The sequence below is a fragment of the Chiroxiphia lanceolata genome, chromosome 5 (genome assembly GCF_009829145.1).
Source record: "Chiroxiphia lanceolata isolate bChiLan1 chromosome 5, bChiLan1.pri, whole genome shotgun sequence".
NCBI lineage: Eukaryota > Metazoa > Chordata > Aves > Passeriformes > Pipridae > Chiroxiphia > Chiroxiphia lanceolata.
In genome coordinates, this window is record NC_045641.1 from 51887099 (window position 1) to 52024531 (window position 137433).

Genomic DNA, 137433 nt, shown 5'->3' on the forward strand with positions numbered 1-137433 from the left:
CTCATCACTGAGAAATGTCAGCACCAAGGCTGGCTGTGCAACTGCCCTTAAATGTCCTCATGCATATGAATTATGGTTGAGTTTTTAATTATGTGGCTAAAGATTTATTTTCCACGGGACACCTGCAGCACACAGGTTAGATGGTGCTCTGGATGAGTCTGGGCTATGTCATGAAAAAGGCTCTTTGCAGGGACTCAGCATAATTTGGGTTTTTGTTGTTTTTTTGTTGTTGTTGGGTTTTTTCCCCCAAAAAGTGTGAAGAAAAAGGAGTGACTCATTGTTGAGCCAGTTGTGTGTTGGCTTGGATCCCTGCCCCTGCTGCGGATTTCCTACCTGATGCTGAGCGAGTCACTCACAGCAATCTTTTCAGAGGTAGCTATTAGCTATGTTTTATTTATTTTGGCATTTTGCTTTGATTTTAGCCTTGTGCTATCCTAGGATCCTGATGTCTCATTTGCAGGAGTATTTATTTCTCCCTCCTTCAATGGGGACCTGCACTTGACTCTAGAAAAGGCTTTAAAATGCAGAGCGTTCTGGCAAAGCACTCAGATCAGCATCCCCACCTTGCAGGCTGCATTTGACCTTCCCTCCAGGAGTTCTAGGTCTTCTCTAAAATGCTACTCTCTTGCTTGGTATGAGTATTGAAAAGACAAATCTATTATTATTTGGAAAGTACTGAGAAACTAGTGTATATTGTGTGAAGAAGACCCTATGTACATCAATAATTTTTTTTTGAGTGGGGGGCTGCATATTCTGAATGAACTGTGTTAATGCTTTGAAGAACTCTGTCAGCCCTGTTGGATGCGTCAAGTCACAGGTACCTGCCTCCTCAGGTACCTTTGCTCTTGAATTGCAGGTGGCAATGCATTTGTTCTCACTTCTCATCTTTTCTTGCTTTCACTGGCCTTGCAGAAGTAGAACTTCAGCACAGTGTCAAAGTTTTCTCTGCTCTTTCCCTGATTACTCACACTTCCCTAGCACAGGCAAGTCTCTCTGTGGCAAAGTGACTTTGGTCTTCAGAGCAGTATGTCCTTCTCCAGATAGTGGGTGAAATGGGATTCTGCTCACTGTGGATCAGGTAGAGCTGCCAAATGCGACCTGGCAGTTAGCTGAGGTCTGCTAGGTCACTGAAGCTCAGCTTTCCCACGAGTTTTACTAGGTACTATGAATATCACCACCGTGATTCTGGAAGGCCACCCAGCCATAACACTGTGAATAAACAGAGCAACTTTAGTCTTTCTTTTCCTTTCCTACCTGAGGAACGACATGGTGGGCAGTGGTGAGGCTGGCTGGGTGCACAGCGAGGTACAGCCCCCCTGGACACACCAGCCCACAAGACTCAGCTCAAGACACGTTGCCATGGGTTCCGTCTACAGTGCTGCAGCTTGACTGCTGGGGACAGCTTAAGGACCTTCCCCTGTTCCATGTGAATAGGACAGCAGCCAAATGTAGCCCCATATAGCCCATCTTCGGCTTGCCTGCCTTCGGAAGCAGCACTCCCTGTATCATCTAGGGATGCTTTGACCATGTCTGAACCCTGGGAAAGGTAGGCATGAGGTGTCCCAGGTGCAGGTCCCCCAGTTGCTGAGCTAAGGGGCTTGGACTCTCTTCCATGCTCTTACAAAGATCCATTCCAGGCAAACCAGGGAGACAGGATGAGGTAAGGCCTACAGGGTTTTCATCCTGGGACAGGGTTCTGACTGCAGCTGTGTCTCACTGCTGGGTCTGGGAGGTTAGACAGCCTTCCACGTGCTGCTGTTCAAACAGAGTCTTAATGTAAATCGGTTGTTGTATTGTGGTGCTTCATTAGGGCTAAACCTGAGGGGGTGTTCATCTTTGGAGAAGTGCACAGAGGAGAAAAGATGCATGTGACTGCAGCTGCACACCAGTTTAATTACTGGAGAGGAACAGAGATGACCCAGCACAGATTGTGAGCATGGATTCTGCTTGTCCCACAAATTTCTTCCCTCTCCAACAGAACCCCAACCTCTCTCTAGTTGCGGTCCTGCTGCTTGTGTTGTATATAACACTTCCCTTTTTCAGACACTGGGGCAGGAGTTACCTGTTGCATCACTGGAGCACTGACATCCCTGACCCAGACAGGGTCCCCACAGTACTGGCTGCTACACACATTGCCAAATCAGCAGCACCTGGACCGGGCTCCCTAATAAAAATTACTCTATAAGAAGAGGTGTAACTAGGCAATACTTGAAGAAAGGTGGGTGTTATTAGATCGTGTGGTTAGCCAGCACTAAAAACTTGATTACAATTCAATTAAGGGAATGTTTCTAATTAAAGAGTTCTTATTTTAAGCTGTAAATGATTAAAATAAAGGTAACTGAAGTGTCCATGTGCACACTCCAATTTCATCTCTCAGGACTGTATCTACATTTGGGATTCTTTCAAATTCCCTCCCACTGCCTCAGCCAGCAAGAGGGGGAGAGCTGGCATGGCCATTGTCCTCACAGACATTACACTTGCCTGCCAGTCAGTATCACCCCAAACTCTGCTCCCACCATCCATACTGAGAGCTGCCTCTCCTGGATTCTAATTCAGAGCTATCCTTCCAGGCTCTCTGTCAGAGCTCACCTCGCTCAGTACCTGCATGAGCCTGCCACTCACAGCAAAATCGTGAGTGATGCTGTGCTCCAGCAAATCCCCTCTCGACTGATGTGCACCCACCCAGGGAAGGAGGGTAACCCAACCCTTGGCTGGATCTGGCAGCGGCTCATACTTTATTACCTACCTTCCCATCTGCTCACTGTTACATAAGCTGTGAAACGACAGAGGTTCAATGGAGCATGTGTAAGGAAATGTCATTACTACAAAAACTCAATTAAATTTTAACTTCTCCAAGTGGAGGAAAAGTTCTGTGATAAAACTGGCCCAGCAGTGAGAGGGAAACACCACTGGTTCCCAAAGGCTTGCATAAGTGAGGAACTACTCCCAGGTCTCAATGGCCCAACAACTCAGTGTGGGCACAAACTGGCAGAGAGATATAGGTCGTTGAAGTCCACCATTTCGGTATGGCTTGAAGCAGAGACTGCTTTCTGTAGTGCAAGGTGCCAGCATGGCTGCAGCTTGGGCCTCTCGGTGCCAATAGCCTGTGCTTATGTTGTGTATTTGGAAGTTGACATTGGGGTCCTGGCTTAGATGCACCCAAGGGCTGTACTGGTATGGAGGCTCCTGAGCTCTTCCCTATCACGCTTATCTCCTCCTTCAGGAATCGTGGTTCTTGACTTTGGGATGACTGTGCTGAAGCATCTCCTGCACCCTGATGAGGCATCCCTACCTGTGAAGTTGGGCATCATCTGGCTCTAGCTGCAGGTCCTACTGCTGTTCCCTTTCCGCTCACCCTACACCGACCTCCAGTCTCTCCTACAGTCCCGCTCCCAGAGCTCACAACAGCACTTCCATCCTCCTTTGTCCATCCAGCCCCAACCTCCCAGGAGCCTGCAAATACTTCCCTGTCCTGGGGTCTGCTCCTACACCACCATACAGGTCTGATGTATGGCTGCTCCCCTAAATCAGCTGGCTTTCAGAGATGCTCTGGGGCTTGCTGTGGCCACCTGGCCTCCAAACACCCTAGGGGCTGTGGGGTACCCCCAGCTTTGCACCTATCTGCTGGTGGGTGCCCCATGGACCTTGTCCATCCAGGTTAGGCTTTATATGTGTGCTTCGTCATTCGCGTGGATTTGCAAGTGCTCCACCCAAGGTGTGTTCCTGCTCCTGACGGGTGTGGGCTGAGGAGCCCTGACCCTCTCTGTGGGGTTAGGGTGGTTCTGATGCCTCACTGGCCTTCCTGGTGGACCTCCGCTTGGCATCCGCCGTCAATACGATGGCACCCAGCACCCAGGTTTGATCATCCCCATGTGGGGCTACCCTGCTGTTGCCCCAAGGAGGAGAAACCTTCAGCGGGGTCGCGCCCCCTAAAGCCCAGCGTGTGCGCACGTGTGTGTGCGTGTGTGTGTGTGTGCGCGCGCGCGTGTGTGTGTATGTGTGCGTGTGTGTGTATGTGTGTATGTGTGCGCGCGTGTGTGCGTGTGTGCACGCGTGTGTGCGTGTGTGTGCGTGTGTATGTGTGTGTGTATGTGTGCGTGTGTGTGTGTATGTGTGCGTGTGTGTGTGTGTATGTGTGTGTGTGTGTGTGTGTGTGTGTATGTGTGCGTATGTGTGTGTGTGTGCGCGCGTGTGTGCGTGTGTGTGTGTATGTGTGTGTGTGTGTATGTGTGTGTGCGTGTGCGTGCGTGTGTGTGTGTATGTGTGTGTGCGTGTGTGTGCGTGTGTGTGCATGTGTGTGTGCATGTGTGTGTGCATGTGTGTGTGCGTGTGTGTGTGCATGTGTGTGTGCGTGTGTGTGTGCGTGTGTGTGTGCGTGTGTGTGTGTGCGTGTGTGTGTGTGCGTGTGTGTGCGTGTGTGTGTGCGTGTGTGTGTGTGTGTGTGTGTGTGCGTGTGTGTGCTCCCCTCGCCGAAGCCGAGGGCGGCGGGCGGGAAGGCGGCGGGAGCGGCGGCGGTTGCGCCTTTAACGGCGGGCGGAGGAGGAGGCGGAGGAGGAGGAGGGCCGGGGCTGCGCTGGGTGACATCAGTGGGTTTGGCTCCGGGGCTCAATGGAAACTGGGTGAGCGCCGGGCTGTGCCGAGCACACGCCGGCTGGAGGGGACGGCGAGCGGGCGGGAGGCGGCAGGCAGCGCCGCGCCGCGCCGAGCCGAGCGAAGGAGGGACGCGCCGGGCACGGCCGCCACCAGCCCTCCCCAATCCTCCGTCATCCTCCCCGCCTCGGCCGCCTGGCCCCCTGACAGCCGGCGGAGCAGCATCCCCACACGGCCCCCTTCCCGTCAGGGTGGGTATGGGGGGCGCCCGCCCGCATCTTGGGGCGCAAACCCCGGGGGAAAGGCGGCCCCTCCGGCTCTTTGTGTGCGCGGAGGGAGGGGGATGGGGCGGGGGAGGGGAGGGCAGGGCGCGATGCGCCGGGCCGGGGGGGCGGCGGGGGACAAAAGCCCCTTTGTGGGGGCGCGGGGAGGGGGTCGCCCCCTCCGCCACTGGCAGACTGGGGGGGGGGGGAAGGCTCCCCCCTCTTCCCTTTCTCCGCCTGCCGGGGCCCTGCCTTGCTGCCGGCGGGGCCGATCGGGGAGGGGGGTGCCGTGTGTTCTCGGCGGGGGACTGCGGGGGTCCCGGCGGGGGGCCTCCCCCCGGATCATTTAAACCCCCCACCCCTTCCGTTCACTGATGCTCCTTGTCTTCCTCCCCAGCCCCCGTCTTTGCTTGTTTCGGGGGAGAAGGGGTGTCTGCGTTTGGGGGGAGGTTGTAGGGGTCGGCGTTTCATCTTGTGGGGGCTCGGTACGGGCGGGGGTCGATGGCCGCGGCCAGGGCCGAGGTGGGGGGGATAAGGAGAAGTTCAGCGCCGTTCCCGGGGGTGGCAGCTTTTTGTTACCTACCCGGAAAAATAACAGCCCGGGTACGACTGTCTTCGCGTAGTGTTTTGCCTGTAGGGGGTGGGGGTGTAAGGGACATATTTTTTTTTGTGTGTGTCCCCCTCCCTCCCTGTTTTCCTGTTGCGGCTCTTTCTTCCTCAGATGTAGTCCAAATGCTCTGTGCATGGCGTTTCTTTTCTCCCCCCACCTTATTTGCTGCTCTCCTTATTGTAAGAGTGAAAGGGTCTGGAGGGGTTTGATATTTTGCATTTCAATCAAAACGGTGTTTTTTTTCTTTTTTACATCCCATTTTTAAGCCAGTTCAAATTACTGTTTTGCCAGTCTCTTCCTTTATTTCCTTCATATACCCAGCCCCCCCGCCAAAAAAAAAAAAAAGGCCGTGTAAAGCCTCCATGGTCTATGAGCAAACCAGCCCCCACTCCCCACACTTCCACTGAAAGCCGGAGCCGTGCTGGGATCGGCAGCCTCCATTATGGAACCGTGGGTTTGGGTTTGCGTGGCCTTTGCTAGACAGGGCATCTTCTCATTCCTGACCCCCTCGGGTGGGACAGAGGTGGCCCTCCTGTTCCCCAGCCCCCTCCCCCCGCCCAAGATGTTGCCTGCATCTTTGGTCGCCATCGTATCTGGCACAGCAGTGTGGTATCAACTCTTATCGTGTGTTTATATAATGGTCTTTGTGCCTGTACGTGGGTATTTTATATTATATAAAAGGGGCTGGTGCAAAATGGTGTGTGTGTGTAAGCACCGCTGACGGCTGGATAGTATTATTATTTTTCTGAAGCTGTGTAGTATTGGATATTCACGTATGCAAACGCTCATGCAGAGCACACACTCGCTTTGAGGTTGTATGTGTGTTAATCCCTTATGGAAAACTAAATGGTTTAACTAAATGATTGCCTTGCAGCCCCTGGGAATGCTGCCTTGGCTGTAGAGTGCAGGAAGGGTGGCAGGGCTGGGGGGGTTAAGCCTGCTGGGGGGATGGGTAGGAGGGATGTTTTAGATTTTACACATATAAATAATATATAGGAAGTAATATAAATGTCACATATAAGAATATATATTTTATATGTAAAATTTTCTTTATAACAGTAGACCTTAAGATCAGATTATAGGAGGGGAAGCTGTAGATGGTGGGGGTACGTGTGTGAAGTAGAAGCAAATATGATAGGTGTTTGAACTCCTGGAGCAGCTGTTGAGGGGGTGGGATGTGTGTCCTGCCCCATGACCACGAATCCAGGCTGTTGCTCCCTGGCTATCCTCCACCCAGGTTTTCTACGCACACTTGTATGTGTGTGCTGGGGGGGAGATAAGGCAAAATGACAGCTGTGCGAGACCATGATTTTTTTACTCCATTATCCTGCTTCCCGCTTCCACCCCCGCGCCCCAGAGCATTTTTTAGATTCCCCTTTGGAGCCTGTTGCTTAATCAGCTAGAAGGGCTGCTGCCTCCATGTGTGAGAAACTCTTCTTAACCTGGCTCCTGTCTGTCCCAGAAGGGTGGGACTGAATTTAGGCTTGGGGCTGTGGTGTTGCAGAGCAGTATCCACTGTGCCCTGGTGCAGAGGAGACCCCGCAGAGACCTATTGCCCAGTCTCTGCCGTGTGCTCGGTTGTGCTCACTCCAGCTGGGAGTTGGACTCAAGTGGAAGTGTTCAGGGTTCACAGGCCTGGGTAAACACACCATGAAGGAAGGAGGTTCGAGGGCTGTCTTCTTGACAGTGGTGTGACAGGTTCCCGGGGACACAGACCTTTGATCGTTTATTGGAGTAGGAGTGTAAGCAAGTCTGATGTATGTTAATGTGGTTATACAGAACAGCAGGCAGCGGATAAAAATCATGTCTGTTTGCTGTGCCCTTGCCCAGGTCCTCCTGCCTCCTGGTTTGGTTCCCAAGGCTCTGCCTACATTCCTTGTAGTAAGAAAGTCAGAAATAGCCACAGGGTTTTGTAGACTTTAGATGCACAGAAACCCACATGCATAAGTAAATACTAGGTGAGGAGACTCCACCTCTAAGTGTTTTGTGTGTGGTTTCTGATGACTGGAGCTCTGCTTTCAGGGTTCACAATGTCCCCTGAATGCCTTGATAGGATTATTTCCCTGTACATCTCTACAGTCCGTCCATTCTTCTTTCTGTAATCCCATCTCCTGGGGCAGGAGAAGCAGCTCTGGGTTTATAGTATGCCCAGAATCCTGTAGCTGGGATTATTTTTTTTTGTACTTCTGTCTCACAAGGCCGTTCCTCCCTTCTTTCCTTCAGTGATGCTTCCTTCCCACCAAGCTCCAGCAAGGGAAAGTTCCTCTCACCCACTTGTGAAAACATGAATCATTCCTCACCTTTCCTGTCCCCAACAGGCTCTGTGTCTGCATTTTGTATGCTAATAATGTGGCATTGCATAAATTAGGACTGTGGCAAATCCCTCTAAAAGAAGACGCATTGACTGTCTTAGGAAGAGATGTCGTTCCTAGAATAAGTTGGTGGCCATAAGAAGGGGCGAGGGAAAGTGGTCTGCTAAGGGTGAACTGCTGGAACTGTGTTTGGCAGAGGTGTTTAGCAGCAGAAGTTGAGGTTGGCAGGGAGAACAATCTCTGGCTGTGGTCCTTCCACCTAGTTGATTTTCTGTGGAAGGTGAGGAGGCTAAGCCTGGGCATGTTGATGGGGTATATCAGGTCAAAGGGTTAGCTAATCACCTCAGGTAAAGGGATGAGGAAAGGCCCAAGCTGCTAAAAACAAACAGCCAGCACACCTAGGTAGGTAGCAGAGATGGAAAGGCTCACGTAGACCAAAGGAGGCTGTGATCCCATCAGCAGAAGCCTGTGGAGATAAGCAAGTGCTGTTCCGAGTCAGTGCCTCGAAGGGTTCAGTTCAGCAAGATGTCTCCTCCCTGTCCCTTGTGCCAGCCTCTGCCTACGAGTGATACAGTCCGTCTGTGTCTTGCAGCTCTTGAGTCCTGTGCTTCACCACCACTGAGTGGTGGTTGGACTTGGGCTGGGCCAGAGAGCAACTTCTTCTCATAGGGTTTGTTATGCCTGTCCTTTTTGGTGTCTCATGAGGTTACTTCTGTCCTGGTGCCAGGTACTGTAGGGTACAAGGAGCAGTACCTCTTTACAGTGGTGTGGCATGATCACCCACTGAAACCTTCTTAGGGGAGATTTCCTGATCCCTTCCACAGTCTCTGAACAAAATGATGGGGAAGAGATTGAATTCTTCTTTCTAATAATGGGAACATGGAAAACGTGCTTGAGAGAGTTGTGTTCCTGCAGCATTTCTAGCTCATGCTGTCCCTGGATGTTCAGGAGATAGGAGGGGTGATAGAAGCCATGTAGAAAGTGATGTATTTCAAGACTTAAAACTCTACTCAGCCTCTGGGTGAAGTGGGGAGGTCTCTTCTGGAGTGTTACATGATTCACTTCCTGTTTCTGCTCTGACACTGTTCTTTCTGTGCTTCTTATTCTCAGCACGACTGAACCATGGAGCTTCGAGTAGGGAACAAATACCGGCTGGGCAGAAAGATTGGCAGCGGTTCGTTTGGAGACATTTACCTAGGTGAGTGTGAGAGTCTGTCCTTCTACCTGCCAGGTTGTTTTTCTCAATTGCATCATTGTTTCGGGGTTGTTTTTCTTGCCTGTTGGTATTTGTGGGCACCATGTAAGGTTGGAGGGGGTGGAGAAGAGAAGAAGATCTTCAAGGAATACTGCTAGTTGCTGCCAGTCTTCTGATGGCAAAGAAAGTGGGATGAGCTCAGCTTTGCCTTGCAGATGCTGGAGACACGGTGGTAGTTGATTAGACTGATTTAGATTTGTACTGTTTGGGACATATTTGACATATATGCTGCTCCAGCATTCTCACTTCCTTTTCTTGGTCTTGGGTGTGTGTGGGTATTAACTCTGTAAAGAGTGGGTGGTGGAAAGGGAGGGCATAGCTGTCCCTTCAAGGGTATAAGGAATAAAGTTTTGGGAAGATTAGTAGTGGAAAAAGTGATCTGGACCTTTAAGAAAGAGGTCAGAGACCAGGAGCTGTAAAACAGGTCGGAGAGCCTGGTGTGGTTGAACTCCTGGGCTTTAGATCTGTTAGATCTGTAATGGGATTTAGAGTTAATGTCTGGAATGACCTGAGCTGAGAGCTCTGTGGACGGAGCCCATGAGGCGCTGGGTTTCCTGTTACTGCAGCAGGTTACCTGGGTAGAAGTTCTTCCAAGCCAGTGTGGTGATGTGTGCTAATGTTCCCTGATGCTTTGCCTGCTCATGTTTTTATTGGCTCAAACCATGTGGGGCCAGAGTGGCGAGACTACCCAGTAGCCTGATCGATCCCTCCATGAGAGTTGGTGTGGCTTTACCTGTCATCTGGTTCTCCCCACTACCTTTTTAGTTGTAGTCCTGCAGGCCAGCAGAACAACTGCCCTCTCCCTTGGTGTCTGCAAACTTTGGGGACTTACGGGCGTGTCATGTGCTTCTTGACTGTTAATTTGCTTGGTTGAATTGTATTTTGCTTCCCAGTACATCCACCACTCCTCACTTTTGCTGCTCCTTCAGTTTTTCCTAGTTTGTCCATCTGCTGAGCAGCTTGGAGCCAACATTGCATTTGATGTGTGGCATTTCCAGTGCCTGGCAATGAAGGACTACCCTCGAGTGATCTGTAATGTGATACCTCTGCATAGGCTTCTTTGGGTCTCCTTGGCTTCCCCCATCACCAGCACTATCAGGTTGCAGAATTGGCCTTAACACCCTGTCAGCTATATTGTAGAAGATGTCTTCTAGGATCTCTAACATCTTCCCATCCCTCCCTGAGTCCCTTTTGTTGAATACCTCTAGTTCAGATTACTTTTTCCTGTGCTTGTAAATCACCGTCTGTTTTCAACCTCTGGCTTTTACCTCCAGTTCCCTCTTGCTTTATTATTCTCTCTTGATTGGTGTTGGCAGCCTCTCTTGATTAAGTGTCCTGTGGGAATCATCAGTAACAGGCTTTGTTGCCACCTTTATCCAGAGCATGAACAAAGATGATAAATAATGGATCTGGGATCCCAATTCCACTGTGTGCTGCCTTACTGCTGCCTACTCCTGTATGCCACTCCTCTGTGACCTTCCAGCCAGTTAGTGTCTGATAGCCCAGACACAGCATTTTCCACCTATGAATGGAAAGGCCTGATCCTGTGTTCCTCTGCACCACGTAACAGGTCATCCACCTGTGCAGAGCAGGCGTGGAAAACAGGCTCTGGTGAGGGGATTGTACCTGCCTTGCCCGTAACCAAACAACATGAGAGGCAGAGGAAGCCCCAGTGCCCTAGTGTGGTGAGCACAGAGGGATTCAACCAAGTTACTTGAATGCAGTATCAAAGCCAATGATGTTCATTGAGGTGCAAGCCAGCATGTTTTGAAGCAGTGATAGCGAGACTTCTTGGAGCCTGGGTGACTCCCCAGCCTGGAGGGATCGGGCATGTACTCTCTGATGGTGCGTCTGGAGGACGCTTGTGCTCGTGCTGTACTCTCACAGCCTGCTCTGCAGACAGAAGGACTCATTCACGAGGACTTCTCTCCTGCACTAAATTCACCTCACAGTTCTCTGTCTTGATAATGGTGTGGAGACAGAACAAGGACAGACAAACCTTGTTTATCTCTGGGGATGAACAGGGGCTGTACGGTTTATCCTCAGCTTCTCTCTTTCAGGATGTTACTGCCTTCACCTGCTCTGTAACCAGTGGGCGCTGCGTGCTGTGCTCTTTGGGATTTGTTTTTGGTTTTTTTTCTATCAGAAGGAAACTTGGATTTCTACATGGGTAGACACAAAGGATGGACTGTATCAGCTCAGCTGAGGCTTAAAGCACAATGCCTTCCTTCCATGCATACTTTGGGGGATAGATATGCTGCGGGGATATTCTCCCTACATTGATTTGGGAGGGTGGGAAATGAGATCATACTGCCGAGGGGTCTTGGCTAACCCATTTACCTCTGAAATTGCTCATTCAGAAGAGCAAAATCAGTTTGCAGAGGAATTGCCAATACTTTTAGGCTGTCGGAGGGAGGTGCTTTGTCAGAGGTGTTGGCCAAGAGGCAGGGCAGGGTAGCTGGACCTGGTAGGAATCGTCTGGCCGGGATGCACACTGATGGTGGAGAGGAGCTGGGCAGACAAAGCATGCTGGGACCTGCGCTGGCTGGGGACAGTTCCTGGTGGCAGGCTCCTCCCTTGCTGGGAGGGGAGTGCCTTCCCTTTGTTTCCTGGCCTGTTAACTCTCTCTCGCCCTATCTGCCTTCTTCCATCTGTTCCCAGCCCTCCATTCTTCCCTCGAGAGGCTGTCAAGAGGGGAGCGGGTGGTGGGGAGAGTGGGGGCCCCGGCCTGTTGCCACTGTGCACAAGGAGGGCGGTGTTTATTGTATCAAACATGCAGTCAGGTTTCCACTCTGAAAAGATCCTGTTCAGCCGGTGACATCCTCTGTCCCCGGGGCCCCGTTTCAAAGAGCTCATGATGAATGAGTTGAATTTGTGCAGCCCCCACAGCGGAGCGAGACTGGGGGTGGATGTTAGGAATTATCCCCGATCCTACATACGTCTCTCAAGTGGCTGAAGCTTGCAGACTCTGCTGCATTTGTCTGAAACACGGTGCTTTCCAGTCTAGAAAGAGAGCAGAGAACTGTTGCTTTTGTACTTGTATCCTTAAGAAAAGATGGTGGTTAAAGCATGGAACAAAGGACCAGAGAGATTCCTGCCCTTGGATTCCCTCCTCACTTGTGGTGGTCTCAATCTGGGTGGATCTCTAGCAAAGAAATGGTAGAGGGAGCAACCTGTAGACACAGCGGGGTTTGGGGATGGAGCAAGCCTAAAGTGTTCAGTCAAAGAATAGCTCCTCAGTAGGTCTGATTGGTCCAGAGAAGGACCATGAAAATGGTTAGAAGGATGGAGCATGTCTCCTATGAGGAAAGGCTGAGAGAATTTGGATTGTTCAGCCTGAGAAGAGAAGGCTTCAAGGTGACGTAACTTTGTCCTTCCAGTACCTGAAGGGAGCCTACAAGAAAGATGAGGAGAGACTTTTTGCAAGACCATTTAGTGACAAGACAAGAGGGAATGGGTTTAAACTGAAAGAGAGCAGGTTTAGATTAGATACCAGGAAGAAATTCTTTTCTGTGAGGGTGGTGTTGCAGTGGAACAGGTTGCCCAGAGAAGTTGTAGATGACCCTTCCCTGGAAGTGTTCAATGCCAGTTTGGATGGGGCTCTGAGCAGTCTGGTCTAATGAAAAGTGTCCTTGCTTATGGCAGGGGGTTGGAACTAAATGACCCTTCAAACCCAAACCAGCCTATGATTCCACCTTTGCTTTTCTAGGCCACAGGGTTGTCTCCTCTTTTTTGTTTGTTTGTTTGGTTGGTTGGTTTTTTGGTTTGTTTGTTTTTTGTTTGTTTGTTTTTTTTTAAGTTTGGGCTATGGAGAGTGTGGGGCTGAGGGCCATCTGAGCACATATAAGTGGCATGTTCACATTTTGAAGAATCTAAGTCTTCTTGATGCCTACCCCTGCTTTCCCTTTTCGAGCTTTATGTGCCCACAGATAACACTCCCCACCTGCAGACAACCTAGTAGATGGATGCATCATCATCTTCCTAAACACCTATGGTAATGTAGAGATGAGAACTCATTCATGTTTCCACTGTTCAACTTCTGGGGTAGCATTCATTCAAAATGGTAACGCTGCCAAAAGTCAGAAAGACTCACCAATATTTGTGTGTCAGCAAATGGATTAGGAGAGGGAAAAATTTCCCCTGGGAAATGGACAAGGGAGCTGCTTCAGAGGATTTGGAGGAAAGTCTTCACAAAAGCAGGGGAAAGAGAAAGGAATGAGGGAAGGAAGCACTCTTACCTTTTTTGGGTGTCCTGGGTGTTTCCATGCTGACTGAGGGCCAGTGATTGAACACTAATTTAAAAGACAGATACTAGTCCCTTTTCCTGCTTTTTTCCTCCTTGCACTCCTGATGCTTATAAGAAGGGTCTTGTGGTGCAGTGAAGGAAATGTACAGACTTGTTTTTCTGGCCAGGAGTTTTTAAGTGGAAAATGGCAGCATCTTTTCAAAAGTAACCATTGGCTCTACCTCTGAGGATGGCTTTTTGGCTTTCCCTTCTGCTGAATCCTGTGTTAAAATCCTTATTAAATTAATCCCATTGCTCCTCCTTCCTCTCCCTTATAGCACCCTAAATAATTCCTCTCCCTCCTTAGTGTTTACAGCCTTCAAATATTTGCAGACTGTTGTCATGTCCCATTCTTCCTCCCCACCCTTCTTGGTTGTATCTCTTGTCTATGTTACATATTTAGCTCTTTTAATCTTTCTTAGTAAATCAATCCCTCTAGACCCCAAACAGTTTTGTTGCTCTCTTACAAATTCCTAGCAGCTTGTCTGTCTCGACCCAGCACTGTAGCATCTAGATTATGTCTTTTTGCTAGCAGGCAGCTCTTGGCTAAGTTTGTGTACAAGCCAGAACTCTTCAACAGGAGATCCTTAGGATCCAGGGGGAGAAGGGATCCAGTTGTGTGAACAATTCCTTTTTTTTCTTTTGGTCCCTGGCTCTGGAGGAGGTGTGGGAAAGAGGATAAATGGAGAGATTTATCTGCAGCTGTCCTTGTGGACTCTTAAAGTCTTATCACAGGGTTCAGGAGGCACAAATTAGCCAGACCTACTAAAACTAGCTATGGGATATCTACAAAACGTCACCTTTGACTCCAGCTCATGTTTGGCATGCGTGTTCTGGAGTAGTTTATTTTATGACAGTGTTCACAAGCTGCTCATGATCAGAGCAGCTCTCTGATTTGTGTTTGAGTGCAACTTCTAATAGTTCCAGATACGAGGAAGGGCTTGTCTGTGTGTGTGTGTGAGGCCGGCATGGCGGGAGGGGGAGAGAAGCAAAACTTGAGTGTCATTCCCGTGACCTGTGTACAGATATTCATTCTTTCCATTTTAGGATGATGTGAAACATCTGGAATCCTTTCAGCTATTATGAGGGAGAGAGCAGCCTGTTCCTTCTTTGACAGTGCACTTTGGGACCAGAGTGCTGGCTTTCACAGCTGGCAGCTCGGTTGTTTTTAGAGAGAAGTGTGTGGGGTGGTGGTTTAGTGTCGTCACAAAGTATCTAGCAATCCCTTCAACAGAGGTGTCTGGGCAGCTTAATTCAGGACTGGATTCAGTTTATTTCTTCACGCTTCTAATTTAGGATATAGCAAATGTTTCTGTGTTGGCAAAAGATAAAGGTATTATTGAAGCCCTCAGGAGAGGGAGAAGCTGGGGACTTAGAAATTGTCTGTATTGAGCAGGTCAGGGCTGTGGAGAAAACAGATAGCTGGGAATGTTAGTAATGTCTCCTCCTGAACTAATTGGCTCTGTTGAAATGCTGTAACTGAGGTAACTAGTAATTTTGCTAGGGAAGAGATACTCTGTATCACTGCCTGGGGGTGACTTGCATTCAGGGTCTGGGTATATGATCAGAGGCAGCTACAACTTCCACTTAGCTTAGGTACTGTTGATACGTACAGATTGACCTCCCAAAGTCTGGTACTTTTTGAGATAACAAAGCAGTTAACATGTTGCAAGATTGTTGTTCTAGCCTGGGTTGCAGGGTCAGACTTGGTTTCCTATTCACGTGCCTTTCTCTGGCCTTGAGTTTGCAAATGGCAGCGCTGGAAACTCTCTATGAAGTGGCTGAATCTCATTTCTGTCACAGAGAATAAATTTCAGGGCAAATCTTAAGGTTTTGGCATTTTTACAGGCCTTGTTAAAAGTGTTTAACTTCAGTGGAAGCTTGCGCAATCTTCATTTCACTTCTCATTTCTATGCAGGAGCCAATATTGCAACTGGTGAAGAGGTGGCCATCAAACTGGAATGTGTCAAAACCAAGCATCCCCAGCTCCACATTGAAAGCAAGTTCTACAAGATGATGCAGGGAGGAGGTGAGATGGGGAGGAGAAGATGGGGCCGGGGGAGTGGTTGAAGAAGGAAATTATTCTGGAGGGCCTTAGGAAAGAAATGATGTGGTGTTACATATGATCTTCTCAGCAGGGGATGCAGCATCTAGTCTCTGTTCCGAGGGCTTAATCTTTCTCTTTCCCCAGTGGGTATCCCCTCCATTAAGTGGTGTGGAGCAGAGGGGGACTATAACGTGATGGTGATGGAGCTCTTGGGGCCCAGCCTGGAAGATCTCTTCAACTTCTGTTCCCGCAAATTTAGTCTCAAGACAGTTCTGCTCCTGGCAGACCAGATGGTGAGTTTCCTCTGAAGCATTTGTGCCTACTCTCCTTTTCCATGCCTTTTTTTTTTTTTTCCCTCCCATCTCCTCTGCTTAAGAACTGCTATATCCCAAGCTTTCTTCATTTAGTGACAAGTGGCTGCCAGCTTTCTATTTCTTGAGGAAGTTGGGGGCCTGGAACCTAGACACTGATGACTTTTCCTGATCTCCATCTCTCTTTCCTTCTCCTGCTGCTCACCCTGTGTTAGTGTTGCACACATAGATACTTTTGCCTGCATGATGAGTGATTGGCATCACTACCTATCTCAATTCAACTGCCCATGCCCTGTGTTTAAGACCCTTAGCTCTTGTGGATGGACCCCCTACCTTCCCAGCCTGTCTAAGTTTGAAAGCTGACAGCTGTCAATGCTGAAGCTCAAAGTTTTAGTTCATGCAGATTTGCTTCCCACCTTTCCTTGTGGTGTTAATGGTGACCTCCCCAGAGTGAGGACTGGGTGCAGGGTTGAATTCCATCTACAGATCCTGCAGCCTCCAAAGGGTGTCTTTTCCTTGGCTGTCATCTCTGATATTCTCTGTGAAATGTCTTTTTCCCTACTCTGACAGGTCAGTGTCCTGGACAGGGTACTGTTTTTAGCAGATGCAGTTAAGGTAGGTTTTTTTCTTGCTTGTCTCACTATTTATTTATTTATCCCCCACTCCAGATCAGCCGTATTGAGTACATTCATTCCAAGAACTTCATCCATCGGGATGTAAAGCCAGACAACTTCCTTATGGGCCTCGGCAAAAAAGGCAACCTAGTATACATCATTGATTTTGGTTTGGCCAAGAAGTACCGAGATGCCCGGACCCACCAGCACATCCCTTACCGGGAAAACAAGAATCTGACTGGCACAGCCCGTTATGCCTCTATCAACACCCACCTGGGAATTGGTGAGCCTGCTGTTTCCCCTTGGTGGGGCTTTCTAGGGGAGGTAGTGTGTCCCCAGAAGGAGGGAGTTGGGTTCTGTGCCTGATTCTGGTACTGACCTGCCTTGAGGTGGTGGGCAGGTAACTTAAATGCTACACCTGTGTTACCTGTCCTGCCTTTGGTGGCACTTCGAGCTTCTGAAGACAGAAATTGTTTTACCAGTATGTGTTTGTGCACTCACCGCTTAGTGCAGTGGGGCCCTGTTGAGCGTCAAGGCTGTGACCTCTGTGACTCCGCGGCTACTGAATCTGCCTTGCACAATTTTTGCAGGCTGATTAGATGTGTAAAGGAGACATTCACAGGCACTGAGCCTTTAGGAATGTGTGCAATTGAACCTTTCTTGTTGACTCCCAAGCACCTTCATCAGTGATTATTCTGTAGCTGTCAGAGCTGCTGCAGTATGGTCCACCACTGAAGGTGGGGCCAGCCATTTGCTGAAAGTGTGCAGGAAGCTGGAATGAGGGAAGGCTTCCAGCTGGCTGGACATCCAGGTTTTGTGATTGAGAACTGGCTGTCATGGTTCTTCAAAATACCTGTGTGTCTGTGAACCACACTACCCTGTTCACCACTGAGGCAGCTTTAGGGAGGTAGGGCTCTGCCCTCAGTGTCTATGGTTAGCACTGTGGGAATGAAAGTAGGCTGGGAAAGCATGCTGAGAGCTCAGCCAGGTCTTACACTGGTGCTGACCATCATCCCAGGTTTTGTAAAAACCTTGACCAGGTTAGTGCCCATCGTGCTCAAACCTCCTGAAGTCACCCAAATTCTTGTCCTGGGAATCAGCCCCTGGTGGCTGTGAGGAACATAGTTGAAAACCTCTTGCAGTTTTCTTTTCTGTTTTCTGACCAAAAGCTTCTTTCCAGTGTTTGACCTCCTTCCTCTGCTAAATTTTTGCTAAACTTTGTTCTCAGTATGAGGCTTCCTTAGTTACCATACGGTCTGTTCTGAGCAGGCTGACTTGGTCCTGCTATTAACTGGCAACTCTGAGGAGCAGAAACACTGAAGGTGTCTTGCCTGTGAACCCAGGAAAATAGCTACTGTCTTTGCAGCTCAGTTTGTGTCTCTGGGAGACCTTCTTCTGAAATGTATAACCTGAGAATTTGAAAGTCAGAGCAAGGAACTCAAACCTTTTAAACTAGCAGCTTCCACAGGATTCCATGACCTCATTTTTCCTGCACTCTCCCCTCTTGCAGATATTTCTCAGATATCTGGAGTCAATACTTGACCTGCAGAAAATAAAGTGGTTTCCCACTGTCTTCTTTGTTTAATACTATAGCTGTAGATGGAAAATGCTTTATTTATATAAAAATGGGGAATGTTGTGTGTTGAGAGTGGGCTGTGATCTCCTGACCTCCTCCACACTGTAAAAATACTTCTTATAGAGCTTTCCAAGTTGGCCTTCTGTATTTTGGCTTGACCTGCATATATATAACTGACTCTCCATTGAATTCTCAGTCAAGATTTCTACAGCCATGGAAACTGCCACAAGGAGACATGCACAAAATAATTATCACTACTCTGTCTGTCGATTCTTATGTGTGTGCCTGCTCTGCCTGAACTGATCACGAGAGGCTAAATGTCTGGTTGTGGTTTTCAAATGACTTCATTATTCATCCCACCCCAACTTAGCCCTTTACTACTGGTGCTTGGCTTGTGTGTCAGGACGAACAAACAATGTCTAAACAGTAATCCTAGGGCAAATTGCATATGCCATGAGTCTGAGCACAGCCACCGCTCCCTTCATGCCCTTTGCTTCGGGAAAGTCTGGGTGTGAGTTACTTGGCACAACAGGTCTCAGATGTATTATCTCCACGTTGCAGATAGTTCCCCTGAACGGCATAAAGGTTACATGACTTGCCTGGAGGAAAGGGGATGAAGGTGCTGAGGTTTCAGCTAGAGTTCCTGTTTCTCAAGACCTCGCCACAGGGTATATGACAGACACATTTGTGAGTTAGCAGCATTGCCATGGGAACCATGACTCTGAAGTTTTTGACTTTTCAGAGACTAAACTCTCTGTCTTAATGTTACATTAATGCGCTCTAGGGAGAGGGAAGGAACCAGGTGCTGGTGTATTCGTGTGACAGGAATAGCAAATGAATAAATGCCTTTATTTGAATGTGCAAGCTAAGGGTTGGACATTCCAATGTCTGGAAGAAACACATTCTTTTCCCAGTGACTGGGGAAAAAAGTAGGAGGCGAGATTGGGGAGGGTTTCCACAGCTGGAGACTTGCCGTTGGGGGAGTCACTGGTCTGTGCAGGCTTTAGTTCACACATTCCAGTCAATTTTCGCATACTCTAGGGATGAGAGTCCCCTGCACCCACTGTAGCTTGTAAAGTCTGAAATAGATGCCCGGGGTGCCCAGGAGACAGTCTTGGAAGAAGCCTGGTGGACTCTGTCTGGGTAACAGGAGGTGGGAGGCAGGGGACAGTGCCTTCCCAAGTGCGTGTCCTAGATGGCATCAGTGTAGGCTGTGCAGATCATAAAGTCCTCCTGCTCATCCTGCCCTCTGTCACCCATTCCAGATCTCTGTGTGTGTTTTTAAAGGCTGTTGCCATGCAGTGGGGAGAGAAAGGGGAACTGTACTGCAACTTGTGCAAGATCAGATCTGAGTATGTAGTGAGAAAAGCATTGCTTGATTAAGCCTGCTTGCAGAGCTGGACTGGCTCCAGGGAAAGCTAATTTCTAGAGAGTCCTGTATGGGAGCAGCATCACTTTGAACAGAATCAGAGTGGAGGGAAACACTCTCCGGACAGAGGGACCAGAAGGCAGTTTAGGTTGCAAAGAAACATGTTTTGTCAGGAACTTTGTGTCCAAGACAACCAGTCCTCAGTCTTCCGTCTTTGCCCAAGCATGTCTTTTCCTGTCCTGTTACTCACCCCTGATTTGGCTTTTGAGGACCCTGCTTTGTGAAGGGAGTGAGGGTGTGGGCTGGCTCGGATCCTCACTGGGAGTGGGAGGAGGGAACTGGCCGGAGATTGCTTGCAGAGTGAGAGGTTGGGTTTGAGGGGTTGTGCTGGCTTGTGTGGGAAGATGACCTTGTGTTTCTATTGGAAGAGGTTTTGGGAGGGAGGAGGGAAAGGATGAGTGTCTTATGAAAAATACATTTTAATAAAATTGTCTTTCAAACCTTCCCCCCCCCCCCCCCCCCCCCCCCGTTGTAGGAAAACTGAGAAGCTGAAATAAAATGGAGAGAGGAAGTATCATAGGTCATGATTGTAATCCAGCTTCTGGACGAACTTGCTCTGAGCATGCGTTCACGTTACTTGTATTTCTCTTTCTCTTTTCAAACTGCAAAGTGAGATTTTTTTCTTCCTGCATCCCAGGGATGGTGTTAGTGTTAGTCACTGGTTGTCAGACTTCTAAAGGTGGAAAGTAGTGATACTAAATAACATTTCTTTGGTGCGTTGAGGTAAAGTTTTATTTCTAACTCTTTGCTATCTGATGTTATCTAGTATCCTGGGAATGTTGGTATATGAGGCCAGGGAAAAGAAATAATTAAACTTGGGAGCTGTGTAACTGAAGATGAAACAGGAAACGGGATGTAGGAATTGTTGAAATGTAGGAATGAAGATGAAACAAAGCGACGGGATGTAGGAATTGTTGTCCTTCACAATCATCCAAGATTTAAATCAGGATCTTGTAGTTAGGGTTACAGATGAAAGACTGCTACAATGTTTTGAGGTAGCTGCACATCTGTGACCCATCGTGTTGGTACTTCAGGCCTATCATAGATTTGAATCTCAGTGAAATTGTTTAAGTGGGCTGCAATTGCCACAGTACGTGAGGTACTAAACATTGGGGCTGCAATGCAGTCAAACACTTATTCATTTGGAATTTTAATAATTAGGTGTTTTGCTTGCAGTTGTTTTTCCTTGATCATGTTGCTGTGTTAAGGCACAGTTAAGGTGTGTTTGCATGCATGTAATGGATACTAGTTAGCTTCCCAGTTTGGTTTTGTAACCCCTCTCATCGCCTTTACTAAGGCCTTGTAACATCTCCCAATGACTTCAGGCTCCCTAATCTCAAGTCTTTAATTCAGGCCTTCCCCAAATCACTAGGACTGTGCCCAGGCATATGTTCACAGAACATATCCTGTTCTAGATAGGGTTGGTGACTGTGCTCAAAACTGCTGTGCTTCACACAAGTAGAGGTGTGTTGTTCAGCCTGCCCTAAACAGTTTGGAGTTCAAACAAGATTTTGGAGGCAAGATCCTGATTTATTCCTGAAAGGCTGATTTGCTTGTTCAGTAGGTTTCTCTGGTCCCTGCCCTGCCTTTCCTTACTCCTCTTGTCTAGAGCACGGTAGACGCTTTAAAGCTACAGTATGGATAAGTCAAGAGCTGCCAGATTGCAGGACTGAGATTACCCTTGTCTCCTGTACTTTCAGGCCCTGGGTGTGCCTTCTGACTCCACATGCCTCCTGTCTAAGGATGTAGGTCATTACCAAATATTGTTCAGTTTTGTTTATTTGATATGCATGATGAGTAATTGCAGCCCTCTAAGAGTACACATATCCCAACCTGAGGCCAAATGCAAACTCAGTTTCTTTTCTCTGCTCCCTCCATAGCATCTAAGCATCTCCCAGACAATCACGTAATTATCCTTGGCAGTAGCCTGATAAGATAAGGATGTATTAGCCCCTTTAAAGTGGGCAACTTGAGGCAGTACGTTAGTGAGGTCAAAAAATGCTGTTATTTCTGCATGCTCAAAGTAAAACACTTTGGGGATCTGCAGAAAGAAGAAAGAGCTGTGTTGACCCTGAGGAGCTGGACATCTGTATCTGTGACCTGCTACAAGCTACTCTTTTGTCAGGGTTTAGCTCAGCTAACAGAATAAGGGGTAGCTGTAATGATCTACTGGCCTTTGAATGGGGCAGGTGGTAGCATGTAACTGATACTGACAGTTAACCCACAGACCAACACATAATCTGCAGCATTTTCCAGGATGTAGCACTGAATCCAGCAAAATGTGTTGTAGTAGCGAATTAATCTAATAGGTGATTCTCTTTAGTCTTTCCTCTATCCCTGTGCTCTCCCTCAAGCCATATTTTGCCTGCCTGTTATCTGTGTCAGTGGTTGTTCTACTCAAGCTGTAAAGTACTTTTTCCAAAATGTTTGTTTTATCTGGGAGGAAAACAAGGGCAAGAGCTTCTTGGCAAGATTTATAGATGAATTTGCAAGCATGTTGGAGGAGCTGGGAGGAGTTTCACAAGTTAACCAGTCAACATTTGCAGTTGTTGAGATTCTGCATCAAATCCATCTTGAGCTAGCTTGAAACTTAAAATGGCTTGGCCATTCCAGAGAACAAGTTCAATGTGAAAGGGTTTTTTTTTGTGAGGCAATTTTTTTTGTTCCATAAGTAAGCATCAAAAAGCGAGCCCTTGCAATAGCATATTAAGGGCAACCCTTGCTCTTAGTAGAGTTGGTAGTGCTGCCATTTACACAGTCATTTCCTATTTGGAGGGGAACCTTTTGTTCAAGGTATGCCCCTTTCCTCCACAGCTTGAAAAATGCCACCAAGCTGGAAAGACATCTTTGCACAGTATTACATGTTAGACTCCTCTAAACAATTAACAAAGTTGTTTACTACTAGAAGGGGTCCCTAGTTCCTTGTTTCTGTCCTGCCTAAAGAGTATCAGCAGTTTAATTAAAGATGTGTTTGAAAGGGTTGTGTTGGGCTTACCTCTGTTAGACTTGTCTTTCTGTGACTACCTCTGTCATGACTAATCCCTGGGTTGAAGAATCATTCTGGGTGGAGAAATGTAGGTGCCCTTCCTCTGAGACTGGGAAGAGCAAAGTAGGCAGTGTTGCTGCAGCACTTCTTGAGCTGTTAAATTCTTGTGTGAATTAAGGCTTGTCCAAGTGAGGAGGTAGTCAGAGTCATTAGTTATGAAGTGGGTGGGGCCATATGGGAAGAGGAGCACTTTAACTCTTGTAATATGACCGTCCTCACAGAAATTTGCTCTGGAATGTCTTCTTCAAGTTTGTCTATCCATAGAAATGTACCAAAGAAGAGAGAGGAGTGATTGTTCTGTTCTGTGTTTAGCACCAAAGCTATGTGATTGCCAGAGTACTTTTGACTGCTGCTCACTCCTTGCCCCTTTGTAACATTCTCACAGAACAAAGTCGCCGTGATGACCTGGAGAGCCTGGGTTATGTGCTCATGTATTTCAACCTGGGCTCGCTGCCCTGGCAGGGCCTCAAGGCTGCCACCAAGCGCCAAAAGTACGAGAGGATCAGCGAGAAAAAGATGTCAACACCCATCGAGGTGCTCTGCAAAGGGTACCCTTGTAAGTGCTCTCATCTTGATGGCTGTCTTGTCTGCTGCTTGGCTTGTTCACCTGCTGAAACCCCATGGAATCTTGAATCCTAAAGGGCAGTGCCCGGTACCCCAGACCAGGATGTGCTGTTGACACCAGTGACAAGAAGGATAACAGGTGGTACAGTTCTGGTTCAGAAGTGGGAAATGTGTTTTTGTGGAAAGTGAAACCTTATGTTAGTAAGGGCGTGAGAGTCCTGAAGGGGATAGAGGGATCTTTAGGACCTCAGTAGCAGTTTGGAAGCAGGATGGACAATGAGCTGAGAAGGTACGCTGGTGATCCTGAGTTTTTACTGGTTAATGAAGAGTCCCAGAAATAGCCAGGCAATGAAGTGGCAATTGGAGTTCTTTGTAGGTAAACATGGGTAATGTATGTGAGAACAGAGAGAAGTCTTGGTCCTCACATCATTTGCACAATAGTAGACTCCGACTGACCAGTCCCACTCATCAATGAGCTGTTGCAATTACAATGGGTGATTTCTGTGAAAACAGAAATTTTGTGCATGGCAATTTTGTGCAAACAGCGTGCGTAAGCCCATGGCCTATTTGCACTTTGTGTGCTCTGTATAGCTCTAGTCCATCCCGGATGTGGTAGAACTGGAAACCGGTCCAGGAAAGGGCCAAAAGGGTAACTGAGGTGAGGTGATTTCTGCACAAGTAACAAGTTTGCTGGAACCTGGAAAAGAGGTGATTAGAGAGATGATAGAAATCTATGCACTCGCTATGCCTGCAGAAGTCTGGGTGGGAGACAATTATTTGGTGGCCCCAGGTTTTGTATTGGAAGAGAAACAAAGCTTGTTTCTGCTAGCTTCAAAACAAAATGATGCAGTTCTTCACACAGCCAGTAGTAGAATGTAATAGTAGTAGTGGAACTCATTCCCAGAAGTTGGTGTGGGTACTTAAAGCTTACTGGAGTTCAAGGAGAGATGGGACAAGTACATGGAAGAGAGACTCATGGAGGGTTACTAAATAGTCAGAAACCACATCCAGATCAAGAAGTTCCTGGAGCTGAAAGTAGGTGGGAGCTGGACTAATGTCAATAGAAGTGTCAGACATGCTTGCCTCACGCTTTCTCCTCTGTAGCTGTCTGCTTCTGGCTACTGCTTAAGATAGACTGCTGAACTAGGAGGACTTCTGATTTGAGCTGAAATTCCCAAAACTCACCTCCACCTCTTCTTTAGGCCTGCATTCTTACTGTCCTTCAGCAGGCTCTGCAGGACTTGCTAAGTCTTGCTTGGAGAAACCGACAAAGAGAGATGCATGAGCATTTTCTGTGGTAAAAATAGGGATGGGGTTTTCTTAGTGGCCAAAGCACTGCAACCAAACCAGCAGGCTCAGTTTTTGTTATACAGCTCTGTGTGTGTGCTGTCCTGGTCCAGCAAGCCACTGCTGAAATGCTGCAGTGGCTCCATGGCAGGGCATGGGAGGTTGGATGGTGTTCAACAGCCAGCTGTTCTCTGCTCTCTCCAGCTGAGTTCTCAACATACCTCAACTTCTGCCGTTCGCTGAGGTTTGATGATAAACCTGACTACTCGTACCTGCGGCAACTCTTCCGCAACCTCTTCCACCGCCAAGGCTTCTCCTACGACTACGTCTTTGACTGGAACATGCTTAAATTTGTGAGTGTGTGTGTGGCAAAAGGGCTGGAGAGGAGTTGGTTTTTATCATGGGGAGGGGAAGGAAAGTTGGAAACTACCTGCTGTTTGTACTTAGCCCTGGTGAACAGCTTGACAGAGGGGACGGGTAGAGTGAAGAGAGGCAGAGTTACTTGGTGCAAACTGGGGGTATAGCTACTGTTGTATTAGTGAGTATGTCTGATCTGTAGCTATAGGTAGGTAGAGATAATTTTTCAGGAGAGGACTATAATTGGAGGTGGGACAGTGGATTCCAGTAACAGCTGTAGTACCATATGCTTCCTTCCCTGTTTCTTCATGGAACAGAATGAGGTCCTCTCTTGGTGCAGTGGAAGATAGTGGGGGGAGACCATGTTTTGGGGATGGAGCTCCACTTCCTTGGCACGATGGAGTACCATGTGTTTTCTGTCCGGGGCTGCTACTGTCTCTCCTGCCTGACAGCCATGTGTGGTGTGGGGGTTTCTCTCCTCAGGGAGCAGCCCGGAACCCTGAGGATATGGATCGGGAGCGGCGAGAGCATGAACGAGAGGAGAGGATGGGGCAACTCCGAGGGTCAGCCACACGAGCACTGCCCCCTGGCCCACCTGCTGGAGCCACTGCCAACCGTCTTCGCAATGTCACTGAGCCCATGGCCTCCACCCCCACCTCCCGAATCCAGCAGTCCGGTGAGTGGGATGGGAGAGCTTGGGGAGGGTTCCACCCCTGCTGTTGGCTAGAAACCAAAGTCATTGACTGATATTCTTGTCTCGATGGTTCTCTGCCCTGACAGGCAACACGTCCCCCAGAGCAATCTCAAGAGTGGACAGGGAGCGGAAGGTCAGCATGAGGTTACACCGAGGAGCTCCTGCCAATGTCTCCTCATCTGACCTCACAGGGCGGCAAGAAGTGTCACGGATTTCAGCATCACAGGTGAGTCCCTGCTGCCATGTTCATGGCCTTGGACTGGATATTCCAGAAGTACTATGGGCCCCAGAGTAGTTTTGAAACTTCTAGTGTGGTGAGGGGAGTTGTACCAAGTTACACCTTCACTCTTCAGTTACATATTTTCTAAAGGCCATGCTCGGTACTGTCATCTTAGCTCTGCTTTGCTTGGAGTAAGACTTTGTCTGGTTCTCTTCCAGACCACAGTGGTTTGGAGGAGTAGAATAGTAAACTCTTGGGAGGGAGGATGTCCTGAAAAAAACGTGCAGCCTCTCTGTTTTGGTGTCTTCTTTTTCCTCTCCAACCTTAGCAACTCTTTTTCTTTTGTAGACAAGTGTGCCATTTGATCACCTTGGGAAGTGAGGAGCAATTGCCACTGGACCAGTGTTTGCTTAGGTGAGCCTGTCCTCATGCCTGGGAACCCCCAAGGGTGGAATTGCTGGGAAAAAAAAGCCTTAGGTTAAGACTTTGCTGATGTTGTGGGGGATTGGTACGTTTCCTTTCCTTTCATCTTACTTTGAGATGTTTTTGGCTTCAGAGGGAAGAGTAAGGTTGGCTGCCAAAACCTTGAGGGGATGGATTGTCTTTAAGTGTGAAGGTAGCTTCCATTTCTCCGGGACGGTAGGCAGGGTGGATAAGGTGCTGGGCTGGGGAGCCATTTTGTTAGTTCCTCATGAGTGCTTTTCTGGCAGTGTGACAGTGTTGGGGAGGAGGGTGCTGTGTGTAATCAAGTGTGTGAGACTTTGCACAGCTAGTGAGTGCCTCTTGTAGAGGAAATGACAGTAGCTGGGCAAGGTAACTCCAAGGGGAGGCAGGAGTGTAGAAGAAAGGGCCGATATGATTTGTGATGCTCCAGCTGGCATTGGAAGTGCTGGGAAGAATCTTTTCTCCTAATGTCTCTTCTCTCTTTTGAATTCTCTTTCTAGTGTCTTCACTGTATTTTTCTTTTAAAAAACAAAAAACCCAAAAAACAAATAAAAACTAAAAAAAAAAAAAAAGACAAAAAAAAAGAAAACACCAAACAAAAAAACCCAACAGAATTTCTTTTTGCCAACGATGAGGAGTCGAGCTGTGCCCCCGCGCTGGTGTGAGCCGTTTCCGAGAGGGCCACCTGCGTCCCCCAGCGCGACGCCTCCGAGGAGCTGACAACGCGGGAGCCGTGCGGGATCACCTCCGCTGCCCCCCCAGCCCTGACCGCCGCCCCCACGGGCTACCCCCAGTTCCTTCTCCTGACTCTCTGCTCCTGGTTTTGATTTCTCTATTTTTTTTTTTTTTTCTTCTTGGGTATCTTCCCCTGCTTTTTTTTTTTTGTTTTGTTAAATGTTATTTTGAAATCGTATGGTTTCTAGCCATATAAATTTTAACTTTGCTCTCCTTTTTATCTGAGGGCAAGGGATGGTGCAGGGTGGGGGGTGAGTTTTTTGTTTGTGGGTTTTTTTTGGTTGTTTTTTTTTTTTTGGTTTTGTTCTTTTCAGGAGCCTTGTGGGCCAGGAGCGAATCAGATTCCAGCCACACGTGATGGTACAAGTCTGATTTTTATTATTATAACAGAATTTATTTTCTTGAGCATTAAACGAATTTTAAGCTGTGAGGGGAATTGTGGCAACAGCCTAATCATTGACTCGGGCTTCCTTTCCTTGGGTGGCTTCTCTGCGGTTTCTTTCTTGGATGTTGGGAGAAGTGCCAGCCTTCCCTGAACCGAGCAGTCCTCACACACGGAGGGATCTCTATGGAGAGGCACCTGGTGCCATGGAGGATGGGATCGTTGGAGCTGGAATACAGGGAGAAATATACTTCTCATCCCTGCAGCGGGGTCTTTTTTTCGTCTGGCTGTGCGTGTTTTTCTATTTTTATTTTTTAATTAAAACTTGTTTTAATTCCTGCGGAGAGAGTGTGGGACTTGAGGAGAAGAGAGGGGCGCACAGAAACGGGAGTTTGGAGTTCTGTCAGAGTGATGGCTCTTGCTCTCTCCTTCCCTCATGCAACCCCAAGTAAGATCCACCAATACATGCACAATCCCTTCCTGCCCTCTCCCATCCGTCTCCCCCCCTTTCCCCCCCACTTTAGTTGTTTTTAAATATAATTTAGGAATACTCAAGCTGCTTTGTGGCACTTGGGGCTTTGAAACACAATGATCACCACTGCGACCTATGGCCTGTAGCAGACACACTGTCACTGTAGTGTGGAGCCGATGGGTTGTTGGCAGGGCGGGGAGGGTGGGGTTAGTCTTTGTTTTGTTTGTTTTTACCCTTTCTATTTAACACTTCATTTTTCCTCCCTGTTTTTTTCCTAATTTATTTACCCCTCTTACTGTCTCTCTCTTTTTTTTAATTAAAGAGCAAAACTTTTTATTACTTTGTAATTTAAAAAAAAAAAAAAACCTGAAGAACTTTGGGGGGGATTTTGTACTTTTTTCCTGTGTAAATATTGGACTTTTTTGAGCTTTATCGTGGTTGTTAATTTGAAGTAATAAAGTAGAAAATGATAAAGTGACGCCAGCATCTGTCATTTCTTCCTTCACTGGCCCTGGTATCTTTGCTGGGAGTCACATCTTACATGCAGGAAGCACTGTCTTGCGGCTGAACCTGTTTTTGAGTTCCAGGAACAAGTTTGATCAGAATTACTGGAAAAAAGGCACAGGACTGGAGCACCTAAAAATAAACCTGAGCTGATCTCTGCAGTTACAGCCTTGGAACAGGCAAGAGTTATGTGAAATCTGATTCAGGATCTCTTGGTTCCTGGATTTGAGCCTCTGGCGTCCCGTGCATCTGGCCTTCAGCAGGAGAGGGATGGGACTGTCTGCGCCGTTGGCTTTGGGTGTGCACTGACTTCAACAGAGGTGGACTCTGGATTATGTGTTTTCTTGCTTTCTTCTGTCTTCTAACTTAAATCCTGAAGGAATGGGAAGAGGAGGGGGCCGGGTATCAGCCCTGAGCACCTAACACCACCACCACTGTGCCTGATGAAAACAGGCTGAACTCCCTGTGAAGTGGCACCTGCTGCTTTGGTGTTTCTGGCAGTATGGTTTGTTTGGGTTTCCCTCCTTGGTTGTCTGACCTGTCTGACAGTAAATTACTAAATTTTAATACTGATTTACTTCTAAATCTCTGCTCCTGTAGTTATGCGTCCCTGCATTATCCAGATGAGAGGCCTGTTACTGCCAGGCTCTCTAAAACTCTTGAAACTGATTTTCAGAAACACCTGCTGGGAATAAATGGACGGATCTTGGTGACTTCGGAAATTCCTTCCAAGCCTGTTCTCTGCCAGCTGAGCAGGAAGAGCTGCTTCTTCATTTCCCTGCTGTGTGAGGCTTCCAGCTTCTGGGATGAGAGAAGAGCAGGAGGGTAGGGAAGAAGAGGGTAGTTCAGGAGTATTGTACTGCTGCCTCTAAACTGCATTTGTCCTGCCTCCATTTTGACTGTGGTTGTGATGGATCAGAATGAAACTGGACTTTTTTCCTTTGTAAACCCTGTTTTCAGTGAGAAAGAGGAACATTGCCTGTGTGGAAGACAACACCCCCATCACTGCAGTGTGGTGCAGGCAGCAGAGCCATGATCTGGCTGGATTCAGGAGTGATTGCTGGGTTCCGGGTAGGAGTACTGTCCTGTGACAGAGGGGAAACATGCTGCCATTTTAGGAGGTGTGAGGTAGCAGCTCCACGGGTACACCTGTGTTTTGAGAGGACAAGTGTCCTAAAGCAGTAGGAGAAAAGGAGAAAGTCATCAGGCATATCTCAGGCAGGATGTCACCTCCTCTTGCTCATGCAGCCCTCTGTGCAGGCACTTTGTGGGCTTATTAAAGGTTTTAGGGCTTGGTTCGGGGTTTTTAATTTTTAATTTTTTTATTTTTTTAGATTGAAAATGCCTTGTTTTGGCTCGAATAGAGGCACCACTTTGGTTTCCAACCCCCATACCTATATGCATGTTTTTTTCCTTGGGGAGTTTGGGGGACGTTCCCAACAGCTCTATGTTTGATTTTTTTTTTTTTTCCCTCGGAGTGTGGGCGAAAACAGCGCTGAGATAGAGGTGGAAATATTCCTCGGGGGGGAATCTTTCTCAGGGCAGTGCTGTCCTTAGCCGGCCTGGTGGGGGGAGAGCGCTGCCGGAGCGCCCATCTCCGGGAAGCTCATCCCTCCTCCCGGCGCTGCGGCAAACCCCGAGTCACCCTCCCGGGCGGCCCCCGCCCCTTTAAGAGCGGGGCGGTGACGTCACCCTGCCCCCCCTGAGCGCGAGCGGTGGGCGGGGCGCGCGGGGCCGTGCGCAGGCGCGGAGGGAGGGCAGGGCCGGGCCGGGCCCGGCGTCGCCATGGGCTCCTGAGGCCTCCGCGCCCCCGCGCCGGTGCCGGCGCCGCCCGCGGGGCAGCGGGGCAGGGCTCGACCCGACCCCTCCTCGCCCCACCGGGCTGGGCCGCGCCCGCCCGCCCGCTGCAGGGTAAGACGTGGCGGGGGCAGGGTGGCCGCCGAGCCGGGGCGCGGGGGCGGCTGCGGGCGGGCAGGAGGAGCCGCGCTGGTGGGGAGGTGGCTCGGTGCGGCCCCCACGAACTCGCTCGCATCGTCCCGGTGTGGACGCGATCTCACTCCCGCCCCGATCTCTCGTCTCGCTCCCCGGCGTCGCCCCCGCGATCCCCGCCGTGCGCTCCCTCCAGCCCTCTGCCCGGTTCCCCCCGGCGTGCCCCCCCCTTCGTCCCAGGGTCGCCCCCGCCGTTCCCCCTCCGCGCACATTCCTCCCGCACGGTCTCCGTGCCGACAGACACGCGCGTCTCCCCACAAGCTCCCAGTGCAGCCCGCACAGCCTTCTCCGGGTAGTACACCCCTGAGGGGATAGTCCGCCTCCCCCGGTGCAGCCCACTCAGTTCCTTCCCCCGCCCGCCACATGTCCTTGCTTCAGCCCACCCGCCCACTCCCCCTGCACACACACGTACTGCCACAGCTCCCGCGGTCCCCGGTGCTGCCGCGATCCTGGGTGGCATTGGGACGATGTCACTGTCCTGGCGCTGGGTGGGCTGGGAGCACAGTAGCCCACAGCAGGGTTGTGGGCAACAGGTTTGTGTTTGCTGTGCCTCCTGTGGTTCAGGCTGAACCGACTGACAGACACCGTATGCGTGTGCTGGTGTGGTAGGTGTGTGTGAGCAGACTGTTGCTGTGCCTGCGTTCTCTTGCGTCTCAGGTGAGTTACAGTGGGTCTTGTTTGGATGCTCGTGGTGTTTTGAAATTTCAGTTGCTCCATGAGACCTAACTCAGCCTTGACAGCTGCGGTGTGTAGTGGAAGGAGGGCTTTGGAGGAATGTGTGCGTGACTGGGTTCTGATGAATTGTGGAAAGGGACTAGAGTGGTTTCAGGCACAGCTTTATGAAAGCTGCGTGGAGCACTGTGAAGCTGTCAAAAGTGGGAGGACAGGAGGAGTGGGAAATCTAGAGGAAATACTGAAGATGGTTCCTGCTTACAGAAAGTTTGAAACTGTTCTTGCCATGTAGGGAGCTTGAACAGGAATAATTATTGAAGACATAAAGACAGGTTTCCCCAGAGAGAAGACTGTTTACCTCTGTCAAAGATAAAAATAGAAAGTATTGATCAATAATGGAGCGAAGGCTAATAGGATGAATAGAAATGTCTTTCTTATCCTGCAAGAAAAAGAAAACAATCGATGAAAACGTAATAAAGTATACATCCCACTAACAAAGACTCGCCTCTTTTAACACAGCAGTTAACTGTACCTTTGAACTTGTGTTGCTGGATGTTACCCTTGAGTCTAAGAGCTTAGCAGCCTCCTTTAAAGGGGAACACAGATTTCTCTAGAAATGTTCATGTCATTCAGGTTTCTAGTGCTAAAGGTTTGTATTTGTGTGGTACTGTTGAAAAAAGTAAACTCTCATGCTTTTAGGATGTTGGCTAAGTGCTAAACAATAGGGCTTTAGGGAGAGCTTTTCTTATGGTGGGTGCGGGTATTCTCCAAAGGCCTACTTCAGGCTTTTTTGCACCTTAGCCCCCAAGAAAATGGGCTTCAAATCTGCTCTGGTCTAGTGGAGCACGTTTTTAGGTCCTTGATACCATCATTGTTATGGTTGTGCTGTAAACCCTAAGTGGTATGTATGCGGCAGGTGGGTACCTCTGCATCTGGAGCAGGAGTGATGTGGTCTTGCTGTAAAATGATCGGGAAAGCTTTACTACTGAAGTCAGTGCTTCTAACCAGCTCGGGGGTGTGGGCAGATGTTTTCCTTTGTATTCTGTGCAGGTTTCTACAATCAATTCAGAGCGTTGGACAGGTGGTGTTTTGGAAGTGTGGGGCAAGGGGAAGAGCACCTTCCAGCCGCTCAGACAGCTTTTGTACTTTTGCTTGTCTGTCTCCTTGGGACGCGTGGCAGTTAAAAGAGGAAAGTTCTTAGATATGCACAAGCCGGTCAGAATATGAAGTTCAGTGTGACTGGCTGGTTTGGCAAAACGAAAGCATTCTGAGCTGCCTAGTCTCTAACTATTTGACAGAATCCAACTAGAAATATGCCTTATTCTCTGTCAGCTTGTTTGCCTGTTTGCTGGTAGCAGGCTGGGAGGTGAGCTTTTGCGGTTTACAGTTGTGGGATTAGGGTTCTTCTCATGGATAAAGGAAGGGTGTGGTGGTTTCTTTTCCAGTTCAAATTAACTTTTAAACACTATCCCTCTCCCAAAAAAATAAAAAGGTAGTCCCTAAAACTAAAACATCTAATAATCATATTTTGATGTAGATGACAAACCTTTCATTTCCATGTGACCCTTCACTCCCTCTCCCCTCCTGTTTTTAGTTCACGTTTAATTGGCTTATGTTTGCCGTGATGGAGATAAACTCTTACCTGCTCCTTCTAGCAGAAGTGCCTATTTCATTTTCCAGCAGCTCAAAGGATATTCTTTGAGCTCTTGCAGCAGTGGGTGGTGGGTGCAGTGAATTCCTCAGGCGATGTTTATTGTTTGGTCCTAGCCGCTTCAAGAGCCCGGTATTGTATTGTTCAGGGTACTGAAGGTTGAGGTGAAATACGAAGTTTCAAATCAGACTTGTTGATTCTGAAGAGCCACTTCTATGACTAGTTTTCTCGGTGTTTTCAGCCTAAAATCAAGGAAACCAAGGAAAGCAGCAGTGAATGTACAGGGTGGCTTTTCTACAAAATGATGAGGATAGTGCAGCCTCAGAGAGAAATTGCGCTTATCCTTTGTACAGTCGAGCTTTTCTAGTCCAGGACTGCTGCTGGCTCTCTGTGTAACAAAGCAGCTGTGTATTATTGAACGGCCAGGGCTGGGGGCAGAAGCTTTTTGCTGTTTTAGTGGTTGTGATTGATTGTGCTCGCCGAGGCCCTGGAAATTTAAGGTGCTGTAGAGAGCAGCATTGTGTTTGAGTTTTGAGCGCTGACTTGCCCAGCTGTTTGCTTGGAGCAGTGTGTGTGTTGTGTGCTGTTCTCAAACTCTTCTTCCCAAACTCTTTGGGGTTTGCTTTCTTGTGGTGGAAGAGCGGTTTCCTGCCGAGACATTACACCCTACCAGAACACCTGAGACTCTGAAAGCAGTTTGACACTGATAAAATGGATTAAAACACTTAGCTAAAATAACTGTAAAATATTGTTGTGAATGGACTGAAAACACCCTTATGGAAAGGGTTTTGATGGTGGGGGTTTTTTTATGGACTACTTTTGCAGAGAGCAGCTGGACATGCTCTCAGAGCAGCAATTCCCCAGGATGGTTTTGGAAGGGAAATTCTGCCAGCTAAAGCAGTGAGTTGCAGCCACCCTCAAGGAATCTCACCTCAGAGTCTCCCTCCTCTAGGGAGAGACAGGGCACTGGAGTACTTGCTCATAGCCAGGTTCTGTCTACTCTAAAAGTCAGCTCAACTTCCATCGGGTTTTTGTGATTGTGTAAGTAACATGTCTTGAAAAGCAACAGAGCAAGCTGTCTCCAGGGAAAGTGCAGTGAGTAGGCAAGCTGTTCAGGAACTGTGCTGTATCTGTGTTTGACCAGGTCTTTATGGCCTCTGAGGGGCATAATTGACAGGAAACTTGAAAAGGGAAGTAACTGACATGCTCTCCTTGCAGCATTAACCCACAGAGTACCTGGATATTTGTCTCACCACTATCACGTGTGTCTCTGCATTGAAAGGATGGGAATATTGCTATTATTATCTTATAGTCACAGTGCCTGGGAGTATGATGATGCTGAAAGGATCAGCCATTTGAGGATGTTGTATAATGGAGGGTGACCAAGAGCATAGAGAGATGGTGTCATGGCCTCAAATTTTTTGTGTCTAACTGGAAAGTGTTCCTCTGTGCCCAGGTATGATGTACATGTGGCCCCTGATCAACTCTGTGGCAAAAAAGTAAAAAAAGGTCCTGATTCAGCAAAGAAAATTACTGCAACGTGTTATGTAGTGCAGCATGAGGCTTCAAGAAGATGAGATGAAATAATACCTTAAAAGCTGACCTTGCCAAGCCAGTGTTCCCTCCCCAGGCTGCAGAACATGTCATGGATGCGATTGGAGGCTGCTGAGCTGATTGCTGGGAGCCTGCAGCTGCCTGGTCATCTCCAGCACGGATACAGCCTAGGCAGCAGTACTGAGCATAGCTGTGCCTCTGTCCAAGTTGCTTAAAATGAACCTGGACAAGTCAATCACCTGAAGAGGCAGATTGGAAGAGTGAATTTCTCTTCATGGCTCACCACACCTTGTCTCCTTGCCAGTTTTGCTAGGAAGGGCTGGTTAGTGGTGGGTGAAGCTATTTGCAGCTAATTGTCCCATGGGAGCTGGGAGTGACCTCACTCCTTCTCCAGACTCTCCTTACGACTTCCTTCCCCCCTCCCAATGACTTTGTGATGGTGCTGATTTTACAAGAGTCTTAAGATAGAAATTATTTATATAAATTCCCATTTAGGCAACTTCCTGCAATTGGGTAATTTAATATTTCAGTGTCTGGAAACATTGGGTTGAAGTTTCATTTTTTTATAAGCGCACCCTCTCAGATGTGTGGAGTATTTCTGTATAGAGAAAATGCCTTGCTGTTGGCTTTTGGGATAGAGAGGGCAGATGTTGGAATCACCTCAAACTGTGTTTTAGTAGCTGTTGGCATCTGTCAGCTTCTAACAGTACCGGTGACTTCTCTGCAAAGCTCTGTGGTCAGCTTTGGTGCTGAGTCAGGAAAGGGGGAGCAGCTCCTAGCTACTCCTGTGCTGTAAGTAGCCTTTGGAAGACAATGCTGGGCAAGGTTTCCCCCTCTGATGCTGCCTCTTCTTCCTGTGCTTTAGGCATCAAGGGTGAGAATGGTTTCTTCCTCCAGGCATTGCCTGTGAACTTCCAGAGGTAATCTTTCTGTAAGAGAAATGCTGTATCTGGGCTTATTCTTCTACTAGCAAAGCTGTAATGCTGATATATCTAGGACTTGGCATTTTTGTGTGGGGAGGAACTCTCCCATGAATCCAGGAATACAAAGTTCCAATCCTGCTTTCAGAAGTTTGCCTCTGTAGGATTTTTATTTTTCTCGAGGGAGTAGTAGGACAGGAGAGAATGGAGGGGGTAATGTCAGACAGGAACCATGAGATTATGAGTCCGTGATTTTTGGGAATTAAGAAGGATATATGTGCCAAATGGTCAGAGTTAAAAAAAAAAGAAAAGCAACAACCCATAAACAAAAATAAGCCAACCAGTTGTTATTTTAGCAATAACAGAATGGCTTCCTAGTGAGCCGCCTTGGATGCTTTGTTGAGAATCACTGTTTTTACAACACTGCTCCATGTCTGCGTCAGAGAATGATTGTTAGGGAAGTCAGATGTGCCTCTGCCCTCAGTGCACTGCTGCACAGTTGCCTGGGCCTGTGATGTCTGGGTTCTTCCAGCACATTTACTTGGTACATTGAAGTATTGATCTAATCTGAAAGAATATGTTATATTCTGTGTGGAAAAGTATACTCCAGTATATTAAAAAAACTCCCTTTGCATGTAACTTTCACATGTTTAATACCTTTCCATGCTGCTGTAGAGTTTGACTTCTGATTCTTCTTAGAGTAACTGTATACCCTGTGGCAAATTCAAAACTGTTCCCTCCTCTGTCTTGGCATGCAGAGGTGGAGAACAATGAATGCAACTGGTGGTGGAATAAGTTCTGATTTGACTTTGTTCTTGAGAATGTTCTTGGAAAATGAAAAAACAACTTCCTCTGTCATGCTGGACACAACTGTTTACAACACATCCTTTTCCTCGTTTTCTCTTTCCCCTCTGCCAGTTGCAGAATATCTTTGTAGGCTTACTGTGTTTCTCCCCTGGGAACAGGGGGCTTGACTAGTTTGTGTGGAGCGAGGCTGCTGGGAGTATGGGAAAGGGATGCAGTGCACTACCTAGGTGTGTTTGCTCCTGTTCTCAAAGGAGCGATTGGAAGGTCGGGGAACATGCCTTCTCCTCATCTCCCTCCCCCTTTCTCTCTTTTTCCTGTCCCCTTCCAAAAAAGGGATTGGATGTTGGATGTTGACCCATCACAATGTTGGTCAGTCCACAAAAAAAAAAAAAAAAAAGAGGAGGAGGAGGATGGGGAGAGGAGGGCTGTGCTAATACAGTGAGACAACAGAAATTAATAGAGCAGAAAAAAACTCTGGAAAGAAGAGTGCATGGCTCAGGGTAAAAGGTTTTATTGTTGATTCTGGGTTTTTAAATGGGCACATGGGGAGGGGAAGCTGCTCTCTCTTCGGATGACTACAGCTTAGCAAAATGGGTGGGGGCTGTGTGAGCTGCAAGTGGAGAAGATTTTTGTGGTATTCTCAGATATTTATTTCCTCAAAATGAGAAAAGAAGTGGTATGACCTTGCTGAAGGTTAGATTGTTTATGTGTGGGATGTGCTTTTATGTGCACTGGATCATCTCTTGAGTATGGCTTAGTGGGTGTGTACCTTGCCCTGGAGTTTGGTCTCCCTAGTGGACTGACTCCTCTACCTTCTGCTTCTGAGGCTAATGTTTCTGCACGTGGTGATGCTACTGGTTTTATGTCCCAGTGACTCTTTTCTCTTGTTTCACTGACTGTACCAACAGCTGTGAAAATTGTGACTGGGACATCTCTTCAGCGTTCAGACTGCTCACTCCTCTATAGAAATAACATTGACAAGAACTGCATTTGGATCAGAATTTGCTGTGCAGACAGAGCACGCCATGAAGTGCAGTAGATTCAATCACTTCGTATGTTTGTAAGTCTTGCCTGTCTTCTGGCCGAGCGCAGCACAGCTCACATGCGTTCGGAGTTACCTACGTGTGCCTTTGTATGAAGTGTGTGTTGTGGGGTGACTTTCACTGCCTTGGCGTTAAGGAAGCTTTGCCCAGCGTGAGTAGTAAAATGTAAATGAGTTGTACTAGTTAAAATTGCATACCAGGTCACATACTTAACTCAGATTGTTTGGGGAGTGCTACTGGAGAGCTTAAAAATGCACTGTTGGGACCTTTTCATGTCTCATAGCTAAGTAAACTAGATGCCACCCCAGAGAGCAAAAGCAATTTAAGAAGTAATAAATGTAGAAGCATTTGATTTTTCTTGGATTGCTATCACTGACTTGAGCTGTGCCAGTGATTCTCTTACTGTATAGAGTTATTTTGTCCTCTTCTCCTTTTCTACCTTTTGCCATATCAGCTGGTGATGCCATACCTTTGGGTGTTGAAAAGACCATAAATCAGTTATCTATCAATTACAGAATTTATCATGTATGCCTAGCACAATGGAAAGAGTTGATCCCAGTTGGCAATTCTAGGCATTTTTATAATTAAAATAGTCTAAAATAAACCTTGAACCATTTTATCCTGTGTTTTTTTATTCCTTGTGAGTCTAGGGCACATTCTGAAAAAACATTAAGCTCCTGCTTTCACTAATATAAAGCTCTTGCTTGTATCCTAATAGATGCAGAAAGTTTGGACACTGATTAAGCTACTGCATGGAACTTCTGTATTGGTCTTTTTGGATCCAGAATAAGGATAATTTAGTGGAGAAACTCTTGCAGGAATAAGGATAGTTTAATGGAGAAACTCTTGGAGGACTAAGAACTTAAGAGGGGAGTGGAAAATGGTTTTGTGGTATCTTAACAGAAACAAAGGTCATCATGGTGGATATTTAAAGCTAGGGTAAGTGTGGAGTAGGTTTTAAGGAGGAACATTTTCTTATCTCATAGCTCTTCAGGAGAACCTTGCAGCCAGGCTGTGTGTTTTAGTGTATTGTACAGCAGAAGGAGGCTTAGCTGTTAAGACTCTTTCGTGGGATAGCTTTGTGTATCATTCTTTGCTCTCTCAGCAGTTTAGAAATTAAATACTTTCAGCCTTGGATGAGATGATCTATTTTAAAAGCGCAGATTGTGTTTGCAGATGGGACAGAACGGCTTCAGAGTCATGTTGTTTGGGGTTCTTTTGCTACCTGCACCACAGTAGGTCTTGCTCAGAGCAGCCAGCCACCTCCTGCTTTACTAGACTGTGGTTGAATATGTGTTCAGAAATACTCCACGGAACTGAAGGACCAAGCTGGAATCTTTCTTCCCTCCTCTTACACCACTTTTGTTGCGTCAGAAATGAGGTTTCCGTATTTATGTTTGTTTATGTAGAAATAGCTCCTCCTCAGTGGTAACATTTTCCATGCCTTTATGCAAGCCAGAAATGAAGTTTTTTGTTTTCACTTGTGCCACATCCTGTCTGTTTACTGTTCTGAGTTTATTTTCAGTGGAAGAAGCTGCCATGTTAATGTTGAAGACAGAAGGTCTCTATTTCTGAAAGATACAGGACTGGCAATCTGCTCCTGGTGGAGAATTAGTGCGCTGTTGTTCTCCTGTGGATGCAGGCCATGTGGACACATCCCTGCTGGCTTTATGTCGGTTTGCTATTCTCTAACAGAATCGGTCCCCATGCAGTTTAGAGCCTCTTCTCTATCAAGAATCCTAATAACAGTGTTTTTCATCTCTAGGTTTTTATCAGGATAGTTATCTTGATAGAAATAGCACATGCTTTGTTTTGTTTTCTTTTCCCCTTTTTGCATTGAGAGCAGCCCCTAATACTCCTAAAGTGCTTTCAGTGCTGTTAGATAAGTTTAAGCTGGTACTAAGGTTGATGTTTAAGCTAATACCCTGGCAGTACAAGGTCCTATCTTGCTCTAATGTGCATAACTTGTAATGACTCCTGGGCAGGAACAGGTAACAGCTTGTAGGGGATGGGAGTGTGATCTCTGCCTTCCACGTTCGAGGTTTTTGGGTATAGACCTCACACAGACCTAGGCACTGCCTGAAGCTCATGTAACCCACGTAGAAGAATCGTACAGCTCTGATCCAAGTTTCCTGTGGCCATCCTGAAATACACCTAAGCCTGCGTCTGAAAGCCCTGGGAGTGCCTAGATGTACTTTTACGTGTGCATGTTTCCAGTTTCCAGAAGTTTGTCACTTTTCCTGGCTCTCTGTTCTCCTGGTCCTGTTATATTTCAGGTTACCTCCGGGGGGAGCAAGGTAGTCAGTTGGAGATGGGGAAAGCTCCAAGAGTGAAATTTAGAAGTGTTGAAATATTTTCCTTTGATATATTTAGGAGCGTTCTCCAGAGAGGGAGAATAAGTGTGCAAGTAACTTTATTCTCCCTTGAACTGGAAGCAATGAGGTAGAGATGAAAGAGTGGGCAGAGAAGACAGGATATGGCAGAAGAGTAAGGAACTCTCCAAAATCTATTATGCATTAGATTGGTTTGTATTGCATTGGTAATTCATGTTTCTAAATGCCCCTGATTTGACATATGGTAATGTCAAGCGCCTTCCTCATGATTTAGTACCTTGCAGTGCTGGGAACTGTATGGGGCAGAGAACAAAAAGGCAGTTGTCCCAGGGAGCTTAAAATGCGCAAGAAACAACAGAGGGATACAGCCAGCTGGGAGAAGCACTGGAAAGAGATCACAGCCAGGAGCCTGACTGATGTCAGGTCATTGCACAACTGGAGTAGCAAAGTGGAAGAGTGGAGAAGATGGAGGTGAATAGGGAATAGCTTTGTGGCTGTTGGGAAGTGTCTTTTTACCCAGGTGTGAGAGGAAGCAGGAAGGTATATTGTGGCACTGATTTGGGCTGTGATGGAGGTAGGTGTCCAAGAAACAAGTGCCAAAACACGTTCACAGTGTCGGGTAAGAGGGAAGCTGTTTATGCCAAGGTGCTTGTCAAGACAGCATGTTTGCTGTGATGTGCTCGCAGGCACCACCTCTATTGGAAACCTGTTCTAATGGTTTGCTAGACTTGTGTCCTCTTGCACAGGGGAAGAGGCCTCTCAGAAGAAAAGCCTGTTAAGTGAGTTAACAGCCCACCCTCGTGATGTTCTTTTTAACAAAGCAAAAGAGGAGCTCCAAGGCTGAACTGGTGGTAGTGAATGAGCTGAAATCCACTCACCTGGTTAAGGCTCTAATCGTCTGTGCTATTAGCTGTTTTTCTTAAGTATAGACCAGATTTACTCTCACAGCTTCAGCTTCTTGCGTACGGTAGTCTTTTGTAACAGCTTTGTGCACTGCTTATACCTGTCACTGTAGCTATGATGTGTGGGACTTGAGAAGATTAGAAGGGATAATTTGGAAGGTGTATGTTAATTTTGCAGATTTGGGAGTACAGCATTCCATCATATTTCACTAGCAAGGAGAATGAACTGCCAACTGATGCACAGAACCAATAAAAAGTATCAAGTGAATAAAAAGCTGTCCTCAGGGGCAACCCTGAGGGGCAGGGGGGGTGAGGTGAATTGGGTTTTGACGTAGGAGGAGTGTAACCCTAGTTTGTAAGAAAGTTTGTATGTTTTCTTTCAGAACACAGTGCTGGAAAGAGTTATTAATTTCAACGACTCTGTCAGTTAAAGCGGTTAGATTAAGAATGATAGACGATCATGTAATTAATGGTGGTTGATGTATAATCACAAGGGGGCAGTGTTAATGTTACATACACAACTTGAACTTGTAAGTGACCCTGCTTCTGAATACATAACCCTTGTCATGTCAAAATGCTTGTTGATCACTTTTTGCTATTTCCACTTCTTTTAAAATGAGTGCAGAGACGCAAAAGAATTCCCTTTCAGATCTTCACTTCTGCTGATCTTACTGATGCTGCATTTGGCTCTATGCTATTGATGTGGTTTGATTAGCTGGAGTGTGGATGTCCAGGTCCTGTTCCTCCTGCCACTTGTGGTCTGATGTACAGATCCTCTCCCCCATGAACTTTAGGAAGGGCTTAGCAGCTTCCCCTCTTGCATATCTCCCAAAGTGCACTAGGATGTGCAAAGTTGCAGCTGGCTGGACTTTATTTAGACCTAGGTTAACCTCAGATGCATCTACTCTGATTTCATTCTAGATGTGCCCCTTATGAGCTTAGTGGAAGCACTCTCTCAGCACTGTGAGTGTTCAGTTGCTACCTTGTGACATCCTCATCCGGCCTTCATCTCTCCAAATTTTTAGATATAGTATAGGTAATGAAGTGTGTGTGTGTGTGTGTATGTATGTTTTGAAGCTCAAAACTGAACAGTTGTATTTCCTGTACTGATCAGGACTGGAAAGGAATTACCCTGCTGTACATGTGGTTATGGAAAGTTGTAACTCAGAGCAGAGCTATTTTGGAAAAACAACAACTGGAAAGAACGAAGAAAAGCCAAGTTTGACAATTAGTTTGTAAATTAAACTACAGCAGTTGTGCAGGTCCATGTATAGTAAGATAATATCTGCTTAAAAAAGTCTGGGTATTTCCCTGGATTTTTCTCTTTCCCCTGTGGAAGAAAACAGAAACGAGGTAGACTGTGGCACAAGTAATATCAGAGTGCTGCACACCATTAATGCAAGTGTGTGTTTTGTAAAAGCCTGTGCTGGAGGGGCCATTTGCACACCTTAGTGTGCATGTGGAAAGGACTTGCTACTGACCCTCTGCTTTTACTGGGTACCTGTTCCCCAGTTTGTGCTGTGGCTTCAGGTGAAGCAGAGCTGGGGCAGTTCATCTGCAAGTGTATGCTCTTGTTTGTGTTCTGTAATGACCTGTCAGTAAATGACAGATGTGTCCTTCCCTGCTGCAGCTGCAAACTGTGGTGATGGATCCTTGGCCTTTCTAAAACCCTTTCCATCTACCGATCATAAAGGCCTGTGTAAGAGCTATGTCTTGTGCTTTTACAGAAAGGGCATTCCAAAAAGTATTAGGAGGTTATCAGGAGGAGGCAACATTATGCTGTTCCCCTCTACTGCAATCACATCAGAAGCAGCTCTTCTAATGGGTAGAACCAATGGCTGCCTGCTTGTGATCTTGGTTTAAGTGGATTATCGTCCTGCAATCCAGAGGTCACACTAGAGCCTGCTTACAACCAAATTGAAAATAATAGCTACTTTAGATCTTAGACCTTCAAGAATTTGTTCCATTGAAAGAAGATAGCTTTTTATCCAGGAAATGGCCAAGGGTCATGCTGCTTTGAGATCTTGCATGTTCTGGGTGTTTTCATGGGTCAACTGGCTTTTAAAAGCCAATCAGGTTAAATTCACATTGTGCAGAAAATAATGCTAAGTTAGTAGAATTACTAACAGGCTGACTAACTATACCATGCCATACAATGTTTGGTAGAAGCATGACTTCCATGCTCTCAAAGCAAGGAAAGCTTTCAGTACATATCCTTCCAATGAGGGTGCTTTGCACTGAGTGTGTTTTTCAACATGGCAGTAGGAGGGGGGGATTGCTTGCTGAAGGAATAAGGATACTCTTCCCCTTGCCCCCTTTGCTGCATAGTGACACTGTGGCACATGTTGTTGTTGCCTGTTGCTGCTTGGCAGGCTAACCATAACACTAAGACACAGCAGAATAGCCCATACTTTTATGGAAAGCAGAGTTGTTAACTTAGTTGTGCCTGTCATCTTCCAGTATGGATGATTTAGATACCTCCTTCTGATCTTTTTACAAGGGCGTGCAGTGATAAGACAAGGGGGAATGGTTTTAAACTAAAAGAGAGTAGGTTAAATTAGATGTTAGGAAGAAATTCTTTACTGTGAGGGTGGCGAGGCACTGGAACAGGTTGCCCAGAGAAGTTGTGGATGCCCCATCCCTGGAAGTGTTCAAGGCCAGGTTGGATGGGGCTCTGAGCAACCTGGTCGAGTGGAAGGTATCCCTGACTATGGCAGGGGGGGTGGAATGAGATGATCTTTAAGGTCTCTTCCAACCCAAACCATTTTATGATTCTGTGATCTCAGGTAAATTCATCTTGTGCTGAAATTATTGCAGTAGGGAGGTGACAATAGCGGTGGCAGCGTTTCAGGATGTCAGGGAGGATGTGAAAGGTTCCTGAACACCACATGATTTGTTGTGTCACGAGGGGTGGCACTGGCAGACTTATCTAGGTCCTGTTCCTATAACATGTGAGCAGCCTGGTGAAAGGCATGTGAGAGATGCAAAGCACTGTTACTGTTATGCTCCTGACTCCTTTCAGCTGGGTTCAAATGCTTTTTGGTCCTCTTCCTTGGCAGGTCTTGGCTCGTGGGCAGCTCTTCAGCAATCCCATCTGGAACCTCACACCAAAAGGCACCATGATAATGATGACTGATGTCACTGCAGCCCCCAGATTGGGGTCAACTGCCACCACTCCAGCTGTGGCTCCTAACTTCTCCTGGATGCCAGAGGATGGCAGCCCCACGGCTGTGGAGCAGCCAATATTCCTCATGACCACTGCTGCTCAGGCTATCTCAGGTTTCTTTGTATGGACAGCTTTGCTCATCACCTGCCATCAGGTAAAACCCCGTCACTCGTACTTCTCATCCTTTCCTTTTCCCCACATGGAGGAACAGACCATTTCCACAGTATGAATGGAGAAGAAGCACACTCTGTAAAACATTTGACCATCTCTTGAATGTTTGCAGTAAGGTGTGTTATCTCAGGCCATCCTTTCACAGGTCTTGTATCTGAATCCAGCCATTTTGTTATTGTGTCAGCTGTTGGCTAAAAGATTGTAGTCACCTGTTGTTTGACATTCTTCCTTTGATCTCCTGTGCCAGTGAATTCCAAAGGCTGAACTCCACTGTGGAAAGGAGTAGCAGGAAATGTTTTATTTTAATTTTTCCTCTTCTCCCCGCTTTCTGGGCCAGTTGTCCTGGGAGCCAGAACAAGTCAAACCCTGCATCCTGTTCTGTACCTCCCTTTCATGCAGTTGTCATGTGAACTAAAAAACACAGTAGGGAAACAGGAGCCCTGTTATTTATCAACCTGTGTTTTGTACCTGTTGGATCATAGATTCCAGAGTGATGACTGGAATCTAGAAAACTACAGCCTATTGATGGAGTACAGGGGCTAGTGAAGTTAAAACATGGATTAGTCACAGATGAATAAGAGTAACACCTGCAGTTTCACCAGCTTGGGTAACAATTGCAAGTGCCGTGGATCCTGCTGTCAAATTGATTGCCTACTGAAGGTAGGAAGAAATTTTCCTCCGCAGTATAGCATTACACAGTTAGGCATTAATGTCCTTCTCCAAAGAAACTGATGGAGGTCAGTGCCACAGAGACACTGTTGATTGAAATGTGCTGTTGTCCTCTCACACGGCAGCGGCTCCTGTGCTCTCGTAGGCGCATGGATCACAGGGCTCTTTTGACATCCCAAGGGCAAAGCTTAGAGTCATCTGAACTCCGGTATCAGCTGTCCCTGTGCTGGGTGAGATGTGTCACTGGGATTGTCAAAGGGCAAAAATATCCCTAAGGTTTGTTAGTTTATTTTCAACCTGTTCTCCCCAGGAAATGAGGTTTTTGTGAGCTCCTCATGGGTTAGGGAGAGGAAATGGAAGCATTTTTGAGCCCTTCAGTCGATTTTGACCAGATCTGACCAAGAGGCAGGGAAGGATAAGCAACAGACTGCTGGGGAGAGAGAGACAAGCCCCTCTCCCTTATGAGGGAAAGGTGAGATCATCAGCGTATGTTTTGTTAGATCCTGCAGAATCCTCACAACATCCCCAAATGCAGGGTGAAGCTTCAAACAAACACTTGTGCCTCTTCAGGCAGCAGAATCAGTCAGTCATGAGGCACGTATGTAATAAACTAGCTGTTACTAATTCCAGCAGCTGGGGCAGCAGCTCGATGAGAATTGCCATTCAGAGGCTTTGCCTCTGTTGACTCCATGGTCAACAGAGCGTACCCACAACTTACACTGAAGCTCTGGCTGTGTTATTAGGCCATTGCAGGAGCTGTACTTATCTTCAGGGTGTGGTTGTGGTCAATGCCTTTTTCAGGAGATGGGTATTCTGTGAAAAAGCATCTTAGGTGTGGGATTTAATGACGGCTAACAAACTGTGAGGGGTGGGAGCAGGTAAGGTGGGGACACTGTGCTCCCCCAGCCCGTGACTTAGGGGGATTGGCATGTGTGCAAACAGTCAGACAAAACAAACGCTGTGGCTCTGTGGTTCCTTTGAGCACGTTGCATGACCTCAGCACTCCTTTGATGGCTGTCAGTTTGTAGCTGGGCTGTCACCAATGTGCAGAATGACACTTTTTGAGCATATAGGCTGTGGCTTATCAGCTTTTTGGCTGTGCTCTGAAGGGCTCTCTTAGGTTGTTTCAGGTGAAAGTCTTGAAAGCATCCAAAACTGCCAAGAGAGTGAGTGTGTTCACAAAGAGCATATGCTTAAGCGCATGCACCTTCCCTCTTCAGAGAAAAGCAGCCTGCAAGTGGTGTGAATCTTAGGTACTTAAAAGAGGATAGCAGGAAGGTAGGACTGATAACTGGAAAAAAGATGTGAACAAAAGAATGTGGGCAAGGTAATGTAACAGTAGATTAATTCCCTATAAGAAACTAGATTAGAAATGCCTCCATTTCCTTTTCCTTCTCCTTCCCCCTCTCTGCAAACTAAGGGTTGCTGTATCGGTGTCATATGATAACAGCGATTTATTTTTTCTTTTACGTTCATCACCTTGAGGCTGCTGGAGGCAATCAAGAGGTGATTTACTGAGTTTGTTTTTCCTGGCCCAATTGACTCTCCAGTTCTACTTTCCCTCTCTACTCCATATTCCGCTGATCCTGGTCTCCCCTCTCCATCCTCTCAGATCTACATGCATCTTCGCTGCTATAGCTGCCCGAATGAACAGCGCTACATCGTTCGGATCCTCTTCATTGTGCCCATTTATGCCTTTGACTCATGGCTCAGTCTCCTGTTCTTCACCAATGACCAGTACTATGTTTACTTTGGCACAGTGCGGGACTGCTATGAAGGTAAGGAGGGGTCAGACAGAGGTGGGAAGTCTCTGCCCTGAGAGAACTTTGTTTCTGGTTGAGAACATGGAGAAAGCATCACTGTCACCTACTGAAGCAAAGTTTTGTGGTGTGCCTAACTGGATGACCATGGCTTGCTTAGTGACTGAAAATCATAGAATCAAAGGATGGTTTGGGTCAGGAAGGACCTGTAAAGATAATCTAGTGCAGCACCCCTGCCATGGGCTGGGACAGCTTTGCTCAAAGCCCCGTCCACCCTGACCCTCTTCCTCATTGGCCTCTGAGCAGGACAGGATGTGTTGAACCTTCCCTTTACAGTGTTCTGTAAAGACCAAGTTTATGGTTTTCTTGGGTCCTTTGTTTCAGGAAGGTCTAAAGCCAAAGAGTCTGATCGTGTCTGGGTGTTAGAAAGCGAGGTGTTGCTTAGCTCCTGGCTCTTCTGACAGCACCTACTCAGCAGCCAAACACTTGCTTTGTCCTGTTTTGCTGGTGCAGTGTGTTAGCAATGTATTCTTCTGGTCCCATCCTGTGGCCACTTGTGTGCTTGCACAGGGTAGCACAGCCACCACATGCTGAGGCTGGCCAGGTGTAGTGCTTTGGGGTCCTGCAGGAGAGAGGATGCCGTGTTCAGGATGAGTTACCAATGGCTTGGTTTTGGTTATCTGCTGCAGATAACATAATACCACTAATGCTGTATGTGAGGGAAGCAGTTACTCTCCAGTAAATGCTACCTTAACTTCCCTCCTGATCTTATCTTGAAAGAAGCCTCTACCCACCCGGCAGGAGAGACTGCACTCAAGCAGTGTATTTTTGAGGACAATTTATCACCATCCCCTCATTAAATCATAACTCATTGGTACAGTTATTTTGGTGAGATCTGCATTGCAGAGAGGTGCCCCTGGCCATGTGATCAAGTTAATCAGCTGAAGGGACCAGCAGGCCCTCCTCACATCCACAACAATGCTCTGAGATGCAGCAGCAGATGGCAAACATGCACACGTGATGCAGGAGGCATCTTTGTTTGGGCCTGGTTTTATAGTTTCCCTGCCCTGTGCGTGTGTAGGTCTAGCAGGAAGCCTGCTGCTCTGGGAAACTCCTCTCCTAGCAACAGCCAGTGTCCCTCTGCCTTGCTTGCTCAGGGAGTTTGCAAACATTTGAGCATCTGCTCAGGAGGCAACCCTTGCGCCAGAGTTCACCTCGGCGCGTTGGCCTGTGTGAAAACTACAGGTGGAGGTGAAAGCACCTTTGGAAAGCAGGTTCTGTCCCTCACTTTTTCTGGGAATCACTTCAAAACAGCCTTTTTGTTCTGTTCCCTCCCTTGACATCCACCTTATCCTTTCTTTTACTGAGAAGGTTTTAGGTTGTGAGGTGGGAAGGAGCTCTATTAGGGAATGGGGGGAGAAGACTCTACTAATAAATTTTGAAAGCTGTCTTGAGCCATATGTAGACTACATTTCATAGTGTTTTGGTGTTGCTCTTTCCTGTGACTCTGTTTCTATACAAACCTGAGTGTCAGTAACACTGACACAAGTAGATTTTTTTTTTCTATTACGTTGATATCATTAGTATCATCTAATGACTGTGGATCAGGAATGGGAGAAGTGTTCTTTTGCTGATGTGATGAGTTTTGATCGCTAGCTCTTACTTCTTTTGGAGAGGGACAGGCAGATATTTCTCCCTCCCTTTTATTCCTTTTGTTTTGTTTTGTCTTCTTCCTCTGATGTCATCTCTTCCCTAGTGCTTGTGGAATGGCCTGGTATTGTAATGACCACATCAGAGGGCAGGGGTCACTGGAGGAAAAGCTCAGCTTTTCTTCCTCTGGGTACTGGGAGCTGTCAGCTAAGTTGCAGGAAAATTGAAGGCAAAAGGGGTTACCACAGTTATTTAAATGAGTTTTCCGTGGTTGGTGTTTTGTCTCCTAATTAAGGCTTTGGTAAAGTAGTTACTGTGTGAACTTTGTTCAATAATAACGATTACAGGTGGAGTAACAGTATACCAATTACATACGTAGAAGCAGGTATACCATTTGCTTTTAGGTGCCATAGCATTCTTGCCAGCTAGACACATCTACAAGCCATAAATACAATGTTTTGAGACTATGAGAATTTTGGGAAGTGTTGAGTACCTCTTTGCCAGGGCATAGTTTGGATGCTTGTAGAGGAATTAGAGTTGATGTCTGACTTCAGAAGTTCATCTATGTGGAAAAATTGACCTCAGGTCTAATAACCGGCTGCTTGAGGAGATCAGCGTCTCTGTGCTGTATGTTATTAGGCTTCTGTTCTTATTTCAGAGTTCCTCAAGACTTCTGTTTCTATCCCATATTGTTTGAGGCAAAAAGCAGGATTTGGGTGTTGTCATTCCAGGGAATGTCCGGGTACAGATGACCGTAGAAAACAATGTTGAAAGAAAGGTCATCTGGTCTGTCCTTTTGCCCCAGGGCTGTATGTAACAAACTCAGTAGTACAGTCCTTGCCCTAAGAAATCTCACAACTTTGAGGGTCCAACAGCAATTTTAACAAGTCGAGAGAGTATCAGACAGGGCACATGCAGGCTTACTCCATGCATTAAAGTGGGTTTGGATTCCATGAAAAGGAAATACATATGTAGTTGTGGAGAACTGAAATGGGACAAACTATTAATGGTCAGTTCAAGAAGGCTGTTCGCTGTCAAGAAGGCATGTTGCTGGGGAAGGCAAAGTGGGCCAAGGAGAAGTTTATTCAGTAGACAAGAAATTTCATCATTCTGAGGAAATGAAGCACAGTCTGTTTTTCAAAAATCTCCACTAAACGTGAAAACAGTGTTTCACTAAAACCCCTCTGTTTCTCCAACTTTTATGTCTGTAGTCTGGTTACCTGGCAGAGAGAAACTGTGTTCATCAGCTAGAAGGTTAAATACAGGAGATAACATATATCTGATCCATTAACCGTATCTCTCCCAGATTATTTAGTACCAGCGTAATGTCCTAGAATAATGCACAGGAACCCTGTAAAGAATGGCATCTTACAGATGCCAAGTAATACAGAGACTGACCACAGTTTTAAATGGTTCTGTGACCCTTTTGGCATGAGTCATGGAACTGGCGTGGGACCATGGCCAGGCTCCAGTTCAGATAGTCTTGTGAGTGCTGAGGTAGAATGATAAATGCAGTGAAAATAATCTGGAGTGCTTTGAAGGGGAAGGTGCTGCATAAGCAGTCCCTGCTAATGTTTGGTCTGTTGCCTGTACTCTTGGTCCTTGCACCTGTTTTGAAGTTGGTTGTCATTTTACTCTGATTGATGTCTTTGCAGCCTTTGTAATATACAACTTTCTCAGCCTATGCTATGAGTACTTGGGAGGGGAGAGCTCCATCATGTCTGAGATCAGAGGGAAACCAATTGAGTGAGTATTTATTGTGCTTACAGCATGACGCTATCCTCCTTCTGAGCCCATCCACTTTTCCTCTTATACCTGCCCTGAAAAACTGTGTCATGTGGCAAATGTCTGCTGGGACTGGGCAGTGTGGATGGTGATGATTTACCAATACCCTGGTCTGAGACAGATCAGGGTGATCACATCCTCTTAAGCAAGCTGGACCGATACACAGCTTTTCTGGACACCTACCTACTCATTTGTTTATTTTCTTATTTCCTTCTCCTTTAAATCTTTTCTATCTTTAGTTGTTTGTGCTTCCTTTAGGATCTCTCCCCATGCTACTCGGTTAAAGGAAAAATATAATTGGAGTGTATAGTCAGGATGTTGTTTTAGACATTTCTCTGAAAGAGAGTATGGCTGTAACTTTAATTATGATTGGAGGAAGCACCAGTCCTGCAACTTTGCTACAGAGAGATAGATAAAGAGGGTAGGAATCTTGCACTCCAGCCCAGATCTTGCTTATGAACCCTGTCATCTTGTGTTGGCTCTTTCAGGTCCAGCTGTGTGTATGGAACTTGCTGCCTGTGGGGAAAGACCTATTCGATTGGATTCCTGAGGTTCTGCAAGCAGGTATGGGCTGGAGGGACTGTGCCATCCTGCAGAAATGAATGCAGTGTGTGTGGGTGGCAATGGTGCCTTTTGCTGCTGAACTTCTGAGATGAGCACTCCTTTGAGGGGGATTATAATAGCATTTTGAGAGGCCTGCAGACTGCTGAGAAGAGGAGGCGTTTCAGGGCTTTTTTGTTTTGAATGATTTTAATGTTTTCTACTCAACCCTGCATCAGGAAGGCCTTAGCAAAAGATGCACGTTATCTCCTGGAACTGATGTTAACCCTGAGAAGAAACATTTCCCCTTCTGGATTGCAGAGATCCCAACTTTAAAAAACTGATGTCTGTGTTGCGTCGCAGACACCTCAGTTGTGTAACAGCCTCCTGAATTCCCAGAGCTGCTGTTGTGGTTTGGAGTTGAGGAGGAGGTGGAGGTTAAGCATGACACATTGCTTTGTAGGAGGAACTGAATATTGCTCATCATGTGTGTCTGTCTGTGCTGAACTGGGTATGTCGAGTGGGAGGGCGGGAGCGAGGGAGATCTAAACCTCGATACAGCCCTTGTCTGCTCATCCCAGGTCAGTCACCTCTGGCTGTCACCAAACAGCAGGTGAATGTCAAGTCTTTGCTCACTTGCTGAAATGAACGCACAAGGTTTCTTTGGAGACAGCGTGAAGCGGGTCTGGTTCTTTGAAGAGGCTTAGGTCATTGTAATTCCAGTCACTGGGTCTAGATCTTTGCCCTGGCTTTTCCTGTACATCATGACCTGTCTTCTGTGTTTTAGCAATGTGCAGAAATATCAAAGGTAAAATGCTGCCTCAGTAATATCCAGTGCAGCACAAGTGACCATTTCCAAAGGATGACATCTTTTGCTTATCTGTTCTGTTTGTCCCTGCCCCATATTTTGTCCTTACAGCTTTCCTGGATTTTTCCCCTGATACTTTATTTTCTACTCTGCACCCATTATGCTGCTTCACCTGTTTCTCTTGGGTTTCATTTGGACACCCTATGGTTGATTCACTGCATTACCTATTCTTTGTGCTTCTAATGTTAACTTTTACCTTTCAAAGATGTCATAAGCAAATGTAACACCCATGAAAGGTGAATGAGTGCTGGAGAAATAATTTCCCTTAGTCCTCTTGTTTCTCATGTCCCACAGCCTCTGGCAATTATCGCCACATGGGTTTGGCGATGGTCGTGTTTGGAAAGTTTGTTCATCGCAATGAAGACTAGAAGCGTTCTTTGGGGAGGGGGAGGTGTGTTTTTTCTGCTGGCCTCCACAAATCCTAGCTCATTTGGTAACTCTAGCTAAGGTGGATAATTTGCTTTTCCCTTGCTGCTATATAGCAGCATTTCTTCTAGTCAGGCCTGCCCTTTGCTAACTGCTAAGACTGCTGTGGTGACTGTGAGGGAGATGTCTTGCAAATGGATGTTTAAATACTTCTGTCCTTTTTGGCTTGGTGAGAAATTGTTGATGCCAAGACTCACTTTCTGGTACTTCTAGACTTCCAGGATTGCCAAGGAAGACCCCTCAAGGCAAATTCATGGGAAGCCTGGTGCAAAAGAGCAACAGAGCACATGTCAGTGCTGATCTAGGCAGTATCCATCATCATGATGATCAGGGGGAGGAATGTGCTGGAAGGAACACCTTGTCCTTTTTAGCATTGTTCTCAGCATCTCCAGCACTTCTGTTGCCTCCCACCCCACCTGCCCATTTTCTGCTCTTTCCAGCCCCTTTCATCCTGAAGGAATCTGTACTATAACCATTCCTTCTTTCCATCTTCACCCCCACTACAAGCTTTTCTCAAGCAGGTGCCTGGTTTGGGTCAGTGAGTCTGCCTGTGTTGCCTGTGGCCCTCCAGCAGTGTGGTGGCTGCAGCGTAAAATCCAAACAGCTTGTTTCCTTTAGGATGTCTTAATTAAGATTCTTTACTGGGCCTGTGTCTGATGACCCTCACACATGGGTCACACACCATCCATGTGCTTCCCATATGCTGTAGCATCTTCTAGGGAAGCAACTAAAAATAGTATGTGGTGGTTTGGATTGCAGGGAAATGGTTAAAACATCCCAGATCGGAAGAAGGGGAAGCTCAGAGGATGGAGTTGTTTACCAATTAGCTTGACCTTTTCCAGTTCACATATTTACAGTGACTCACTAACTGGCATGTGCTGGGGTTTTTAATCTCCTTGAAGTCTTATGACCACTAACAAATTGCATCGTATCCAAAGCAATTATTACTGTTTGGTTTTGCCTTCTTTCTTTACATAGCCCTCCCCACATGTGCACAGGTCAGCACCTGCCAAGGCTCTTCCAGCCTCCTTCAGGGAGACAGGGATCGTGTCTTTTCAGGGAAACATTTTTAGGGTCAGAAACCTTCACTCTCTGAGGACTTCGAAGTTCAGCATCTTCAGAAAGTTGAAGAATGGGGTGGCTTTGAGAGAACATTTGTTCCAATAGGAGCAGTGGTTTATACTGGCAGAATGGATAGAGTTGATCCCAAGTGCCACAGAATCTTTGGGGAGATTCAGTAAAGGTCACATGGATGACAGCAGAACAGGTCTTAACTTCTGTCTGTCAACACACATCTCTGTGTATACAAAACACCTTAATATTGTGGCAGCTGTCAAAAGTTCCTCCTCGGAGAACTAAGTTCCCCTCCGATCCAGGGGACCTTCTTGCCTACCTATGACAACTATGTATTGGAGTTTGCTTTCCTTCCCCAGTATGCCTCTGTTAAACTTGCTGTGTCCATACCATAGGACAGTGTGGGATTTTTTGTTTTTCATACAGTTACCATGCTGCAGCACAGCCTGTGAAAAGCAGCTCTGGAAGAGAGGACCTGAGCAGCTTCCAGAAGCAACCCTACAGAGTTGTTTTTTTTTCCCCATTCTGGACAAGTAGATAGCACACATACTGCTTCTGAATCTCCTGTATCTCCTTTTGGGTGTTGCAGTCATCAAGCACAGTTGATTAGGAAGTGGCAGGATCAGACTCCTTGTTGGGGCTGGACTGTGTTGCCTTGCTGAGTTGTCCTAGTGGACACTACATTGTGATGCTGGTTTGGGGACTTGGCCCCTTGCACCTCCTGCCTTATCATTCTTCCTCTCTCATTCCTGTAGGCTACCCTGCAGTTCTGTGTGGTGAAGCCCCTCATGGCAATCAGCACAGTCATCCTTCAGGCCTTCGGCAAGTACCAGGATGGTGACTTTGAGTAAGTTTATTTGTCTGGCATGCAAGACTTGGTTGCCCGTTCTCTGCCTGGCTTTGCATATTGTCCGTGTGTGTGCTGGGCCATGGGAAAAGATGGGACAACATGGGCTGATGCACATGAGAAAAGAGGGCAGAGGTAACCCTCTTAGTTTCAGGTTTTTTCTACCTAGTTTTGGGGGAGGGAATGGGACAGGGAGGCAGGAAGGAAATGGACTCTTTGAACTCCCCAGTGACAGTGGCAGGGGGAAAAGATCATGCTGAAGTTTCAGGCATTCATATATCTTCTCTTTTCAGTGTGACCAGTGGCTACCTCTATGTGACGATCATCTACAACATCTCTGTCAGCCTGGCACTGTATGCCCTCTTCCTTTTCTACTTCGCCACACGTGAGCTACTCAGTCCCTATAGCCCAGTCCTCAAGTTCTTCATGGTGAAGTCTGTCATTTTCCTGTCCTTCTGGCAAGGTGAGCTGCTTTTCCCTTCCCTTGGTGGGCACAAAGAGCTCTCTGCAGGGCCTCAGACACTAGAGTTAATAGAGCAGATGTTGATGAATAGACAGAATGTATTTCTGTATTCTATTTGTTTTATAGTCATTCACTGCTTTTCTCTGGGAAACCTGTTTCGCTCATTTTCATTTTGTTTCTGTGCTCCTGAATCCTCACTATCACTGTGTGTGTGTGTGCACATGCATATCTACCTGGCAAAATCAGCTGATAGGGTGAAGAGTCCTTTGCATTCCTGGAACAGTCATAAAGCACAATCTGCCAGCATTTTATCTCATGCTGCCATTTTATTGATTAAAGCGGCACATCTAAAAATTTTTAGTACTTTTTTTAGTGCTCTATAAATAAAATTTTAATGGTATGTCTGTGATTTATGTGAAGCAGCAAGCTGGCTGAATGCGGTGTGTGCTGCCACAGGCCCACCGCTGAGCAAGACATTCAGAATTCATGCACATGACGCAGAGGCACATTCAGAAAGTTGAAATTCCACCTAAGCTTAGTGCTTCTTACTAATTGGCTCTAAGCATTTCCCTGTTCAATGCCCTACTTAGGTTTACTGAGTTGCACTTCAAAGACTAATTGAGTAGGAACTTGGGTGGAATTTAGGCTGTTGGAGTATGGCCCATCCTCCATGTCTATGGGCAAACTAATAAGCGTCTGTTTTATCATCTTGAGCCATTTGGTCACATACTTTCTGTCTTCTTTGGAATTCATTGGCCACCATGGTTTTGTACAGGGAAAAACCTTTTTCTTGCAGTGGTTTGTCAAAAATACCATATGCTTAAATGAAAAATTCTGTTACTTGAATTTTTGCTCTAGCTAGTCAAAGTGCTGATGTTGCATAATGTGGAATATGTAAAAATTTTCTTAGGGATGTTCTTTGATGTTTGATCTTTGTGCACTTTCAAGTCTAATCAAAAAGAAAAGAGATTTAATCCGTGAAACAGAGAGCAGCTAACAAGCTCTAACTGATGTCCAGGTGTTAGAAAGACAGATTACTTGTCCATAGAATTACTTTGTTAAGGTTTCAGGCTCAATGTGTTTCAGATCTCAGACCTAGGGGGAGGTTAACAAAGCTTGGGAAGAAGGATGTATCACTGACAGGGGACACAAAAAATGTAGAATTAACGGGCACCCAGGTCATTAGGCAGAACCCCCAAGATAAGGAAGAAACTAAGACAATTCAGCAACTGTGTTGAATCAGCTCTGACTGGGTAAAAGGTAATTCTGACAGGGGGAGATCATGACCACAGACCCAAAAAACCCACTGACTTGAAAGAAAAGAAAGACTGAGCATGAAGACTAATTGGTATGAGAAGTGAGACAATTGATAACCGATAGAAGATAAAATACTAATCAATAAGAGAACTAGGAAACTTGTAGCCAAGGAACATTAATGGCTTTGTTTGCTAAAATGTATAAACGGTGAGTTTTGGTAGTAGTTGTGCTGGCTTTGTGGCTTTACCACCAAGTACCCCTTTCTGCACAGAACTGTAAATAAATCAAATACATCGACTGTGTGTGTGGATTGCACACCATGTGAAAGAACCTATTTTAGGACAACACAGATCACAGGAGTGCTTGCAGAAATACCTGACTGCTCTTACTGTTTTGGACTTGAATAAGTCCTGCAGCACTTAGTTTCACAGTTTATGCATCAGTTGAGAACAGAAGAGGGTCAATGTTTGAACATGCTTTGCTTAAGCATATTTGTCTCATTTTATTCCTCTTTTCTCTGTTGTACAAGTGGCTTTAGGTGGGTGTACGTAGCCTGCTCTATTTGTAGCTCCTGTGTTGTGGGGTTGCATCTAGGACATACAGCACAAACAGCTATTCTTGACAGTTACCATGCAGTCATGTTTTCTGTACATTTACAAGAGCTTGTTGCTTTGTTTAGGGATGCTGTTGGCCATCTTGGAAAAGTGTGGTGCCATCCCCAAAATCCACTCTGCTAATGTGTCTGTGGGTGAAGGCACAGTAGCTGCTGGGTATCAAGACTTCATCATTTGTGTGGAGATGTTCTTTGCAGCCATTGCCCTGCGCCATGCCTTCACATACAAGGTGTATGTGGACAAGAGAATTGATGCCCAAGGTAGGAAGTATGCCAGTGCATATGGTTTGTCTCTTCAGTAGTGAGACTGGGTGGAGACTGGTCCCTCAGGCAGCCAACACACTGATATGACTCCCAACCTGAATGCTTGGAAAATGTCACATCCCCTCCTCTGTGGTGTCTGAACAGATTCATTGTGCAACAGCTCTGCAGGGCAGAAACCTTGCCTGAATTACACTGTTCCCTTTTCAGTTCCCCAGTATACCACCCACAACAGCTTGTTGCAGACCTGAGGGCTGCAAGAAGTTGCATCGTTTTGGTGGAGTGGGTTTGTCCTTCTTCCTGTCTCACCAAAGGGGAACTCCATTGTTCCAGGTTGTGCAACAGACTGAAGGCAAGAGGGACGGGGCCTAAAACAGGCTCTGTTTTGAATCTGGCTTGGGAAGATGAGACTGTGCTTTGGCAATATGTTTGTCATGGAGGAGGAGGATCTCCCTGTAATGACTTTGTGAGGGTTGGGCTGCTAGAAGTCTTATTCCAGGGAAGAGGAAGGTGGATGTTATCTCTGGGAAAAGGGGGTTTTTGTGCCCAGTCTATGCATGTACATTCAGTGTTTTCCAAATAAAGGGGTTCTTTCCTGCTAGAGGAGATTTGTGATGAGGTGTGGGAAGATAGCAGCCTGTAGATGACCTCTCCATCCCAACCAGCCCCAGAGGTTTTGGAAGGAGAGTTGTTGCAATGGGGAGAGATGAGATCTGTGGGTGATGAAAGGGTAAACTACTGGCAAGTACAAGTGGGGAATGTTTCGGTGGTGGGCCTTGTTCAGTTCTTGTTATTTCCTCTTTGTCTCTGTCTCTCTCTCTCTCTCCCCTCTTCCTTTTATCTCTCCCTTCTTTGGCCACTGGTCCCTGATGCAGCTGTTCCATCATATGGGCCATACGGTAGGTACAGCATGCTTTGTGTGCTTGTCTCAGTTGGCTTTTAGCTGAGATGCTGTTCTCTCCTGATTCCCAGCTTGCCTACAGCCTGTCCTGTCCCTTGTTCCCCCTTCTTTGTAGGTCTGTAACTCTGCTTCCTCACACAGCTGCTTTAGGGTTGTCTGGATTATAAGTAGTAAAATGGCTGTGTGGGCAGTGGAGTAACATGCAGCTGCAGAGTGTTCCTGTCAGCTGTGCAGGCTCAAAGGAGCTGGTTTGTGCTCTCACCCCAGCCTCCCCTCACTTTTGTAATTGCCCAAGATGATCATCATACTTTGCTTCTCTGGGGAGCTCATCCCCAGGTTTGAGCAGAGCCAGAAACCCACACTGGAAATGGAACCTAAAAACCATGAGAAATGGCATTTCTTAGAAGGAGACGCTGCCTTCCTCTGTGCTCAGCACTTGAGTGGGACAATCTCCAGCTGTTGCTTCCTTCGTGGTATCACTGTGACACCCTCTACACAAGGGGTGGTTCTGCCTCTAATACTGCCTGTTCCCCTCCTTTCCCTCCTTTGCGCTGCTTTCCCACTTGTATGGTCTCTTTCCTGTGGACACTTTGATACCATCCAGCAGTGTAACTTTCACTGAGTGGGAATGGCAAATGACATTTCTCCTAGAATTTTTAGAATTTCCTTAGTTTTTGTCTTCTGAAACCCTTTACAGGAGTACCTCCCTACCTGACTGTCTTCATTGCACATTCAAGCCAGCACTGGTAGCATGTAGTGAAGGTTGTCACTGTGAGTATGTCCCATTCTCATGGTGTGTCCCCCGTTTAGTGCTGAGGTGGATTCAGTTGGCTAACAGCGTCTGAATTTAGGAGCACCACTGGTAAAGCCATTTGTGTGGCTTTTCCTCAGCAGCTGCTTAAGGAAGTCTGTAACATACCATCTGCAGGACCTAGGATTGCATGTTCCCTGTTCTCCATACCTTCACGTTCAGGGGCATGGGGGAAGGCAGCAGCGTTCCTCACTTGTCCCTCCCTGTCTTACCCAAACAGGTCGCTGTGCTCCCATGAAGAGCATCTCCAGCAGCCTCAAGGAGACCATGAACCCTCATGACATTGTCCAAGATGCGATCCACAACTTCTCCCCAGCCTACCAGCAGTACACCCAGCAGTCAACGCTGGAGCACGGTCCACCCTGGCGCAATGGCAGTCACGTTATCTCACGCTCCCACAGCTGCTCCGGCGCCCGTGACAACGAGAAGACCCTCTTGCTGAGCTCTGACGATGAATTCTAGGAGGGGAAACTGCCAGCACAGGCTGTCAATTTCCTCCCTTTTTTTTTTTTATAATTTATTAAAGCAGAAACACACAAGTCATATCACTTCCTAGAGAGTACAGATTGCAGAAGTGTGGGCACTTCCCATTAGCTTTTGTGGGTACGGACATGATGAGCAGCGTGGAGGTGGTGGAATGGCCAGGACTCTGTTCTCGAGCCCGTTCCTTACAGCAGCAATCAAATTAATTGAAGCAAAGCTCCAGGGTTTGGGGCTCTGGCTTCCCACACCTGCCCAGCTTGGTGTGGAGCATCACTGACCAGAGCCTGGAGTTGTGGCCAAAAATGTTTTTGTTTTTTTTTCCAACAGGACAACCCAACTCCTTTGTATTTTTTTTCCTGAATGGTTGATGTAGGCATAGTTTTCTCCCCAACTCTCTGGTACTGACATCTCTGTGATCCTTGGGAAATGGGATTGGGATGCAGCGATAAGCATTCCTGAGGATCAGACCAGAGACTGGTCTATATAGCCATTGCCTTTAATGCTAAGTAAGGAATATCTGCCCCCACCCTCCCGAGCACCTTGTTTTGAGCCCTGGAGTCACTTGAGTGAGCGAGGGGGGGAAAAAGACAGGACTTTTTTCTTTTCTTTGGCTCCCTACATCCCCTGATCACCATCAAAGCTGATGCTTGTTGAGGCTCAGTGGGGATGGAATTGCTTTCTCACAAGGATGGAGTTTTCTAATCACTAAGTGTCCAAGCTTCCCATCTCCCTTGTGTTCCTGTGGCTAGAAGCCTCCCTGGAGCATGTCTCCTGCTAAGAAGATGGAGGACTGCCCGTGATAGGCGGTGGAAGTTTGTAGAGCTCTGGCCCCCTCGCTCCTCTTTGGGAAGGGAAGATATGTAAACACAAAACCAGTTTTTTGTTTTTGTTTCCTGTCCCCCAGCATCACAGCTGCCCCTCTTAAAGGTGTGGGTTGCATCAGGTAGGTGCCAGAGCAGGTCCTGGTCTCTCACAGGTATCTCTCCCCATGCTTTTTATCACTGACTTTCCCTGTGAGCTGCACAAATTTTGCTCTTAGGCTGGAATATTCAGAAAGGAATGTTGCACACTCCTTTGTTTTATATCTCCATAGCTGTTCTGGGCCAAACTGGAGCAGACTTGAAACCTGACATGACCTGGCTGGTTGAAATTGTCCCTTTTATTCTCCCAGGCAGCAGTTGCTGCTGCTGCTGCACACTTCACAGACCCTGCTGCAACTCAGTGCTATCAAGGGTGGAACCGGCATCCATGAAAGTGGGAGAAGCTTTCCCTTGCTACTGTTGGGTTTCGGATGGGCCCATGGGTACTTAGTAGAGCCACAACAGAAGTGATCCCTCTGTAGATCTATCCAGGGACCAGAAAATGCCTCTTGCTTACTTAAAATTATCTAGGGGAAGAGTGGGCAGCATGCTCAAGTGGTACAGATCAGATGCTCCTACCTGCAGGCAGGAAGCAAAACTGAGAGATCAGAGCGAGCTGCTGTGTTCTTCTCGGCTGTAGTTTCTCCGTTCCTCTCCCACTTGCCTTCCCTGCCATCAGCAGACCTGTGTGGTTCCACACTGCCCCTCCTTACTCTGCTAGAAGCACTGGAGGCTGGTTTACTGCCTTCAGGTTACCTCTCCACTTGTTTCCTAATCCATCTGCTTGTTTGTTCAGTGTCTCAGGAGTGACAGTGAGTGAAGAGCGTCTCATTTCCTCAGCACCCCTGCCCAAGCTGGGCAAAAGGGCTTAAGGAGAGGCAGGTTTGCTCCCTGCTGTGAGAATAAGATAAAGGAAGGGCTTAAGGACAATGTCTTCTTCTGTACTTGTGTCTGGGGGGATGGTGAATCAGGTGGGAGCAACAGTACTGACTGTTGAGGGAACTGGAGGCAGGATCCAGCAGCTTCTGTGCTGTTGGATTTCCCCATTTGCACACATCCTGCGATGCCATGCTGTTAGTTACTGCTTTTCCCTAAGTCTGTGTCTGCTTAAATGGACATGCAAATACGCTCTGCCAGGCTTTGTGTGGGCCTGGTGTAAAACTTCCTCATGCGTAAACTGCCTGGAAAGCAGGGCTGAAGGTTGAATGGGCTTTCCTTCTGTCCTCTATGGCTTTGATTAATAGTCCTTTAAACGTGAGGTACTTACGTTAAAGTTGCCCTCTCTCTTAGGAAAGTAGGGTGTAGGACATGATCCTACCCTCCCCTTTCTTTGCATTTGCAGGTCTTGATGATGTCCCAGTTGCCCACTTGGTGACTGTTCCCAATCTTTGTTGCATTTGGGTGGCCGAAATCCAAAATCTCAGTTATTGCCTCTTTGAGCATGAAGGTGGTCCAGGCTTGGAGAAGCGTTTCTTAGAACTTACTTTGAAATGTCTCCGGCATATATATATGCTGTGCAGAGGATCTGGATATTCTCAAAGCGTCCTTTATGTAGTGGTTTCAATATAATCCTTTCACACCAGCTGCCTTCAGAGAAGCCTGATGAAGAACTAGTGCCCAAACAACAGCCAGCTGCCCTGCTTTATAATTTTATATACATATATATTTTTTAACATCACACAAAATCATCCAGCACAGAACTTGCTGCTCTCCGTCACGACAGGCAAGTGCCAGAGCAAGGATTGGCTCTGAAGCTGCTCTGGCTTGGAGGAGCAAATATAAGATTCAGAGCTTGAAACCAAGAAGGCCAAGGTATCTGTGGTCTTGCAGGTCTGCTCATGGTAGCCCAGGGCCCCAAGAAATGTGTCAGTTCCAGGAGTAGGCCCTTGGAGCTGCTCTCCCTCACCTGCTTCCGCTCTTCTTCCTTCCTTCCTTTTTGTTTACCATGTAACATACCCATGGGATTTGTTTATTATTTTTCCATATAGAGTAGTTCTTTGTATATAAATGACTGAAAAAAAAAAAGTATGATAAATAAGACAGAGTCACCTAGTTTTGTACCTATTGTGTTTAACTGATGTGAGCTCAGCGACAAGCCGCTCTCTCTATTTTGGTCTTTGTGACGTTATACTCCGCAGAAATGAGCAAATATGATGACAAATAAAAAATATAGAGATAATATAGATTGTACTTAAACTGCCTCTGTGTGGTGGTGTCTGGGTGACTTCTCTGAGCTGATTTTAAGCTTTTGCTCAATGCAGGGACTGATGCTTGGTGGGTCGGGATGTTTTGTCCTCAGGAGGAAAGGTCCAGGTGTCTGTAGGAGCTGATGGAGCAGCATTACTACAGCACTCTGGGCTGAGACACCACTCATGGCTCAAAGCATGTGTCAAAAACCTGTAGAAATGAATCCTACCTTAGGTGCTCAGTGAGAAACACCTGTGGGAGAGAGGGGGCTGCTCTCTGACATGGGCCCATACAAACAGTGACTCTGGGCTTTTCTTCCATGAGCAGCCTTGGGGCCAGGGCAGAAAATGACAGAGGGAAGGGGAATGTTAAACCCCCAAAACATCCTGAGTGCTGCAACCTGCTGGGGACCAGGCCCACCTGGGCATCAGGGGAACATGCTCATCACTTCCACCTCAGCTCTGAGGAAAGGTGGTTTTCCACACAAGGAGGTCAGGCTTCAACTCTGGGTAAGGTGCCTGCAACATTTCCTTCCCCTTCTGCCATTCACAGAGACAAGCTCGCTCCTTTCCTACTCGCTGTTCCTAAGTCAGGCAGTGAGGTCACTTGGCAGGGAAGATTTTGGGCAGAGCTGCCCTGATTGCACCTGCCTCTCCTCCTGCATCCAGTCCAAGGGCAGCCCAGAGGGAATTTTTCTAGTGAAAAGCATTATTTTTCCTAGGAAAATCTTTATTGAGCACAGCTGAATCACTCCTGCAGTGATTTGGGGAGTGATGTTCAGCATTAAGCTTGCTTTCCAAGCCCCTTTCTTTCAGGGACTATAGATCTGTCTTTATCCTAAAGAGTCATGAGTGGTCCCCCATCTCATTTTTTGGGCACGTTCTTGAACACGTCCTGCAGCAAAGCTAGAGGGAGCTAGAAAATCTGGTCTCACTGAAACACAGCTCTGTCCCAAGTTCAAGAACGACTAAACACGCTCTCCCTGTGGAAAAAAAAGAACTTGCTTTATTTGTAAAGTCTACAAAATACAGAGAAGTCGGGTAGGACACATACTGTAAGTCAGAAAATAAATAAGTTTTTTTTTGCTCTATATAAGTATAAGATAAAATGTGATTTGCATATATAAAATATAAAGTACGGCTCTGTACCAACATCCTGGCTGTGCCGAGAGGCGGAATGGCAAAGAGGACGTGAAAATAACTTATGTTCGTGCAATAAATAAACCCAAGGGGAGTTGGGGTGGGGGGATGCTCACCACAGTGCCCCTCCATGAGTGGCAGGCACCTCTCTCTGGGGAGGGATAGAGGCTGCAGCCGAGGGTGGCTGGTGTGGCAATACCCAGGCAGGGGCAGAACGGAGGGGCAGGGGAATCATCCACAGCAGCAGATGCCAAGACAGGTCTACCTCTACCTCCCCTGTGCTGCCCATATTTTGCAAACCCAGCTCTTCCCCAGCATTTCAGCCTACCGAAGAGCCCGTTGTCCCACACCAGTGTCCAAGCTGGAGGAAAACCAAAGGGAGGAGTCTACCTGCCTGCTAGGCAGCTCCCAGGAGCTCTCTGTCCCTCCTTCCCACCTCCTGCACCTCCACCCCTCTCTCTGCCTCCGCAGCTCTGTCTCTCAAGGGCCAGAAGCACCTTTCCATGGGCTTTGTAGGCGGTGGGGCACTGGGGAGCGCTTGGTGGGGCCGTACAAGCTGGCCTGTGCTGAGCAAAACAGTGTTTATCTCTGCTCCAGCTGCCTCCGCTTCCTTCCTGCCAGTGCTGCTGCATTTCAGAGACACCCAGCCAGGCTGAGTGTCCCGTCAGCAGGAAGAGGCGTGAAGGATGTGCGTGATAGGGAAAGATAAAACAGCACCACTGCTTCTCCCCTTTGTGGAAAACAGCCTGGGCTGACCCACTCATGTCCCCCAGCTCTCCCCTGCCCAAGGGACCCTGAATCATTGTCACCTCTGGGGTCCCCCTGCACCACAAGCTGCCACAGTGCTTTCCCATTCCATTCACCCGTACCAGATATCAACCTGCAGCCACTTTCTCTCCCGCCTTGACCTACCAACCTTCCCTCGCCATCTCCATCCCCAGAGACTCCAGCCATGCTGCCACCTCCCTCCCTGCTCCAGCCATGGTCCAAGTTGTGTGCCCAATGCTGATATCCCTCTCTTATGCCTTCTTCCCCTGCACCGCAAAACCTCTCTCCCCTCCTTTCCCTCTCTGGCTCCTGGGACTGCCTGGCCTGCATTCAGCTCTCCCATAACCCCTCCCTAAAAGGAGGCACCTGGTGTTTTCCCGCCAGCTTGGAGCCATGGGATACATCCCCACTGCTGCCTGTGTGGGTTTGCTTTCTCCTGTCTGCACCTCCAGGAGGGGAGGGGGCTGTCAGGGCCATCAGTGGGGTCATGTCCTCTACTCCAGCACCCACACTGCAGCAGCCCTCCCCACCTGGGGGAGCTAGAGGTCAAGAGAGAGGAGAAGGAGGATTTTGGGTACAAGTCCCAGCGGGGAGGAGGCTGAGGAAGGGCTGGGAGGCAATTCATGGGGGAAGGCGCCCCGGGGAGGTCTGTGCCCAGCCGGGGGACGGAGGCCAGCACTAGGAGTAGGCAGCCTGGTTGGTGCCGGACTTGACGATGGTGATGACGCTGGCGGTGGCCACCTTGGCAGTGGGCCCATGAGTGGCCACAGTGCGGGCGAAGCCCTGCAGGGCCTCGTACTTGCCACGGAGAGTGTCGAGCTCCAGGCGCATGGCAGCGTTCTCCCGGGCCAGCTTGTCCACCTCCCACTCCAGCTCCATCTTCTGTTTCTGCAGCTCTTCCTTCTGGCAGACACGCTTCACCCGACAGCTGGCAGCGTAACCCCGGTTCTTCAGCGTCCGACGGCGCTGCTTCAGCCTCGCCACCTCCTCCTTGGAGAGGCCCCGCAGGTGGTGGTTGAGCTCCCGCACTGAGAGCCCCATCAGCTCCTCATCCGACAGCAGCGGCGTGTTTTCCCCCAGCTCCCGCTTCACCTGCCAGAGAGAGGGGCAGTTGCCTGAGGCACCCCAAACCAGCCCCCTGCCTCCCAACCCCCTGTTCCCACTGGCACTCACCTTCAAGGCCTTACTGGAGAGCCCGTCTGCAGCCATCGTTCCCTCACGCTGGCCCTGTTGAGCAGCCAGGAGAAAAGCTGGTTACAGCCAGCCCCATGGCCCTCACCATGGAACAGAAGACACCAGCCCTGCTGGTCTCCTGCCCACTGCCCACATGCCCCCCCACCCCGGGCCGTGTGACTCATTCCACTCGTTTAAAAAAAGTACGTAGTAATAATATTAATAGCAACGATGACTGCAAGCAATAATAATAATAGAGGAAGGCGGGACTTCCCATCCCTCCTTCATCCCATCCCGAGACGGTGGGGATGCTGCTCTGCCCAGGGGACCCAAAACGCCCCAGCCGGCTGCTGGGAGGCCAAGGCTTCCCCGCGGGGAGGAAGCCCAGGAGGGATCCGCTAGAGGCTGAAGGGAAAGTAAAAGTAGCAGACCCACGGAGCGACACCGTGATGAGGCCACCCAGCCGGGACCCGCGCGGAGGTGCCGCCCCCTCCACCCCTGTGGCCCGGCGGGCGAGGGCAACGCGGCTCCCGGCCCAAGGGTCGGGCATCCACACGCTCGGGGGACGAAGGGTCGGGGCCACGCAGGTGGGCGGGCGAGAAGTGCCCTCCCCGTGATTCAGCAGCACAGAGAGAAAGTCACCGAAGCAGCGTCTGTCCTCTCGTCGGTGTCCGGTTCCTCCCCGTACCGGGGCTCGGAGAGTGGGAAGGGGTTCGGGACCCCAGCCTGCAGCCCAGGAGCCTCTCCCCACCTCGGGGAGCTCCGTCCTCGTCAGGGGAGCCCTCGGAGGGGCGAGTGGGGCCGGGGCAGGGCAGGGAACGCCCCGCGAGGGATGAGGGGCTGGAGGGGGGCGGTGGGGAAGGTGGAGCCGGGGCGGCTGGAAGCTGATGCAATCCGGGCCGGGGAGCCGCCGCCGGAGCCGGGGGAGCGGCGGCAGATCCCCCCAGGGCGGTGGCCAGGACTTGGGAGGAAAGCGCGGACGGCGCCGAGCGCGGACACCTCCGCCCCCCAACCCGTCCGATCCCGTCCCAGCCCCAGCCCCAGCCCCAGCCCCAGCCCCGGTCCCCGCCCTCGGCGTAGGCAAAGCGGCCTCCAGCCGGTGCCGGACCCCGCCGCCCCCCCGTCCCGGCCGCCCCGCAGGGGGAGAAGCGGAGCGGGGAGCAAGGAGGCCGCCCGGCCGGCGCTCACCTGGCGGCTGCGGCGGTGCCGCGGGGCCGGTGCCGGTCGGGGTGTCGGGCGGCGGCTCCAGCCCCGCTCCCCACGATTACTCACCCGCGGATTCTTTTCATTCATAAAAACACAGTCATGCGGTGACGTCACCCCGTCGCACCCCCTCCCCGCCGCCGCCGCGCTGGGCGGCCGCTGCTCTTAAAGCGGCCGCTGCCCCAAGAGAACCCCGGCGTGACCGCCCTCGTGGCGCACTGCCAGCGTATTAAACACGTCGCGTTACGAACGCAGCCAAGCTCCAACAGCGCCAGTTATAACCCTAATTCGAGGACTACGCACGCCCGGTGAACGGCCGTGCCGGGCCCAGAATGCCACACCGCAATGGGCCACTGCCGCTTTAAGGGGTGCGGCTCCGCCCCTGCCGTCCCACCCCTCACAAAGATGGCGCCTCCCGCCCCTCCGCCCTCCTCTCTTCGGGAAAGCGACGGGTGTGGCGCGTACCCCGCCCCCACGGCCCCGCCCCGGCAGCGGCGCTGTTGATTGGCTCGTCCTAGGGGGTGGTGCCGCTGATTGGCCCGTCCCGGGAGGCGGCACCGCTGATTGGCCCGTCCCGGGGGGCGGTGCGCGCCGGGGATTGCGCGCGGGGGGCGCTGGGCCCCCGTCGTCCTTTGCCCGGCCCCGTCCCAGTCCCCGTTGTCATCCCTGTTCCCGGCCCCGTGTCACCCTGGCGATTCTGGTTCTCCTACTCAGGCACTGAGTCACACAGCCCGTGTAAGGGTAGCGGCCGACGGAGCCGCCTGAGGCTCCGGGAAGATGCAGTTCCTGGGGCGGCTGGTGAACACCATCAACAGCGTCACGCAGATATTCAGTAACCCGTACCGGGTGAAGGAGGTGCCGGCCGCGGAGTATGCCGGTCACGCCTGCCTGCGGGAGGAGGGCAGGGTGGCCCTATACAAGAACAACATCGCTCGCTCCTGGGACTGTCTCCTGGTGAATCCACAGAGCCCGCAGGTCGCTTTCCGGTGAGTGGCAGACCTGCAGAGGGAAACCAGAGGCCCTGTATGGCTGATCCTGGGACTGGTTCACAGCTGCGGGGTGATGTGTTTGAGCAGCAGGTGGCTGTGCGGGCTAGGAGGCCCTTGGGTAGGCGGGAGAGGGTCCAAGCACTGTGACAACAGGCAGCTCTGAAATAGTTCAGGGCATCCATAGGTACACGTACTTCAACTCACACCTGTTACAGGTTCCGTATCTGGAACATAGGGTACTTTGGACCAAAACCTAACATTCCTCGGGAATGGGACATGCTCTCATCTAATGAAACATTTTCCGTGCTTCTCTTGGAACAAGCATGATGCCAGTTGAGGAAAAACAGGAAAGTTCCCAGCACTGCTGGTTTGAGAAGAGCTGTTCCTCTCAGAAACATGGGGTCAGGGTTGTTCCTTTGAGCAGGACCGACCCTGTGTTTGCCTTTCCTCCAGGCTCTTCCAGCTGGACAACGAAGCAGATGCCCTGGTGCTCTTTGAGCAATATGCCCGGCAGCTACGCCCTTTCTACGAGAGCTCGTGCCAGCCCTTGTCCCTGGAGGAGCTCCAGCAGCTCAGCGACCTCCTCCGCAGCCACCCCAGCTGGTCCGCGGCACACGTTGCTGTGGAGTTTGGCCGCCGGGAGAGCTTCCGGCACAACCATATCCTGAGGCAAGGAGCAGGGGGTCTCCAGTACTGGGAGGGCAGACTGGGCCAGGCCATGTTAGAGTATCTCTTCCTGATGTGCCAAAGCAGCAGGGGCTGCTTCTTGGGGTAGCTTAACGTCTGTGGTTCCTGCAGAGATGAGTTTGGAAGTGCTGGCCTTGCTGCACCGTGCCTTGAAGGCAGCAGTGGTGGCAGAGGGCCCTGGTGGTCGCTGTAGGGCTGCTTAGTGGGTTTCAGGCCCCTGCTGCAGAGCCCAGAGCTCTGGTGTTTGAGGGAAAAGGTTGAACTGTCCTGCTAGAGATGCTGATCAGATTATCACAACGCTTGTGGAGTTGCTCTTTGGAGGGGCTTGTGGCTGAATTTGTAAATCACAGGAGGACTGTCTGGCAAGTTTTTGGCTACAAGCCCTTGTTCTGTTTCCACAGAGAGTTCACTGATGATGGGGGGACTACTGAGGAGTTAGGGGACTGGAGGGCACCACTAGGTTGCTGACTGTAAGCTGTCTCCTGCCTGCCTTTGTGCAGGGGAACCGATCCCATACGGAGGCCAGAGGAAGGAGCACCAGGTCAGGGATAGACTGCAGGGCAGAACTGCCTGATAGCCCTTCCCTGTAATTCTTCCCTGGCAAGAGGCTGGGCTTTTATGATCCTCATGGTTCACACCAGATGGGGCAGATAGAGCAGGTACCTCTGTATCGGCTCCTGGAGCGGCTGCGCATCCTCCTCCTTGCAGCCACTCCTTGTCCTCACACTGACTTGTCTCTTGCAGCTGTGTGAACAGCACGGACAGTGAGGATGGCTGCACCCCACTGCACCTGGCGTGCCGCAAGGGAGACATGGAATGTCTGCTGGAGCTGCTGGAGTGCCACGCACGGGTGGACATTACCGACAGGAACGGGGAGACTGTTTTCCACTATGCTGTGCGAGGGAGCAACCCCCAGATCATTGAGGTGGGGGCGATTTCTAGTCTGGGGAAAAGTGGGACCAGAACGGGTCATCTCTGTGCTGTGAGGAGAGAGACAGGAAAACAGCTGCAGATGGGGGAGGAGAAAGTCAGTTCCCCCTGTCTAGATAATGCTTGAGTCTGATACCAGCCTCTTATTTCCTCTCTTTACTGGTCCTGTTTCCCATAAAGGGGCTCCAAATTCTACCCTGCACTGGAACAAGGATATTAAGCAAGTTTCCTCAGAAAGTGTCCTTTGCTGTTATTTACATTAGACCTTTATCCTGCCTTTCCTCAGGCCTGTGGCTGTCCCTTCCCTCTCTCCTCCCTGCAGGGTGCTTTGTTTCGGGCAGAGTGCTCCTGTAGGGAAATGTGTGTTCACATTGCCCTGGGGGATCATGCGTTGCCCACAGACTGAAGGACAGTTTGGAGCTGCCCTGGGCTGTCCTGAGCTGCAGGACTTGTTGTTTGAATTGAGTGGCTTTGCACAGGGGATGGCAATAAGAGCCTTGAGGCAGAGACACTCTGAAGCCAGAGGTGTTCTCAATTGCTGAAAAGTGCTGGGCAGAGTGCTGGGGTTTGTAAGGGTGTGGGTGGCCTTACATGTGGTTCCTGAGATCTGTCAGCTTCCCAAGACTCAGTGGGAGCCCAAGACTGACTCTCTGCTATGGCTGCAATTTTGACATTTGCCCAGTACCTGTTGTGACAGCCCTCCCTCTGCCCTCCAGACTGTGCTGGGGTTTTCTAATGCATGATGGTGGAGGAATGAGGATGAGGGCTTGCCATGGTGTGGAGCAGGGCAGTTAGGAACTATGCGTTAAAAAGGTGTCCTCTTTATTTCTCTGAAGGCATCAACTTGGCTCGTTGTTACAGAAATACTTCCAGGTCTGATCAGTCTCTTGTCTGTTTCTTTTCTCTGTTGATTTCTTGCTAAACCAGAGAAAAGAAACTTAAATCTCACTTCTCTCTCTTGTGTGTACCAGGGCTTGCAGGGTTTTCCCAGTACAGCAGTGGGATATTTTCAAGTAACAAACCAGCCAGCAGGCAACAGGTCTAAAATTTACAGGGAAAATAGGAAAATTCCTTCAAACATACTCCCACATGCATGTTTTAAACAGAATCCTGTTTTCGTCTGAAAGCAGCAGTGGGTTTGGAGGGGAGACTGAGCTCCTGCCAGCTGATGGGGCTGCAGCAGGAGGGAAGGCTGCTGGTTTCAGTTTGTGCTGTCAATTGGTTGGCCTGTGCTTGGCTCATGGTGAGATGGTAGGAGTCTGCTGGACTGTTTCAGTCAAGGTGCTGTGAGCCCTTTTTGGCTGAGGGGTGTCTCAGAAGCACCTGGGCCAGAGGAAGAGGACACAGAGAGCTCCCCGCTGGGGAGACAAAACAAGGAGTGCATCCATATCTACTGTGTTGCAAGCAAGTGTGGAGAGAACACTCTGTAGCATCATGAGGAGACCAGTGCTCCAGAGTCTGTCCTCGCAGCTCAGGAAGAGAGACAGTGCTCTTCCATGTCTCTCTGTCTGTTTGTTTATCTACTCTCTCCTCTTTCCAGCTCCTGGGCAGAACCCCAACTACCGGCTTGGACCACCTGAACCACGAGGGGCTGACCGCTCTGCACCTCGCGTGCCAGCTGGGCAAAGAGGACATGGTGCGGTCCCTGCTGAAATGCCGTGCCAGCTGCAGCGTTGTGGGCGTGCTGGGATACCCCATCCACACAGCACTCAAGTTCTCCCACAAGGGGTACGTAACTGCCTGGGCTGCCAGAACATGGCTCTCCCTCCAATCTGGGAACCTGTCTGCTGGTTCAGCACTGTCCAACACTGGACCCCTTTCAGGGCTGTGCTCAGTAGGAAGATGTCTTGTGCAGTCTTCTGCTGCATCGCTGAATTGGCAAATGAACAGGGAAATGCTGGTGTGGGAAAGAAAGAAATACCTTCAGAAAAGAAAGGCTTTTCCCTGAATTAATGTATTATTCAGTATTAGACATCAGGAGAAAGACAGATTTCAAAAAACCTTTTGTGAAATACTTTTTCTCAAAATGAGCTGTGAGAAAATAATTCACTGATGCTTAAATAGCATTGCTAATTGATGCACCTCTGCCTTTGAGTGCTCTGATCCTAATAACTAGGCTCATTGCAGAGCCTAGTTTTTCCCATCTCCTATAGGCCAGAAGTACTCTTGATAACACACTCTGGAACTGAATCAAAAGAGGCACAATGTTTATTCTCTGTTTGATTTTCCCTGGAGAAATTTGATTCGCTTTGTGTATACTTTACAATACTTAATGCTTATAGGGTATCTGAGCTCTGAAAATAGGGCTCTCAAGCCAACACTAGCTGCAGCTGGCTGATTTTTCAGCATTTTAAAAAGCAATTCCCAACATTAGAGACACATTCACAAGCCCAAAATGTGCTTAGGTCACTGAGTGCACTGGGGCTTGATCTCTTGTGCAGGGTTTGTTTGGTGGTGTTTTAGAGAGGAGAGCATATGCTTATATTTTCTAAGTCTACCTACCCCGCTTTCTAGGCATCAGATACTGGTCTGTTCACAACAGGTGTGATTTTTCACTCATAGAGAAGTACACAGATTCTTAATTTCAGCAAGTGTTTAACTATTTCAGTTTTATCCCCATGTTTCCATGGAAAGAGAGAAGAATTTCCTCTCAAGTCTTGAGAGTTTCCAGAGATGCCATATTCCTGTATCAGAGAAGCACCCAGGTGTTGCTCCACAGCTTGAAATTGGGAAGAGATTCTCCTGTTCTGAACGCTGTACTGCTTGTATGCTTCCTGTTGCACCCACCCTTTCTGTAAAGAGCAAAATAAAAGTGCAGCTGAGGAACTTGCAGGTGTTGCAGAGATCCTGCTGCTGATGAAGGGTTTCCTGGTTTTCCTCTGGGTGGAAGGCAGGTACTGATGTGGGCAGAGGTCTTGAGTAAAGACAGCAGCCACCCATCCCGTCATGTCATTGTCTTACAGGTGTGCCCAGGCCATCCTCGAGGTAGATGCCAGCCAGGTTTGCTCCAAGGACCCACGCTATGAAGCTACTCCACTGCACTGGGCGAAGAAGGCAGAGGTAAATGGAGCCAATCCATGGTGAGAACCTGTGCTGCCACCCAGCATGCAGTTAATTCCTCTTGCTCCCAACCTGTCCCTTTCCAACTGCATGTGCAGAGCCCTGGAAGTGTCAGAGCCCAGCCAGCCCAGTGTTTGATTCCCTTTGCCCTGTTCCAATCAGTGCTGTTTGCCACGGGGGACAGAGCAGTGGAGCCTTGCAGTGAAATAAACTGGTGGAGTCATCCCTAGTACTTCATCTGTGACTGTGAAACTGCCACCTTGTCCCTTTTCCCTTTTGTTGAGGAAATTGCAGCACTGTCCCTGAAGCCCAATTGCCCTGGGAGGGAGCTCTTTATTACCTGACAGTTTCCTGGAAGCAAACAAATCAATGCCTTAAAGACTGCAGGGGAAGTGTGAGGTGGGGAAAGGGGGGGTGGCATGTGCATGACAGTCATGTTCTACCAGAGATGAGCAGGTCAGTGATATGCCATGCTGGAGCCACCTAAATGGTGCTTGTTGCAAGCAGAGGGCTTTCCTATAACAAGACTCTTCTCCCTCCTCCAGTATCACATCCTGCTCAGAAATGTCCTGTGGAGTTTCAGAGCAGACCGAAATTTGCCTGGCTTATAAAGAGAAGTTCAGGGAACAAACTTTTTCCTTCCAGTCTGAAAGGATCCTGGCCTGAGTAAGAACTGTTTTTTTCTCAGTTGATCTCAGCCAGTCATTACAGTTGCATATAAATCCCAAAGCATCCAGAAGCTCCAGCAAAATTGCAAAACCACCAGCTAGTTCTGTGGTAAAAGACCCAGAAACCCCATCCCCAGTGCTTGGAAAATTCAGCTGGCATCTGCCAGCCAACTACGCCCAGGCTAAGGCTCCCTCCTCTTCCCCTGCTTTGCTTGCCGTGAGACCTGGATGGTTTGAGCACCCAGGTGGTTGTCCTTACGATTGCTTTATCTCTTCCTGACCTGGCACCTGCACGTTGGGCACAGATGACACGGCTGCTGCTGGAGTACGGCTCCCAGGTGAACGTGACCAGCCGGACGGCTGACATGGCTCTGCACATCGCGGTGCAGAGGGGACGCTTCGACTGCGCCATGGTCCTGCTGACACACGGCGCCCACACCAACGCCCGCGGTCAGGATGGCAACACACCCCTGCACCTGGCCATGAAGGTGAGCATCCCAGAGGATGCTGGGAAGGAGAGAGAGGGTTTTCTTGAAGGGCTGAAACAGAGACAGACTCCTTTGAAATTCTGGCTCTTGCCTTCCATGTGGTGATCCCTTGTGGGTGGATCTGGCTCATAAAAGGAGGAGGGAAGGAATGAAAAATCACGTAGTGGCTCTTGAGCTTTCTCTTGTCCCTTAGCATGACCACCTGGATATGATCAAAGCGATCGTCGTGTTTGGAGGAGATATCGAGATCCCCAATGATTTTGGGGAGACACCAGGACTGTTGGCAGCCAGGAGCAGCAAAGGTGAGGGAGCATGTCAGCAGCCTTACAGGGTGAATCTGGCACCCTGTCTCCCCTTGGTGGCTGAATGGTGTCTTGGTGAAAGCCTGCCACGCATGGGTGATGCTTCTCCAGTATGCTTTTCCAGTATGCTTTTGTAGTCGCTCACAGGGTAGGTGCTTCCTTTGCTAGCGGTGTAGGCTTTGTATTATTAGCCCTTGATCGGTTTCTTTTCTGTGAGACAGATGCAAGAGGAAAAGCTGGCATGCACTTGCACTTCCCCTCTTTTACACCACCATGTCAGGCACTGCAGGCTCACAACAGGATGACGCAGTGCTGCTGAACTGCTCAGGTGGGAGCAGACACGGGTGGTTCTTCAGTGGCAAGAAGTGTGTGGCACACACCTCCTTTGAAGCAGCACAGCGCTGGGTGCTCCCGCTGTGCACAAGTCCTGCTGCCTGGTGTTTGGGAGAGATACCTGGGATGTGCTTTCCCCTTCCTCGGGTCATCCCAGAGGTTTTGTGAGGCTCAGGCCTGCTATGAGTTTGGCAGAGCACGTTATCCCCCGGTGTTGGCGTGCACTGATTCTCTTTCTGATCTGTGACTCCCCCTTCCGTCACCTAAGGTGCGAACCGGAAAGTGCTCTTAGACCTGCTGCAAACTGTAGGGACCGAACGCTGCCACCCACCACCCAACCCTGACTCCCCAAGCCTGGCACCATCTGCCGCCTCCTTCCTGGAAGGCCAACCTTCCTCACGGAGCAGCTTCAACAGCTTAGGTAAAGCCTTCCCTGGCCCTCTCTTGTTCTCCTTCCTTCATGCTTCACAGTGCTGTCTTGGATCTCTTCTTCAGATGGGCCATGCTCTGGGAACTGTCTTAGCTCTCAGTATCTGGTGACTCTTTCGTGACTCTGTCCTCGTTCAGCTGTTGCAGGATCCTGTCTCTTTTTTCTGCTTTTCCTGTGTGTGTACTCTAAACTCTCGTACTCCAGACTTTTGTTTTATAGAACTGACAGATGCACCTCTGTAAAAAGGAGCAGGAAGACTGATTCCTTCACCCCTCTGGAAGAGGTGTAGCACTTAGTTACTGGCATGTACTTTATCCACTGGGTCATGTACTTAGTGGTCTGCCTTGAGGACCACCCAGTGTTGTGCTGGGCACAAGGGGATTTAGAAGTGTGACTTTTTCGGATCCTGGAGGCCAGCAGCTGGGAGAGGGAAGGGGTGAAGTCTGAGGATAAGTAACCCTGGTCACAGGTTTGTTATGCAGAGGAAAAGCCTACTTTAGGACGTACAACTGTGTCGTAGCTTGTGCTTCATACTGCCCAGACTCTGTGAATAAACACATGGGTCTGTTCTAAGTGCTGGGCTTTCCACGTCCATTGAGCTCAGGCAGAAGCAGCGGGAGGGGTTACGGAGTAGTGGGTGAGTTGACTTGGAGGGAGGCTCTCACCCTCATGAGAGGAGCATGGAGGCAGCTAGCAGCTTCTTGTGGACCTCCTCCCATCTCAGGCTGGAGGTTTCCTTCGCAAAGGCTTTCCTGTGAGGCTAGAGGACAACCCTGGAGTGTGTCTGTCACCACAAATCTCACTGGCTGCTGACACCAGGACTTTCTTCTCACCATGGCGTGGCGAAGGCAACCCCTGCCCAGTTTCAGCTCTGATGCAGTGACAGAGCAAGACCCTTTTTTGTCTTGGACTCTGGCCCTTGAAGAAACTCCTCACCAGATTCATTGTCTCCATGTGCTCTAGACACAACCACCTTCCAGCCTGGGTGCTGGCAGGAGTATGTAACTTCTCTCCCTCTGTTTTCTTTTGGTTTTGTAGGCTGGCTTCTCACCTAGCCTGGATCGGTGCCCTGCACCCAGGGCAGCCTGGGTAAACATCAGCTGAGGGGTAATGACAAGCCGCCCTGTCTCCACAGCTCTCCTGCCTAGGTTACCTCGAGGAGTAGATTTAGGTTTTATCTTAGCAGCTTGCAGTAAACTGCTTAGTGGGCACACTGCTAGGCTCTGCCTTCTCTCTCACCCACTGTGCTCATCTTCTGCTTCTACAAATCCTTTGTCTCTGCCAGTGCATCTCCAGCTGCACACTCTAAAGGATGGTGTTGCACTTCTTTGGTGTGGAGTTTAATCTGGGGGGTACCTGTTGGCTGTGAGTAAGATGGCTCGTGTCTCCTACAGGCAGCTTTATTCAATGGGGAAGGGAGTTGGATATTCTCTCTGTGATTATGGTGGAAATCATTTACCACACTGATGGTCCCTAATATTTCTTTCCTTTTACATGTTCATGGCCCTGTAGGGTACCAGGACGTTCTGTATGTTTCCGCAACTCTCGGACAGTTGTTGAAGGCACCAGATGTTGTGGACATGCCCAGTGAAGACAGAAGAAAGTAAGCGAGGAGCAGCTTCTGTCCAGGCTCCCGTGCAACTTGAAAGTGAAATCTGTGTGTGAATTCTCCCCTCCCACACCCGTGGGGGTGGCTTCCTCATAGTTGATATTTAATATCCGTTGCTGTTGCAGTTTTTGCCAACACCTTGCGATAAATTTCTGTTTCTATAAATGACCACTGCCTGTCCTGTGCAGCCCTGGAGCTGCAGTGGAGCCTGAGCTCAGCAAGTGAAACCCCTGCTCTGTCCCTTTCCTGTACCACTGGGCACCCAATGCTGCTTTAGCTTTGTGATTACCTCATCTCCACACACTGCCCTGATGCTTGTCCAGCTCCTCAGGACCTCATCTTGCATGGAGTGGAGGAGGGGTTGGCACTGAAGTGCTGCTGCCAGGATTTAGGGCTATCTGCTTTTTATTTATGACACAATACTCACTAGTGTGTAGTAAGGGACTTGGGTGCGGTTTCAGCTGGTACTCTCTGGTGCAGAGAGCAATGGGTGTTGCACCAGCTCTGGCAAGGATTATTGGATGTGTCTTATTTGGACCTGAGAGACCACTGCTGGATTTATTAATTCACTGATTACTCTGTCTGCAGCAATCTAGTAACTGGCATAATTTCCTGCTCCCAAAGCCACGTTCCTATGCAGTGTTCTGTCGTTTGTAATCTGTCCCACAGTTGCTATTCATCTGTGTCTGTCTCTCTCCAGTCAGGACCGCCTCCTGTGCTTGGATGGAGGGGGCATCCGGGGCCTCGTGCTCATCCAGCTCCTCCTGGCTATCGAAAAAGCTGCGGGCCGTCCCATTCGCGAGATTTTTGACTGGATCGCAGGGACCAGCACTGGAGGGATCTTGGCCTTGGCTATTGTACATGGTAAGGACAGTGCAAACAATGGGCCCCTTCTCACTGCTGTGGGCCTGAGCACACCTCTGTGGGGAATGGGTGTGGGGTGGGAGCTGCCTCTCTGAGTCCTGACTGAGATCTTTTGCACCTGCCTGCCAAAGGAGGGATGGGATGTTCGTTAATGAAGGAAAACCTAGACCTGGCTTTGTGCTTGCTTCTCACATCAGCTGACTTGGAGCAGCTTTCTGGGTTTTGGGAAGTGAGTGGTGGCAGAGTGCAATATTCCGTTCTTCCTGTGCTCTCCACAGGGGCTTCAGAGCAAGGTGGTTGACACTCTCTGGTGGTGGGAAACTGTGCTCCAAGTTTGCTCTTCCTCTGTAATCCTTCCCAGTCATACTGCTGAGGACTAAGCAGATGACAGGCAGCTTGGGAAGGGGGTGGGATTGGGAGTGGTGCCTCCCATCTCCTGCTTGTTCTGGAAAGTCCTAGCTCTGATGTGCTGTTTGTTCTGCCTGCCCTTCCTCTCGCTCCTGCTCCTGCCAACACTGTTGCCTGTCTCAGGGAAGTCCATGGACTACATGCGCTGCCTGTATTTCCGCATGAAGGACATGGTGTTCCGGGGGTCTCGGCCCTACGAGTCAGAGCCCCTGGATGAGTTCTTGAAGAAGGAATTTGGGGAAAACACCAAAATGACAGATGTCCGAAAACCCAAGTAAGTCTTGCCTGGGGCTATGCTAGTTGATGCTGTCCTGCATGTGCTCTGGACTGCTCTCAGCAGAGATGCTCAGCCTCTCCTTAGAGCAGATCTGCAGGAGGGTGATGTGCAGACTGTTGAAGCCTAAATACTTTTTTTTTCCATTTTACTCTTATTCTCTCATGTCCTCTTCCCTAGGGTTATGGTGACCGGGACGTTGTGTGACCGACAGCCAGCTGAGCTCCACCTTTTCCGGAATTACCCTGTACCAGAGACAAAAACCTCCACTGAATACAAGACAAATGCATCTTTCAAACCACTCACTCAGCCAGAAGGTAAATTATGGTGCACAGAAGTCCGTCTGGTTGGCAGAGAAGGTTGACAGGGACATATTTAATGTTCTTCCTCCATCGCTCTAAAAATCAGGGCGTCCCAGCAATGGCTCATCACTGGTCTTGACTTGTAGTTTGGTCCTAATGGTGCTTGGCTTTTCTCCTTTCTCTTCCTCCCTTGGCTTCTCTTGTACCAGGAACAGGGACTGGCTGGCAAGGTTCATGAGGAAGGGGTCTGCTAGAGCAGTCCTGCATACAGTCAGTACCTTTCCCTGGGCTCTCACAAAAAAACATGGAAGAACTGTGTAACTGAAGCATGCAGCCCCCTCCAGCTTGCTGCTTTGTCTAGCATACACAACTGGTTCATTATCAAAATAGCAGCGATGAAGCTGATAGAGAGTGAATTTGACCCAGGATATGTAGAAAGTTTTGAGAACATCTTTTAAAGTCCCCCCCAGTCATTCTGTGCATCCAAGCAGAGGCCCTGCTGTTGGGAGGAAGAAGCAAAACTGTGCAGGGCAGGGTTTTCGGGGACTGCAGGCCCTCCTGCTTAGTGCTGGTGAAGGCAGCGTGCTCCTCGTGCACAGCAGGGTTGCTGCAAGAGGCCTTTTGCTTCCTCCCTCTCCAGACCAGCTGGTGTGGCGCGCTGCCCGCTGTAGCGGTGCGGCTCCCACTTATTTCCGGCCGATCGGCCGCTTCCTGGATGGAGGGCTGCTGGCCAACAACCCGACCCTCGACGCCATGGCGGAGATCCACGAGTACAATAAGACGCTCATCAAAAAGGTGAGGGAAATCCTAGCCATGTCTGGTAACTGGGGTTTTTTGGCCCCACTGAGCCTCCCTTGAAGAGGAAATGGGTTTGGCAATGGATGCGTATTAGTGGATAAACAAGGTAGCAGTGCAGCACCCTGAAAGGAAGTGTATGGAGGGGGATATGTGTTGGGAATGGTGGCTGGGAGGGGAGATACCTCTTCTGACAAGGGTGTGAGACATGGAGACAGCCTCGTCAGCCTCTCCTTGCTACTTTGAACAAGGATGATTCAGTTGATGGTTGTGTGTGGCCCTTGATGCAGCTCTGCAGGGCCTTTTTCTGCCCAAAAATAAATGGAGAAGACAAAGGTAGGGTACTCTGTGAGGCTGAAGAGGGAATGCCTTCTGTGGTATGGCAAGTTCTTAAAAAACATGAATAACTACTGGCAGCTGTTGTTCCCTGTAGTTGAAAGGGAAGGTGTGTTGTCAGAATGACTGAAGAGTTGTACTGTTTCATGGTCATCTGGTCCCGAGATTCATCTCCAGGGTGTTCCCATGAGTTTGGGTGCAGTCAGGGGGATAAGGGACAGAACAGTGCAACTGTTGAACTCCTGTGGGTTACACACCTCTCTCACCAGGCTGTACTTAAGGGGAGAGAAAGACTACTGAGCCTTTTGCCTTGGCTTTCAGAGCTTCCCCAGGACTGCTGTGAAAGACGTGCTCTACCTTCGTTGTTGGTTCTAGTAAACAAATCTTTTGTTCGTCCACAGGGTCGGAGGCAGGAAGTAAGAAAATTGGGGTTGGTGGTCTCCCTGGGGACAGGGAAGCCTCCGCAGATCCCAGTGAGCTCTGTGGATGTTTTCCGCCCCTCCAACCCTTGGGAGCTGGCGAAGACTGTCTTTGGGGCCAGGGAACTTGGCAAGATGGTGGTGGATTGTGTGAGTACTGGGAGGAGGGGATGGGGAAAGACCCCTGGGGTTACTTGCAGGGAGGGAGAAAAAGTTTCCAGTCTTCAGCTTCTTCCTTTTGGAAGCAAATTCTATTTCCTTGGAACTGCTCTGACCATGGATGTAGTGGGTAACTTAAGAATTGCGGGAGCACAGCAGGTCTGAAGACCTATCTGCTTCTTTGGGGTTTTGAGTTCCAAGGCAGGTTCTTGCAGCTGAAAGGGGCTGAGGACAGGATGGTGGTCAGTGACCCTTAGGAACATTTGCAGCATTGATTACCATATCAGCAACCCAGGCCAAAAAAAAAAAAGTCATTCCTTGGAAAAGAGCAATTCATTTTTCTTTAGAAAAGCCTTGTTGTCCCCACTGGGGAAATCAGTAAATGCTAGAGAAGTGGAAGAGTCACTAATAAAAAACAGTTTTTGAGAGCTGTGGTTAGGAGTGTGTAATAGGAATAAGAGCTTGCATGTTTCAGAAAGAAGATCATGAACTGTTGTGCATGAAAACACTCCAAATGAATGAAAGCCAGAAGGATCAGAACGGAAGTTCTGACTGTGATCTTAATTCTGTTGCTTTATCTCCTTTTTAACTTCCTAAAGTCAGAAAGTGCCTGGAGTCCTTCTGCTTCCCCTGTCTTTTATTTCAGGGCTCCCAGGGAGCTGTGCCAGGATAGCCCAGGAGGCCTGTAGTAATCACAGGCTGTGCTGTTACAGGGCTTGGACAGAATGAATAAAATCCCAAGGAGGCTGTCATTCATGTCCTCCTGGAAGTTTCTTTAAGGGAGTCTACTCAATGCTGTGATGTATGGAGGATCTGTAGGGTGCTATTCCTTGTGTCCCAAAGATCAGGAGCACTGTTCTTATGTTAAAAATAAAAATAAATAAATAAAAAGCTACCTCACTCTTGGTGGCAAGCAGGGCCATCCAGGATGAACTTGCTCCTGGTTTTTCCTTTCCCTCTGCAGCTTGTGCAGTTCCACTTGGTGCCAGGGAAGCGTCTTGCAGGCAGGGGAAGAGCAGTCAGGCTGTAACTGTGGGCCTGTTTCTCCTGCAGTGCACTGACGCAGATGGCCCAGCTGTGGATCGTGCCAGGGCCTGGTGTGAGATGACGGATATCCCGTATTTCCGGTAGGAGCTTCCTTTCCACTGTCTGCACAGATCTATTTTTATCCTTCTCGCTTCAGACCTGGCTATGGCACGCGTCATCCCAAACAGCATCCCCTCCAGAGGCATGCCTGCCCAAACCTGTCCCCTGCCCGCTACCCTCATGCCTCAGTGACACAACAGAGGATGCCGTGGCCTCTGCATGAGCTGATGCTCCAAGCACGCCTGGTCTGGGGACACTTAGTGGACGCTTGCGGGTTGCTGTCTTGCATGGTCCTTCAGGATGTGCATCCTGCCCCATTCCACCACGCACAGCCTGTTTTAGATTTGTCCCTCGTGTGCTGTGGTTACTGAACTGTGGTTCTGCAAGTCTGACAGATACAGGGCCAGTGAGCATCTCAGTGGCAGGAGCCCCTTGGCAAAAGTCTCCTGCTTGGCAGGCTTGTGCCTGACCACCTCCGCATCTGTGCCCAGCTGGTGATGCTGTCTTGGTGTCTGCAGGCTCAGCCCTCAGCTGCACACGGAGGTGATGCTGGACGAGGTGAATGACACAGTGCTGGTGAACGCTCTCTGGGACACCCAGCTGTACATCTACCGGCACCGGGAGCAGTTTGAGCAGCTGGTACAACATCTCTGCCGATGACTGACCTGGAGGTTCCCATTCTGCATGCCAAAGGCAAGGGGCAGCAGACCCTGAAATGGCTCAGATTTGCCCTTCAACCAAGGTGTTGAGCTGGGGGAGGGACTAGTGATAATTATGAGGAACTAATAATATTTAATAGACAACAGTGCACATACACATGTATTCCCGGACAGCTATGAAATGCTGACAGTTATCCTTGTTCTGTAGCCTTCTCTCTGCTGCTGTGCTTGGTTTTGCTGCCTTGCTGTCTGACTCAGAATCCAGAGCCCCCACCTACCTGTCTTGAGTTGTAGCAGCTGGAATGTCTCCTGTCTGTGCAGTACCTCCACTGACAAAGCACCGTGCACCTTCCCACGTCACAGAACGGGCTAAGACCTGATAACAGCTTCAGGGATTGCTTGGCCCACTGGGGCCAAGTTATTTCAGAGCGTATAGTATGGGAAAAAGGGATTATTTTTCCTTCAACATACCCAGTTTGAAGGGAAGCAGAAATGCTTCAGCTTTTTGGAGTAGATATGACACAGAATGTTGCAGCTGGCCTTGGGAGAAAGGCAAACCTTTCCTGAGGCAGGTTTTCTGTAGCAGCTTCTTTCCCCTCTGAGATGGGCTGGCAACACAGGTACTGACTGTGCCTAGGGTGGGAGCAGACCCCTCCCACCCAGGGCTTTTTGTGCCACCTGATTTGCTGTGCTGCTCTTTGCTCAAGGGCTGAGATGTGAAAGCCTGACTTTACTTGCAGCAAGCTCAGGGTAAGGGACAAGAGCCTTGACTTAGTAGAGAGTCATTTATCTTAGTATGGAATTGAAATGCTCTGAGATTGGTTTCCTCCAAAGAAGCTGACCCTGTGACAATTTGGGTTTACTTTTTTTTACTACTGGAAATTTCACTGTGACTGCTATACTAGTCATTGTTTTTGTTGTAAATTTTGCATATTTATAAATAACTTATGTATGTATTTGGAGGCGTTTTGAGGAGTACCCCAAAAAATGGAATTTTTAATCCTTTGCTTTTGACTGAATGGACTGCTGTTGCCAACAGGCCTTCTGTGAAAAACTGACATGATCTGAAATAAAGAGGGATTTGCATTTGTTTTTTCTGATGTCATGCAGTCAATGGTTGTCCTCTCTCTCTCTCTTTATCCTGCAAGTTCCCAGAGAGCTTCTGAGTTTGCAGCCTCTGAATTTCTTCCAGGTACACAATCAGGAATAGGGCTCCTTGAGACACAGGATTATACCAAGAGGTGAATGACCTGTCCTTGCAGACAGCCCTGGGAGCACATATGTGGTGTGAGCGGCTGATAGTTCCACAATAGTTGCAACGAGAGGAAAAAGGCTTTGGACGAGCTGCAATATGAAGATCCTCTTAGAGCTGGCCAGGTCCAAAAAGTAGAACACTGAAACCCTTTGGGATACAAAAGGCTGGAGATGGGGCTTTAATTTTGGTATCCTCAAGTGGTTCCCTGACAAGGTAACTGCTGCAAACCTACTGGACCTGCTGCCCAGTGGTTCCTACAGGAGACCACTGAGGTGCTGAGTCATGAGTAGGTCTAAAAACTGATTATCTGCCTTCTGATCTTCAATTTCACAAATGAGATTGTGGAATTAGGAGGATTTTAGGCAGAGTAAAAGTCTTGTTTTCCTGTATAACAGAGGGCCTTACCTTCTTGTAGAAAAACAAAACTTAAGATGGAGAGAATCTAAGCTCCTTTCTGCTTTTTGCCCCTGGCTGCAGGGACTTCCTGGAGCAGGTTCCTTGCATGCAGATGGGGAGATCAGGAGGGTTGCCATGTTAACCCCAGATGGCAATCAAGTACCATCCAGCCACTCACACCTCACCACACCCCTACTGGGGAGGAGACTCAGAAAGAAAAGGTAAACCTTGTGGGTTGAGAGAAGAACAATTTGATAATTGAACCAAAGTATAATAATAATAAAAATTATAAGGAGAGGGAAGGAGAGTAACAGCTGACCAATGCCCAGCCCATCCCCAAGCAGTGATCGGCCCCTCCAGGTAAATCCCCCAGTTTATATACTGGACACGATGTTCTATGGCATGGAAAATCCCTTTGGCTCCTTCAGATTAGCTGTCCTGGCTGTGCTCCTCCTGAGTGTCCTGTGCAGCTCCTCACTGTCAGAACATGGGAAACTGGAAAGTCCTTGGCTTAGAGTAAGCCACTGCTTAGCAACAACTACAACATTGGTGTGTTATCAACATTATTCTCATACCAAGTCCAACACACAGCACTGTACTGGCTAGTGGGGAGAAAATTAACCCAGTCCCAGCCAGAGTCAGGGCAGCTCAGGGTGAGGGCCCTGTGAGCTGCTCAGCTGTTGTGTCCTTGGTCTGGAAACCAGAGGAGCATCCCTACTCCCCTGCTGGCAGTAGATGTTAGGGAGTGCAGGGGCTGTGGGCTGTGCGACCCAGTCCGCATCCATCAGCTCCTCAGCTGCCTGAGCCAGGCTGTGACATGGTGCCCATGGAGACCTCCAGACCCATCCTGAGCAAACAGTTGTGAACCCTTTGCCTGCTGCTCTGGACTAGGACAGGTGCTGCCAGGGGAGGCTCTGACTGGGCTTTGCTTTGTCCTTCTCTGCCAGGTGTGTACCAGGAGCACTTGCAATGGCAGTGCCAGTCCCAGCTCACCAGACATGAAACCTGGGAAAGGGTTCAGACAGAAGCCTGTTCCTGCTGTTAGGGAGTCTCCGAGACTGGGTGTGGGAGGGAGCCTGGTGAGGGGGAATAGTGGGCAGGGAAGAGTTTAAATTTGTTTTGAGCTTTCCTTGCATTCTCTCTGCCTGCTGCTATTTGCTGCCTGCCATTGCAAGCTGATGGGGATCTCCTGACTCCCAAGGTGTCTGCATGAGAGAGACCTGAGGATGCTCCACTAGCACAGCAGGGCTGGATAAGCCACCTCTGAGCAGTGGCAGTGACGGAGGCAGTGAACCATGAACCATAAGGCGGATACTCAGGCAGGTGGCCGGCCCTGCAGGTGTCAGGACAGGGAGAGCTGGGTACTAAGCTGGCAATCAATAATGCAAGGAGGCAGTCACATGTCCTTACTGGCTGTCACAGGATTCCTCTCTCCCCAGAGTCTGGTTACTTCCAGAGATCAAGTTCCAGTCTCTTGGCTGGTGAATTATTAAACTCCATCAGTGCTCCCTTTGTACCACATCTGTGTCTTCCTGCTGTCTTTTCTTGCCAGTGACGGGCTCTTTCCATCCAGCTGGCTGTGCAGAAGCAGAGCCCTCCAGGCCATTATAGCACCCGGTACTCTCCTTTGCTCCTTGCTTCTCCGTGGGAAAGGGAATAGGCTCCAGAGATGGATCTGTCCTACAGATCCACCATCTCCATCTATAAGGTGAGTGCTGGCATCAAAGACTGCTCCTGTTGGCATAGGGGAGATGTGTGGGTGGGAGAAGAGCTGTTTTCTGCCAAAGGCTCCCTTGGGTGGACAGCTGAGGGCTGAAGACCTTTGCGGGCAGAACTCCAGCAGCTCCTGTGGGCTCTGGGCTGTGTTTGAGAGCAGATGGCTGGCAGGAGGAGATGATGATGTGGGTCCTAGAGGCAGATTTGGGAAGGAATTGCGCAACCAGGGTGGTTGGGGCATGGAGCATGAAGGGTGAACCACCTTGGTTGCTGGTAGGAAGAGGTTCGATTGGCTGTTTTCCCCCTCACTGGAAAGAGCTGTCTGATCTTTATAAATGTTTCCTTGCACACTTTAGTGCTGAATCAAGGTGATGGGGGCTGGCAGAAGGGGGAATTGCTTATTCCAGTCTCTGGTCTTCTCTGTAGTCAATGAACACCTTTGATAAATACAACAAATAAAAGCAGAAAGACTGGTCTGAAGCAGTCTATCCCTTCTCTTACTAAGCTCCTGAGTCTGGCAGTGCACCACATCCTGACCAGGAAAGAGTTGTGTTCGTGCCTGGATAATAAACAGTGGCCCTCACCCTGGCCAGCTCTGGGATGAGGGGAAAGGCTGTTCAGATCCCCTTGCAATTACTCCCCTTCCTGCAGTGGGTGTGGGACCTTGGGAGAAAGCCGTATTCAGTCAGGCAACCCCTTGGCTCTGCAGTGGGCTATCTTGCCCTCTGGCACTGCTCCTCTCCTGGCTGGCTTGGGAAGACTAAGGGCAGCCAAAGTTCCTAGCCACCTCCACTGCAGGGAGCTGACTTTGTGCTCGGCTGTACATCCCCACAGCCAGCCTGTGCTGTGGCTGGGAGAGCTCTCATCCAGCCAAACTGCAGCAGGGGGGCATCAGCCTGCTGAAGTCTCTGGGGTGTGGGGAAGAACAGCATTAACGTGCTTCTGCCTGACCACAGAGTATCCTGGAGCAGTTCAACCCTGCGCTGGAGAACCTGGTGTACCTGGGGAACAACTACCTGCGTGCCTTCCACGGTGAGTGGGGTCCTGCCCAGCCAGGGCTCCAGACCATACTGCTGCATCCATCCTGAGCATCTTCTGTGCTGTCACCCAGGACAAGGTTGCTGATCCACCACCTCTGACATGTCCTGAGCTGCCCTTAAGCACTCTTCTACTCCAGGACCTGCTGCTGATGGGGAGAGATGGGTGCCCTTGCCTATAGGCGACATACCAGGGGGTGGCTGTTCTGTGTGCTGCTTGCTGGAGCTGGTGATGGTGGGAAGGCAGGCCAGACCCTTATCTCCCTCCTCTCTCCTCTTCTGTCCTCACAGCATTATCCAAAGCAGCTGAAGTGTACTTTAAGGCAATTGAGAAGATTGGGGAGCAAGCTCTGCAGAGCTCCACCTCACACATGCTGGGTAAGGCTCTACTGCACACCATACTCTGTCCTGTGATGAGCCACAGTTAGGTTTTTTTGGTCTTCTCCCTTAGATGGTCTCTTTCCAGGAATAGAGGGAAGAAAGATAGCTCCTCTAAATGGTGTCTCACCACACCAGGCCCTGTCCAGGTGCTGAGAGTCAAATTTATTGTGTGTCCTTGAATATCTCTCACAGTCTCTGTATCTCTCTGAGATCAATGACTGAGCCCACCTCTTGGGATGGACCTGCAATGATGGGCCTCTTATAGAAACCTCCTTCCCTGAGAGATGAAATTTTCATCAGGGAGGAACCATTTTCTTCCTCCTTGGAGGTGTGGGGGAAAAAGCTGGAGAGCATGCACTGACAACAGCTGATGAGGTCTTGTCCTCCTGAGCCTGCAACCAGGTGGAATGGCAGCTTGGGGCTGAGGGGCTTACACTCAGCAGTGCAAATAACTCTGCAGCCTAGTGGCGACTGCTGAAAATGTGCTCAGGGAACTGTCTACTGCTGAACATTTTAGTAAAAAGCCTCCAGCAGATGTGTCCCTTCTGCAGACTCCTGTTGTCATATGCACCTCCCAGCTAGCTCCTCTGCTCCCTGTCGTCAGTCTCTTCCTTTCCTGGTTTCATAATACTGACACCGGTGAAGCAGGACCGTGCACAGCATCAGCAGCAGGTCTGTAGCTGCTTTCCCATAGGACAGCCACAACTGTGCACAGCAGCTGGGGTGCCGTTGGCATTAGAAATGGCACCTGTAGGGGCTATGGCAGAGCAGAAACCCAATGCCCAGAGCCCACGGCAGAGGCGAGGCTGCCTGCTGGCACCTGGTGCCAAAACAGAGCGCTGGTCCCACCACTTCGTGGGCTGGAGCAACCCTGTGTTGTCAGTGCCTGGGGAGGAAGGCTACCACCCTCTCTCAGGGTGCAGAGAGCAGTGCTTTGCGATATCTCTTGGACTTTCATACCTGTGTTTCATCAGCCTGAGTTGCATCATGCTGGTCTGCCTCCTTGGGCACACAGGGAAATGGCCGCAGGATTTTTAAACCTTCTCCTGTCTTTTTCCTTGAAGGTGAAATTCTTATGCAGATGTCTGATATGCAGAGGTTACTGAGCTCTGATTTGGAGGTTGTGGTGAGTGGTTTTCCTGAGGGCTGGTGGAGGTGGGAAATAAAGGCACTTCCTTAAGCACAGCTTATCAGCATTTATTGCATTCACCTGCCCTCATATGAGCCCGCAGGCAGGTGCCTGCCTCCCTGCTATCCCACGTGACAGAGGAGTGTTACAGAGCTGCCACTGCAGCTGGGGTGGCAGAACCTGGCAGGTGCATCCAGGTGGCAAGGGAGTCTCTGGCACAGCAAGTTTTATGAGCCACCCCTCACCACAGTGCATGCAACAACCTGCTTGGTGAAGGGACAAGAGTGATGGCTCCTTCACCTCTTTCAGGCTCAGACCTTCCACGTGGACCTGCTGCAGCACATGGAGAAGAACAGCAAAATGGATGTGCAGTTCATCACTGTGAGTGATGAACTCCCTTCTCCTCCTCAGCCCTCCTTGTTTTCTTCTCCCATCTACTCAAGGGTTTTTGCTTGAGCACTTGAAGTGTTTCCTTGACTTTTCTCAGGAGGAGTTGGGGTGGCTTTTCTTCTCCCATCATGGAACAAACCCCTCTTGTTTGGCTGATGATGGAGAGCTGAAGAGGGCAGGTGGCTGTTCTTTCCATAGTGGGAATTGCCAAATGCTTCAGCGGGGCTGAGAGACTTGGCATCCCAATAGCAGAGTTCCCAGCTTTCCCAAATCACAGCCTCTGCATAGCTGTGGGTCCTCTGCCATTATGGCCCAGCTGGCCATGTTGGTAGGTAGTGTCATGAAGGGAGATAGAGGCCTGGGGCAGCTGGGTGCCAGTTCTTGCTCCTGAGGTCTTGAGGTTCATCAGCAATCTGAGGCCATTCAAAATGAAAAGAAAGGTAAAGAAAGACTTTTTATAAGAGGTCCGGGTGAAGCCTGATTTCAGGGGGACTCAGATGTACAACCACGCATCAGAGCAGAACCCTTGTTGCTTCACAGTGTGTCTGGGTCTCTGGTTCCTCACTGAGCTTGGTTTCTCCCTGGCAGGAGAGCCAGAAGCACTATGAGCTGGAGTACCAGCGCAGAGCCACCAACCTGGATAAGTGTATGGCAGAGCTGTGGAGAATGGAGAGGGCTCGTGATAAAAATACACGGGAGATGAAGGTAAGCAGTGATTCCAGGAAGGGGAGCTGGAAAAAAGAACTGGATGATTTCTGTGGAGCCAGGGCTGATTTTTCAGTTACCTTAGCCACAGAGTTGCCCCCAGTATTCAAAAGGCAGCAGGTTTATCTGTAAAGTAGGGAACTCCTATTCCACAGGGTGCTACTGATTTGTGGCACTCACTCCTGCCAAGCCTTTTCCTCACTTAGGAAGCCTCAGTGTGCGAGGACTTAATCCCTGGCACTCTGCTCTATCTCCTCTGTGGTGCTCCAGCACTGCGAGTGAACTGGGAAGCTCATTGACATGATGACCCCTTTCAAGCCTTCCCATGCAATGTGTGAGCCCACTCTGCTGGATTTTTGCTGATTCCTTCCTCCTTTTTTTCCCTGTGGTGCAGGAGAATGTGATGCGACTGCGCTCAGAGATGCAGGTGTTTGTCGCTGAGAGCCAGAGAGAGGCTGAGCTAGAGGAGAAACGCCGCTACCGCTTCCTGGCTGAAAAGCATCAGATGCTCTACAACACTCTCCTCCAGTTTTACAGCAGGGTATGGCCCTGACATGTGGGGGAGCAGAGCTTGGGAGCAGGCAGCAGGGCTGGAGAGGGAGCATGTGGGCAGAGGGAGCCAGGGCTGAGCTGCCCCTTGGGTGAAGGCAACATCTGTGCATGGACTGGGCGGAAAACTATTTCCTTTCTTGCTGTGAGGTTCAGGCTGCCTGTATTAGGCTGGGAGAACATGGCTGGGGCTGAGGATGGTGCTGACACAGGGTTAGTGAGTGATGGAGGAGAGAAGGGTGATGTGTTTGTAGCAGTGTCATTTGTACCCCAGGATCTCTACCATCCTGAAAATTCACTCCTGTAGGATACTGTTTGGCCATTCCCACAAATCTAATTGTGGGAGGACCTGTTCCTTAATTTAACACGTGTCAGCCCTAGGCTCCCTTTGTAGCTGTTCTGCTCTGTCCATCACTCCCTCTTCTCTCTTTCTGCCCAGGCTCGGGGCATGATCCAGAACAAGGCACCGCGGTGGAAGGAGCAGCTGGAGGCCAGCCGCAACCCCTCAAACAGCCATTCACAGGGTCTGCTTGCAGCCTCCCACGGCCAGGGGTATCCATCAGGACGGCTCACACCCACTCACCTTGAGATGGTGAGGCACCCACAGCTTCACCTTGTTTGATGCACTATTGGAACAGGTTGCCCAGAGAAGTGGTGGATGCCCCATCAAGGTCAGGCTGGAGAGGGCTCTGAGAAACCCGATCTAGTCAAAGATGTCCCTGCTCATTGAAGGGGGTTGGACTAGATGGCCATGGTACTTGCTGCCTTGTCCAGCTTCTATGGCCTTTCCTGGCCAAGATGAAGAGAAGCATGTGTATGGGCTGCAATGGGGGAATGTGCTGTGTTTGGCTTTCTGAGTGGAACTTCAGACCTCTCAGAGCATCATCTGCCTCACACAGCCCCTGTAGATGTGTGTTCAGCCTCCTTTCCTTCCAACAGCCCCAGAGACCCCTTGGGGACTTTGCCTCTTCTATGACTGGTAGTAGATCCAGCATCTTCTCTCCAGACCCTCCAGAAATGAGATTGTCTCCTCAGCCGGAGTCCCCCAGGCGGCCACTGCGGAGGACACCGTCAGCCAGTATGACCCATATCTGGGAGCAGTGTTGTGGGGAGACACAGGGGTTGGACGTCTCTGGGAAGAGGGTTGGGTTTGGGAAGGGACTACCACTCTATCAGACCACCAGTCCTCAGCCACATTCCTGGGCATGGTGAGAGCAGAGTGCTGGGAGATGGAGAGGGCAAGGCTGAAGTAGAAGGTGAGCTCAGCCTTCAGGGCAGGGTCCATCCAGGGCAAGGCCAGGATTCCTGGCTGGCTGTATGAAGTGGGGGACCCGCAGATGTGCAATTTTCAAGGCTCCTTGGACCATAAGAGCTGGCTCTTGCTGGAGTTCCATTTTAGTAAAGCACCTTCCCTCATGCTACAGATTTAATATTAGCTTGCCCTATGAAACCCAGCCACTTGCCTCGTGACACACCTGCTTTTCCTTCTGGAGAAATTTCAGCTTTAAGTGTTTAAAAAAGTAAAAAGGGGCAGGGGGAGATAAAAATTATCCAAATAGTCAGTAACTCTAGCAGGGTCAGGAAGAGGACTGTCAGGCAGGGCATCAGCCGTGACGTGCAGTGTCTATGTTCTAGACATTTGGCAGAAGAGGACACAGTGCAAAACAAATGGTTTTGACTTCAGTTGATTTTCTCCTACAAGATGCTTACCATTCTTTGCCCATGCTATACCCTGTTCTCTCCCTGAGAGAAAGTCCATCTACTCCTCCTCTAGACCAATTACTTACCTGGGGAAACACTGGTCCCTTTGAGGCAGTGTGGGTCTTACAGGAGGATGCCAAACTCCAGCCAGATTCCTTGGATGCCTCCCCACAGGTTTGCTCCCTACGGGCCGTACTTCCCGTTCGGGTTCCTTCAGCGAGGCCAGCAGTGGCAGCGAGGGCAGGAAGAGGAGTGGCATGGCGAAAGTGCAGGCTATCGTGCCCCACACCACAGGGGCCAACCGGACTCTGCTACGGTTCGACCCCGGGGATGTCATCACAGTGCTGATGCCGGATGCACAGAATGGCTGGCTGTATGGCAAACTGGAGGGCTCATCCACGTATGTGACTCTAGTGCTGTAAATTGGCCTGATGCAGGCTTGTTGGGTCTGGAGCTGGGGGGGTTAAGCCCAAAATTGTCATCCATCCTCCCCTCCTGGTGTGGCCTGGGCACTATGTCTCTCACCCACCATCTCAGTGGGACATCACTATGTCCTCAGGAATGGAGGTTCTCCAAGCCAAGGAGATGGGGTGGGGCAGGGCTAGCATAGATGAGCTGTCTGAGGAAGCTCCAGGGGCTTTGAGGAAGAGTCATGGATGCAGTGACCCTCCTCCCGGCTTGCATGACTGAGTGACTCCTGTCATGGGATCCAGCTCAGGGCCATGAACTGCTGGAGTTACCTGAGAGGCCTTAACTCACACTGCAACTGCTGCCACAGCCTCCAGCACAGGCAGGACATGGAAACTGCTGCACCCAGTGCTTACTGAATTACTCCCTGTGGCACTGCCAGCCAACATGTGTGTGCAAAGCCTGCCCCATTTCACATGCGATCCCTGCACCGGGCTCTGCAGGAATGCTCAGCCTAAGATATGAGATGAACAAGAGCAGTACCTCTCTTTGTGAGGGGGGTTTCTGGAGTGGAACTGTTGCAAAATCCCAGGAAGAGTTTTCCACAGCTTCCTTGTGATTGCAGTTAGTTGGAGTGTCTCTTCCCGTATTGTGACAACACTGCTCCCAGGAGCACAGATTTTGCACGGCCCCTGAGATAAGCAATTCCTGCTCCAAGCTCAAGGTCTGTCTCAGAATAACACCATGCCCCACCTACGGGTGAAAGAAGTTCAGGAACCCTGTCACACATGGTAGCGTCAGCAGTGGCTTGGTTGATATGTGGGATGGGTGTAGATCAGGAGCACTGGGCAGCTGGATCTGAAGAACCACAGACCGTGGTTGCCTGGGCCTCATATGTCTGTTTCTGTGCCCTAGGTGTGGCTGGTTCCCTGAAGCTTATGTCAAGCCTCTGGAGGATACGCGAGAGATGGAAGAGCCAGACACCAGGTAATAGGAGGGCAATTGGCCAGCAGGAGGTGGAGTGGCTCCTGACACATCAGTATATGCCAGTGGGGTAATTGTTTAGGGTGTGCCCCATGGAGAGCTGCAGAGCTCCCATGCTGGAACTCCTGCCAAGAGCCTCATTACACCCTGAGATCTCGCAGGCTTCCCCAGGTGGCTCCCCCAACGCGTGCAATGTCTTCTCAAAGGTGCTTGTGAGTGGCCAGTCCAAGCCACGTGTATTTCCTCCAGAGGCATCCCGTGTTGTGGCTAGCACCGGTGGTACTCCCTATTCCTTGCTCTTTGACTCCTACCCCACTGTCTTCTCCTCTTGCTCAGGTCTTTCCCGCTGCGAAGCAGTCACAGTATGGATGACATCCTGGACCGTCCCAGCACTCCCTCCTCTAGCAATTACTGGCCTGCTGCTGCCCAGCCCAGTGTGCCGAACCCACCTCCCCTCTCGGTGGGTGCCAGCAGTCACCAGAGTGGGGCAGTCACCCCAGTCAGTTCTGGCTCCAAGGTGAGTGCAGGAGGAGTGACTGGTGGGTGTGTATGGAGTGGGCCACACTGACTTTCATTCTCCAAGGCACACCTTTTCTGCTCTGCCCAGTAGAGAGAGAAAATCACCTTCCAGATGTTGGTGAAGGACCTGCTCCCTTCCTGAGTTAAGGGGTCTTGTTAGCACCAGCCTTTCTCACCCAGTCTGTTCGCGTGTCACCATGTCCCGATGACCCCTGCCAGCTAGCCTTGTGTGTGCAGATCCTCAGTGCCTGGCTTTGCTCCCACCACAGACTGAATTTCTGCCCCTGCCTTTCTCATTTCTCTCTCTGTTTTGCTCACCAGGGACCCTTCAGTTCGGTCCTTTTCTCCATGACTTCCCAGCCTGATTTCTGGTGGCTCCAGGGCAGCACCTCTTTCTGCTAAGAGTAGGACCATGGAGTGATCAGGCTGGGCTGGGAGTGGGTGACCAGCTAACAGAGATGCCATCCTTCATCTCCCTTCAGAGAATGGAGAGGAGTTTCATAGGGCTCCTCTTCTAAGTTCAGGCAAGCGTTGAGTTAATGTCACAGCTGGGATAGGGAAAGGCTGGGAGTAAGGGCTGAGGGCACAGCCATTTTTGAGAGCCTCAGAACAAGTTATATGCAACCCATGGTTTATGGATGGCGCACTAAGAAGGAAACCCTCCACTTAACACTACTTCCAGTTGTGAGGATTTGACTGGGGAGAACAAAGTTAAAGACAACCAAATGTGAGGACCTGAGAGGGGGAAGAAGGGTGCTGCCCATGGTCTCATGGAGGACTGGGAAACTTCATTTCTGATCCCTGGTTCCAGGCCAGTGTAAGGTTGCAAACAATTGGGTTGCTCAATGATCTGAAACCCACAACATTTAATTACTCTTTTTTTCTCCTTTGTGTCCTTCTCTGTGGTTTCAGGTAGCCTCAGGCTTCACAACACTGGGGAACAGACTCGGCAGCCTCTCTGTCCCTCTGGGTCACTGGTTTTCATCCAGTCCCAGAGCTCAGCTGTGGGGATAGACCTGGGATTGAGCAATAAAGTGTGTGGAGCATTTGAAGTGGCATGGCAGAGTGCTTGAGTCGCATTAGAAGTTTGGAAAGAGTCAGCCTCGCTTTAAACATATGCCCGAGACATCCCCCAGTTAAGCCACAAGCAAATGGGTGTGCATTTGACTTTGCAACTGGATCATAGATAGACACATGTGGCTTCCTTGTCTGCCACCAGCTACAGAAAGTGGTGTACTTTAGCAGGCCAGTTGCCACTGATCCCTCACTATCCCTCACTACTAACATCCCCAAGAATAAGGGCCACAGGGCATAGATCCGTCTTTCTCCACTCAAGCAATATGTGGTGTAGGGTAGGGAGGTACAGTTCTTGAGTTCCTCATGGATGCAGGAAGCATGCGAGGGCACTGACGATAAACTCTTTGCCAGGGTGTGTGGGTAGCATGAGGGGGGCATCTCTGGCTGTGCTGGCAGGGTGAAATGTAGCTCAGACTGTCACTGTTTGCTGTGCTCTTCAGACAAGACACTTCGGGGATCTAAACTGTCTCCTTTCCTCCCTAAGACAAAGGGAGGTGTCCTAGGGGAATAAGGAACCTCTGGCGTAGGAACACACCCCTCCTGCCCCCCCCCCCAAAATTCAGGTTCTTTTCTATAGCAGGGAATTCATGGGCTTTCGCAAAGCTTGAATGAATGAGTCAGAACCCTGTTAATAGAACTTGGGCTCCTAACTCACTGGAAGTGTTTTGTTAAATCTTCCTCTGTGTGTTGTGTCTCCTGCCCCACTTTTCTGTCTCCATTCCCCGCACCAGATTGCTCACTGCTGCTTTTCTTTTCACTGCAGAAATCAGGAGTATTTGACCAGCCCCCTGAACTCTTCCCACGGTGAGTGAGACATGGAGCTCTGCTATGAAATCCTCAGATGAGGGGAGCATTTTTACAATGCTATTATTATTTAATCTTTTGGGTTATCAAATGTGGGAGGAACAAGGAGGTGTCTGGAGGAAAGCAATGAGCAGCCTGCCTTCCAGGACAGGAGGCAGAGGTGGTCTAATCTGGCCTCTGCTGACTGGAAAGGCTCTATCCTAACTCTGACAAAACGAGGTAGGCTTGAGCACCCTGAGCATGTGTTCAGACCTGTGTGCTCTCTCCCATCCATTTTGCAAGAGCCACAATAGCAGCTTACAGCCTGAGCGTGGAGCTACATGACTGGGGAGCTCTGCCAGCTGGCGAAAGGGCTGAGGCATAAGGCTTTTAGTTTTGATGAGTCAGGTCTGTGGAGATCAGACTTGCCATAAATCCCTGCTTTCCTTCATCCTGCAGTTGGGTTGGTGTCTCCATGTTTCTGGCATGGTACTGTGGCCTTTTTCTGCTCCCTGGCTCCTTTTCTGGAGGGTCAGGGGGCTACAAGTAGAGAGTGCTATTGGGAGGGACAGCCATGTGCTAATGTCTCTTCTTCATCCTATGGAAGGGGGATGGTGAGAAGGCCAAGGAGAACCACATGGGAACTTGCAGCAGGGTGTGTTAAGGAGGGTGAAAACATACTCAGCAAAGAGCTTTACTGCACTCTCCTTGGCATGGAGGTGACTGCCCGGCACGACTAATAACCTTTGCTTGGTCAGAAGGATCCCTGCATAGCATTTGCACATTTTTCATGGTTGCCTGTTTCCTTTCCCTGTCCAGAGGTACCAACCCCTTTGCCACAGTCAAGCTGCGTCCCACAGTCACCAATGACCGCTCAGCACCCATCATTCGATGAGGCAGGGCTGCAGATATTGAAGAATTTCAGCAGAGAAGGAGGAAGAGGACAAGGACTACACAAGGACTGCCCAGCTGGGCAGCAACCTAGTGCTACCACTCATGGAGTGACCTCTCTTTTCCCCTCCCTTACCTCTGGGACACTGGGACCTGTCTCACCTGGGTTTCTGGTGTGCTTTAGCCAGCAGAAGATCCCTACTGCTCTTTTTGGACTGATCCTCGTCCCCCCTCCCCATGTGGTGTTACTGTACTTGAGTGGGAAAAGTCTGATTTTACAAGTGTTGGTGGCCTGGGAGAGGGGATGCTGCTGGTCTGGGAGGCGGGGGATGGATGGGTAAGAACATCTGCAGCACAGGGCACTGCTGTTTTAATATTGAAGGTGAAGCTTTGCTAGCCCTACTGTGGGCAGAGAAGGACTCTCACCAAACAGTTCCTTTGCTACCAGAAGAATGAACCCCAAAAGGAGGAGGCTGCAAGGTTTCCAGTGACATGATCTGGCTGACGGGGTTTGGATTTAGCTCCTTTGGCAACCATGTCCTTTTGTAGCAGCACCTGCCCCTTCTCACCTCCAGGGCAACCCCTTGCCTTGCTAAACAGCCCTGGGGCAAGGCAGGAGAGGGTGACAATGTCCAGCACTGCTGCTGTGCTCCCTCCCTAACTGTCCTGTGGAAAATATGTAGATTTTTTTAAATAAAATTGAGAACATGGCTTGGCCATTCCAGCACCTGATAGAATGCAGGAGGAGGAGGATGGGTGGTGCCCACCAGCACTGGGGCCATGACAGCTGCCCATGGTCATGGCATTGGACACTGCAGTGCTGCAGCTCCAGATGGGGCAGCTGCCAGTCCAGGGGTCCAGAGTGGATGTAGAGGGCACCATCAGGGCTGCACCACGCACTGCACCAACAGCTGCCCCTTGGGCCCCCCTGGCTGTTGTGCCACTGGATGGCAGCAAGGTCCCACTTCCCGGCTGCCACGTGTGGGCAGGCATGTCCTCCCTGGGAGGCCATCTGCTCCTCGCCCACTCTGGTGCTGCTCAGTGCAGGGGGAAATGCTCCCCTGGGACCTGTGGGGGCCTCACCAACCTGGGAATACCCTACATGTTCTGGGGGAGCCCTCACGGGAGAGGCAGCGTGAGCGAGGGAGGGAGCGGGAGCAATGGCCGAGGCTTAGCCGATTAGCCTTATTAATAGACATTAAACCCCAGCCGTGAGTGCTGCCAAGTTCCTGCAGCCCCCCCCACTGCGAGGCTGAGGAGGTTTACAGTCCAAGCTTTTCCCTCCCCAAAACACCAGCTGGAGTGAGCCCCAGCCCCCTTCCTGGAAGGAAATGGGTTCCCCCACAGTTACCAGATGCTCTTTGTAAGGCAGCCACTGAGAGGGGTGTTTTGGAGGGGATTATTGAGACGCCAGGAGTGAGCTGGATCAGGTAGTTTGAGCCATGGCTGGTGGTGATTCCTCAGCCGGTGCACCTTGTCTTCCTTTTCTGCTGGGCACATGCCCTGCCAAACCTCTCCAGCTCTTCTTCATCCTTCTGGCTGGCAGTTGAGGAAGTGGTGGCATGCTTCAAAAGCAGCACCTTCCCCCATTTTGCCCCTTATTGAAGCATGAGCCCATGCTCTCATCCTCCACTGCCCCCTCCCCAGCACTCTCACTCCTGGCTTGGTCCATCAGCAACACCCCTCGCCCTCACTCTGCTTCTGCCTGACTTGATCACTCTGAATCTAGCCCCGCCAGCCTGCCCCACTCTGCTGGGGGAAAGGCAAGGAGCCCCTGGGCAGCAGGATTACCAAGGGATTCGGGCTGCGGCAGGCAGCCACCTCATCCCCATTGGCTGGAAAAGCCTCTTAAAAGTGCAGAAGTGCTTTCTGCCCGCTCAGCACCTGCTGGTCTCTGCCGACCTGAAACCATAAGCAGCTGCTGACCCACATCCACATTGGGAGTGCCGTAGGGCACTACTTGCACGCACAGTAGGCAAGGGGGTCCCCCACACTGAGCATCCTCTCAGATTGGCCACGGGCAGCTTTGCTGGGCATCATTGGAACTGGAGGAAAGCAGGCTGAGAACGGGATTAGCTGTCTTGTGAGGACATATCTGCCCTGAAGGAAGAAGTGGAGCACAAGAGACCGCTCGACAGGTGCTAGATTCCTGTAGGCCCACCATTCCTGTGCCCACCATGGAGCAAAGATCCAGCAGGACCATCTAACCAGGTATCTTCATCTAGAGCTGGGAAGTACCAGCCAGAGGGAGAAGGAAACACTGCTGACGGGTCTGCCCAGCCCTTGGAGGCTCAGCTTGTCAGGAGGTCATTGCTTCATTGCACAGGTCAGTGGCACGGGGAAATGCTTGCATCCTTGCTCTGACAGCCTTTGGGACAGCTTCACCTAGGCCTGCACTTATTTAATCCTCTAAGAAATGCTTTCCCAGAGCATTGTCTGTAGGCTGGGGAGGCTGGTGGCATGAACTGTGACCCATGCACTTGATAAACAGACCCCCCCACCCCATCCGTACTGTGTGGAGGTACTAAGAGCCATCTTAGCATTTATGTGGATCCTCCTGGATGCAGCTTGTCTGGCACAGTGGGGCTTTGCTGGGCACCATCCCTCACTGGCTGCACTGTGCTCTATGTGTGTCCAGGGACTGGCAGCCACATCTCAACTTCCTGTGGTCTTCTTCCTCCTAACCTGGGCTTGTGACTTCTGGTGCTGGCACACATCTTCTCCTTGCACCCACTTTAGCAAGCTCTGTGGCAGTGCCAGATCTGTGAGGCACTGGAAAGGATAGGTGCCTTGCTGATGAGCTTTTAGGTGCATGTGAACTTATGCATGATATTTTTACCTGTGAATAAAACTCCTTAACTAAAGAGAAAATGATAGCAAGCTGTAGAGTGCACAAAGGCAGGTGCAGGGTACCTGGTGTGTCCACTGTGTGCAGCTGTGAGCTGAAAAGCATATGTGTTGTGTTAGGAACAAGGCAGCTCTGAACTGCCTGGCTCAGCACTGGGATAAATCTCCAGCAGAGGCATACTACAGCATATTGGCCTTGGAGGCACCTCCATAGGTGAGTTCCTCTGTTGCACTTCAACTTTTTCAGCCAACATACAGCTGCAGGCAGGTAAAAACGCTTTAATCCTTTGCTGTACAGTTGTGTAGCACTGAGCAAGTGGCTCCTGTGGAGGTACCCATCCAGCTGCAAACTCAACAGCACTGATGGATATTTGTCTACCCTGCTCTTCAAAATGAGACACTGTGAACTCATCACTGATAGGCGATGCTATAGAAATCTCTGAAGAGCATGTCACAGGCAGACAAATATTTTCTTGCTAGGAAGCTGGTGGAGGGCTGAGGGTTTCAGGGAAAGATGAATAGCAGTGGTTTGATTCATTTGATTTGTAGCATGGGGTGCGATAAAGAAGAGCGAGGCTGGGAGAGGGGCTTGGATAAAAAGTGTCAGGGTATGTTTGGTGGTTTGGCAGTGGCTCTTATTTGAAGTAGCTACGTGCAGCACACGGTGCAGTGGTGGAGCACCAGCAGTGATTGAGAAATCAGTGTGCTTTGGCAGCAGGTCACCTTTTGTACAACCGGATCTAGTTTATCGGTCAGGTGGAGCTGGGAGAGGAACAGCAGGCAGGTAATGGCAGAAGCTGAGGAGACTGTTCTATCTGGTTGTCAGGGTGCCAGTGATCCAGATAACACTGGGAAGGGTGTGAGGGGGGAGTTGGAGGTACGGGTATGGTATGGGAGTATGGGTAGCTGGAGAGCGTATAATTATTCTTTTCTTCCTTGTAATTATTCTTTGCCTTAAAAATGTCCTTATAGCACTGTGTTCTCAGTTCATGCCTTTGTCCCTTGCCACAGTCTCTGAGATCTGGGATGGGAGGAAGAGACTGAAGTAGCCTGTGCCAGCCACTGTTGTTCAGCCTGAGAGCTGCAAGGATATGGCTATCTAGAAGAGTTGCTCTAGTCCATGCTCAGAGCCAGATTCTACTCCATTTTTTTATGGCTGATGGGGTCTTAAAAGTTTGGGGAACTCTGGTGACAGGCATCTGGGTGCTGCACTGAATAACCACCTCTGTGTTTTCAGGAGAAGGGCCCCCTGCAGAGGGGAAGGAGGGATACAGCTGAAAGTGGCTGAAAGTGCCAAGCAAGGGCCCTTTATGTGGCTCTGCCCCAGCTTTTGCCCTCCACACTTTTGTCTAAAGGATTTGCACTTGTTTGACATGCAGAGCAACAGCAGCTATGGGAATCAGATCAAGTTGTCCCCATTGCTTGGAGGACATTAAAAGCAGATACTTCCTGAGAAATGCACCCAGATCCAAAAGTACCAGGTTCTAGCCATGTGTGTCGCATCCACAGGACAGTCCTTGTCCCCTTAGTAGTCTCTGGTTGATGTGTGACTGCTGGCATTTTTCACGACTGCCGGTGCCAAGGGATGGCGACATTGCTGCTATCTCATAGTCCTTCACCCAAGGGAGCTGGGGAGGAGGGAGGACCCATGTTGGAAGTGTACTGCCAGAAAGACGGTGATGATAGAAGACAAAATGGACCCAAAAAGTCCAGCTCGTGCATGGAGAATGCTTGTTTGATCTTACTCAGGAGCATCTATAATCAAAGTCCAGTGATGGTTTTGCATACAGGTGTGAAAATAAGCCTGAATGACCAAGAAACTGAGGCAAATGGTGCTGGAAGGGGCATGGTACCTAAGGGAGACCTGGTACCTAAGGGAGAAATGAGAAATGAAAATGGGAAATGAAAAACATACCCACAGCAGCCAGCTGGAGTGAAATTCCTGGGCAGCTTAAGAGCCCTGAGAGCAACTCACAAGACATCCCCTTTAATTCCCTCCTTCGCCCCACTTAGGCTTTGTTCCGGCCCCTCCGTGTAGGTACAGAGCCCTAATCTCTCTGGCATGCAAATAACCATCGGTTTTCTGTTCTCTCCCCCTTCACCTATTTCGAAAATCTGGCCCCTGGCAGCGGGGAAGCGAGGGCAAAGGAGAGTGCTGTGCACCGGGGCCTCCTAGAGGAAAGTACAGTGGGCTTAATGGATCTCCTTGCCTCACTGCTGGAGGTTTCTGTAGCAGGGCAGGTCCAGGAGGGCTCCTAGCTGGAGCAGACCAGCATGGGAGAGGCTCAAAAGAAGATTTTGGGAACCAAAAGGGTTCACATTGCTGGTCTTCACCTCGCACCACCTGCAGGCAAGGCTGGATATGGAGCAAGTGGGGTGCTGCAGATCCTAATGCCACATCAGATGCAGCTCTCCAGGCTCAGCTGGGAGCTGTGACAGTGCTCAGCTGTGCCTGGCTGGAGGTTATGGAGCTGTGGGCTGCCCTAGGCTCAGGGGGAGCTTCCCACCTTTGCCCACCTTGCACCCAGAATTAATCCTGCCTTGCCTGGCAGGATGAAGGTGCAAAGAGCTGATGCGGTCCCTCTGGAGAGGCTCTCAGAGCTTGGAGATGGTGGGCATGGAGACAAACCTTGTAGTAAAAGTTTGCCTGCTCTGTTTTTCTCTTTTCTTCTTTTCTTTCAGCCCTTGCAGATTTTTTCTCTCTCTCTCTCTGTTGCCCTACTTCCTTCCTTCCCGCCTTTCCCTTCCTAGGCTAGACGATGGGGAGACCTGACCCAGAGGAAGGGCAGCTCCCAGCTCCCGTGAAGCCCCCGGATGGTGGATGGGGCTGGATTGTGCTCTTTGGCTGCTTTGTGATCACCGGCTTCTCCTATGCCTTCCCAAAAGCCGTCAGTGTCTACTTCAAGGAGCTCATGAAAGATTTCCATGTTGGCTACAGTGACACAGCCTGGATCTCCTCCATCATGCTGGCCATGCTCTATGGAACAGGTGATGCTTGGACACACTTCCCCCTCCCCAGCTTGTGCCTTCCCTACTCTGCCATGGGCTCAGACCACGTCCCTATGGACCCTTCTCATGCTCACTGGCCTGGTCATGAACCAAGATGCAGAATACAATTGTCCCATCACTTCTCTTCTAGAAGTGTGCTGCATTTCATGTACCTGTTTCCTCTGCCCCAGGAGACCTCAGGGGTCACCCCACCTGCCTCTTAGACAGTTGTTTGCTTCCACTGCTGAAGTGTTGTCCCTATCACACCATACTCCTCTTGTTCCCAGGGAACAGGGGTCTGAAGGCAGAGAAAAGCAGAAGTCTCCACACCACAGCCTCTCTCCCTTGGCCAGGCCCCTTGGATGTATATCTAAGCAGCCAAGTAGTGATCTCTATTATTACTGTTTCATCTTCCTCAAGTGCCCTGCTTGAGCTACCTGCTGTTTCCCAGTTGTCCTGTCTCCTTCTGGTCTCCTACTCTTCTCTTCTTCTTCCTTCTAGGACCAGTATGCAGCATCATGGTGAACCAGTTTGGCTGCCGGCCCGTGATGCTCATTGGCGGGCTGCTTGCTTCTGCTGGGATGATCCTGGCATCTTTTACCACCAACATCATTGAGCTTTATCTGACAGCTGGTGTGCTGACAGGTGAGAGTCCCAGGAACTGGTGGGGGACAACACAGACTTACCTGGGAAAGAGCCAAGACCACGTTGTATTTCCCTTTAGCATTGCCATGTCTAGCATCAAGCCTCCCCTCACCTATTGGCACATGCTAGGGGAAGCATCTAGTCCTGAATGTTGCACTTGTGAGGGATTCATCTGCTGGATCTAAACAGGCAGGGCCTGTGGTTGAGGGGACAGAGACAGGAGAAATATAAGTGGTGCTCAGCAAACATGGCAACTGGGGTGGTGTCAGTATATAGTGGTAGGGGAGAGAGGCAAAGCTCCTGTGTAAGGCACAGGTCCTGCCTAAACATGGCCACAGTTACCTGATTCAAACACATTTCAGGCAAACAGGCTGGTTTGGCCTGTCTTCTGCAGGGGCAACCCACCAATATAAAGGCACAGAGGCTTGTGAGGAACACATTCATGCCATCATGGCACTTCAGACTAGGATAGTCTGAGGGGAGTTTTCAGCTTGTTGCAAACCACACTCATGTTCTTGTACTCCCTGTCTCCCTCCTGGCTCTCACTTTCACGTAGGTCTGGGTATGGCGTTGAACTTCCAGCCCTCACTGATCATGCTGGGCACCTACTTTGACAAGCGTCGGCCTCTTGCCAATGGACTGGCTGCTGCTGGGAGCCCTGTCTTCCTTTCTTCCCTCTCTCCATTGGGGCAAGTGCTGCTGGAGAAGTTTGGTTGGCGAGGAGGGTTCCTTATCATGGGGGGCCTTCTGCTTAACTGCTGCACTTGTGGGGCAGTTATGAGACCCCTGGATATGGGCATGAAGCGGAAGATGGGGAAAGCTCAGGACAAATATGAAGCCAAGGAGATGCTGCCCATAGGAGGGAAATCAGAGGAGGGAATCAGCACCACTGATGGAACCAAGAAAGCCAAGAAAGCCAAGAAAAAGCCCAAGAAAGGAAAGAAGCTTCTGGATTTTAGTATCTTTTCCAACCGAGGGTTTATCATTTACACTATTTCAAAGTTCATCCTGGTATTGGGCCTCTTTGTGCCCCCCATATTGCTGGTCAACTACGCCAAGGACACAGGTGTACCAGACACAGAGGCTGCATTCTTGCTCTCCATCATTGGTTTCATAGACATCTTTGCCCGCCCAGCCTGTGGCATGGTGGCAGGGCTGAAGTGGGTCCGCCCGCATGTGGCGTATCTGTTCAGCTTCTCTATGCTCTTCAATGGCTTGACGGACATCTGCAGTGCCAGGGCTAGCAACTACACGGGGCTGGTCATCTTCTGTGTCTTTTTTGGCATCTCTTACGGTATGGTGGGGGCACTGCAGTTCGAGGTGCTGATGGCCATCGTTGGCTCCCAGAAGTTCTCCAGTGCCATCGGGCTGGTCCTGCTTATTGAGGCTTTTGCTGTGCTCATCGGTCCACCCTCTGCAGGTAGGTCTTTTGCTGCAAAACAAAGGTGATTCATCTGGCTGCCATTCCACAGTATTGCAGGTATTGGGCATGGACACACTATTTTGAAGAAAGACCCTATTTCTCAACTTTAAATTTCCTCTGGAAGCTGAGAGCTGATCTCTGCCTTCATTGTCAATGTTGCATAAAATCACGTTATGGACAGGGTCAGGCACATGCTGCAGGCAAACCTTTGAGAGTCTTCATCAGGACAAAGCAGGGGTCTTTCAAGTTCGCTGTGTGTCTACGGCCTTTTAATTGGTATTGCAAATAGCAGTGTCAATTTGTGATGGCCCCAATCCCACGACACAGGTGTTTTGGTGTCAATCAAGTCAAAACAGTTTGTACAGCCCCCGAGGCATTTGCTGTTACTTTTTTTTAAAGAGGATTAAGACACCCACAGGTTTTCAGCCTGTCTATTCTAGGTCACAGTTTCTGGTAAGGTCTGTGCCCCACAAACTGCCCATAAACTGTTGAATGGAGAGACCCTTCACCCAAAAGGTTGGTATAGGTTAATGTTAAGTGTCTGATTAGGTCTAAGAAAGCCAAATCATGCCAAAGGCTTATTTCCAAATGAAGTGCAGTTTCCTGCATGTGTGATTTGTGGGGAAGAGTCAGGGACAAGACCATGGGCAAATCCCTAGGCAGGAACTACTCCATTGCTTCCCGCACTCCCTTCCTTCAGCTGTAACACATGGGCTAAAGCCCATCAGTGAAGACCTCAGTGTGAAAGGTCTATATCCCAGCACATATCACCAGTTATGAGCAAAACCTGCCCTCAGTAACTCCACCCAGCTCTCAGGTAAAATTGGTGGCCAAGAGAAGACCCTCTTAATGCTAACAATAATTCATGTCTTACCTTATAAGCCGTGGGGCAGTTGGCAGTCCCAGGCCAGGGAAGGTCTAGAAATAAGTGTCTTGGAGTCATCTGTAGAGAGATCATAGGGGGAGAGGAGGATTTAACAGTGCCTTGCTCAAAGGAGCAAGGCACACCAGTGGGTGGTGACAGGGGACATCCCTCAGCCCTCCTGCCTCAGTTCAGCTGTGCCTTGGTACTGGGCGCACACACAATGGGATGCAGACTGTGCAGGGTCACTGAAGAATGGTGTTGGGAGCAGCCAGGTTGTGGTTCCCACCTTCCTTGCTGCTGCAGCACCCCCCTGGTGCAGGAAGCTCGACTGTGCTGACAAACCTGACGGCTTGGACTTGGGGGGAGCAGGACTCAGGGGGAACAGTGCTCGGCTGGGAGAAGGGGGTTGAACAAAGTGGCTTTGTTTGGTGTAATCCTCCTGAGCTGCTTCCCGGTGGGGCTGAGGAAGTTTGGCACAGGATAAGCTGCACACACACACACACGCACATACACACACACACACACACACACACACACACACACACACACACACACACACGCACGCACATACACACACACACACACACACACACACACACACACACACACGCACATACACACACACACACACACACACACACACACACACACACACACGCACGCACATACACACACACACACACACACACACACACGCATGCCCCCTTCTGCATGCAGGCTCCTCACTCGCTATCTGGCTTGGGTGAAGAGGGGCACATTCCCCTGGCGGGGGGATTTGCCACATGCCTCCCATGACTGCTCCAGGAGGCACCTCAGCATGTCCTGGGGGCAGGGACCGGGGATCGCATGCACAGCCAGGAGCATGCAGGATTGGGGTGAAGTCTGCAGTCCCATGGCCACATCCTGACTGCAGCAGGACAGCTGCTGAGGCTCCCCAGCATCGAAGACTGGAAACCCTCCCTCCGTTGCCAGCCTCAGTGCATTCAAAAGATACATTGAGAACATTTCTTTGGCAGAGAAATCATCAGGTGTGGGCCAATCAAAGGGATTTCTCTGCCAAAGAGAAGTTTCTTCTTTCCTTCAGAATGTTTTCCAGACGTAATAGCTTAAGAAATAGCAATGCCTCCCAAATTTTCTTTTCTGAGACTTGACCAGCCAAGTCATGAGATGCTTTGCTCACCTTGGCAAGAAGAAGGTGACCCACCATGGTGCGAGACCATAACATCAGTGTGTCACAATTAATTAAGCTTCTTCAAACATGGGAAAGCACCATCCCTGCACTCTTATGGAACTTTCCCTGGTGGTACAGTGTGGCTCTTGCCCAGGGTGATTTTTAGACATTCAAGCTTCTTGCTCTTCCATTGAGGAATGGGTCCTCAGCCAAATGCAGGTGCTGCCCACCTGTGCTGGGCTGTCTGTGCAGAAGTGTGTGGGCTGAAGCTGACCCTCTCATTTTCTCTCCAATCACCAGGCCGCCTGGTCGATGCTCTCAAGAACTATGAGGTGATCTTCTACCTGGCGGGCTCAGAGGTGGTGCTCTCTGCTCTCTTCCTGGCCGTCGCCAGCTACTGCTGCCTGAACCGAGGGAAGAAGAAGGAGCCTCCCCCAGAGAACAACCCCTCTGCGGGAGGTGGGAGTGACACCGAGGAAGCAGAGTCCGATGTGCAGGAAGCCGAGGAGCACAGCAGTGACAACCACCAGCCGGCCCACAGCACTGACAACACCGTGGTGGCAGCCAACGAGGAGGCCAACCACGTGGCAGAGGAGCAGAGTGGGGAGGGAGGCGGGTGTCCTGCGGGGGACAGGGAGGTGTTGGCACGAGATGGCTGCAATGCTGACCAGACGGTGGAGAGGGACAGTTTCTAGCCAGAGCAGGGGAACAGGGATGTATAAAACTGGCCTTGTTTGCGTGCACCTCAGCATGAGAGGGTAGGTGGGATATGGGGAGGAGAAAGCTGGGACAAAGGCAGATGTAAGAAGTAAGAGGGAGAGGTATAATAGCTGGTCCTTAAGTACATATGTCCACACACCTACCCAGTGATATGTCTACTTTCATCCTGCACTCATGCTGGTACAACACAGGCTCAAAGCAGCCCAAACACCAAAAAGAAAAAAAAAATAATCTTTCCTCACTTTCAAAACAGCCCTGGAGAAAGTCTTCTGAAGAGGCTGCCAAGGACTCTCCTTTTCCTTCTGCATTGTCACAATACTGAACACAAACAATTAGAGACTCTTTGTAATCAGATCTAGTACGCTTTGTTCTGGTGTCAGTGTTTCCTTCACCCCATTTCCAGTCGTTGGGATAGTGTCAGTCTCCCTGGCAGTGGGTTTAGGAGGTGGTGTAACTCACAGCTATTACCTGGGCCACCTCCAGCTGCCGCCAGCACGGGGGTAGACACCACGTTCTCTGTGGTATCTCCCTTGGGTGCTGCCAAATCGGGGGCCACCAGCTCCGACCACCTCTGTCTGGTGCACCTTTTGTGGATGGTAAAGTTGGGGCAGTGACACTGATACTGCTTTTCCAAGCAGTGAAGCGCTGTGCTAGAGGCTGCTGCCGAGGTGTAAGGAGAAGACATCTAAGAAAAGCTAATGCCATTAGGTGTGCAGCCACAATACAGAGCCTTGCTGACAGGAATAGCACCAAGCCAGCTTTATCTAGGCTCAAGTGAGTCCTATTGACGTGTGAAGGGAACAACTTGGCCCCTATGGGGGTGGGGGTTTCAGGGCAGGTAAATAACGGTGTCCCAAGTGATTATCCACTGAGTAGGAATGGCACCAGACATGCCTGTGTTTTCCTTTTAAATAGAGAAAACCCCCTTACATAAAGGAATCAAAGGTAAAGCAGGAGGACAAGCCTCAGCTCCTGGGTGCCACTAAAGAGAGTGTTGGAGCACGTGGTAAGGCAGGCATGACCCTCTCACCCCCCACTGCAGTGGTGGATTCAGAGAGGACAACCTTCCCTGGCATGCTTAAACCACTTCTAATCTGCTTTAAGGACTGGATCTTTTATAAACACCCCTGACCAAAGCTCTTTCTTCCGGTTTCCTGAACTGCTTCACCTCAGAGACCCTGGGGAGAACCTGTGACTATAACGAGGGATCAAAAATTAAGCAGAGGGCTACAGGGAAGGCAGCTCATGGGGCCATCAAAAGAGGTGTTTCATTCCACACCAGACTGACTACAAATTAATTGGTAATTGGCCAAACCTGCAGGACCCATAAAGCCATTTAAACACAGCAGGAGCACGAAGGAAAGGGTTTCATTATAGATGTTCCCGAGGAAAGAGCAGTAAATGATGAGCAAAATAAAGCTGTTGAAGAATGTCAGTTCAAGAAGAGACAGAAGAACTGGAAACTGGAGGGGAGAAGGTAAACCCCATGGGGCTGTACCCTGCCCCACCTTGGGTAACACTACTGTTAGGTCTGATTTTGAGCCAGTCATAGTGGTGACTTTGGGCTTTTTCCTATTCAAACTCACTTAGAAATATTGCAAATCATAGTAAGTACCACGATAAACCCCAGATGCAAAGCCCTGTGAGAATGAGAGCAGCAGCAAGAGTGATGGGGTCCTGTAGGCCTTCATTCACTGCTTTGCAAGCTTGTTCTCCCTCCCCACAAGGTAAGATCCACGTTTTTGTTCCGCCAAGTTGCTCTGCAGCTCTTTCCCCAGCCATCTCGAACCCCTGTCCCCCAGGCTGCATTTCCCTTATTCACTAGTGCCTCCTCCAAGAAGGAGCTCACAACTTCCCAGAGGTCCAAGGTCCACAGCATGAAAACAACTGCCCTTGTCAGCAAGGCAGGTCGCTAGAACAAGGTCCCCTCTGTTTCCTTGTCACCAGTCAACATTTCCCATTAAGCCTCCCGCTCTTAAATCTTCTCTCAAAAGCACATAGAAGTCCTTAGGGTATGAGATCTCAATACAGATTCCCAGAACTCTTCCTAAAAACCTGGCTATGCTGCCTTCCACTTTGCCTTGCTGGCTTTTAGACAGGCTCTGCTGAAGCCTGTTCCTCTCAACTGCTCCATGTTTTGGCACAACAGCCAGCTCTGAAAGAGGATCAGGGACTTAAGCATCAGCTGAAGCTTGTGATGCAACAGCTGAGCTGTGTGGAAAAGCTGGCCCTGGAGGGGTGCAAGGATGGCACCTTGGCAGGACTGAGGCAACTGGTGGCTTTAAAAGGCTGGTGTTCCCCTGGAAAGCCAAGATGCAGAGAAGCTGGTGTTACATGGAAGACTGCCCTCGCTACAGTTTTTATAAGCCTCTTCCTCGGGAAACCTGTGCTGCAGTGACCACCACAGCTTGGTATAGGGATTATACACCACTATGAGCAAGAAAAAAAAATGGCCAGCACATGACACCCATCTTCCCAACATATACCCATGAAGGACAGAAAATGGAATGTCACATTTTTCTTTATTAGAGACAACAGTCAGTACACCGGAGTCCATCTAAATTTTTCAGAGCAGCTTGACCATGGATGGCTTTCTTGCAGGCAGCCACTGAGATGAAGAAGCTCCAATAACAAATCAAAGAGAAAAACCAAACCAAACCACCTCGATCATAAATTAATGTCCTTAAATAACTTCTCTCATGACCACTAGAATGTAATGACAGAGAAGTCAAAACCCTTGCCCCGAGAAGCACACCACTCCTGGCAGTTGTGCTGCCCACTAACAGAGAAAGTGCCATCTGCATCTGGGGTTGGCCCACAGGGATAGAGGGAGGGGAAGAGAAAAGGAAACAAGCAGCCTCACCTACCTCAGGTTTCCTTTTCCTTCTTCCCTTGTGCTGGGGAATGGGATGTTAGCTACTGTTGTTGGCTGGTCCAAAGGCAGCACAAAATGGTTGTGGAGAGAGGAGAGCATGGGGTGGCACGCTAGTAATGCTTTGCACTAAAAAAATCTCAAAGCCTCTGCCTAAAGTGCATGTCTTCCTCTCTCCTCAAGGCTTCCCATCTCTCCTCTGTAGTTTAAGGATGGGATATTTCCATCACAGTTCTAAGGTGGCTCCGTAAAAGGAGCTTGGAGACAGCGAGTGGTGGGGTGAATGAAACAATGCTGATGCTAACACTTCCCAGAGCACAAGGGGAGGACAGAGCTCCAAACCATTAGCTGGCTTCCATGTGCCAGAGGGGAGCGGTGCTTCCCACGTGCTCAGCAGAGTCCTGTCTGCCCAGAGTCACATGGCAGTGTGGTAGGGAGTTTTCCTCCCCACACCTCGGTACCCAAGTTGGGTAGTAGAAGTCTCTGGGGGCAAAAAAGAATATCCAGGCAAACAAGCAAAGGAAAAGCGAGGAAAGCAGAGGTTGGTTCCAATCCAACCAGCTACCCTCACCCAAAGCAGAGGAGGAATCCCAGACTGGACATACATTGAAATCACAGAGGATGAATCGTCACGTGAAATACATGTTTTCATAACAGTCTGCAAAGTCTTTCCTCTGGCCATGCTGGCACACTCAGGCATCATCAATGAGCTTTTCTCCATTTGCGTCCTCCTTCCCGCTACCCTCTCTCTCACTTTCTCCTTCTTCTTCTGCCCCATCTGTGTATGTGTCCTTTTGCCCATAGTTAAGAGTTGTGCGGGCAAGGTCCACCTCAATGGGAAAGACATCTGCATCTCGGAGCACGGCATAGCAGTCGTCGTAGTACTTGGACATTGTGGAGACGAAACGCTGGAGCTGGAACACGATGTCCTGCACTGTAGTGGAGACATGTTAGGAAAAAAACATCATGTGAAAACCCTCTTCCCAAACAGTGTGAAGGCTGTGATCAAGCCTCCCCTGCCAGCATTAGATACAGTCTCCTACGCATTAATCCCTTTTGGCCCCCGAGGGTGGATGTCTGGGCACAGCCACAAAACGGTTCTTCAGCAAAGACTTCTGAGCCAAGAGGAAGGAGGAGCATGAAGGCCAAAGCTGTGTCTGCCTGACCCCTCCAGGTTCCAGACTCACCGTGTTTCTGGTCCAGGAGCTCTATTTTCTCCAGCACATCCTTCCTCATCTTGGCAAAGCGCGTGCGAGCCTCCTGACGGCAACGCAGGATAAGGCGGTACTCGTAGTTCCCAGTGCTGACCCGGTAGAGGGGTTCACCCAGAGCCTGCCAAAAACACAGCACCATTTTAGAGACTCCCACAACAGTGCTTATACACAGTTTGCCTACAAGTGTGAACTCACAATGACCTTGGGTTATTACAGAACTCTCAGGCTCATGGGAACTGCAGTCAGGAAGCAGGAAACATGAGGAACACTGAGCCACATCCACAACTGGCACTCAATTAGGTCATTCTGAAGGCCAAATACACACCAACCACAGTAAAGAAAAGCATCACTGCTAAGCAACAACAGGTACCTTTCAACCCAGCATGGAGAAGTGGCATAGCTTATCTGGACTATTAAGACAGGCATTATGAACAAACACGTTTATATCAATCACACAAAAAATTCTGCCCTCCTCTGCAAGCTTTGCCCTATGTGGACTGCACAGGAAACCCTGTGGTATCTACAACCATCCAGACACAATGCTGAAAACCATACAGGATGGGACCTATATGTTGTCCCACAAAACCCTCTTGAGAAAAAGGGGTTAGGTCTGGCAGCAGAACAGCATTCTGCCCCTGCACCTGTAAATATAACATATGTAAAAACCCATGTTATGCACTATGGTTCGCTAATGCACACGGCATCTGCCAAAACCCAGAAATGTTACTCTGCTGGGCAAGACTGATACTCTTTCCTTCCTATTTAGAAGGAAAGATACAATGAAAGATTGTGTTAGGAAAGTTTTATTCCTTCCTGGCACTTTGTAACCAGGCATTCCAAAAAAATCTAATGCCTGCTCTGAGATCCATACCTAGGATAAAAAAAGATCTTACTTTTATGCAGGAAAACTGGGATGTATGGGACACCTGTAGGTACCGTAAACAGAGCTGTCAAGGATTAAAGTCATAAAACCCTAAGCTATAAAACCCCTATTGTTAAGAGAGAGATCCTTTAATCAATTTTCTTCACTTACAAATGCAGTTTCACGAGTTTTGCTGCAGAGAAGCTAAACCTCCATTTCTCAGAAACAAGCCCAGAATTAATGATAAGCTGTACACTACACACAAATGGAATCTGTGAAGATAACACCTTAATCCTCCTTACATAACCTAATCGTACTTAAACACTCAGAGAGGCAGCCACTGAGAGAACAACCTACAGAGATGCCTGTTCCTTCTACTATTCCACAGCATTAGTGACTCATGGCAGTTTTTGGCAGTGTTTCCCAGGTAGCATTTAAGGATTCCCAGTTTCTAGTATGTTATGAACAAATGTGTGTAATTCTTAGGATGCATTAACTAGTTTGGGTGCTGACAGGCACAGGAGTGCTTTTGCAATTTTACTGGTACTCACAATGCAGCTGTACTCTTCATCATCCATCTCTTTGACTTTCAGGCAGTAAGACTTTGCAGAATTTAAAATAATTCAAAAAAAAGCAAAACAAGAAGGAAATATTAAAAATCAGAGGCAATTTTCATCATCACCCATACCCATAGGGTTGTATCGTTTCAAGAGTATCATTCAATGCTAGAGCCACTGAGGAAAGCACAGTGGGATCAGAGTACATTAAACATCCAAGGTGGAAAGAAAATCTATTTAGAGAAAGATGGGGAGAAAGAACAGTGGGGGAGAGAGAAGGTGCTTAGTATTTTTATTACAGAGGCAAATACTTTATGTAAGTATAATCTAGTAAAAGAAAAATCCTGTGTTCATCTGCTATCTGGGAAAACACAGTACAACAAAAGTATGAAACAGGAATAAATAAAAAGGAGAAAAAAAGATTAATTGCAGGAAGGATTGAGGTAGGAAGAGATGCTGCCATATTCTCTTGCCTTAGGGCCGCAGCTCCAAATATTTCTCTCAACAAATAAAAGGAAACTCATTCTTAAAGTTATAGAACTGATGCACTTAGCAACCTTACCCTTTTTGGGTATAAAAAACAAGGGGGGAGTGGAATGAAGAAAGGAAAAAAAAGGCATGGTCTAAATGAAAGCAAATATGGCTTGACAGTCATCTACTTTGGCTAAAGAAGACTATCCAAAATTACCAGAAAACTATGGACTGTAGATCTATTTAGAGGAGTTCAAGAGCATAAGTTGCATAGGAACTCTTTACAAATAAATCAGGAAATTATTTCATTTAGAAAATAAATCATCTGCGTTCTGGGAGATCTTTCTTACCAGTGAGAAGTATTAGGTTAAAAGCAAGTGTCTGAATCTGAGTAATCTGGCAGTAAACAAAGAACTGGAAAAAATAATGCATTCTCTCATGGACTGTGGAAGGACAGATATGTGATTGTATAGGCTATATGTGACTTTCAGGATGATTCTATGAAACTTAATTTCAACCAGTACTTAAGAAAATCCAAAAGCAAGCAGCTCACCAGATATTCAAACTTGACATCCAGGTATTTTTTGATAGTCAGCCTTGTGTCAGGAATGGCTTTATTCAGATATGTATTCAAGTCAGTAAGCATCTGCAAGGGAAACACCCTGTTGCTGAATATAAAAGTATGACTACAATTCATCAAGTAACCTTCTACCCAGAGGAGGTCACGAGACTGCCTCAAATTAACTCTTTTTTGAACTACAGCATATTTGAAAGAAAATGTTTGATTGTGACTCAGAATTGCCACGATTACAGCTTCCATAACTGTCACTGGCAAGTGGTTCAAGTGTTAGAAATCCATTACTCACTTCTAGTCTGAATTAATCTGCTTTTGACTTGTCTTGTTTCATTTTCCCCTGGTCCTGAAAACAGCTCTGCTGGACTCAAAGTCTCACTACCCAACACTGTCCACCCAACATGGAACTGAAAGTGGTGCCCAAATCGACACCCTCTTTGCTAAACTAAGTGGATAGATCCCCTGGAGACTCTCAAATATATTGACTGAAATCCTTAACTTGTTCCTGGATAGCTTATCTAAACTCTTTGAGTGATATCTTTAAATTATGGGTACCAATATCAAGTACTGATCAAACTACCCCCTCATTCCCAAATGGAGAGGAATATATTCATATGCAAAAGTCACAGGGACAAGATTGATACACTCACTATGTTACCTCTCACATTCTTTTCATTATAAAGAGTTCCCTGAAGGAAAGCAGACAAGGACCGTTCTTCCCACAGTGAATAAGCTTTCAAATCACACCTTCAAAGACAGGCTTCTGCCTTGCTAGATTCCCCTCTTCTCCTGACCCTTTACTCCCATGGTTAAATTCTTTACCGGCTTAATTGTTTTCAGAAGGTGAATCCCAAACTTCTCAATGTTGCGATGGGCATCAGCAAATTTCACAAAGGCTTCACTGGCAGCTGGTTGTGGCTCCCTTACACCAATGACAGAGAAAACATCTCCAAATGCTGGACGAGCAGAATAAATACAGACAGATAAAAGAAGAGGTCAGCTCTGGAGAAAAATCTTGCCTCCAATACTACAGCTCCCTCCCATAACCTTACAATTAGCTGGAGAATGATGCTACATATTCCCTAAAGACCAGAGATTGGCAGGGCATTTCTTCAATGTCTCATGTGAAAGACAGGGCCTGTGTGAGTGGCCCTTCCCAGCTCATTTCTGCAACTCTTTGTTTTTTCTGAGTGTGGGAATCATGCATCTAAGTACTGACTAAAACTCCCGAAACTGGAGGTCGGAGATTTGTGCTCCCTTCGCTCAAGATTCTTTACCTCTATGTGTCTGAGACAGCTCAAAGAAAGCCCTGAGAAGACTCTTGGTGTGCTCTGTCAAGCCTGTGAAGGAAGCCAGAAAAAATATTTAAGTCACTTCACTGAAACATAACGGAGGCATCCTTCTCTCCCATCTGGTGTCTGATGGAAGATGCAATTTACCTTTGTATAACTCTGCAGTCCTCTCCAGCTCCTCTAATCTCTTCACTAGCCCATCTGAATAGAAACAGAATACAGAATTACAGCAATCCAATTCAGGACACAGTTAAGACCTGATTGAGTGGAAAAACACCAGTTTAACATATTTGGTTCAAATTTCCCTCACCCCTTAATGCCTGTCCTGTAGTACAACAGCAGGGGAAGCTTTTAAAATATCTGCAAATTTATTTTATAGTGTGGGGTCATCACCTATTGGCATTCACTAATGGGTCCCTGCTTTAAATTAATTTCACCTCAGCTAACATTTAAATTGCCCCAGTGACAGGTTATATCACTCAGGAAGGGCAGAGGCAATCACAATAGTGAGGCAGAGCAGAATGCAAGAATTATAAGGAATAATGTGGACCATGTAAGTTACAATAGAAAGTAGGTAAACATCTGAGGGTGAGCATTCCCTTAAGGAAATGTCCTCCTAGACAACACTTACCATTGCAAAGTATGGCTCGGCTTAACCCCAGGGCATCCGCTGTGCCTGAGCTCATGTTCTCCACCAGTCGATGCTTTACCTTCTTCAATACTAAAGGCCAAAAAAGAGTTGCAAACCAGGATCAGGGTCATTTCTACAGGCATGAAAAGCTCACTAGCACACTTCACTGGTTTCCCAGGCACTGGATAAAACTGCACTTAACCCAGTATTGAGGTGGCAAGCGGAAAGAGAATACCATAGAAACAGGACGTTCTGGTCCAGCCATGCATAACACATCTTCTAACCTGCCTATTTGTTCTGCTCTCACATCCTATGTACCTCAATCAATAGAGCTGCAGCAATTCTTTTGGAAGACTATTCCAATCAATCACTTTGCTATCAGCAACCTAACGTGATATTTGGAACTAAACTTTGCTTGTGCTACCCACTGTATTACTCCAACTGAAGTGAGGAGACGAGGCTGAAAGCAAGATAAACAAGATTTCATGCTCAGTGTTGCCCCTTTCCTTACTTTTATCTTTTGAATCCTAGTTAAACCTTTTCATCACCTCTTGATGTAATGGTGCAAATCATACCCTGCAAATTACTAGGGACAGTTATGCCCTCTCTGGCATCAGATGACTCAGCCACATTTATTTGGAGGCAAACTTGCGGTGCCTGCAGATCCCAAGAACTCAACTTAATCCACAGTGTTCAGCATCTCTGGAAAATTCCATATTCTCGCCACACTTCTGTTTCCTCAGAAGTCCATCTCACTACTCAGGATTTTCCTGAATCCCTGTCAATTCATTAGCACCATAATCACCATGAAAAGAAATGAGAACAAACAAAAGAGATGGATTTTTTTGAAAAGTGAGAGACAGCTGTGTAGGCTTAGTTCAAAACAAACAGTTTGTTTTATCAATAAAGGCTCCCCCCTCTCTCACAAAATCTATGTTTGTACAAAACCCAGTGTAGATACGTATTTCTTCACTGTTCTGCAAGCTGAGAAATTGCCACCAGTGTTTTTCGATTGACACATTGCTATGTACAGTTAAAAATCTCAATAAATCAGCATAGCTCACATGTATTAAAAATAAATTAATCAAATTAGGCAGTTGAGATTCATCATCCATGCTAAACACAGCACAGAAAAACAAGCCTCCCACAACAACAGTCAAGTCTCTACTTAACTTTCAAGACTATCTCAAGAAGTTAGGAATGGATTTTTTTAAGCCTGTAATTCTCTTTGACAGTATCCATTTGAAAACAACTGAGTCAAGAGCAAGAAAGGACACAGAAAAACTTTTGTTTTAGCTGGGACCAATTTTTCATCCCTCCCCATCATTTTAACGCTGTAGAGTGAGAGGAACCAGTCTTACCAATATCCAAAGACTTGCCCTGCTTTGGGTCAGCCTGAAGCTTGTTGTAGTGTATAGTCACTTCTCCCTGTAGAAAGAGCAAATCCAAAACTGCTGTGCTGGAAGCAAGTAGCAGTGGCTTCCTTAACCCAAGGACAATAAACTGTCAGCTACAACCCAGAAGCTCCAGTGGCCCCCTCCTACCTCTCACCTTTACCATCTGTATCATCTTGGCCACCTCCACCTTGGTCTTCCCTTTGACAGACTTCCCATTCACTCCTGTGATTTCATCGCCAGCTGCTACAGTGCCATCTAAGGCTGCTGGAGTGTTATCAAACACCTAGCAGAGAGGAGAAAGAGGATGAAAACAGAGTCTGGAATCAAGAGGAAGAGAAAGGTGAATGCAGGGCTAAAGAATGAAGCCCGAACAATTACATTCCTCCTATTTAATTTAGTTGTACTTTGTTCATGGTGAAGCCACAGTTTTCCCCCTTCCCAAGCTAAGAGGTGGGCTGATCATCTCGTTCTCTCAGGAAGTTCTTGCCTCCAGGTTATACCTCCTCAAGTGTACGATTTCCTACGTTGAGAATGTCACACTGTTCCCCCGTGAATTCTAACGTGCTCTCCAAAGAGCAGGGTAACTCCAGAAGTCTTAATTTAATTCTTCCACACCTATTAGGTACTAGGATAAGGAAATCTTATTCACTGCAAAGTGAGATGTCATCTCCCACTTTGATAAAAACATACAGCATAGGTTTCTCCATGCTTCCCATCTCTCAGGCCAACAAAGATGGTTTATTCCTCCTCCCCGAGTGCCCACCTGGACAATGTAGAGACAGGGGCAGTACTGTGCTCCTCCCCCAATACTGATCCCAATCAGGTTCTGAGAGTCCTTCTTCAGGGTCACTGTCCCAGGTACAGTGGGGATGCCCCTAGAAGGAAAAAGGAATAAATGAACACATAGGCAGGGCTGCCTGTGTATGAAACAATTCCTGTATCTGAGTTGATACAAACCAAAAACATAACGGGCACTGCACATTTGAATTCATCTCTTCATCTCTGCCACAGAGTCTATCAGCATTGACCAGCAGGAGCACCTTCTGGGCTATCTTTTTTGGGACTTCATGCAAGGATTAGATGCGGGAGAGACACCCTCATCTATTGCTAGGCACTGAGGAAACACTATCATTTAGTGCTGGAGTGAGATGAAAACTTGCACGGCATAAATGAGATGCAAATCAAGTGCTCGATGCTAAATTAATTGCTCATCTCATCAAACCTTTGACTTGCTTAGGAAATGACAGTGTTCTCCTCCTTATAGACCAAAGGACTCCAGAGTTTCCACTTATTCTTGCCTCTTGTTATCTTTCCTCTATTGTAAGTGTTTTTTTCTCTGGCTAAGGCCAGTAATTTACAGAAAACCTGTCAGCACTACTTTGCAATCAGAAATGCAAGGCAGTCATTGCAGAGCAACACAAACTTTCTCCTTTGCTCACCAGCACAGCGATGCCTCATCCCCAATCTCCAGACAGAGCAAGAAATCAGGACTGAACAGCAAATATGACGTGCAGCACACAGTGACAGGAGCAGGTAGATTTTTCAACTCTTGTTAGGTCTTGGCTGCAAAGACTATTTCTATTGTTAGAAAAAACATGAAAAACAAGCGAAATACTCACAGCTTATCTTCCTCAATATCATAGTCCAAATCTGCAAACATTGTTTTGGTTAAGTGGAACCTGTTTGTCTGATGCTGCTTATTTCAAACTCCCTGGGAAGAAAGAACAGAATAAACCCCAATAAATGAGTGCTCTCAATAGAAAACTGCAGAGAACCAACCTGTCACCCTTATTGACCTCCTTCTCTTTGTTTGGTTTTTTTTCTGAATGCCACATTGTGGTCTCTGCTCCTATATCAAAGATGACAAACATGTCAAATGTCTATGGTTCTCTGCTCTGCATAAGACAGGAGAAAGTCCTCGAGTTTAAATGCTGCATGTTTCAAACCCCGCATGTTTAAAAAAAAAACCTGACACACATGCAGCATTTCCAAAGCACAGAACAAAAGGTGGTCCTTTCTGGAAGCTGCTTCTTCCCACGTTCGACCTGCACCACGGCCGCTAAAGACATTTACAGTTCTATCCCCTACATACATCACACATCTCCATGTGGTTCCTGACTTCGCAGCCAGTCATGTCACTTTTTGACGTTCACCTCCTGTAACGGGAGGCCGCGCTAAGCTTTTCACAGAAAAACCACATTATTTTTCCCGTGCACAAACACCGTTTCGTTTTCCATTTATATTCGGGCAGCAATTAGCAGACAGCCTTTGCTTGTGGCCTCCTAACTGCACCACATCCGACCCCAAGGGGCGAGGGCTTCACCGGCAGCCCTCCGTGCCGCATCCTTCCCGGCGGCCGCAGCGCACGGACCGGGGCAGGGGAGGGGCCCGGGGCACTGGCCCGGCCGGGGAAAGGGGGGTCGCAGGACCCCCGCTCGCCCCACAGGGACCGTCCCGGGGCACCCGCGGGGGCGTCACTGAGGGGCCCGAGCTCACCGGAAGTGGCCGCGCGGCGCTGTCAGACCCCGCCGACACGTCACCGCCGGGGCCGCGCGAACCGCGCGACGGAGCCCCGCCCCCTGCGCGCGCGCTCACCCCGTTGCCATGGGGATGGGCACCGCCGCGCGCCCGCCGCCATCTTGGAAGCGGCGCCCCTGTCCCTCCCTCCCTCCCTCCCTCCCTCCCTCCCTCCCTCCCTTCCTCCCTCCCTCCCTCCCTCCCTCTCTCCTTCTCTCCTTCTCTCTCTCTCTCTTTCTCCCTTCCCTTCTTTCCTTTCTTTCCCCCTCCCTCCCTTTTTTTCTTTTCTTTCTTTCTTCCCTCCTCCTCTCCTCCCCCTTCCTCCCTCTCTCTCTCCCCCTCCCTCCCTTCCTTCCTTACCCTCTTTCTCCCTTCCTCCATTCCTCCCTCCCTCCCTCCCTTCAGCGTTGCCCTCGGGTTCAGTGAGGAGCCGAGCGGAGCTGCCCCGGCTGCGGCAGCAGTAGCAGAAGGGGATGGGAACTGCGGAGTTGAGCACTTTTTGTGGCACAGCACTTATGGGAAAGTGTTATTAGTTATCAGTGGATTGTGGCATCACCACGATGTCACTTTAGATGCCAGCACCAGGAGGGGCATCCGAAGTGTGCCCATCTCGAGGAAAACACGCTGTCTTGCACTTGCCGCTTGCCAAAACAAGAGAGCTTTTACCTCTAGAAGGTGATGTACCCCACACAAACACCTGGTGCTGGCTGGGTCAGAAAGACATTTGTGAATGTGAACATGTCGTGGACTGATGATTCAGGTGACAGCAGAGACACAAAGCGCTTTGAGGTTTAACGAGACCAAGTGCCAGGTCCTACACTTTGGCTCCCAACAACCCCCTGCAGTGCTACAGGCTGGGGGCAGAGTGGTTGGAAATCTTTCCAGCGGAAAAGGACCTGGGGGTGCTGGTCGACAGCTGGCTGAACATGAGCCAGCAGTGTGCCCAGGTGGCCAAGAAGGCCAATGGCATCCTGGCCTGTATCAGAAATAGTGTGGTCAGTAGGACCAGGGAAGTGATTTTTCCCCTGTACTGGCACTGGTGAGGCCACACCTTGAATCTTGTGTCCAGTCCTGGGCCACTCAATTCAAGAAAGATGTTGAAGTGCTGTAGTGTGTCCAGAGAAGGGCAACAAAGCTGGTGAAGAGTCTGGAGCACAAGTCTTATGAGGAGTGGCTGAGGGAGGTGGGGTTGTTTAGTCTGGAGAAAAGGAGGCTCAGGGGAGACCTTATCACTCTCTACAACTATCTGACAGAAGGCTGTAGCCAGGTGGGGCTCAGCCTCTTCTCCCAGGCAACCAGCGATAGGACAAGAGGACATAGCCTCAAGTGTGCCAGGGGAGATTTAGGTTGGACATTAGGAGGAATTTCTTCACAGAAAAGGTAATTAGACTTCGGAATGGACTGGACTGCTAAGGGAGGTGGTGGAGTCACCATCCCTGGAAGTGTTCAAAGAAGGAGTGGAAATGGCACTAAGTGCCATGGTGGTGTTGACTCATAGATTGGACTTGATGATCTCAGGGGTCTTTTCCAACCTAATTTATTCTGTGATTCCATAAAACTGGTTGGCACAATCACCCCTACTGCTGACAGGCCCATGGTGACCTGTGGAAGCAGTGATGTGGGAGCCAGTCAGCACAGCCATATGAAAACCACTGCGCTCCATGTGGGTGGCAGGATCCCACATTTTTCTCCTCTGGGATGTGTGTGGGGGTAGTAGTCGGGTGTTTTTCTGCGTCCATCAAGACATCACCATAACTGGAAGAATGCTTTGATTTCCCAGAAGCATGTGGTTGCCTTGTTGCATTATGTGTCATCTCTTCCAGCCACTGCTGACTTCTGAGCAATTACCAGGCTGCCAAACCCAATTCACTGTCACAGATCAACCTCCCCCAACACTGAACTTTTTGAACTGGAAACACCTCCATGACTAGGAACAAGGACTGGCCGATGATGATGAGCTCTCTTGCTGTCTGAGAGGGTGGTTAGTGTTTGCTGTGTGCAGCCCCATGAGCCTCTTTTCTGCATACATCAAAAAACCAGCTGAAGCCACCCACAATGCTGGAGTACAAGGGCAAGAGCATGTTGCGAATAATCATTTTGAAGTCCTGTGTCTAAGAAGTGATTTATTTATGAAGAGAAGCTGAATGAGAAATGCAGTCCTTCAGGTGGGAGCTCTGTGAAGAGAAGAGACTGACATCCTGACCCTGGCCACTGACAGGAGTTTTACATCAGTGAAGCTCTAGAATTGATGGGCTAGGCCCTGATCTCCGCATGAGGAGCTCACTGGGACTCAGCAGTGCAACAGTGCTTGACTGTGGCTGAGGATGATACAGAGAAGACAGAGCCAGGCTCTTCCCAGAGCTTTTGCATAGCAAAACACAAGAGGCGGGGGTTGCAAGTTGTAAGATAGAATTACAGTACAATAAAGGGGGGGGGGGGGAAATCACTGTGAGGCTGGGTAAACACTATTATATCAGCCCAGAGAGGTGGTGGAATATCCATCCCTAAATACAGTGAAAATTTAATTGGTCAGAGTCTGCCATGCTGTGGTCCTGAGAGAGACCCTGCAACACAAGCAGAGGTCACCCTGCAGAACCCTCCTCAGAGCTGACAGCTAATACAGACGAGAGCTCATTAAGCAAACGCCACACTGCAGATCGTCGGCAGAGGCACAACTCGAGCCTGCTGTCCGCCCCATGCCCCGGCAGGACTGTTCGGTGCGGCGGGGTCCGTCTGTCCCGCGCTGTCCCTGCGCTGTCTCCTGTGGACTTTGCAGGGTCCCCTGGCCACCAGCTGCGTTCCATTTCTAAGGGGGCATCACCCCCGTGTGGGCACTTCCTGGAACTGCTGCTGCAGGAAGGGGCCTGGATTCAGGATTTGCAAAGTTGGGATATTTCTCCTATTTTATTGCAAGGAGAAATAGAGTAAAAAGAGTTTTCCCCCCAATCTAGAAGAACACCCTCATAACGTAAATAATTTGCTTATGCCCAAAGGCATTGTTCAGGGCCTGGTGCATGGCTGGACAACAGTCTGGTTAAAAGAAGTTGTGAACCTCATTTCTCCTGCTGTCCACTTCTGCTCCCAGAGCTGCAAGGGAAAAGAATGAGCAGTGAATGTCTCCTTTGCTGGCAGCTCCTGCCATTAGAAAGAAAGACAATACACAATACTAGCCTGAGGTGAAAAAACAGACTTGTTGACACTGACAAGGCCAAAACCTGTAGGTCTGATGTGCCTTACTTTTGTGCTCTTCCAGTGATGTGTGCGCGTTGTACATGTCCTTCAGTATGTCCCTGAACATTGGCCTTTGTATGTGTGTGCTGACTGACCCTGCCTTTTGTGCACAGCTGCCCCAGTGTGTCCAAGATCGATTGGATTCTCTTTGTGTGAGATGGAGAATGACTCCGCATATGCCCTACAGCCATGTCTGTCTCAGTATTAGAAATCCAGCTGACTGCCTCCTCCAAAGGGAATAAGTAATGAATTACTGATGAAAATGGTTACCTAACATCCAAAAAAATAAGGCTAGCCAAGCTGTAAAAAAAAAAAAATCCCAGGAACCTGCTAATTTTCAAGAATAGATCTGAGTAATTGCATAAAAAATGTGAAATGCAGCTTTTTCCTGTAAATTGGGCTCACTCCTTACAGTTTACCAACACAGCTTGGATCAAGAGTGCTCAGTTTGCACGTACAGATGTTTTTCAACCCCCAAATACACAATCCATGAAAAGTTTGACTCTGAGAGTTAAAACTCCCTTCTGCTTGTCTTTCATCATGTGTAATAAGGAGTCTGCAAGCAGATCACATGTCGCATGACTGGCTAGCTTCTTGGCACTCAGATGCATTTCTGTGTACTGGAGCTGTGCTGAATCTCATGTTTCTGGCTGCTTTTCTGCTGCTGTTTTCAGTGTCAACACAACTAACTCTGAGCTAACATCCTCCTTGATTGCTGTCCCTTGAGCCATGTTGTCCATTTTGGGGGCAACTTTCAGTGAGTAAGTGTGAGGATTTTATTCCCTGCCCACCACTCCATAGCCTACTTACCTTGTCCCTGCCCCACTTCTACTGGGTGCTCCAAACACCTGCAGTGGCCTCTCTGTGGTGCAGATGGGAGACGGCCTTAATGAGGTGGCATAGGAGACTGCTTTCTCTGGGTATTTTAATTTTCCTTCCTCTGAAATTTCTTGCATTCAGGATTCTCAGAGATTTACCCGGAGGGAAGTCGGGTGAAATGGACAATGCTCTGTGGCATTTCCACATGCACCAAACACGTTTCAGTACCCCACAGATTTCTCCTCCTAGCCAAAGAGATAGATCTCAGGAGCATCTGTTCTTACCCACTGCTAAACACTGCTCAGTGCTGACCCCCCAGAAAGTACAACTGTTACCTCTATGAAAGCATTACTTGCAAAGGCAGTATTTGCAACCTGAAAAAACCAGCAACTTAAAGCCTAATAGGTTTTCTGAGACCTTGTGGATGGAAAGCATGAGCCCTGGCTTGGTTGATGGGTTTTTATTCATAAGGCAACTTTCAGCCTTTCCATACCAGAGGCATGACCACACACTATTGCACAGCCCGGGGTCACTGCTGGTCTGGCAGGGTGCTATCAAACCTTGCGGTCCTTGGGTTGAGCCCTTGGGGTGTTGAGCTCCACAACGGAATGGCAACAGGGCATATGGGGGACCACATCTCATGAGCACTGGCAGAGTGAAGGGTGGGAAACAGGCAGAGACTTGCCCTCTTTATGCATGGGTCTAACATGCCCAATTACTCCCATCCTCTCCTCACCTCTGCAATGTAAAAGACTCTTGTTGAGAGTGGTCATAATTCATAGTGAACACCCTGCCTCCCCCTTACTCCCTTCACACCCACTGCTCTCCATTTTCCTTCCAGAAAAAAATGTGTCTTTGATGAAATGAAATGGCTCAGTCAAAGAACCCCTCAAATGGTTGGAGACCCCTGCAGTTGGCCACCCGTGCCCACTTCCCAGCTCTATTTCTGGCTGAGTTTGGAGTTTAAGTGGGCTGACCTTGTGCCCTGATAGCCCTGGGGGTCAGTGATGAAAGCGGATGGAGGCTTCACAGTCAGGTCTCTTGTGTGTGACTCCTTTGTTCCCTGGACAAGGGTGTGCAATGCCTGAGACAGTGCTTAATTGTTCAGGGGCACTGCTTTACCCGTCATGCCGTTCCCCGGGTGGCCCCAGCCCTTCTCGCTCATGCGTGGGAGGGAGGCAGCTTCCCTACTCAGGGTAGGGAGAAGGAAGCAGAGTCTGCATTGCTCAACATCATTTCTGGCTGTTCATCAATCTGGGTAATAAATTTTGTGGAATTCCTGAAAGCAGAAAGAGAAAGAAAGTAAAAAAAAAAAAAAAAAGAACTCCTCCCTGGCATTTTGTGACTCCCGCCTGTCACGGGATGCATCCTCCATTGTCCTGCTGTGGAGGTGATGTTGTCACCTTGTTCTGGCCAGCTCCTGTGTCCATCCATTGTACTCTATGGGATGCACCCTGTCACCAAGAACTCCCTCTACCCTTCTGCAGGTGTTTAATGAGGAAAAAGCAAAGTGTCAGGCCTGAGGCACTGGGCTTAGTCTGAGTGGAGGCAACGTGTTCACACCAGGGAGTGCAGAAGCTTTGCATTGGTACTGTGGAGGAACAAGCCCAGGGTTGGGTATGCTGAGGCTCCTGGAAAGCTTTGCTAGACCTGAGCTGGGCACCACACCTGGCACTGCTCTGAGGACATTCAGAGGAGTGGTGGGTTTTCTGTAGGTATGCTTGGGCAGGGGAAGGATGCTGGGCAACCTGTGGGCATGATGATAAAGAATTAAAAGTTTACAAAAGCCTTGCCTGATGGAGGTAGGTCAGCAGAGCTCAGCACCTTGTACCACTCAATACCTCTTTGGCAGCCCCTTCAGCATCTTTCTTTTTCACAGAAAGTCCTTCCTGTGCTTTACATCTTCATTACAGCTGGAGACTGGGGCAGGAGCCTCCACAGCAGGCCCTCCCCTCTGCCATTTTGGGGAGTGACTGTGCAGAGGAAATGGATAAAAGGAGCCCAGGGTCAGGGTTTAATTACCCCATTGCGTGCAGAGACAAGTGATGAACAGAGACTGTCAGTGGGTCACCGATTAGCTGCCACAGAGCAGACAGAGAAGGGGGAGATGTGATGAGCCCCTGGGACAGACCAGTGTTGGGGAGAGCTGCAAGACATGGAGATGGCAGCTCTTTGCGGGAGACACTTTTTCTTTTAGTTGTTTCCCCAGTCTTTCATCCCACTCTTTGTCCCAGCTCCATCAGGAGCCCTGCGGGCTTAAAAGTCTCCTCTAAGGCCCTGGCTGCTTCAGTGGTTTGGGATAAGTGGGGCTGGGGTGGCAGTCCCCTGGGGGAATGGAGAAGAAAGTGGGATGTCTCCTGCCGACTGTGCTGAGCTCTTGTCTCCCTGTGGAAAGGTGGTGAGGAAGGATGGAGGGAGGGAAGAAGGGAAGGAGGAACAAACAGATGTGAAGGAAGGAAAGGGAGAAGGCTGAAGGAAATGGCTGCTGGCAGGTGAGGTGTAATACTCCTCTCTATAGGTGTGAAGGTCTCCTGCAGAGACATCAGCCCAACCAAAGCAGAAACCAGACTGACTGCCTGTCTTCAGCCACACTGCCTCACCACTGCCTCCTCTGGACACAGCTGAATGCCTCAGGTAATAAATCTATCTGGCATCTGCTGGCTCTGGGATGGAGAGAGATAAGGATTATTCTCTTGGCAGATTTGGTGACCTGGTTTTGTGTAGCTGAACGTAGAAGTAGCAAGTTTCAGCAAGTCTTAACTCTTCTGCTCCTAACCCCATAGGTATTTCCCCCTCCTTTCCTTCTCACTGTCATATCAATCCCTGTTCATCATCCCACCACATTGCCTCTGAGCCCAGGCTCCCTTTTCCTGCATTTTGACAACTCAGTCAATTCTACCCTGACCTACCTACTCAGTCCTGCCATACAATGTCACACCTAACCTTCTTCCACTAGTCTTGTTACCCTTGGCCTCATGACTCCTCTTTCTTCTCCTTTTCTCTAAAATCCCTCTACACATTCTCTTTTGGATTGTGACCTCCAGAGTCTACCTCCGTTCACAGTTGCCCTCCAAGGTCCTGATTCCCATGTACCCTCTCCCTACTACTTCTAACCTTTCTTCTCCCTTTCTCACCTTAATTCTCACTCATCCTCTACCCCTCTTTCCTGTCCCCTTCACCCCTGATCTCCCAGGGTTGTTTGCGTGAATCGTTTCTGGAATCATGAGATCATTGTTTTTTTCTGTCTCTGTCAGTGGGAACATCATATTAAGTAGCGTGGATAAGTGACCAGGGGCCATTGGGGTGACTCTGGCACCCCCTCTCCCCACCCTCCCTACCCCCTCTTCTTCTGTATCAAAGGAAGCTTTGTTGTCCAAAAGCAGAAAGAGAAAAGCAGATAAAAAGGCAGAACATGTGATCTCATTGGCTTTATTTAGCCATCTAGCTATCCCTCCTCTCTTTTCTTGATTCATCCAAAATTATCTAAGTAAGAATCCATAATCCATCCTTGGGCTTCTCATCTGTGAAAGAGATGGTGGTAGATTTTTTTTCCAAGAGACTTCAACAGCTGACCTCTCGGTCTCCATGGGGTGCAAAGATGACCCTGACAGGGCTCTCTAGACAGTGTGTAATGCCTTTGACTGTAGTAGTGTTCACTTGGGGAGTGTGGGATCCCACCCTGTGAAGGAGAATTGAAATCAGGGAGAAGGAAAACCTTTTCCTTAAAGTTCCAGTGTTGCTTAATGGGGGTTTCCAAGAGGATCCGGCAATGCATGGCTTCATCAGGGACACTGCTTGGTGGGGAGGTTTATGTTTGTAGGATTAGATGCACAACATTTGAATTAATGAGTTTCTGGATCTTCCAGAGACTTGGTTTTTTGACAAGAGTAAAGTTCTTCATCTCAGGGTCCTTCAGTTGTCCTTTGTGATGGAGATGATCATTGTTTATCTACTAAGGCTGACTGCACACTCCTGGCAAGCACTCTGTACATAGAGCTACTGTGGGAGTGGTGGGGCACAGCTGGGATTGTAGTAAGGATCTCTGTGTCTGTATTGGGATTCATTCAGATGCTATCAAACCAGGAGGCAGGAAGAAGGATTATTATATGTGCCTTAATTGTTACACATTAGATGAGTTTGAGGCTTTACAGTGAAAGCTGCTCTGCACGCTGTTTCAGAACAGATATGTTTGACTAAGCACAAATCTTTATTGTGGGCAGAGTCATATGAATATAAAGAGTTGGTCAGTGCATCGTTTTCATGATGTTTTAACCAGCTTGGTTAAAATCCACCAGACAAGAAGTCCTTCTAATGTGGGAATATAATGGCCCTTTTATCTGTATAGTCCATTCCCCTTCGCTACAGGAGTAAAAATTCTCCGCATAACGCCTTACGTCCACAGCTTTGTATCTGTGTGTGCGGGACGTTGCTAAGGCTGAAATTTCATTATTGTTTCTAGGACCTTCCAAAACAGTTAAGGCACTGAATGGGAGAAGACTGCAGAAAGCTTGGCAGAGGGACCCAAGCAGCATATGCTGTGTTCACCTAAAGCATGATATGGACTGAAATGAACTCAGGACAAAGGGTGGTCAGAGGAGTCAAGAGGGTGAGTAGAGAAGGTGAGCAGAAAGGCAAGAGGATTTGCTTCAAGTGAGACTGAAGAATTTTATTGTTTGCAGAAGACAGTATCAGTGAAGTATATACCCAAATGCTGTAAAAGGCAGGGAGGTGGGAACGTGGCTAAGGAATTGTTTCTGTTGCAGAAAGGTCACTGTAGAAGTTGCAGTGACTTTGGTGTCATGTGATCTTATGCATATCTGTGTACGTGTGAGGTGACTCAGTGGAGCAGCGTGTGCAAGGAGACTGTAGCTAGAAGGATGCCTATGGGAATGCCTGAGGTATAATTTCAATGGGGTGTGGGAAGACAATGTTCTGGGGATTTGCCACAACTTTTCTGTGGTAGATCATGCACAAGAAGATTTACAACAATAGTGCAGAGAAACCATGGGACACTACAACCCATCCAACAAAAAGTGGTGGCTCCAGCTTACAAACAGCTGAATCAGTAAACGTGGAGGCAAGAAAGTGACTTTTTTGTACCTCCTATGTATTTTTTAAAAAATACCGAGTTCCCATAAAAATCTAGACCTGCTGAAGCTGCCACTCGACTCCTGCCAGTTCTCAGTCCCTATCATTTAATTTTCCTGAAACAGACACCATGACTCAATTCACAAGACATTTCCATTAGCATGTTGGGCTGATTCAACTTATATCCTGCCATGTTGTGTCTGACTCATTTTTCCCCACGTCTAAGAAAAGCCCCGGGGAAGGCAGAGGGCCCTTCACATAGATGCTCAAGGTCTCTATCAGATAATAAGGGAAGAAATATTTGCCATGACCAAGCTATGGCCATTTTTTGCCATTCTTTAGTCACTTGGCAGCCAATGGAAGGAAGAGGCGAGAGCAGGGTGGGGGAGAGTAAATGAGACAGAGAGATGAGAACAAAAGATCCTTTTGTAGTAATGAGAGAGAGAAAAGGGAAAGCATCACCAAATGCCCAGAAGCCATGTTTGTAACAAGAGACCTATTCTCTCAGCTACTTGGAAAACAACTTGGAGTAAAAGGCCCTGGTTGAATTAACCCTTCATGGGGGCAATTTACTGAGCATGAGGGAAAGAGGCATGGCCATGGGAGGCGTAGTCTGTGTGGCAAGGCAGCGGTCTTGGCTCTTGGGCAATTTAAAACAAGGTTTGGTTGTCTCAGAAAAGGATGTAGGGATGATGTTGGGTGATTTGACCCTACCAAAGTTTTAAAATGTCAGATGTCCTTTCTTCATAGAAGCCTTGATTTTGGAAAAGATCACTGTAGAGGTTTTTGCAGCATATGAAACAATTACTCTTTCCCATTGACATTTTTCCTAGGGATGCTGGCAGCTAGGACTGTGGAGTAAGAAAAACACCACCCAAAAAATAAATGGTTTATCGCAGAATAATCTTGTCCCATCATGGCCTCTGTGAATTCAGTTTCTATTGCTGGCCTTCAAAACATCTGTTCTCACACATTTCATCTCTCTTGCTCATGTCTTAGTCCTCCCTTTGGCTGAGAAGAACAATTTTACTGGAGTTAGGGTTTCTCTGTACAAATGAATTGAAGATAAGCCAAATCCTCCATTTCCAAAGAAACAACCATCTTTATTTAATAGTTAACTCTCTCCCTTCACCTCCTCCCTGTTCTTTATAAGGAGATTTCCTCTTTTATTGAGTGGATCTTCAGATGAAAGGAGACTTTTGTGATGATGGTACCAGAAAAAGTTCTACCCAAGAAAACAGGATCTGCACCTATATGAAGATGGTGGATATAGGCATAGGCTGTGTTAGTTTGAATACAAGCTAAGAAGCAAGAAGAAGCAAGAAGAAGCAAGACAGACAGATCTGAAAGAAAAGCTTTTTCTACTTATAACAGTACAGAAGGGACAACACCCTACCTCTGGAGCCTCCTAACACAGTGCCAGGCAAAGGGGTGCAAAGAGCAGTCTGGAAATGGAAAGGCAGTTCTCCTCTCTACTTCATTGCCTCACAAGGTCAAGAGCAGTGTCCACTCATCATGGGTCACTCATCCCCCTTGGCCTGATGGCGCAGATGGGGAGGATGCAGTGGGTGCCCGTGGAGCCCGCAGTCAGGTGGGCTCTGAGCGGTTGTGAGATGCACACAGCTTTACGACTGTGCTTTCGTAAGTAAGCGATCACATGGGACTCGTGTGTGTCTGTTAGAGCAGCGGTTTGAAAACAACCAGGAAAATCATGTGGCAACAGAAATCTGCAGGCTCCCAGCCCTCCCCCACCATCTGACCTTCTCCCTCCCTTTCTTTTCTATCTCTCCCTCTGTCTTACTGAGATGGCAACCACAAAGGCTGGAGCTGAATTTTGCTCCTGCTAACCCCATCCAGGGCTTTGGGATGTTTGTGTTGGCACTTGGTCTTAGAGTCCAACCTACCTGTGCTACTTAGACCACCTGTGCTGTGTAATGTCCCCTGCAGTCCTGCCAGGGAAATGTTCAAATTCAGTCTCCTAAAGGGATTGGAGGACATTTACCCAGAGGGGATACTAAATATGATTAAACTCATTGCTCAATGGGATTTTCATTATTGCAGGTGTGAGTCTGGCAAAAATTGACTTTTTCTTGGCACTATGGTTTTAATACCTGATTGGCACTTACTGGAGTTACTGTAAGGTCAGAAGAGAGAGTTCTGGAGTTTGAAATGAGGTTTGAAAACTAAAAAACTTGAAGTTCTCCACTGCTACCTCCTACAACTCATTCACAGTAGCATAGCATGGTAGGAGTCTCAGAGCATTGAGACCTCAGCTGAGCTACAAGGAGGTGGTGTTCTGTGTGGAGCAAGTGCTACTACACAGTCAGTTAATGCACATCTTTGAGCCTTGTCTCCATTCACAGCCTCCTAGGTCCTGGGTGCATATGGCTACCAACCTTGTTGAGTGCAAAGAGCTCATGGAGTCAGGAAGAAATGGAGGGATTTATTGGACTGTGCTAGGTGAGGCTCAACCTGTCCCACTGTCCTAGCACTTGGGTGGTGCTGTTGATTACACCTTCTTATACCATACAATTCTCTAGCTAGCATTTCCTCCAAGCTGGCTTTTCCTGACTTAGAAGCTCAGGATCTTAGTCCACAGTCCATAACCTTTTCCTGTGCTACATGTTCCACCAAGTTCCACATGTTCCACATGTTCTCCTCTCCTCTCCTCTCCCACAAAACCATAGGGAGCAAAGTGATGGGCATGTTCTGTGTAGTCTAGATTTGACTGGGTTTGCCTTAGACTGTGTTGAATTTGGATCTGAAAATGGGCCTGGTTTGGACTGAGTTAATATTTACAGCAGATGGGAGTGGGCTGATGGAAAGAATTTGCCTGGATACAGTGCTGCTAAAATGGTGTGAGTGAATTTACTGTGGCTGGTTTAAAAGCCTTGTTTTGCTTACACCAGAACCTGTCACTCCACTTGGGAAGCAGTTTGCTGGACAGCTTTCTATGGATAGGAAAAAGATTATTCAGCAAGTGCTGAAATGGGATTCTCAAAAAGTGACAAAAGTCTTTAATTCCTCAGTGTCCAGCTGCTCCAGGCTACCTCCTTCTCCCATAACGTGTGAGTGATTCATGCCAGAACATCTGAGTCTTCTTCCCAATCTAATGCACCAGGCCAAATCTTTCATCACTCAGCAACTTAGCCTTAAAAAGGAAAATCTTCCCATACAGGAATCATAGAATCATAGAATGGTTTGGTTTGGAAGGGACCCTAAAAATCCTCTATTCCCAACCTCCCTGCCATGGACGGGGACACCACCCCAGTAGACAAGGTTGCTCAAAGCCCCACATAGCCTGACCTTGAACAGTTCCAGAGGTGGACAGGAATGGCTATCGGTGTTTGAAGTGTGAAAATAGAACCTGTAAACCTCTCACAGGACTTACATTTTGACTAGGTTTTCTTGATAGGACAAAATTTCATGCATTCTAATATGGTGTGTGTAACACATTGCCCCAGTGTTACTTATCAAGGGAATATAATAAATACTTCACTTGGACACAGGATTAAGCCCCAAATAAAGGAAAATTAGGACTGTTTCTAAATAAACAATGTTTCAACACAAAAGACTCTACCTGGAGGATCTGGCAACTCAGTCTAGGTGACAGTGCTGCCAAATCCCTTCCCTCCACACTTGTTCTGGCTTTGCTTTAAAAAAAAATACAAAGCAGAAAGAAATGTGTAGTGACGAATAGGAGATGTTGTGGTCCCCGGGAGAAGCAGAGCCCCATCTCTTTGCACAGTTAGCAGAATGGGGCAGGAGAGCGGAGGGTAGCACAGTGCTGTACAGCTGCAGGGCTGCTCACAACAGGGCAGAGCTCCCAGAGAATGTGCTCTTTGTTCCCTGCCTTTAAAGGGTAAGAGAAACACTTATGCATGGCAAATTAGCCCAAAAATGTATTTCTCTAAAACACCCGATTGTCTGGCCAGCTCTGCAGCTGCAGGGAAGTTCCAGCGAAAGAAGGGGGAGGCGGCGGGAAGGAGGAGGGAGGCAGGGAAGGAGGATATTGATGGCTGGGGTGTTGGGGGGGGCAAGGCAAGATGATTGTGCGAACGAGGGAGAAATTCTCATGCCTTCATTCAAACAGAGCTGACCAGTGAGCCAGGGGACCCCTGACAGAGGGGCCACGTTGGTAGCCAGGGGACCACGGATACAGCGTTGTCCTCTGGGGGATGGGGAGGGGAGGGGACATGAGGCAGCTGTGCTGTGGACAGCGTGGGAGCGGGCACTGGTGCAGCCGGTGGTGCCGGGGAGTCCTGCTGCCCGCCAGGTTCAGCTGTGCCATCTGGGCCGGGATGCTCAGCGAGCAGTGCCATGCTCCTCTAGTCACCGTGTCACACATCCCGGCAGGCTATGACTCCTTCCCTGCTCCTGACCAAAGTGCACAATGTTGAACTGTCTCAGAGGTACAGGGCCTGTGCTGTTCCCAAGAGGTGACACTTAGATTTAAAACATCCCAAATGTACCTCTTGATTAGGAAATTGATCTGGGCTTGTTAAGAATTTCCAGCTTAATGCTGATACCCATTTAAAAACTCCCAGACTATCTTTGGCAAGTGGTTCCTTGAACTTCCCTGGGGTTTGGGAAGCAAAACCTAGTGGCAAAATTCTTGGCAACTGCTCAGACTGCGAAATTTATAGTGAGTGCCACAGTCCTGTCCCTACCCCAAGGGATGCCCCTGAAAACAGTCAGGTCCACCATGAACACAGCTGAGACCTCAGCATCCAAGGAGTGTCTCTCACGTGCTCTGGGATGAGACATCCTCTTTGTGTACGTGATGAGAATTAATTTTCTTTTCTATTACCTGCTCATGTGGAAGGAGAGGTGTTCCCTGCTGCAAACTGCAGTGCTTTGCAGGCACAGCCTTGAGACAACCTGACTCATCCTCATCACTGCCCACTGAATGCTTTTAAGGGCATCTGCAGTGTGATCCTGATGCTGCCTGCAGGGAGAGCAGCTCAGGCTAGACTTTGCCTTTGAGGACACTCAGGGGTGCACTTGCCTGCTATAAATCCAGATCCCAGTGCTCTGTCCTTTCTGTCACATGTCATGACCTACTCTGGGCCGACATTAACTTCTCCTTCAAAGCCACAAGTGCCACCTGCTATGAGGGCTGATGAGATTGAGAGATGGTCTTAGGTTGGGCAAAGCTTAGACTGCTCATGGGAAAAAAGAGAGCCATGAGAGTCACAGAGGGGATTTGGCTTTAATACATTCCTGTGACTGTCCAGCACAGGTGAAGGGTTGATGTTGCCACCAGTTCAAGTTGGCACAGGCAAACTATACTCTGTTTCCAGTTTGCTGTTATACTCATCATGAGACCAAATTTTTTCAAGGAAAACCCTGTAACTCTCTGGGTTTTTAATGTAGAAGTCCTATGAAGTCCCCTCTCACTGGACTAGAGGAAGAGAAGGACAAGTGGACCTGAATGTTTTATCTGAGCAAGTAGCGATACTGACTGATGCTGGGAATTATTTACAGAATCATGGAATGGGTCAGGTTGGAAGAGACCACAGGAGGTCATCTTGCTGGTCCAACCTTGCTGCTCAAGCAGGGTCATACTAGAGCATGTTTCATAGGATTGCATCCAGATGGTTCTTGAACTTCTCTAATGAGGGAGACTCCACAGATTGTCTTGGCAATCTGTTCCAGCACACAGTGACCTACACAGTTCTTCCCCATATTCAGGTGGAACTTCCTGTGCATCAGTTTCTGCCCATTGCCTCTTGTCCTGTTGCTTGGACAACTGCCTATTCATTCTTTGAATCTTGCCTGTTCATTCTTTCTTTTCAGAGGAAGATGCTTTAGCTGACACTGGGTATGGAAGTACCTGCTGGATATGGAGCAGGATCTGACTGGGGGAAGCCAGAATCAGGTTTGATAATTTCTTGTAGGGAAGAAGATCATCAGGCTTCTGTTGAAGAGTTGTGATGGGCACAAGAGGAGGTGGGGAGCTGAACCACTTTTTAAATGAGGCGTTGGGAAGCTGCTGGCAGCTGTACAATCTATCATCACTACCTTGCATATCTCTTTATGGCCAATTCACTCTCTCATTTTATGTTTACGTGGGAGAAGAGAGTATGAAAAATGTTAGCTTTAATTAAGTCAGCAATATTACTTAGCTTTGACACACTTCATTTTCCACTCAGGTGAAAAGGGGTCCCTCAGCATGCATTGCTGTATATCCATGTGATGAGGGAGAGTCTGTCCTGTTCCCTCCTCTCAGCCCTTCACATCCCTGCCACTCCTCACATGTCGCTTTAGAAACACCCTGAGCTGCAGCTGCACAAACATCTGCAACCACATTAAATGAACTTAAGCCTCTCATTTTTAAGGCCACAGAGGTACAGCTGTGCCAGTGCTGGGCTTTACACCTGACCTGCAGGGGGTAGGTGGCACAGACTGATGGCAGGCCTGCTGTGAGTTCCGAGATCACCTGCGCCAAGGTGGGGCTCAGGGAAATCAAGAACCCAACCACACTCCAGCACTTTGTGGAGACCCTGAGACCTCCCAAGAATGGCAAGGATGTGGCATCGTCTGAATGTGGGAATGACTGGTACTAGGGAAGCAATTATTAGTAAATAATTTACCAAGAAATGGGACTTCAGAGAGATGAAACCAGTTGCAAATCCAGACATAATTCAACAAGCACTTTTGACTGGAAAGCGAGTGTGGGAGATAAATTTTTAAAATATCAAACCATTTCATTTCAAGGCAATTTTCCTGAATTATTCTTTTCTAAATGCCAAAATGCTGTGAGTGGACATTTTCAAAGTGAATTTCTGACATTTCATTTCAAGCCAGCATTTTGCATTTAAAACTTGACCCAGATTGAAAGATGAGAGGTCAGACACAAGAGCCTAATAACCACAAAATAAAACCTGCTATTTCAAGTTCAGCAGAATGTTTCAATCTCTGAGTCATGCCATTTGAAATAAAAAATAAAAAATCACCACAGAGCTCCTGCGTATCCAGGTCAACATGCCCCTATGTGACACCTCTGAGGTGGTGGAGTCACTGGAGCAGGTGTGATGGGGCAAAAAACCAGCCAGCAGTGGCCAGAAACGAACTAGAAAATGCCCTTGAGCATCCCAGACAGAATTTCACTCTTTTATCAATAAATTTCACTTTGATCTCAATAAGGCTGTTTATGGTGGGATATGCACCTCTTAGGGATGTTTGTGTATGTTCAGCTTCATGGGTAGCAACAGACAGGGCAATGACGAGCAAAGCCCCTGTGGCTGTGGCGATTTTACTCGTGCTGTCACCTAGCTTTAGTCAAAGTGGCAAGCAAAGTGTAATCACCTTCCAGCAATCCCTGGAAGCACTGCCCCACTGATCCCCATGAAAATCAGTGCAGGTCTTCATGGGCATGTGTCCATGCTGGGGAAAAAAATGCAAGTGTAAGCAAGGTCTGGGCACAAGAAAATCTCTGCTAATTTGGGAAGTGGCCCTGTTACTTATTATAATGGGTGGGTAGGTTGGGGGACAATAACCAAGCAGGATGAAGGACATGGACAATGCTTTGAGAACACTGTGCCTCCCAACTGCCAACTGTATGAAGACAGGTTCAGTCTTGAGGGACGTGAGGATTAGCCTTCCTTCCCATTCCCCACTGGCCCCAACTCCTCACTCCCACTGCCCCATCCTCTCTGCCATGCACACGTGGTCCCAGCTGGCCATGAATAGAGTTGGCACGAGTGGGCCCAGCCTGAGCCACTGGGGATCACGACTCTCGACCTGAATAAGGAGCATAAAGGCACAGAGCAGCCCCGTCGCGGCTCTGTCCCGACCCATCCTCCCCAGCTGCAACAGCATCCGCTGTGGGCCCAGACCAGCCATTCTTACCACGTCCTTCTGTGCCGTTTGTCTTTCTCTCCCTCTCTTGCCTCCCCCCCACCCCCGCCTCTTTTTTTTTTTTAATCCCCTTTTTTTCGAACATATCATTAAAGGAGCAACAAAAAAGATGGGACAATACAGCCATTGATGAACTGCTCTCGTCCTCCAGTCCCGATCCCCCCCACTCCCTCCCTCCCCTTCTCTGGTGCGTGCCAACACTCTTTCCACCCGCCCAGGGCTGGAGCCAGCGCCAAACAACCTCTGCTAATAAACAAGAGGAACCAGATAAACCAGGAACACAATAGAGGGATTTGTTGCACTTTAGTGATGGTGGGAACAATGTCAACTCCGTGGCGCAGCTGCATGGACCCCCTCCCATCCTCTCCCCCCAACGCCTTGTGCCCCCCGTGTATTTGCAGCCCAACACTGTGATTTATGAAAGGCCAAAGGTCATCATGCATTAAAGGGTTTCTTTCTTGCATCATTTATTAACCCCTCTACGACAAGGCACACTCATTGTGGTAGTGATGGTGGTGGTGCTACAGGGAGTGGGGCAGGAGCGGAGGACTCCATGCCAGTGGCACTATGGATCTTTTGGAGGATGCTGAGATGCCGGGCTAGTGCTTAAGACTGATTATACACTAACCTGGTGTGTGGGGAGAGAAGGAGAGGCTTTGGTGGGATACGTTTTGGCCAGCAAAATCTACTCATGCGCTCCAGCATGGCTCTGCTAGCATTTCATGCAGGTGCCCGACCATCTGCCCGACCTACACTTGCTGCCAGGCTGGTGAGCTCAAGTTGCAGTCCGTGCTCACACCTGGAGCTGACCTGAAGGGCTGCCCTGAAGGCCCTCTAGCCCACATGGTAGAGCTGACCACATTGCATTTTCAGAGCCTCGAGTCTGTGCTACCACAAGTTGTCACATAGCTGCCCATGATGTGGCCAGGTAGAGAAGAGGCAGGGGGTCATGGTGTAGGATGGATCACTCCAAAGTCTCCTTCTCAGGACAGCAGAGATGTGACCAAAGTCTCTTCTTTTCTCACCGGAGCTGGTTGTTATTACAGGCAATGCTGCAGTGTCACTGTGCAGCACTTTCAAGCCTTCCTCTGTAGCCATGAAGAAATGCCATGAAACAGTCACGTGACAAGTCAGACTAATCTTTTTCTCCTGAAATTTCAGTGATCAAGGCAGTTTGGGTGAGACAATGCTGCAGCAAAGGCTTCAGCACTAAACTTTGTAGTTCCTTAAGCTACAGCCTGCTATCCTGAGATTGAGGGCTCCCTGGAGACCCTCTCGATGGGCAAACTTGATTGGGAGGACAAATCCGACAGCCATTATAGGCTGGGGGTGATGAGTGAGCCCTGGAAAGGGGGTGCCTCCTGCAGTTCAAGTGCAGTGTCAGGGCAGTGGGGTTGTGCTGGCGCCTGGTTGCCTGGCACATCCCCCCAGGCTCAGCAGAGGGGAGGCTGTGGTGTTGATGGGCTTGGACATCTCACCCCTCCTGGGGATGAAGCGATGGGTAATAAGAGACAAGCTTAGGAGCTGTTGGGATCCCTTTGAGTATGAGTGTCAGGGTGAGATCCTGCACAGGGTAGAGGGCACGTGGAGATCGAGGTGAAGGGGAAGATAGTCCCGCTGCCCAAATACTGGCTGGTAACTCTGGTTACCAGCCAAACTGCTCTTGCCCTGGCTCTGGTGCCTCGGCCTCAGGCCGTGCTCCCTCGTTCACTCTCCCTCACATTCCTCCGGGAGCTGATCAGGGCTTGAATGACACCCCAGATGACTCTTTGCTATTAATTCCTGTGAACAGAAAGGGCTCCTTGTTCTCCCAGTCCTACTCTCTGGAGGAATTACAGGGGCCAAGGCAGCAGGCTGAAGCCTTCGCGACTTAACCCTTCCCCCGGCTCCCCAGGAGCCTCCCTGCATCAAAAGGACCAGCAATAGATGAAGATCACTCTGGAGCCACCTTGACCACTGCTGAATGAGCTCACTGGGATCACTCAGCGTTGCTACCACCACAGGTCTTCTTGAGAGGGTCCCCTTTTCTGCTTTTCTGGTTGTTCTGCCCAGTCTTGTACAATTCCCTTCCTTTCTGCTCTTGGCATCTCTCCTCTACTGTGCAGACCGAAAGCGTCCAGCTCTCTCCATTACATAACACTAGATATGCCAGACTCTGTCCAAGAAAAGGCAAAATCTGTCTTTCTCCCTCAGCTCTACCCCTTCAGTGCATGTTTTTTGAGGTCAGCCTTTTGGAAGTACACCTGTCCTCTCTGGCAGGAGACGAGGGGGTTAACAGCCAGGTAGGCTCAGTGCCACCTATCAAAACAGGTAGCAGACAGACATGCTTGCCCCATTCCTTTTGATCTTCCCAGACCCCAGTAATGCAGGAAAATTGTCCTGTTTAGCCCTCACAAGTCCTTGTCATGCATATGAAACATTGGATTGGCGAAGATGACGGGCTGGGAGCTCCCTGGGATATTTGCAATGCTCAGGGATGATTCTCCTCTTTACTCTCCATGAGGTTTTCCCTACGCCTCCTCTCTGGCACAGCTGGTGCCTTACTCTACTGGTTTAGAGCAAAAAGTGCTGCTCAACAAAGTCTGTTTGGCCACATCAAGGCCACACACTAGTGGCAGCAGTAGTATGGTATCCTGCACCTGTGGCAGCCCTCATCATGTCTTGGAGAGGGAACAGGTTTTCTCCTGCTCTGAAGCCAGATGGGACTCTGCAACCATGTCCCAGAGACAGTCTCCAAGGAGTTTCTCGAGGGCTCCCATCCAGTCCTGGGGTGATGGGAGTGCAGGACCATGCACTAATCAGCATCATCCAGGCCTTGTTGCTCATGGGGAATGATAATCCTTAAAGAGGTCAGCCACTGCGACATTTCTTTTGCTACCCTGTGCAGAACACTGCGTTGTCAAACAACTCATCCAGCAGTAAATGACTCCAGGCATTGCCTGCCTTGTGCTTCCCTTGATAGCCCATGACAAAACCCACTGCACAACCCCTGCAGTTATAACTGTCCTGTAACCACACAGATGGTGTGCGGTGCTGCCAAAACCCAGGTATGTCTACATGTATGGTTGCACTTCCTGAGTGACCCACACCACTTTCTTTCTCCTTAGGCTGCCTTGTGAGCAACCAGTTCACCAAGGCCCACAATTGGAAGCTCAGAGGTATCTGGGAAGGTCTAGGATCAATAGTGGAAGCTTCCACCAAAAACGGTGCAGGGTGATAAAGACCAGAACCCAGCAGTAGTTTCTGTGCCCAGCTCCCTGTTGGGAGGATGCCTATGACACAAGGCAAATTGAAGGGCTCTTTGGAGATCATGGAGAATCCAGGAGGGTGACACAAACACTGGTTTCTGGGACCCTCTGCTTCTCCATTTCATGGAAAGGCCTTGAAAATAATCCACACACTGGGAACCTGGGAGAACGGTCATGGCATCAGATGGGAAAGGAATTTGGAGAGAAGGGCATGAGGAAATGATGGAGACAGGGCTGGGCTTGGGTGTTCCAGCAAAGGGTACGACCTGGTCCTGATCTCTCCCAGGCTGTCATCAGTCATGTCCCGTGATGTCTCACGAGTGAGACCATCTGCAGACTCACAGATTTTCCAAGCATTATACTGACCTTTCCCTTTGCTCCTCCCTGCTCTTGCAATCATCAAATTAAAAGAGTAATGGTTTGAAATCTTTTAATTTTTCCAATTCTTTCATGACTTTCCCTGTGGATGGTTCAGA

At 48.9% G+C, this 137433-nt stretch overlaps 7 protein-coding genes across 18 annotated transcripts; 5 read left to right on the forward strand and 2 right to left on the reverse strand.

The window, feature by feature from the left end:
* Positions 1–4527: 4527 nt before the first annotated feature.
* Positions 4528–27971, forward strand: CSNK1E (casein kinase 1 epsilon). Of its 2 annotated transcripts, none has more exons than XM_032688365.1 (11): positions 4528–4619; positions 8886–8973; positions 15234–15344; positions 15507–15655; positions 16342–16570; positions 22724–22894; positions 24394–24542; positions 25030–25222; positions 25327–25466; positions 25809–25874; positions 26405–27971. In XM_032688365.1, exons 2-10 carry the CDS (start codon positions 8898–8900, stop codon positions 25839–25841), a joined length of 1251 nt encoding a protein of 416 aa, XP_032544256.1. In that variant the 5' UTR covers positions 4528–4619; positions 8886–8897; the 3' UTR covers positions 25842–25874; positions 26405–27971. The 2 variants fall into 2 exon arrangements, with proteins under 2 accessions (XP_032544256.1, XP_032544255.1); XM_032688364.1 differs by having other exon boundaries at positions 4534–4841.
* Positions 27972–29798: 1827 nt separating this feature from the next.
* TMEM184B (transmembrane protein 184B) lies at positions 29799–60673 on the forward strand. Of its 2 annotated transcripts, XM_032687913.1 has the most exons (10): positions 29799–29908; positions 42928–43188; positions 45487–45652; positions 48940–49030; positions 49558–49633; positions 52733–52824; positions 53118–53287; positions 55224–55418; positions 56294–56317; positions 57351–60673. In XM_032687913.1, the coding sequence occupies exons 2-10, from the start codon at positions 42988–42990 to the stop codon at positions 57590–57592; spliced, it is 1257 nt and encodes a 418-aa protein (XP_032543804.1). In that variant the 5' UTR covers positions 29799–29908; positions 42928–42987; the 3' UTR covers positions 57593–60673. The 2 variants fall into 2 exon arrangements, with proteins under 2 accessions (XP_032543804.1, XP_032543805.1); XM_032687914.1 differs by lacking the exon at positions 56294–56317.
* Positions 60674–61643: 970 nt separating this feature from the next.
* Positions 61644–65319, reverse strand: MAFF (MAF bZIP transcription factor F). Of its 4 annotated transcripts, none has more exons than XM_032689408.1 (3): positions 65013–65319; positions 63741–63794; positions 61644–63659 (listed from the first exon to the last, which is right to left on the reverse strand). In XM_032689408.1, the coding sequence occupies exons 1-3, from the start codon at positions 65031–65033 to the stop codon at positions 63246–63248; spliced, it is 489 nt and encodes a 162-aa protein (XP_032545299.1). In that variant the 5' UTR covers positions 65034–65319; the 3' UTR covers positions 61644–63245. The 4 variants fall into 4 exon arrangements, with proteins under 4 accessions (XP_032545299.1, XP_032545298.1, XP_032545301.1 ...); XM_032689407.1 differs by having other exon boundaries at positions 64929–65046; XM_032689410.1 differs by lacking the exon at positions 65013–65319 and adding an exon at positions 64492–64516.
* A 229-nt stretch (positions 65320–65548) lies between these two features.
* On the forward strand, positions 65549–80841 carry PLA2G6 (phospholipase A2 group VI). Of its 3 annotated transcripts, XM_032688711.1 has the most exons (17): positions 65549–65929; positions 66386–66601; positions 67364–67544; positions 69090–69277; positions 70513–70609; positions 71583–71765; positions 71959–72067; positions 72669–72821; positions 74343–74433; positions 75140–75303; positions 75835–75985; positions 76166–76302; positions 76928–77082; positions 77820–77987; positions 79050–79123; positions 79601–79775; positions 79950–80841. In XM_032688711.1, the coding sequence occupies exons 1-16, from the start codon at positions 65721–65723 to the stop codon at positions 79740–79742; spliced, it is 2418 nt and encodes an 805-aa protein (XP_032544602.1). In that variant the 5' UTR covers positions 65549–65720; the 3' UTR covers positions 79743–79775; positions 79950–80841. The 3 variants fall into 3 exon arrangements, with proteins under 3 accessions (XP_032544602.1, XP_032544601.1, XP_032544603.1); XM_032688710.1 differs by having other exon boundaries at positions 79601–80841; XM_032688712.1 differs by lacking the exon at positions 72669–72821 and having other exon boundaries at positions 79601–80841.
* A 2032-nt stretch (positions 80842–82873) lies between these two features.
* BAIAP2L2 (BAR/IMD domain containing adaptor protein 2 like 2) lies at positions 82874–94372 on the forward strand. The gene is made up of 14 exons (XM_032688713.1): positions 82874–83100; positions 84065–84140; positions 84437–84523; positions 85591–85652; positions 85965–86036; positions 86634–86750; positions 87145–87291; positions 87739–87891; positions 88239–88377; positions 89175–89400; positions 90324–90395; positions 90729–90909; positions 92752–92792; positions 93591–94372. Exons 1-14 carry the CDS (start codon positions 83062–83064, stop codon positions 93664–93666), a joined length of 1488 nt encoding a protein of 495 aa, XP_032544604.1. The 5' UTR covers positions 82874–83061; the 3' UTR covers positions 93667–94372.
* A 2823-nt stretch (positions 94373–97195) lies between these two features.
* On the forward strand, positions 97196–104682 carry SLC16A8 (solute carrier family 16 member 8). 3 transcript variants are annotated; one of them, XM_032689490.1, is made up of 5 exons: positions 97196–97293; positions 99192–99497; positions 99999–100142; positions 100699–101562; positions 103902–104682. In XM_032689490.1, the coding sequence occupies exons 2-5, from the start codon at positions 99269–99271 to the stop codon at positions 104294–104296; spliced, it is 1632 nt and encodes a 543-aa protein (XP_032545381.1). In that variant the 5' UTR covers positions 97196–97293; positions 99192–99268; the 3' UTR covers positions 104297–104682. The 3 variants fall into 3 exon arrangements, with proteins under 3 accessions (XP_032545381.1, XP_032545382.1, XP_032545383.1); XM_032689491.1 differs by having other exon boundaries at positions 97197–97293; positions 99201–99497; XM_032689492.1 differs by lacking the exon at positions 97196–97293 and adding an exon at positions 97744–97801.
* Positions 104683–106824: 2142 nt separating this feature from the next.
* PICK1 (protein interacting with PRKCA 1) lies at positions 106825–116765 on the reverse strand. Of its 3 annotated transcripts, none has more exons than XM_032688875.1 (13): positions 116688–116765; positions 115811–115902; positions 114955–115066; positions 114346–114474; positions 114156–114222; positions 112795–112884; positions 112311–112364; positions 112149–112211; positions 111694–111827; positions 110851–110943; positions 109821–109871; positions 108381–108525; positions 106825–108127 (listed from the first exon to the last, which is right to left on the reverse strand). In XM_032688875.1, the coding sequence occupies exons 2-13, from the start codon at positions 115849–115851 to the stop codon at positions 107886–107888; spliced, it is 1221 nt and encodes a 406-aa protein (XP_032544766.1). In that variant the 5' UTR covers positions 115852–115902; positions 116688–116765; the 3' UTR covers positions 106825–107885. The 3 variants fall into 3 exon arrangements, with proteins under 3 accessions (XP_032544766.1, XP_032544767.1, XP_032544768.1); XM_032688876.1 differs by lacking the exon at positions 116688–116765 and adding an exon at positions 116567–116681 and having other exon boundaries at positions 115811–115907; XM_032688877.1 differs by lacking the exon at positions 116688–116765 and adding an exon at positions 115988–116506.
* Positions 116766–137433: the final 20668 nt, after the last annotated feature.

Excerpts from the sequence above, each read along its gene's own strand:
- PLA2G6 (XM_032688710.1), top strand. The coding sequence starts at position 65,721 with ATGCAGTTCCTGGGGCGGCTGGTGAACACCATCAACAGCGTCACGCAG. Across the intron at positions 72,822-74,342 it reads GAGCAGCTTCAACAGCTTAG|GGTACCAGGACGTTCTGTAT; the intron begins GTAAAGCCTTCC and ends ATGGCCCTGTAG. Across the intron at positions 79,124-79,600 it reads ACGGATATCCCGTATTTCCG|GCTCAGCCCTCAGCTGCACA; the intron begins GTAGGAGCTTCC and ends TGGTGTCTGCAG.
- CSNK1E (XM_032688365.1), top strand. The coding sequence starts at position 8,898 with ATGGAGCTTCGAGTAGGGAACAAATACCGGCTGGGCAGAAAGATTGGC. Across the intron at positions 15,345-15,506 it reads CAAGATGATGCAGGGAGGAG|TGGGTATCCCCTCCATTAAG; the intron begins GTGAGATGGGGA and ends CTCTTTCCCCAG. Across the intron at positions 25,223-25,326 it reads CTCCCGAATCCAGCAGTCCG|GCAACACGTCCCCCAGAGCA; the intron begins GTGAGTGGGATG and ends CTGCCCTGACAG.
- BAIAP2L2 (XM_032688713.1), top strand. The coding sequence starts at position 83,062 with ATGGATCTGTCCTACAGATCCACCATCTCCATCTATAAG. Across the intron at positions 84,524-85,590 it reads CTCCACCTCACACATGCTGG|GTGAAATTCTTATGCAGATG; the intron begins GTAAGGCTCTAC and ends TTTTCCTTGAAG. Across the intron at positions 92,793-93,590 it reads CCCCCTGAACTCTTCCCACG|AGGTACCAACCCCTTTGCCA; the intron begins GTGAGTGAGACA and ends TTCCCTGTCCAG.
- SLC16A8 (XM_032689490.1), top strand. The coding sequence starts at position 99,269 with ATGGGGAGACCTGACCCAGAGGAAGGGCAGCTCCCAGCTCCCGTGAAG. Across the intron at positions 99,498-99,998 it reads GGCCATGCTCTATGGAACAG|GACCAGTATGCAGCATCATG; the intron begins GTGATGCTTGGA and ends TCTTCCTTCTAG. Across the intron at positions 101,563-103,901 it reads CATCGGTCCACCCTCTGCAG|GCCGCCTGGTCGATGCTCTC; the intron begins GTAGGTCTTTTG and ends TCCAATCACCAG.
- TMEM184B (XM_032687913.1), top strand. The coding sequence starts at position 42,988 with ATGATAATGATGACTGATGTCACTGCAGCCCCCAGATTGGGGTCAACT. Across the intron at positions 45,653-48,939 it reads AGTGCGGGACTGCTATGAAG|CCTTTGTAATATACAACTTT; the intron begins GTAAGGAGGGGT and ends ATGTCTTTGCAG. Across the intron at positions 49,031-49,557 it reads ATCAGAGGGAAACCAATTGA|GTCCAGCTGTGTGTATGGAA; the intron begins GTGAGTATTTAT and ends TGGCTCTTTCAG.
- PICK1 (XM_032688875.1), bottom strand. The coding sequence starts at position 115,851 with ATGTTTGCAGATTTGGACTATGATATTGAGGAAGATAAGCT. Across the intron at positions 114,475-114,954 it reads CCTGTCTCTACATTGTCCAG|GTGTTTGATAACACTCCAGC; the intron begins GTGGGCACTCGG and ends CCTCTCTGCTAG. Across the intron at positions 108,128-108,380 it reads GCTCCTGGACCAGAAACACG|TGCAGGACATCGTGTTCCAG; the intron begins GTGAGTCTGGAA and ends TCTCCACTACAG.
- MAFF (XM_032689407.1), bottom strand. The coding sequence starts at position 65,033 with ATGAATGAAAAGAATCCGCGGGTGAGTAATCGTGGGGAGCGGGGCTGG. Across the intron at positions 63,795-64,928 it reads GGCACCGCCGCAGCCGCCAG|GGCCAGCGTGAGGGAACGAT; the intron begins GTGAGCGCCGGC and ends GCTGCTCAACAG. Across the intron at positions 63,660-63,740 it reads TCTCCAGTAAGGCCTTGAAG|GTGAAGCGGGAGCTGGGGGA; the intron begins GTGAGTGCCAGT and ends TCTCTCTGGCAG.